This window comes from Vigna unguiculata, chromosome 9 (genome assembly GCF_037176805.1).
Source record: "Vigna unguiculata cultivar grain cowpea cultivar isolate G323 ecotype 2 chromosome 9, ASM3717680v1, whole genome shotgun sequence".
Taxonomy (NCBI): domain Eukaryota; kingdom Viridiplantae; phylum Streptophyta; class Magnoliopsida; order Fabales; family Fabaceae; genus Vigna; species Vigna unguiculata.
This window is the reverse complement of record NC_140800.1, coordinates 5,370,557-5,480,094: the sequence shown is the minus strand read 5'-3', so window position 1 is coordinate 5,480,094 and position 109,538 is coordinate 5,370,557. Positions and strand designations below refer to the sequence as shown.

At 31.2% G+C, this 109,538-nt stretch overlaps 9 protein-coding genes and 1 long non-coding RNA gene across 25 annotated transcripts; 4 read left to right on the top strand and 6 right to left on the bottom strand.

Annotated features, from left to right (window-relative positions):
* Positions 1 to 3,889: 3,889 nt before the first annotated feature.
* Positions 3,890 to 15,793, bottom strand: LOC114163940 (adenylate kinase family protein). The gene is made up of 19 exons (XM_028048335.2): positions 15,521 to 15,793; positions 15,331 to 15,432; positions 14,851 to 14,979; positions 14,646 to 14,780; positions 13,985 to 14,131; positions 13,141 to 13,215; positions 12,944 to 13,040; positions 12,069 to 12,115; positions 11,822 to 11,950; positions 9,713 to 9,748; positions 9,566 to 9,646; positions 9,299 to 9,437; positions 8,437 to 8,516; positions 8,214 to 8,279; positions 6,911 to 6,940; positions 6,720 to 6,829; positions 4,453 to 4,590; positions 4,320 to 4,349; positions 3,890 to 4,215 (listed from the first exon to the last, which is right to left on the bottom strand). Exons 1-19 carry the CDS (start codon positions 15,698 to 15,700, stop codon positions 4,191 to 4,193), a joined length of 1,776 nt encoding a protein of 591 aa, XP_027904136.1. The 5' UTR covers positions 15,701 to 15,793; the 3' UTR covers positions 3,890 to 4,190.
* A 596-nt stretch (positions 15,794 to 16,389) lies between these two features.
* Positions 16,390 to 19,214, bottom strand: LOC114163093 (Endomembrane protein 70 protein family). The gene is made up of 2 exons (XM_028047170.2): positions 18,952 to 19,214; positions 16,390 to 18,748 (listed from the first exon to the last, which is right to left on the bottom strand). The coding sequence occupies exon 2, from the start codon at positions 18,713 to 18,715 to the stop codon at positions 16,733 to 16,735; it is 1,983 nt and encodes a 660-aa protein (XP_027902971.2). The 5' UTR covers positions 18,716 to 18,748; positions 18,952 to 19,214; the 3' UTR covers positions 16,390 to 16,732.
* Positions 19,215 to 41,404: 22,190 nt separating this feature from the next.
* Positions 41,405 to 46,891, bottom strand: LOC114162632 (uncharacterized). Its single transcript, XR_003599264.2, has 3 exons — positions 46,751 to 46,891; positions 44,840 to 45,099; positions 41,405 to 41,852 (listed from the first exon to the last, which is right to left on the bottom strand). It is a non-coding gene; the product is annotated as an uncharacterized LOC114162632 (long non-coding RNA).
* On the top strand, positions 43,369 to 47,006 carry LOC114162631 (LRR receptor-like serine/threonine-protein kinase EFR). Its single transcript, XM_028046587.2, has 3 exons — positions 43,369 to 46,063; positions 46,174 to 46,534; positions 46,650 to 47,006. The coding sequence occupies exons 1-3, from the start codon at positions 43,369 to 43,371 to the stop codon at positions 46,699 to 46,701; spliced, it is 3,108 nt and encodes a 1,035-aa protein (XP_027902388.2). The 3' UTR covers positions 46,702 to 47,006.
* An 8,284-nt stretch (positions 47,007 to 55,290) lies between these two features.
* LOC114162771 (uncharacterized) lies at positions 55,291 to 55,987 on the top strand. The gene has a single exon (XM_028046746.2). It carries the CDS (start codon positions 55,392 to 55,394, stop codon positions 55,719 to 55,721), a length of 330 nt encoding a protein of 109 aa, XP_027902547.2. The 5' UTR covers positions 55,291 to 55,391; the 3' UTR covers positions 55,722 to 55,987.
* Positions 55,988 to 61,861: 5,874 nt separating this feature from the next.
* On the top strand, positions 61,862 to 68,699 carry LOC114162913 (PPR superfamily protein). 14 transcript variants are annotated; one of them, XM_028046919.2, is made up of 5 exons: positions 61,862 to 62,010; positions 62,104 to 65,481; positions 65,880 to 65,984; positions 66,146 to 66,327; positions 68,167 to 68,699. In XM_028046919.2, exon 2 carries the CDS (start codon positions 62,133 to 62,135, stop codon positions 65,391 to 65,393), a length of 3,261 nt encoding a protein of 1,086 aa, XP_027902720.1. In that variant the 5' UTR covers positions 61,862 to 62,010; positions 62,104 to 62,132; the 3' UTR covers positions 65,394 to 65,481; positions 65,880 to 65,984; positions 66,146 to 66,327; positions 68,167 to 68,699. The 14 variants fall into 14 exon arrangements, with proteins under 14 accessions (XP_027902720.1, XP_027902717.1, XP_027902718.1 ...); XM_028046916.2 differs by having other exon boundaries at positions 66,108 to 66,327; XM_028046917.2 differs by having other exon boundaries at positions 66,105 to 66,327.
* A 252-nt stretch (positions 68,700 to 68,951) lies between these two features.
* LOC114162915 (Cyclophilin-like peptidyl-prolyl cis-trans isomerase family protein) lies at positions 68,952 to 71,049 on the bottom strand. The gene is made up of 2 exons (XM_028046921.2): positions 70,321 to 71,049; positions 68,952 to 69,412 (listed from the first exon to the last, which is right to left on the bottom strand). The coding sequence occupies exons 1-2, from the start codon at positions 70,979 to 70,981 to the stop codon at positions 69,204 to 69,206; spliced, it is 870 nt and encodes a 289-aa protein (XP_027902722.1). The 5' UTR covers positions 70,982 to 71,049; the 3' UTR covers positions 68,952 to 69,203.
* Positions 71,050 to 82,393: 11,344 nt separating this feature from the next.
* On the top strand, positions 82,394 to 87,387 carry LOC114163775 (homeobox protein knotted-1-like 13). 2 transcript variants are annotated; one of them, XM_028048087.2, is made up of 6 exons: positions 82,394 to 83,055; positions 84,471 to 84,591; positions 85,954 to 86,147; positions 86,229 to 86,360; positions 86,601 to 86,737; positions 87,094 to 87,387. In XM_028048087.2, the coding sequence occupies exons 1-6, from the start codon at positions 82,585 to 82,587 to the stop codon at positions 87,128 to 87,130; spliced, it is 1,092 nt and encodes a 363-aa protein (XP_027903888.2). In that variant the 5' UTR covers positions 82,394 to 82,584; the 3' UTR covers positions 87,131 to 87,387. The 2 variants fall into 2 exon arrangements, with proteins under 2 accessions (XP_027903888.2, XP_027903887.2); XM_028048086.2 differs by having other exon boundaries at positions 87,091 to 87,387.
* An 8,378-nt stretch (positions 87,388 to 95,765) lies between these two features.
* LOC114195916 (uncharacterized) lies at positions 95,766 to 96,342 on the bottom strand. The gene has a single exon (XM_028086362.2). It carries the CDS (start codon positions 96,340 to 96,342, stop codon positions 95,860 to 95,862), a length of 483 nt encoding a protein of 160 aa, XP_027942163.1. The 3' UTR covers positions 95,766 to 95,859.
* Positions 95,766 to 104,349, bottom strand: LOC114195914 (RAF-like serine/threonine-protein kinase 20). 2 transcript variants are annotated; one of them, XM_028086361.2, is made up of 11 exons: positions 104,168 to 104,349; positions 103,923 to 104,075; positions 100,563 to 103,833; positions 100,285 to 100,463; positions 99,658 to 99,726; positions 99,413 to 99,565; positions 99,159 to 99,322; positions 98,420 to 98,567; positions 97,721 to 97,843; positions 97,528 to 97,615; positions 95,766 to 97,436 (listed from the first exon to the last, which is right to left on the bottom strand). In XM_028086361.2, exons 3-11 carry the CDS (start codon positions 103,705 to 103,707, stop codon positions 97,219 to 97,221), a joined length of 4,287 nt encoding a protein of 1,428 aa, XP_027942162.1. In that variant the 5' UTR covers positions 103,708 to 103,833; positions 103,923 to 104,075; positions 104,168 to 104,349; the 3' UTR covers positions 95,766 to 97,218. The 2 variants fall into 2 exon arrangements, with proteins under 2 accessions (XP_027942162.1, XP_027942161.1); XM_028086360.2 differs by having other exon boundaries at positions 103,923 to 104,349.
* Between the last annotated feature and the right edge of the window lie 5,189 nt (positions 104,350 to 109,538).

Sequence of the window (109,538 nt, the reverse complement as noted above, 5' to 3'; positions counted from 1 at the left end):
TTATGGAGTTACAATTATATCTAATAACACTTAAGTTTCAACATATATTCTAAACTAATATACACAATTCCCATGAATCTTCTTGCTTGTTACACTAAACATTACAAATAAAATAAACACATATCAAAGTCATAAGTTGACATACAGAAATTAATAACTTTAAACTAAATGAGTTCTAAGCTTTGGATATAATACTTTAAGTTGCTGGCCTCTAGGCTTACCCACAATTCTAATGAAATTTTGGAAACATAAAACATATGGTAGTTTTTATAACTAAGTAGATACATAGGTTAGGATTGAAAAAAAGCACTACTTACTCTTGTAACATGTTTTTCGAAGCAGGTGGAATCTTCCTATGGCATAAATAAAACCATACAACTGTGCATTGTCTTGGAATGATGACACATAGTTGCCAATAATACCTACCATCAATCACAAGTACTTAGCATAAATAATTAATAATACTTCATAAAATATTACTAGCAAAAATACCTACGCATCAATGTATGGCACAAAGTAGATCTCTCTATTTGACTCAACCATCCATGTTTGCAAATAAAGTTTGATGTGGTCATGTGAGTTTTTCGAAGGTTGAATGGTTTGAGGTTCAATGAATCCATAGACGGAAGATCACCCTTGGTCCACAATGAATCCATAATAAATCTACATACATAAAATAAAAATTAATGCAACAATAATATTAAAAAATCAAATACAATTAGTCCAATTTTACAAATAACAATAAATATAATTTTATTTCGTAATTTTATAAATATTATTATAAAAATTTGATTAAAAAAAAATAGGCCAAAAAAAAATAGTCTAAGATAAAAATTATAATTGCAAATAAAAAAATACAATCAATTATATACATACAATGAAAACGAGATAACAAGCAAAATAATCTCAAAACGATGCAAATGGGGATGAAAACACATAATATTCAGTTGAAAACGCCTAAAATCAATCCACAATCAAATCCCAACCAGTTTGGTGGTGAAAAATGTTCGAAACTCACCTAGAGGAGGTCGGAATAATGGTCACCATCGGGAAGGATTGCGAAACACTGCAGGATGAAAACAAAAAATATTTTGTTCAAAACGCCTAAAATCAATCCATAATCAAATCCCAACAACTTTGGTGGTGAAAAACATTCGAAAATTACCTGGAGGAGCTCGGAATGGTGGCTGTTGGTGGAGAAGCCTCGCAAAAAATTGGTGGCACGATGAAACAGTTAGGGTTTCTACGTTTCACGCGAGAAAACCCAAAAATTGACGTCGAGACTGCATGGTCAGACGTTAATTAACGTTAGTGCAGAGGGGGTCAGACGTTAAATTAAGTTGGGGCAGAGTGGGTCAAACGTTAAATTAAGTCGGAGGCAGAGAGCTTAGACGTTAATTTTTACATAACACTGGGGTATTGTGGGCCAGACGTTAAATTATGTCTGTGTTGAAATGGGCAGACGTTAAAAAAGTCAAATAATTTACAAAAATATCACCGGCCATTTTTAATGTGAGACTTTTTCTGGACAGACGTTATAGGGCTTTTTTGTGTTAGTGTTCTATCATTCGAACAAAGTAGCAACATAACCCAAAAACTCGAAAAATAATTTACTAGTTGAAAAAGGATAAAATATGCTAAGACTAAATATTATAATGGGACATTCCTACCACAAGGTCGCACTACAATTTCATCTCTAAATAAATTGGAAAAATGTTGACTAATAGTCTCATTGAGAGAAAGAGAATAAATAATTTAACCTCTTACTTTAGGACTTATAATAGCTAAAAGTTTTGCCACTTTAATGAAGGAATAATTAATTTCTAATTTAGTTTAATTTACTTGATTGGCAAATTATTGATTTTGTATACTTCCATAGTTGAATATGTTTTCTGAATCCTACATGTGTTTTTAACCTACTTTTCCGACAAATTCATAAGTTAACCCTTCATTACTCGAAAACTAGTGGATGATCAATGATGCATCTTTATTTGGTGCAAGCAACAATTTCCAGCAGTGCAACTCTGTTATCGATGAATATGAGATTAAATTATTTATCCGATTTAGACTATCTATTTTACCTTTCAAATGAAGAAAAAAAGAAAAAAAGAAGTTGGTCATGCCAAGAGTTGAAAAAGGAGAACAAGAGAAAATGCTAAATCTTTTACCATTTTTTACCGGTAGAATTGAGCTTTAAGTCTAACTCAATCCCACAAAATCGGTTTGTAAGGTGAGGACTGCACTTCCAACACACTCCCTCTTCCAACACACTCTCACGTCGTGGTATATTCATCTTGTGCGTGAGACAAGAAATTAGTGTGTGATCCATTAGCGGCCCAATATCGGGTGGAACAGAATGTCCAAGAAAGTTCGTTAGGATAAACTCTATCTTGACTTTGATACTATGTTAGAAGTGAGCTTTAAGCCTAATTCAATCCCACAAAACCGACTTGTAAGGTGAGGACTGTACCCACTTATATAATGTGAATTGACCTTATATAATGTGAACAAACTTATATAAGATATCAAAAATACTATTTTTAATTTAAAATTTTTAAATAATAGATTTAGGAATCGTTTTATTTATATATTGTTTCTATTACTTTTTTTTTGTTGTTGTGAGATTTTTATAACTTACTTTGGATTCCTAACATAATGACTTGGTGTCATTGTTGATTTTTGTGTTATTTCATTGATAGCAAACTGATAATTTTTCCTTCCCTTTCTTTATTAAATCAGTGAGACTAAATAAAGGCTTGGATTTCGGACATGTTTTTGCACTATTTTGCCATACTATTTGTATTACAAATTAACCAATCAATTAATATATAATATTTTTTTTTCTTCTGTTGTTAATGTTGGATATTTCAAATTGATATGGTTCAAATTTTGAAACAATAATGTACTAAAATTATGCTATTAATGCCTTTTAAAATTCTTCTATTATTATTTATTAATATAAAAATATGTACTCATAATATTAATAGGGACAAATAAGAAAAATAAATGTATTATTTTTTACAAATTATAAACTATCTTATAAAAGGTTTATTAGTTTCTCTTATAATGTGTGTTGTATTGAAAACCAAAGTAAAAAAACTCAAAAATTTATATAATTAATGAATTCGAAATTATCAAAGGAAGATCCAAAACATAGGTCATGCATGGAACGTAGGTTTGAGGATGGAACAAACATGGGAAAAAAGAAGACAGAAGAAAAACTCTAATAATGATAATAATGATACTAGTATTTAAAGTATAATGATCAATGTATAATAATGATAATAGTATTTAAATATTTAAAACTATATAACAATAAAATATTTGCTGTGATTTCTGATTGAGGACTTAATGAAGTTTGGAAATGTGGCGTACTGGTAGGGCCCAATGACAATGGAGTATGATTTCTTCTAAAGCCACAAATAAAAACTTTAAGCCATGATTTGAAAGGATGATTAAAACACTGTCTTCACTTTAAATGAAAACTTTTCTTGCCAATGTGATAGAAACCAGAAACGACTCGGTAATATCCTCCTAGGCTGAGCAGAATATGTGGATTATCTTTACTTTCTTTCCCTTCAAATCGTTAGTAGTTGAAACACGTAAATAGCTGTCATTATTATAAAGAAAGAAAAAAAAAACATGAATTTTAAGAGAAGAACAACAGAAACTGGAAGAGGTTACATGTCTTCAAGAAACAAATCATTTATTTTTATAGGATATGCAATCTCTGCCATGGATTAACAATACTTGCCTAGTAGAGGGAATTCATTACCTAGAATATTCAGAATGCACAACCTAGCCACCCAGCTGAAAAACAACTTGTATTAAATGGTGTATTTGACAATTCAGAAATTAAAATATTCGTCCATATACCTCACCCTTCACGTAACCACAAGAATAATTATTGATTCATAGCAACAAAAAGTCAATACAATCGATATCCCTTGAACCCCATAATAATAATATTATATGTATATATGTATTTAGGTATGTATATATGTAGATTTTATAAACAAAAGGGTAAAATCCTAGATACTTTATAATTGCTGTATTTTCAATCTTCTCCATCCTCTCTTGCTTTTAATTTTTTATACAAACTGACTTTGATACATTCCTACAATCAAACATCTGTTGTTATCGTTCTCCAAATAAAAAACTTAGGCCTTTCCTGTTGCTTTCCAATCTGCTCAGAGTATGCCACTCAAGAAGCCCCTGTAAGAAATAGATGCACCAATAAACAAAAATTGGTTCATATAACTTACCATAAGAGGGGATAAGTACGAAATAATAGTGGACTGAGGATAAAAGTTCCTAACCATATCCCTGAGGTTTTCCTAGATTCATTACTGCAAAATTATCAGACAAAATGTTCAATTCAATTTTTGACAAGCATAAATGCTACATAATGCGTTTGTAGCTTTCAGCTAAAAAAAATTAGACAAGAATTACCTTGGTTTTCCTTGGAAAGCGTCGTTAATTTCATCTGTACTAGGCCTGTGTGTAAACGTAGACAAAATAACATACTTCTCCTTTCCAGGTGACTCGTCTACCCTCTTGTACAGCTCATATTGGTTTGGGTAAGTCATTCTACATCACACGAAGTTAATTTACAGTACCATATTGTGTACTTCCAGAAGATAGAAAATGTGTTTGTATTTCTAGCATATCAAAGAATTAAATATCAATTTTGGTTATAATTAGGGAAGGTGTTTCTTAACATTCAAATCATGGTAACGAAGCTTTACACTTTCAACATTGTTGTTGGATTGGAACTATGACAAAAATAATAAAAAAGGGAGGAAAGGTAAACAAAATACGTCTAAATATTGAGCTGCAAGCAAGGAATCAGTTATTCTATTGATAAAAAACGTTCAAATTCATAAATGTCAAAAATCATAGACTAATAAAGTAAGAGATATAACTATTGTTGGAAATCTCACATAAATGAGATGTAATCGTCACCTTACAAATTGATTTTCTGATGTTGAGTTAGATATAAACTCACTTATTAAGATAGTATTGAAGTCATCCAAAACCTGTCCAAAGTAATGTTTTCTAGGACTATTATGCCACTATAATCGAGATCCTATTAGACCACTAATCAATATCTAATCTCATACTTAATATGTTTATTCTATGGCATGAGCAAATGTGTTGGACATCCCGTGTCGATCATGAATAAGGCTAGATTATAACATATAAGTGGCCTCATACTATTAGTCTTCTTCCTTTTGGTTAAATAATCACTACAAAAAAATCTTTAAATAGAAATCAATTTTCTTCTAGTGAATCTAAGCTCCTTCACCATGGTGATTTTTGTTGAGGCAAATTACAACTTCATGTCCTATTTGGTTTCACTTGCTGCATTTTATTCCTAGTCTCCTCTAACATCTGAATGGTGGATGACCTTTTTTGCCACAATTTTTATAAGGAGGAAAGCCTATTTCGTTTTTTTTCCTTGCCTTAAATGTTGTTGTTTGTTCTGCTGCTTAATGCCTGATTTTGCTTGAAAAAATTCTTTTAATTCTTCTAAACAGCATGATCTTTGGCTTGCAGAGTACCTTCAACAACGTGATAATGTCTCATCAGCCTTCATTGTTGTTGGGCTTGTAGAGAATGTAGCACTTTTGCAGTAATCTTAGGCATATCATTTGTATTCTCCAATGAGAATATAGATGTTTCGTACCTCTTCAACATTGGTACCCAATAACTTTATCTAGTTAGCAATATCAAATAATTTGTTTGAATATTCCATTATTGTCTAAAACTTTTTCATTATTTGCAACTCAAATTCTCTCATTGAATTAAGCACCCATGTGGTTCCTACTCTTTCATCTCCGATATATTCCTTCTTCAAATAATCCCAAATTTCATTTGTTATTTTGAAAGCCGTAATTCTTGTGAATATAAAACTCTTTCATCCTTTTCAAACTCAAATTCTCTCATTGAATTAAGCACCCACGTGCTCCGTACTATTTCATCTCCGATATATTCCTCCTTCAAATAATCCCAAATTTCATTTGTTATTTTGAAAGCCATAATTCTTGTGAATATTCTTAAAAACACTAGCAAAAAGTCATGACTTTGTTTTTACCTTCATTTTTTTTTTCTATTCATGAAAATTTTGATTTGGGCCATGGCATGATTATTGACAGTAGGAGTATTTCATAATCCTCTTCCACAGTTTCCTAAAAATCAAATGCCTCCACATAAGAATCAATTTTCACTGCCCAAAGGTCATAGTTTTTCCCACTCTATTCTAGAGGTCCAGTAAGAAGAGGGCTCTATACTCGTTGGAATTATGGAAGAAAAAAATAAAATAAGAGGAAACATAATATGTCGGTATATATATATTGAGCTAAAAAACATATATATATTTAACAACATTGTCCATTCCATCATCAAGACACCCCATTTATAGAAGGAAGAAAATGTTTTCTAACAGCACCAGCCAGAATAAACATCAATCAATTCGATTGGCTTTTATGAACATATGAAAGCATGGTCTTTAACTTTCCTACAGTTCCTAAAACGCCTTTCTGCTGATCATACAATCTCATTGGATGTTTTGATAGGCTATTCAAGAAGCGCATGGTCGCTCAATTATTTTAATTATCTTTTTCTTAGTACACATTCCTTCTTTTCTTCTTTAAGTCAAAAAATGACACATTAGATTTATAGAAAAAATTAATGATGCAAATATGTTACTGTCTAACCTGATAGCTCCCATTATGGGATACTGCGTTCCTGCATAATACAGAAGTCGAAAGAAGTAGCAACTTTCAAAAGAAGCAGCATACTTGAGCCTCTGGTCCCTCCCCATCGTCTAGTGATTAAGAAGGCAAAGTTATAAACATACTTTTACAAGAATAATTTGTTATCTTCAACTAGGTGGTTTAGTACTCACTTGCATTATACCACTAGAACCAGGCAAATCCTGAATTCATAGAAATTTGTCAATTTAATAAATGAACAAAATAAAATGTAAAAATATCATTTAAAGCGGGGTCACAGTATAAACATAAAATTAACCGAGGACCATTCAACCAAAGATATTTTATGAAAAGTTGAAAACTATACAATCTGAATATATTATATACTTGTAATGTTAGTCTAATTGCTGGTTTCATCACCATAAAACGTTAATAGTGTAGAGAAGACTTGCAGAAAATTAGCAAGATGTAATTTACTCAAATTTGGTAAACTAGATGTTTTAATTTAAAACAAAGACCCAAATGTGCACCAAGTGATGCTACACATTGTTCTAAAAAAGAAGTCAGCTATTCAAACATGAATCTTAACATAGCAAATCCAAGATAGCCCACGAGCCTAACATAGCAACCATATTAACATAATATAATGGGTTACTAAAGCAGATGAAAGGAATTATAGATTAAAACTCAAGCTTCGACTTTGTCAGCTTGCTCTCTCCCACAACCAAATGTCACTTATCAAAAATAACTCCAACAACCGAACTTCCTCTGAATGTTTCTTCACTTTGGGTCCATTTTGATAGGAATTGACAGTTTTGGACAGTTATGGCAATTATTTGTAGAGAATAACTACTTCAGAAATTAGTTTGGACCAGAAACTCCAGCAGTGGTGGTAGGGAAAACTGCAGCAGTGGTGGTTGTTTACATGGAAACAAAAACAGAGCTCCCAAAATCGGAACCTCTGACACCAACTTGGAGTAAGTAGGAAAATAAAAAATTATTTTAATGATAATAATGACAGCATTACATTCTCAGTGCCTTTATTTATAATAATCCAGCTCTCTAAAATAAGGAAATGTACATATGTTGAAATGAATAGGAAGATTCTAAAAATATTTCCTGCTAATCAACATGGAAATAGTCAGGATATTTGTATCCTAATAATTTGCTATATACAACATTACACACACTTAATAGGAGGTCTAACAGCCTCTAATCAAGACATGCCAATTGTGCCTTTCAGTCGTTTACACATCTAATCAATAATGCAAAACGACGGAAATCATTCAAAATCATTTATCAGCATGCAATTGTACTAGACTAGACTAGTTGACAATAAGTTTTCTGTGCATAAACTGATTATATAAACACAGTACGGTGTCAGATTCTGGTTATCTTCATTTAGCTAAGTCAAGACTATCTGAAAAACAAGGTGTAAATCATTCAATTATTTCATTAAATAAATTTGAGCTATAATAAAGGAGCTAGGAACTTAACTTTAAGCCTAGCATTGACTAGAATAACTGGTCTGTGTTCAGCTGCATTGGTCATGGCTCTTAGATCCTGTATTCACAACCTCAAACATATTAAAGAGAAAAAAGAAAGAAAAGCAAGGAGAAGTTGAAGAAAGCGTGTATATCCATCAAGAAAAAAGGGAAAAAAGGCTCAACAAATAAAATTTCTAAAATATATCCATAAAACTCCCACTGTATTCACTTACATCAATAATACAATTCCCAACAGCATTTTGAGGAGCCACCAAGATATACAAGTCATCTTGCTCTTCAACCTCAGCAGCACCTGAGATTGGACTTTCATGCATTAATTAGATGCCAAATATATCAGAACAGGAAAGAAAAGAATTTTTTTTCAAAAAGGCAGAGTTAGATATTCTCAATATGAAGTTATGAAGAAAATATCACATTCCATCAGGATGGCGCATATGAATGTTTTACTTTTTTTCCATTTACAGGGCATACATATATGATGGCCTGCAGTTAATTCTGTGTGACGTAAGCATTTAATGTAGGAATTGCAAAAAGAAGCTGAACGCGACTTGAAATAGAATTAGAGAAATGGATGACAAATCAAATAAATACAGAGAAGAAAAGTTAGATATTAAGACTTAAGCTAGAATCTGGAATACGAAAATCTAAGGAGGCATTGGGTATACAGGGAATTTTCAGTGTCCTGTGAGTCAAATTCGGAAAGCTTGTTTCCATATTTAGATTAATTTTTTAATCTATAACATTCCTAGGAAACAATGTTTTGTTTTCATTTTTTTCTTGGTATCTTTTCTGCAAAATTGTTTCGATGTGATAAATAGTTAAAGTTTCTAGTAAAATATCAGGTTACTTTTTATACCAGAAAACTTAAATATTCTTCGGAATATTTATTACCAACCAAACATATTTTAGTTACTTCTAGAAGTCATAATTCTCAGGATTCAATGATTCCCAAACACGGAAAAAACTTCCCTATTACCAAATGCCTCCAAAGGTGTGCAATATGTAAATACATAAGGGGCATTGGATCAAAAGCTGCAACAGCTAAACTATAAATATTACATCTAATTGATGTACCTATAGAACCAATATTGATGAAGGTTCCCTTTGCTCCATAATCACCCCAGTCCATGAACTCTAAGATCTTACGACTTCCAGCAAGCTGCAACGGCATTCCAGCAAGAGCACCCTCTCCCATTGACCCTTGTACACAAACCTGCATGATGAAGAAGATAATTTAATTAAAAAGAATTACATCTAGCAATTATAGACAATAGCATCATTTTATTCTTCTCTAGATGATGAAAATATTCTATGTTGAAGAAAAAGGAGTATGAAAGATACCTTAACCCGTTTTCCATCATCTGCAAAAGAGAGGGCAAGAGCTCGAACAAGTTCCATCAAGGTACCTATTCGATAAACATCCTGTAAACCACAATATGTAGTCAAATGATACATTTAGAAAAAATAAAAGAATAAACATCTGCATACCATTTCTGGGTTCAGCTCAGGAATGTTGATGTCAACCTATTTGATTTGGAATCACAAACAAAAGCATATATTAGCCTGCAATGCAAGGGAATTAAAAGTAATGCCATTCAACATATAAGGTAAAAGCTTAATAATTTTACTTCCGATCTTCCCACTCTTCATTACTCTTTATCATTGAATATTATGCATGTAGTAAGAATGTCGATTTGTTTTATTAAAAGTAGGGAGTGCTATTGCATCGCTATGTTATAAGGCATCCTAACTAAGTTGTCACCCCAAATAACAACAATCATTTGCAGCACCACAAATATCATAAAAAACAAAAAACAAAAAATGAGGGGTTCTTTACTTGATTATCTTTGTATCCAGAAGTGGTAGTTAAAATCCGAGTGTGCTTACTCTCAACGAGAGATTAAGATAGGATAACCTGAACTGCTTGGTGTACTCATTATAGCAAGAAGTGACGTTCAGAATACTTATCTTTGTAATCTGATTGATTGTAGCAGATACCTTTAAGAGTGACTTAAAGAAAAACTGGGCGTAGCTCATGGTTGTGTTGAACCAGAATAATGACTTTGTTCTCCATTCAGTTATATTTGTATGTATAGATGATCAGTCATTAGACCTTCTAGTGATTTGTGAAAAAGTTTTAGGCTCTATTCAACCTCCCTTCTAGAGCTAGTGTGCTACTTTAGTTTTTTCTTCCTTTGAGCTTGAAAAAATAAAAAATATACAGCAGAAGCTGAAGTTATTGCTGCTACCACTGCTATCAAAAAAGTAGTGGTAGAGGAAGATTTTAATTGAGCTGAAACTAGAGCAAAAGGACAGCACAGAGAGTTTTGTTGACAACCAAACTGAAATAGCCATATACCATAATCCCGTCTTTCCTGGAAAAACTAACCATTTCAACACTAACTTTTTTTCTTAAGACACATAGTTGTCACTCTTATTAACTGTAAAATCAAGTTGCAAACATTTTCACCAAGCCACTAACTTCCAGCAAGTTCAAGTTCTTAAGACAGAATATTGGAGCATGAAATCACTAAAGCAAGGAGGAGTGTTAAATATTTGCTTTATGCATTGCATGTGACTTTATATTTCTTTTTCAATCTGATAAGCAAATAAATTCATAATGGGCTGACACTTTTATTTGAAGAGCGAGTCAATCAATTACTACTTTTATTTGAAGAGAAAATCTGTTAGTTATTGATAATTATATCTCTTGTCAGACTGTTTTTGCTCTTTCAATTATTATGGATATAAGCATTGTTGATAAATAAAATATCAAATTCCTTGCCTTCAACTCAGAGCATTCTAACGTTTTCCCTTCTTACCTTTTTCGTTTTTCCCACCATATTTCCAGCATTGTATAACAATGGCAATTAATATACGAGGCCTCCAACACTGAGGAGACAATCCTAGAATACACGAACCTGTACATGGGAATGGTGATTTTGTCCCAAAGGATTGAAATTAGATGACTAAAGAAACACTCTGAAGATCCCTCTATTCAATTACCAAGTACTTGCAGCCAGAATAGTTTTTAAATCTGCATCATTAGAGAAAGAGAATTGAAAATAGCCATGGCTAAGGGGAACAATGGACCAAGATCCATTAATTTTCCAAATTCCTTCTAACTTAGGCTGAAATCCATGAACCTCTTGGGTCTTTCTCCCTTTGATAGGATAATAAGCCATCAAGTTCTTTTGGCAACTAGCTAACCCATCCCAGTATTCTTCCTCTGGAACAGTAATAGAATTTTCATCACCCTTCATACACTGTTTAGGGAGTTGTGTGAGTTGTGAGACATCGAAATAGGATGCTTGTAAGGAATTTACATGTGAAGGTTTATCCTGCTTGCTTGAAGCTTGATTGTTAGTTGTTGTCACCAAAGGCGTATTATGGTCACACAGGAAATTCCCTGGCACCATCGGATCCATAGGATCCCAACATTAACTTTATTTTATTTTTTAAAATTTAAATATAGAACATTTTTCATAGGAAAAATATGTAAGAATAGCAATGCTTAAAGATATTGCACAAATATAGAATCACTCAAATATGTTAAAGCATTAACCAGTTTGCAGACTTGTGATAGTAGTCTCATACCTTCAATCTAGTTTTACCATCATTGATAGCCCTCTCAGTAGCTTGTAGCACATCATCATAGAAATATTTCCTGATTTCTCGAGAATGGGGAATATTGTTTAGTCTAGTAGGAATCCCTCTCCACTTATCCTGTAATAAGCTAAGGCAAAATATGAAACAATATACCGAGGAGATTTTATAGTGCATAAAGGAGGAAAGTATTCAAAAGGAAACAGGCAAATGCATATTACAAAGTACAACTGTCTACCTGGCTCAAAGATGTCCGTCCTTTCTTAGTATCAAGGATTGATTTTTCTGAGTTAAAATAAGTTAGTAAATAACGTTAAAAAATACGAATTGATCTTGCTTATTGCATGGGAAAAACCCCATGTCAAGATGTCCAAATATTATCAATATCTCTTCGGGAAAGTAATGTGTGATCCCACATATCTTAACAAAACTGAATAACAGAAAGGAAAACCCTCTTTTCCCTCAAAAACCACCACTCAAAGCATCATATTTCACTCAAAATAATCACAAAATTCCCCTTCTACAAACGTCTTATGTCATAAAATTCATTAAGAATTTCCCTCAAATTTATACGCAGTTTCCTGATTTTGAACCATTTGCATAATTTCGTATTTCAAGTTTCTCTTACACCCATAATTATTTACCAGAAAACAAAGGATGTGGATGGTTTCGGTAATGTAATCTTATAAGAGTTAGACTGAACAATTAAAAAATTTGCAAATTAAATTCGAACATTGAATTATCAGAGGACCAAAATCGTGCATTGACTATTGTTGGAAGGAACAAAAATGCAAGCCTAAAGTTTATAATATCATGCCAAGGTTCACAATCTGGAATACACTCCCATATAGGTTGATGAATTACATGACTTCAAAATATAAAGGCCCATTCTGTTTAGTAAAATAAAATAAAATATTTTTTTCTCATTTTTTATATTTACAGTTATACCACTCTGCTTTCACAGTTTTTAATCGAATTTTTTAAAACAAAAAAAAAATGGAAACAATATGGTTCTTTTCAAATTACTTGTTAAAAGCAAAAATATATATATATTTTTTTCTAAACTTACAATTCCCTTACAAATATATAATACGTGCTTTTGAAGCTTCGTACCTGCAGATTTCACTACTTTTACTTTATCATGTTGCAATTGAGATAGCAAAGATTCAATTTCTTTGAAAACCGCTTCTTTTGGATTGCTGCCATCAATCTGTGCATGAAAAATTAGTTAAATGTGAGCGATGTTCCACCCACTGGTTCACGTCAAGACAAAAGATAGACATACGAGAATGCTAATAGTGTCCTATGACCTTATGAATTATTTTTGAGTAAGAGGAAGATACGGCTTCTGCATTTTGCTTGTATATGTTTAGGCGAGATTTGACCTGAAAAGCAATAGGTAAGAGTATACACAAGGATGTTAGATCCACGTAATTTTTAACAGAGAAAATGCAATATTTTTTCTTTGTAATCTTAAATAACAATACAACAGAAGCTCACTAAATTATTTTTTTCCTATAACTGGATACATTTTCTGCTTCCAAACTAACACTGAAATAAATTAAAAATGCAATGTCACCCTGTTATAGAATTTAAGTATTTTAATAAATTACTTGCAGTGATCCTTTAGAACTCCTCCCTTTACTAACACATGATAATTCACCTGTTCATACTTTGGACTCTGAATACTGTTACTACTTCCTAGGAAAAAAAAATTAATGGCTATGGTTAACCCACACCTTGCTTTTGAACATATGGAGAGGAAGAAACAAAAATCTGAAAGAGTTATACTTAAATTTTGATAATGCAGCACGCATTGAGCAGTTTATGCACATGATTGACACCATTACAATGCAATTATGCTGACTGATAAACTTCTTTGTCGATTCAGTTGAAGATAGTCTTCAAAGTACACTATGATTATATGACAGCTAAGATCTTTAACTTCTCATAAATATTGTGATAAAACTTGCCATTTAACAAAATAAAAATCTCATCAGTAGCGTCAAGTATTTAGGAGATCATTTCATGCAGAGACCATCTTTTCCAGCTGCCAAGGAGTATAAATAACAACATTTTCAAATGATGCAGCTTATGTGTGAAGTACCCACAAAGAGAGCAAAAAAAAAACAAATAAAAGGAGTACTATCATACCTTCTCCTCGGTGTCATCAGGTCGAGTTACCAGCCTTGCTTTAATCTCTTCAGTCTCCGGTGGAAAAAAAGTTAAATGGTATATCTTCCCTGTCACTGGGTCAAGCCTTCTACCAACACATCTGTCGATCAGAGTTTCATCAGGAACCTGAGTATTAGAAATTTAATAACTTAGCGAGGAAGATGAATGTATAGATTTCTGATTCTGGGTAATTAAATAACATGTAACATGTCAATAACACCAAATGACCAAGTCCTATGCCTATTATAAACAAGATTATTCACATACTTATCACATTTTTCACTTTCCCTCTTATTTTTCTTCATTCATTCTAACTCCACCCTCAAGCACCAAAAGATGAGCTGTATGTCTCATTTTTCTTTACAAACAGATCACATTTGCACCAACAATGAAAAACTTAAAATAATAAATAAAATCCTATTAACCTTAAACAAGATTTTAAATTTTTATTGCAATCATATGAAATTTCTTTGCTACACTTTATGCTGTGGAAAATTGTGATCAATTGTGGTTTGCAAGACCCCAAAAACCTTGAAATTGGCAACCATTTTTTTTAAACTATCTTAAAAACAACTGGAAATTGTGCAGATAAAGTTTTTGGGAAGGGAGAAAAACAAAACAAAACAAAAATTTGACATACATCCAATACTATGTACACATCAGGTCGTATCTGCATTTTCTCCAGACTCTGGGCCTGACCCAAACTTCGAGGGTACCCATCAAGAAGCCACCCTTTTTGCTTAGCATCTTCGAGAGACAATCGTGTTGCCACCATCTATAAAAGAATATACATTAACCAAGCATTTTATTTTGATGGCAAAAGAGTAGGTCTGATAATATTATACTGCTGTCACAATTTCATCAGGAACCAGTTGACCCGCGTTCATGAACTCCTTTGCTTTATTTCCAATTTCAGTTCCAGCTGCCACTTCTGCTCTTAGCAAATCCCCTGTTGATATGTGCACCAATCCAAACTGCACAACACCAAACAAACAAACAAACAATTTATTCATTTATTTATTACAGCATCAATTACATAATTTATTTATTTACTAATTTCACTCATTTTTTAACTAATTTTCTACCAAATATTTCGAAAGAAAAACAAATTACAAGTTAAAATTAGTTTAAAAGTTATTTCTTATAAATTTTTTAATTATAAAAAAACATTATAAATTAATTTTAACAGTGAAAATCATTTTAATACTTTCTATAACAAACAAACCTTTGATCCTCTTGCTTTTCTTGGTTAAATTACTTCCAGAAAAATAAACAGGCCTTTATAATAGAAAGGGAATGGCACGTGACACGTGGTAGCAACGAACCTTTCGGACAATTAATTCACATTGCGTGCCTTTACCGGAAGCGGGTGCACCTGATATCATCACCTTCAGAGGCTCGCCGATGGAACAATTCACTTTGAGCGTCTTGTTAAAGATAATGACACATGTAAGGTACTTGCGTGGTGTAAGGAAGCGAAGAATAAATTAGTAAATGATGATAAATAAATGTAACCTTGGTGGTTAACCGCGATAGTGTGTGGCAGCGGAGGTTGCTTAATCGGAGAGGTTGTGTGCAGAAGGAGAAGTGGCAGTGGTGTAGACATGAATGGTGAAGGGAAGTGAATGGAAGAGAATGAGAGGTTGTGAGAGTGGTGGTGCGGTGGAAGGAGCAGCTGGGTGCGGTGTTTATCATCGTAGCTTTCGTTTTTCGTTTGGGATCGGTCGAATCAGTTGAGTGGTTCAGAACACTCACATGCACCCTCTAACAAATGCCACTACTCTTTGTGTGTGTGGTTGTGCTACTAATAAAAGTTTGTAAATTGAGTTGATTTGATGGAGTTTAATTTTCACTATTTAGAAAATAATGAAATTTAATTTTATAAAGTATATTGTGTTTTCCTTTTCATGTTATAATTTTTATCATTCTTCGTTTATTTAAATGTTAACTTCCCTAACATTTTTATTAAGTTTAATTATAATTTCATTTTTATTTATCATAAAAATGCAAAATTGATATTATTTTCAAATAAAAAATTAATATAAATTATTAATTTTATCAAAAATTTAACTTTTAAGTAAAATTTTAATATTACAATAATTAACATTCATTTAATCATATATCATAATCAAATTAAAGAATAATTTTTACCAATCCAATTTTTATTTACAGGATGAAAATGTCATTTTAATATTAAAAAACTTGTTATAGAAAAACCTTTAAAATTCATTGTTTCATTTATTAATCCAGTTTGCTTAAGTTACAGCTGTTTGTGTTGTTGTGCGTGGTACTGAGTGGGACAAAATGCAGCACGACTGAACCACGAAAAATAGCTATAAATTATGTCCAACACTGCATAGAGATCTTATTCTTACGAATCCTAGTTAGGTGTAAACGCAATTTGCTGCAATTTTATTGAAAGTGGAATTTGTTGCAGGCAACTTCCATAAAGATATGAATTACATTCCCAAACATCAACTACCAACAGTAAAATTACATGCTTCAGAACGCCAAGAAACTTATCAATTGCTAACTACATCATGCAATGAATATTTTTTTTATATCTGGCAAAGAGTAAAGCAAAACAGAATAAAATAGCTGCACTAAGTTTACTATCTTCCCTAACAAAATGAACTGAAATAAAGTAACATGACATTGAACAATTCAAAGGGTCCTCTTGATAAAAAACTGTTCTCTGTAGTGGTAATCTGTGAGCGAGTTAAGTCTTCAATCCAACTTGACTGAAGAGAACAAGTAATGCACGAACCAGAATGAAGAGAGGAACCCAATTGTACCTGTAGAGAGCATGATTGCTAGAACCATGAACAGTGAGTATCCCAAGTACAGAGTTGCAGACACAGGACCACTCAAACTCTTGAGATCAAACACAAGATAGTTAATGGAGTACAGAAAGATGTACAAGGCAACAGAACCGGATGCAAAGAAAGATTTCCACCACCATTTCCAGTCCTCCACACACAGGTGCATGTAAGTAAGAACTAAAGAGACCTCAGCACAAACCAGCACAAGAAGGATCAGAACAACGAAGAGGAAGCCGAAGACATAGTAAACTCGACCCATCCAAATGCTAGACATGATAAAAAAGAGCTCAATGAACAAGGTGCCAAATGGAAGGGTGCCAGCACCAAGAACTAACAGCCATGATGGGTACTTTTGCTGGGGAATTTCACGAGGAATTTGGTTGGTTCGGACTGGATACTCAATGTGGGGTGCCTTGGCTCCAAAGTACCCACCAACAAGGGTAAGGGGTACAGATATGCAGAACCAAAGCAAGATCAGTATCACAAAGAGTGAAAATGGAATGGCTCCAGTGCTGTGGCTTCCCCACAAAAGGAAGTTCAAGGTTGTGAGGATCAAGAAGGAAATTCCTGGGAAGAAACACGCGGCCTTCCATGCGATCGAAACCCAGCCCTTCTGATCTCCAAAGGCAATTGTCCTCCACAACCGAACTGAGACATAGCCAGCAGCAATACCAAGTATCATGTAGAAAAACAGCATACCTGTGATCAGTGTTCCGCGAGATGCTGGTGACATGAATCCTAGTGCAGCAAACAAAATTGTCACAACAGACATACCAAGAATCTGAACCCCATCCCCAACCATCACACACAACAAAGCAGGATTCGATGGAGCACGGAAAACATCTCCCACCACAAGCTTCCAACCAGACAACTCTTCATTCATCTGTGCTTGAGCCTCCTTGTCCAGCTCCTCATAACGGGTCAGATCTCTCCTAACAGTTCTCAGGAAGATCACAAGAACAATACCAGCAAGAAAAGTGATCACCATAAGCGAATTAAGGATAGAGAACCAATGCACTTTAGCTCCCTCCATCTTTAAGTAAGCATCCCATCTAGATGGCCACTTGATATCACTCTCCTCAAAGGTCACCTCGTAACTGAAAACAAGAGGCTGACCCTCTTTGATAGGCATTGCCACAGTGGCCGGATCGCATCGAATAGGCGAGGGATACTTGTCATACATCTTCAAGTTTTTAGCCATATCAGCATTATGCATGATACTGCAAGGAATTACCTCGAACCCCACAACCATGTATCCAGGCTTCTCAGAAGATTCCTCCTTGCCGACAGGGATCATTTCTGCGCCTTCGCCGGTCCCCATTACTCGAGCCACATTGGTCTCCTCATACTTGTGAATAAGAACATTGAACTTGAGATGGTTAAACACATAATAAGCATCCTCGATCTTAACACCAACAGGGTACCCCGTCCATCTCATAAAGTACCCTTCTTTCTGTGTGAACCTAATAGCAGGTAAATTATCAAGAATCAAGTTAACCTGATACATCTGGTCAATCCTCTCCTTCAAGATCTTGAACTGATCCCCGGACAATGATTCCACCCGGCACAAGAAAATCTCAGATTCATTTGTGTGCATCTTAAACCTGTAGGGAGAGTTCTCTATTCTGTCCCCCATGAGGAGTTCCCCAAGATTCTCAGCACTGTCCTTGATACCTCCCTCAGGCTTGCAAAAGGGCAAACTGTAATAACTAAAGGGCATCTCTGTGTCAATGGAAGTAAGCGAATTCACTTTCACCCACAACTCATCCGTGACACCATACTTGTGGGGATAACTACCAGGAAGGTAGAACCCATAATTGGGTTGAATTTGAAATGTCAAACACAAGATCAAGGTCATCCACAACCCAAATCGCGCAAAATATTCCATCTGAGCAAGATTCACAGCGGATTCGTGCCAGATCTGACAGACCCAGATACAGCAATGAGCGAAAAAAATGCAGATAATACAAACTGCAACAGAAAATATAATGGAATTGCAAGACTAAATACAAAAGTGCAATACAACTACACAACATAAAAGATCATGGGAATGTGGATTTGATAATCAAAGAAACAAACACAAACAAAAACAAATATCACAAATTAAAGTTTTATATCACTGACCTCATGCACAGAAAATGTGGCGTGTGTATTAAAAGTCTGAGCGCATGAAAGAAATGAAGATTTTCTTCACGCGCTGCAGAGGAAAGGCGAAGAATCGGAATGGATGAAATGCAAAACCAAGGAATGTATGCACGTTTAAATATCCATGGTTGGTTTTGTTTCACTTTCCTTAGAGAGCTGGTCACTGCGCTGATGAAGAATCAGTAAATGACACTAATACCCCTACCTTACTTATTAACAATGGACAAACTCCAAAATCCCGTTTGTCACCACTCACCACCGTTTCAGTAACCCAGTACCCACCGACACCGACACTTCTTATTTCGATTCATTTACTTTTTCAATATTTCCACTTCAGCAACTTTTTGTCTCGATCAAACTTAGTAATATTTAACGAAGAGGAGATAACATTTATGAAAAGGACAATTATACTTTAATCCACTTTTTTTAATCCACTTTTAATCCACTACTTCAATCACCATTAGATCATTACATCACATTATTAAAAAAAATAAAAAAAGTTGATCTAATGGTGATTAAAGCAATGGGTTAAAAGTGGGTCAAAAAAAGTGGGTTAAAATATCATTTTCTTTATGAAAATTGAAAAATCAAGAATATTTATTTAAATTTAATTTAACTAATATTCTAAGATGATTTGGATCTTCAGCTTAAAAATAAAGAATGTGTGTTCTTAATAAATTAATAGTCAACACTTTAAGCTTGTATGAGAAGTTTAATTTCATCACTTTAAAATAAAGAATGATGACTAAGTTATAGATTTCAACGAGTTGTATTTTTTAATTAAGTAGTTGATGTTGTGGTTATTTCTATCATTTTTTTAGTTTATTAAATATATACCAAAGTATTAGGCAATAAAATTTGTAAAACAGTAATAATTGAGTAATTAAATATATAATTAAATCTTATTAATACAACAATAATAACAAGTTATTAGACTATTATTATTATTATTATTATTATTATTATTATTATGATTTTTAGAATAGGTATAATGAAGTTAACAAATTTATTATTATTATTATATATATAATAATAATAATAAATAGTTTGTAACTAAATGCTGCTTTACACAGCATTGAACTTAATAAACAATGCTCGCGTGTCATTCCTTTAGCAGTATTACAAGTAGAGTTTTTTTGGTAATTTTATTTTCAGATAAAAAGGAATATTATTAAGTTTCGAATAGTAAGTAATTTTGTTAAGATAATTATAGGAATTAGAAATGTGAACTTTATTTTTTCCAACTAAATGTTAAAATTAGAATGTGAAGCTTTTTTTTTCTAGTGCAGCTAATTGTACTTTTTGATGCCGTGATTGCTAATATAATTTCTATATAAATTTTTCATTATATATATATATAGAGAGAGAGAGGGTATTATTTTTTCTTTAGTTAAATCATTCAATTTTTTGTTTAAACTTTTGTTAACTTTTATATTTTAAAATTTTGAATTTTAATTTTCCTAATTCTTTTATTCAAGTTTTAGTTAATTTAAATAAAATAAAAAAGAATTTATTTTGTCAAAAAAAAAACATTACATGATTATTTTGTTTTTACACAAACTATTGAAAAAACCACCCAAAAACACCCTCACCGAAAGAATATATGCTAAAAAAAATCATAAAATCCTAAAAAAAATAATTTGTCGTTTATAAATATAAAAAGAGATATCATTTATTGAATATGTAGAAAAGATAATTTATCTAAAACTTAAAAAAATTACGAATTTGGATTTTTTAATATAAAGAAAAATGTATTTATTTTAATGTAAGTGCAATTTTACGTTTTGCACTTTGAATTGACGTAAGGAGTTGGTAATAGAGCTGTAACTTGAGCATGCAGGCACAATAGCACTAACTATGGGTGGGAGAAGACCAGAACATGGAAACAATATTTGAGTCTGCTTCGTACTTAAGTTTTTTTAGAGAAACGTGACTTGTGGTTATATAAGGTATACGTAAATAATAATATTATATTATGGTACATTGCTCCTGCACCTGTAAAGGCAAATCATTCCCTTAGATCTAACTCCTCTGTTTGACCAAGTCATTTTATATATAGTACTATATTTTAAAATAAAAATAATTGTATTTTTCTAAAATTAATAGGACATCATAATCTTAAGAAAATTATGACATGTTATATACGCATTAGTAATTAACCTCTTGCATGATGACACATATATTTTGATTTATAAAACCAATATTAAATTTTAAATTAACATTAGTGATTTGGGGCTTTTTAAATAGTCTTATATAACTCAGATCTTATGCAAAATGAGATATATAAAAATACGGTAACATTTTTCTAATTTAAGTGAATTTTTATGTCTCGATTAATAATACAACCGAGATAGAATAGCTTTTATGTCTCAATTACAATCACAACCGAGGCAAATATTTTTCAAAATTATTACACTCCCCACTGATTTGAAATTTTGAAATTGACCACATATTTTTATGTCTCAAGTTCAATTTAACGATGCATAAAAAGCTTTTTGGCATTTTGTTTTTGTTGCCTTTCACCCAAAACTGTTAAGTTGCAATATTTTTCCAAAATGACATTATTTTTTTATTATTTCATGAGGGAATATGCGTGTGTCCTATAATAACCGAGGTAGAATATCTTTTTATGTATCGGGCTTCCTAACAACCAAGGTAATATTGTTCCTAGGGTTAAAAAATCATAATTTTACAAGCAAATATGTCTCGGTTCAACTTTTAACTGAGGCAGACAATGTTTAATGTCTCAGTTTTGAATTAACCAAGGCAATAAAGTTTCTTAGGATTAAAAAAGTCAAATCAGATCACTATTGAGCGTCTTCTTTAGCCCGTTCGTTTTGAAGAACCGGCGTATGGTTCTTTGTTATAGCCCGCTAGCCACTTGTTTCAGCCCTCCACCACCTATGCTCCATCGAACACGCTGTTTGCTGTGTCGTCGTTCAATCACGCCCCTTTCTGTACGGTTCATTTTTATGTTTTGGTTTGTTTTTGTTTCGCCTCCCTTTTTTTGTGTTTTTTTTTTGTATGTTCTTGAGTTTTCAATCTTGAATTTGAGATTATGATGATTTATGATAGAAATTTTTGTATTTTTATAGAAATTGACTTTGTAAATTTGTTATACCTTGTAAAAATGTAATTGTTGATGATGGAAAATTTTCTTTTAAAGATGGATTGATGATGATGAACTATGCAATATACTTTGCTTGCTTTTTGAAATTATGCAAAATTATGGTATATGCAAAATTATCAATTTTGCTTGCTTTTACAAATTTCATAAGTTAGTTTGGACCCTAGGATAGAGTACACATCGATTTTGTCAAAGTTTACTTTAAACTTTTTGTTTAGATGATTACATTCCTTATACCTCTGTGTTTAGGTATTGTTGCCTCTGGTTGTGGGATTGTGGGTACACTTGTATTCTCCTCCATCACTGCTCATGTTTCAAGCTTCCAGGTTCTTAATTTTACTTTGAGTTTATAATATTTTAGTATAATCTTTATTTTTTGTATGTTAGATAAATTGATTTAATATATGTAAAAATAAATGTATGTTGTTGTATGTTTATTTAAGTATATACGCTATAAATTGATTTATTTTGTTCGATTTAAGATTGTTGTTGCATGGAGTTAGTCTTAGGTTCCCATTTGAGATTGAATATGAACATTATTTACTGTCTCCAAGTTTTTTTTTTTTTGAAAGAAGATGTATTTTTTTTAAAAAAAAGAAAACAATACTGATAATTTAAATATATTCAATCTTGAATTGTTCGGTTGGACAATTTAAGAAGATTAATCACTTTTTAATAGTTTATTAGTGTATATCTATTTTAATATACATATCTCAATATTCATGAATATTTGTCAACTGCGTTTTGTGTTGATCTTTGGGTGTATATTTGATTGTAGTTGATAATCACTCTCATTTTGTGTAACCTGAAGAATAATGCGAAATGCTAACAAAATTTCCTGAAATATTAGATATGTGTTTTAAAATTAATATGTTCCAATAAACTAAAAGAAATGAATCTTATTTAATGGGATAAGGTCACACCTTAAATACAAAACTAAGGTAATCATTCATTTAAAGATTACTGAAATTGTTCGCAGAACTTCAGTATATGTCATATGGATTGAGACTAGATTAATTCACCACGCATCAGTGTTGAGTATGAGAAAGGAGTACAAAAATTTATACAATTTACTCAATGTAATGAGGGTAGAAGAGATAACGAAGTGAAATTTATATGTCCTTATGTCAATTGCTAGAATGCGAGAAAGTTAAACGTAACTGAAATTAGGGAACACCTTATCTAAGATGGTTTCCTCCGAAATTATACAATATGAACATGGCACAACAAATGAATACACTTTCCAACTGCTGAAGATCGACTTGAAGAAGATAAATTAGAGGACATGATCCGTGATTTTGGCATTGAAGCTTTTGTCCAAACTCGTGTGTATGAGACAATGTCTACTTATGCAGAGATTTCGTTGTACGTCAGTTCAACTAAGTTCACGAGATTATCAATGGTGTTAAGACTCGTGAATTTGAAGACGACTAATGGATAGAGCGACACGAGTTTCACATAATTGCTTGCTAATGTTATTGAATGGACTGCTTCTTTGAAACTAAAAGGATATCATGATTTTAAAAGATTTGGACTAATAAATAAATTAATATTATAAAATTTAAATACCATAATATATATATATATATAATATAGATTTTTTTATAAAGTTTCATCTCTTTTCTATATTTTCTTGTTTATCTTTCTATAATTTTCTTTTATAAAATCAGTTTAAGTTATTCCTTTCATACATTATATTTTTAAGGGTTAAATATGTTTTTGGTCCCTCAAGTTTCAGTGAATTTTGAAATTAGTCCATCTTTGAAACTTTATACCAATTTAGTCATTTATCTTTAGAAATGCGTGGATTTAGTCCTTCTTACTAAATTTTGTTAAGTTTATTTTGCATTTTAAACGTATTTTATGATAATATTTTAGTTAACATTGAAGCGAAAATGTGTTAAACGATGTAAATAATTCAAATACTATCATAAAAAACGCTTGAAACATCAGATAAACTTAACAAAATTTGGTTAAAAGAACTAAATTCATGCATTTTTAAAGATAAATGACTAAATTGGTCAAAAGTTTTGAAGATGAACTAATTTCAAATTTCACTGAAACTTGAGGGACCAAAAACATATTTAACCCTAATTTTAAAATATGATCGTACCTTGCAATAATGAAATAACCATAAATCATTTCTATCTGATGAATATATTTAAATAGAAGATTTAATTAGTAATTTATTTCTTTAATTTATTGGTTTGATTGTCCTTTTATTATCTTTGGTTTAATTTAATTCTTCAAAATTTTTAAAATTAGTTTGATCTTTAAATTATTTAAAAATGTTTAATTTTTAAAAAAATTTCATTTTAGTTTTTTTATTTAAAATTTTGATCCAATTTAATCTTCCTAATTTTTAAGAATGATCCAATTTGTGCTCAATTTGAATACTTAGGTGAAGTGATTTAATGTATAAATTATAAAAAAAAATATTTTAACATGTGTATATAAATTGTAATTAAGCTTAATTATTAATTTGGTCTCAAATTGAAGAAGACATAATTAGATCGTTTTAAAAGATAGGAAAACTAAATTGAATCAAAAATTTAAATAGAAGGATTAAGTTGAAAACTTTTAAAAAATTTAAAATTTTTAAATCGTTGTAGGACCAAATTAAACATTTTTAAAAAAGACTAAATTGAATCAAAAAATAAATAATAAAAGAATTAAAATGAATCAAACCAATAGAATAAGTTATTGTCCACTTCAAAGATTCTTTATTCTCCTATTTTTCATATGAATTTGTCACAATCTTAGTAGAGTTAGTTAAGAAAAGACATCTTCTCAATTTGTTAAGTTCATGTTAAAATTTTGTTATATTTGAATATTTTTCTCTAATTAAATTCCTAGTTTTTGATTAGTGGTATTGCTTGAATTTGAATCTTTTATAGAATAAGGAAATGTAAGGAAAACTATTTTATTTTCTATAAAATTATTTAGAGAACTAAATCACAAATTAAATATATTTTGATTTTTTTAAGACTAAAAGTAACTAATAGTTTAGGTGTGATGAGAAAAAAACATCAGGAAGAATATTAACACCTTTAGAATTACCTTACTAATATATAATAAGATAAAAGATAATAAATACAAAAATATAACATAAAAATTTCAAGATCAAAGAAAAAATCATATTGTCTCATGACAATAAAATATTAATACTATATGAAAAATTTTACAATACATAAACTATTATTTCATTCCTTCTGACTCCAAACAATTACTTAAATGAATTGACTTGATTGAAACTTTTGTTAAGTAGTAAGGGTGTGAAGACCCCTCTAAATTGAACCATTCTAAATTAAAAAAAGAAAAAAAAAACTTTTGCATGTTATTAAACATGCTTCTTGTGACATACTAATCATATTTTTTTCTTGTATTACTATCGAAAGTTTGTGCAAGAACTTTTTTAAGTTAATGTAGGAAAAGTTTGATATGAACATCATCGGGAACTCAGAGTTTAATCAAACAATTAAAAACAAACAAAATATAGTTATCCACCAGAAATACATTCAAGAAAATTTCGAGGAGTTTAACATGTATGCAGGCTCATAAAATATATGTGTGCATTTTACTTTCTACCTTTAAAATATTTCATATAAAATTATTTTGTACATCTAACTATAAAGGTATTTTTTAGTAGTGGTTTTTCCCGATTAAGAAAATGGCTAAAAATATATTTATTTTATATTTGAATATATATATATATATATATATATATATATATATATATATATTAAAATTAAGTAATAAATTTCTTAAAGAAAATTTGGATAAATAAAAAAAATTATAATTTTAGTCTATAGAAAAAAAACTCCTTTTAGTTCTTCAAATTAAAAAAATCATTTCATAATCTTTATATTTAATAAAATGTGATTTTAATATTTAAATTTGACCGAGTTTATGGATTAATATAGTGTTTTTAATTTCGTGAAACTAAAATAATTTTTCTGAAATTTTAAAAACAAAAACCAGAATAGAATGATCATAAAATTAGAACGATCATAAGAATAATTACATTATTAAAAAAATTAATATATCCACATTTAGATTTCCAATATTACAGTTGGTTAATTGTCAAATATAGAAAATTACCTCTAGAAAACGGATTTATTCCAAAAATTAAGATTTGAAATTCACAATCATATATTTAGTTATATTTTCCAACCCACCTATAAATTTTGTTTCTATTTCTTTAGTTGTTGAAATATTACATTCACTTAACATGTATCAAAAGAAAGTTTAATTAATTTTTGAAAAACTTGAATATTTGTAATTGAGTTTTTTTATTATGTGAGGAAAGACCCACAGCAGCTTAAAGAAGAATGAAAATGCTTTTATAGGATTTTGAAAAAAAATAAAAAATCAAGGTTCTGAAAAATACATACAAATTATACTTACACATTGCATCCTCATGCTGCATATGTAAATTCTAATTTAGTTATGGATTTTGTACCTAGAGTAACTATCAAGTTTGGTGTAGTGTTATATTTACAAAATTATAATTTTGTACATATTCTGGACGTGTGAAGATTTCTTGCATTAACAATAGTTTGTTTCACAAAAAATGTCCCCATTTTAAGGTATATTCATAATTACATGTTTACACTTAATAATTATTGTCACTTAATAATTATTATCATGGTCAATATTCAATTTTGTCCAAATAATTATAATCTTTTTAAAATTTATTAAAAAAATATTTAAATAACAATAAATAATAATTACAATTATAATAATATAGAAAAACAAAAAAAAAATTATAAATCAAAAAATTTTAAATTAAAAAATTTAAAAAAATTTAAAAAAAATTTAAATAATAATAATAATAAGAATAAAATCAAATAAAAAATATAACAAATAAGAAAAAAAAGAAAAGATAAAATATATATATATATATATATATATATATATATAAGAAAATGTATTAAAATTGTCAAATAAAACAAAAACCCAAATTAAAAAATAATAAAATCATAAACCACCCTAAATTACATAAATTAATCAACTTGGAAGAGCGAAGAGATGGTAATATATAATATAACATAATTAATAAAAGTCTTTTTGTAGTGATCACCCATTTTAGTTGTTAAATGACCAAAAATCAGTCGTAGATCGTTAGCAACCGAAATAGAGAGTAAACAGAATTAGTGGCGAAAATCCTAGTCGCAAACCACAACGACCGAAATTATAGTTGCTAATTGTTCACTAAAAGGATAGGTCGCGTTTAACTTTTGGAGACCAATTTCGTCACAAAAAAATTTGTAACTAATTCGGTGGCTAGTATTAAAAATTTAGCGACCATTTTTTTTGTCGTTACTAACGATAAAAAAAGAATCTATGATTTTAAACTAGTTTGGTCGCTAATTAGGTCACAAATGTGATAAAATAACGATCTTTTTTTTCGATCACTAATAATGAATGTTGTTTTTCAATACTGATTTTGTTTTTCAAATTTAGAATTTTTTTAGTTAAAATTTTTATTATTATTATAACTTTATTTGTCATAAGATGGCAAATCTTTTCACTTCGATATGATCAATATGATTAATAGTCAACTTCATTAGAAACTGTTTCAGATTGCTTCATTACAAAAAATCACTTCCACGAACAACTATTTTTCCAGAAAAATAATACATACCACCTGCACAAACAATCAAAAAATGAAAAATAGAATCCACCACAATAATAACATCGCAAATCCAGAAAAATTAAAAAAAAATACAGACAAAAAATAGAATCATCCACAATAACATTCACCTACAAATCGCATATCCAGAAAAATACAAAAAAAATACAAAAAAAAAACCCTCGCTTAAAACCGAGAAGATGCCGTAGAAAACAAAAACAGAGCAGCGATGTGACGTGGTGGATGTTCACAAAGATGAAACTGATGAACAAACCCTCGCTCAAGGGTGAGGCGAAACGGCACCGGCATGACTAGTCGACAATGCTTCCGGTCACATCGAGAAGGTGTTAGTAACGAAGGCGTGAACATCATTGGAGAAGACAAGATCCATAAAGATGAAGAAACCCTCGTGTTGTGAAAGAAAAAAGGTATTTGCAATGGTGGCAACGTTGGAAAGAAGTAGCAAGGAAGAAAAAGGAAGAAGTGGCACCAGAAGATTAGGGTTGTTTTAAGAAGGTAAGAAGTGTCAAAGTAGAAGATGACACCTTTAGGAAGTGAAAGAGTGAACTAGGGTTTATGAGAAAGTAGAGACAATTAGGGTTGATTTAACATATTCATTAACATTGTAATGGCCCAGCCAAATTAGCCCAATATCACACCGTAAGACCCACTAAGTTTAAATAATTAAATATTAATTATTTAATAAATGCGGGTAGAGGAAGTCTTTATGGCATTAAATGCTAACCTTCATGACGTGAAAAAATATTAGCTCAAATGGTTGAGAGTACTTGATTGTGTGAGAGGACTTGAGTTTAAGTCTTATGCATGCCATTTGTGTGCTATTAAATTTAGTATTTTCTTTTGATACGTTTGAGAGGGTTCACCCACCCCGGTTACAACATTCCTTTCTATTGCACCTAAAATCTCTATTTTTGCTAATATTTCACGTGTTTCTATTTATGGTTCCTATGGAGTTACATTGCAACAAATCTTCTATTTCTGCAGCATTGCTTCTATGATTTTAGGAGCACTGGCCGCCATGGCACAAACGAAAGTCAAAAGACCTCTAGCTGCCAAGAGGCAGTCAAGAATGCTAAATTATCCTTTTAAATTAAAAAAATAAATTTAAATAATAATAATAAAATCAAACAAAAAATATAACAAATCAGAAAAAAAAAAGTTAAAAAATATATATAAAAATAAAATGTATTAAAATTGTCAAATAAAACAAAAACCCCAAATTAAAACAAATAATAAAATCATAAACAACCATAAAACCCTGAATTACATAAAAAATATATACTAACCACATAAATCACAATACAAGAATTACACCTTTAGTCAACTTGGAAGAGATTATCGAAGCAACCTAGTTTAAAAAAAAATGAGATTCAAATATTGGGGTAAGATACGATTGAGATTAGGTATGAGTGATGAAGGAATTTCCTAAAGTGAAACATGGTGTGGGGTAAGTATTATACTAAATGAGATGGTAATATATAGTATGACATAATTAATAAAAGTCTTTTTGAACACTACAAAAAATGTGTTTTAGTGACCACCCATTTTGGTCGCTAAATCACCAAAAATCGCTTGCAAATCGTTTAGCGACCGAAATAGAGAGTAAACAGAACTAGTAACGAAAATCCTAGTCGTAAACTACTTAATGACCGAATATATATTTGGTCGCTAAATAGCCACCGAAATTATAGTTGCTAATTGTTCGCTAAAATGATTGGTCGCGTTTAACTTTTGGAGACCAATTTAGTCACCAAAAATTTCGTAGCTAATTCGGTGGCTAGTATTAAAAATTTAGTCGTTACTAACGACAAAAAAAGAATCTATGATTTTAAACTAGTTTGGTCGCTAATTAGGTCACAAATGTGATAAAATAACGATCGTTTTTTTTCGATCACTAATAATGAATGTTGTTTTTTCAATACTGATTTTGTTTTTCAAATTTAGAATTTTTTTAGTTAAAATTTTTATTATTATTATAACTTTATTTGTCATAAGATGGCAAATCTTTTCAATTATATATGATCCATATGATTAATAGTCAACTTCACCAGAAACAGTTTCATATTGCTTCACTACAAAAAAATCACTTCCACGAACAACTATTTTTCCAGAAAAATAATACATACCACCTGCACAAACAATCACAAAATGAAAAATAGAATCCACCACAATAACAACATCACATATCTAGAAAAATTAAAAAAAAATACAGACAAAAAATAGAATCATCCACAATAACATTCACCTACAAATCGCATATCCAGAAAAATAAAAGAAATACAAAACAAGCCTTCGCTCAAAACTAAGAAGAAGTCACAAAAAACAAAAACAGAGCAGCGATGTGACGTGGTGGATGTTCACAAAGATGAAACTGATGAACAAACCCTCACTTAAGGGTGAGGCGAAACGGCACCGGCGTGACTAGTCGACAATGCTTCCGGTCACATCGAGAAGGTGTTAGTAACGAAGGCGTGAACATCATTGGAGAAGACAAGATCCATAAAGATGAAGAAACCCTCGTGTTGTGAAAGAAAAAAGGTATTTGCAATGGTGGCAACGTTGGAAAGAAGTAGCAAGGAAGAAAAAGGAAGAAGTGGCACCAAAAGATTAGGGTTGTTTTAAGAAGGTAAGAAGTGTCAAAGTAGAAGATGACACCTTTAGGAAGTGAAAGAGTGAACTAGGGTTTATGAGAAAGTAGAGACAATTAGGGTTGATTTAACATATTCATTAACATTGTAATGGCCCAGCCAAATTAGCCCAATATCACACCGTAAGACCCACTAAGTTTAAATAATTAAATATTAATTATTTAATAAACGCGGGAGAGGAAGTCTTTATGGCATTAAATGCTAACCTTCATGACGTGAAAAAATATTAGCTCAAATGGTTGAGAGTACTTGATTGTGTGAGAGGACTTGAGTTTAAGTCTTATGCATGCCATTTGTGTGCTATTAAATTTAGTATTTTCTTTTGATACGTTTGAGAGGGTTCACCCACCCCGGTTACAACATTCCTTTCTATTGCACCTAAAATCTCTATTTTTGCTAATATTTCACGTGTTTCTATTTATGGTTCCTATGGAGCTACATTGCAACAAATCTTCTGTTTCTGCAGCATTGCTTCTATGATTTTAGGAGCACTGGCTGCCATGGCCCAAACGAAAGTCAAAAGACCTCTAGCTGCCAAGAGGCAGCCAAGAATGCTAAATGAGCCTTTTAAATTAAAAAAATTAAAATTAAATAATAATAATAAAATCAAACAAAAAATATAACAAATAAGAAAAAAAAAAGAAAAGTTAAAAAAAATATATAAAAATAAAATGTATTAAAATTGTCAAATAAAACAAAAACCCCAAATTAAAACAAATAATAAAATCATAAACAACCATAAAACATTGAATTACATAAAAAATATATACTAACCACATAAATCACAATACAAGAATTACACCTTTAGTCAACTTGGAAGAGATTATCGAAGCAACCTAGTTTTAAAAAAAAATGAGATTCAAATATTGGGGTAAGATACGATTGAGATTAGGTACGAGTGATGAAGGAATTTCCTAAAGTGAAACATGGTGTGGGGTAAGTATTATAGTAAATGAGATGGTAATATATAGTATGACATAATTAATAAAAGTCTTTTTGAACACTACAAAAAAATGTGTTTTAGTGACCACCCATTTTGGTCGCTAAATCACCAAAAATCGCTTGCAAATCGTTTAGCGACCGAAATAGAGAGTAAACAGAACTAGTAACGAAAATCCTAGTCGCAAACTACTTAATGACCGAATATATATTTGGTCGCTAAATAGCCACCGAAATTATAGTTGCTAATTGTTCGCTAAAATGATTGGTCGTTTTAACTTTTGGAGACCAATTTAGTCACCAAAAATTTCGTAACTAATTCGGTGGCTAGTATTAAAAATTTAGTCGTTACTAACGATAAAAAAAGAATCTATGATTTTAAACTAGTTTGGTCGCTAATTCAGTTACAAATATAATAAAATAACGATCATTTTTTTCGATCACTAATAATGAACTGTGTTTTTTCATTACTGATTTTGCTTCTCAAATTTAGAATTTTTTTAGTTAAAATTTTTATTATTATTAGAACTTTATTTTTCATAAGATGGCAAATCTTTTCAATTATATATGATCCATATGATTAATAGTCAACTTCACCAGAAACAGTTTCAGATTGCTTCATTACAAAAAAATCACTTCCACGAACAACTATTCTTCCAGAAAAATAATACATACCACCTGCACAAACAATCACAAAATGAAAAATAGAATCCACCACAATAACAACATCACAGATCAAGAAAAATTTAAAAAAATACAGACAAAAAATAGAATCATCCACAATAACATTCACCTACAAATCGCATATCCAGAAAAATACAAAAAAAATACAAAATAAGCCTTCGCTCAAAACTGAGAAGAAGCCGCAAAAAACAAAAACAGAGCAGCGATGTGACGTGGTGGATGTTCATAAAGACGAAACTGATGAAAAAACCCTCGCTCAAGGGTGAGGCGAAACGGCGCTGGCGTGACTAGTCGACAATGCTTCCGGTCACATCGAGAAGGTGTTAGTAACGAAGGCGTGAACATCATTGGAGAAGACAAGATCCATAAAGATGAAGAAACCCTCGTGTTGTGAAAGAAAAAAGGTATTTGCAGTGGTGGCAACGTTGGAGGGCTTCTCGTAGTGATGGCGAGGACTAGGTTGGAGGGCTTCCCATGGTGGCGAGACTGCGTATGAGAAGGAAAGAGGTAGCAAGGAAGAAGTGGCACCAAAATATTAGGGTTTTTTTAAGAAGGTAAGAAGTGGGAGAGTAAAAGACGACACCTTTAGGAAGTGAAACAGTGAACTAGGGTTTATGAGAAAGGAGAGACAATTAGGGTTGATTTAACATGTTCACTAACATTGTAATGGGCCAGCCAAATTAGCCCAATATGACACTACTCTGATTATTAAAATTTAATTATTATTAATATTAATATTTTAACTTTGTAAATATTAAATTTAGAATAATTTGCGACTAAATTATTTCAATGGCTAATATCGGTGGCTAAATCGCATTTTTCTAGTTGTGGAAAAACATCAATTCATATTTCATTTGTCAAAACTATCCTTTCAAGTTTAGATGCACGTATGATTCATATGACTTTTGTATGTTAGTGTTTGGTTGAAATTGGATTGCTTATAAAATTGTTAATAGATAGACAAACTGATAGTTTAAAGATGATAGGCTACTTCTATTTAAGTTTTGTTGGTTGCATTAATACCATAAAATCAACATCTGGTTATACTTTTATACTAACCAGTGGAGCTATATTTTTAAACAACAAAAAGTAGACATTGACTGCTACTTCCTGTATGGACGCTGATTTGTTTCTTATCTTGAGGCAACCTCACATGGTGTATAGTTGAAGAGTTTGAGTTTTATATTTTGGTGCAGAGTTATGGATTCAATTGTTAAGCCATTAAAGTTATAGTCTGATAACTCTTTTGTGTTATTTATAACTAAGAATAACAAAAGTGAAAGTCATATTAAGCACATTGACATTATACATCTAGCCATAAGAAAACGTGTTAAGTGATCATTGAGCACGTTAGCATTGAGTTGATGATTGTCGATTGTTTGACTAAAGGCATGTCATTAAAGAACTTTAAGGATTATTTAGTGCAAATGGGACTTTGTTCCATGTTGTGACAATCATTATTTTTACTTTGATAAAACTCTTATTCAGCTTTTCTCATTTTATTGTGTACATATTTATTTATTTTGAGAAATTTTGTTTGACCCAAAATAAACACGAGTTATTCATTATAGTTAAGAGTATTTGATGAGAGACTAGATATATTATGATACATGGGAGATAATACTTACTTTTGGAGGACATGTCACTATGATTGTATTTAGTTTCTTGTATTGATTAATAATGAGATAAATAGATCAAGTGAAAGAATGTTTTAAATCTCCTAAATATGTGATGTGTAGCATAATATGATATATTTACATGGTCAACTATTTTCATAGGTGTGATTCATTTGTCAATCAATATTATAATTGTTGCATAAATTTTGATACTGTAACTCATATTATTGACAACAATTTATTATGACAACTACTCTGTGATTAACACAAAACTCTATTCACATGTGCTTTATGCTTTGAGTCATCAAATATGCTCTTTACCATATACTATACTATCAAAATTTAATTTAAAAAGGAGGGTTTGAAACGAAAAAAAAAAAAAAAACACATTATATTTTCGTAACAGTGACAATGATCAAATGCCTTATTCTTTTCTTTATCCACATTAGTTTTATATTTAATCTGTCTACGTCCAATTTTAATATCTTATGGTTCTTAAGGAGGGATATTATTTTAATTGCTTTTAGACTTTTACTCTATTGTAAGAACTAAAATAATTTAAAAATAGTATTTTTTATATGAAGTAACATGTTTTGTAACATGAGTATTGACATCTCTTAGACATTCTGGTAAAGACAGTAAATACATATGAAGGAATGGATTGATTTAAAAAACAAAGGTTTTCACTTTAAGATTAAATTTTCTTATGTGTTAACATGGGCAAATTATATTGGTAACAAGGGAGAATTAAATTATTAAGTTAGGTAGATCTTTTTTATAAAGTACAATATTTAGTAACATTTAATTTGAAATAAATAATTAAATATAATAAAAAAAAATTCTTAAGATATTTTTTGTGTTTTTTTTTTCATCATGTTTTGAATTTTTCACTTATTGTACTTATTATTTATTCTCACATTTTTTTTTCTGAAGAAAAAAAAGAAAGGTAGACACTATTATTCATTCTCATTATCACATATTTTCTTCTATTCCTAAAAAAAACAATTATCTCTTATCTCACCTAATAGCAAAATATTAGTTTAATAATTAAATTTTTTTTATCTCATGATCTTTTTGTATATTCTTTTTTTTATGAATATAGCAGAAAAAATTATGTACCGTGTGTTTTTTTATAACCAATTTTTTAATTGTGTTTTGATTCATATATATTTTTATTTTAGTAATTATGTCTCAATTTTTTTATCAAATTTTGATAAATTACTTTTGAGTCTTAAACTTTGTTTTTCTAAAACAAAAAATCGGTATTTTAATAAATAATAAAAGAATATATTTATTTTTCAAAAGTGATAAAAAATAAGCTATTCATGGAGATGAAAACAACATTAGCATAGAAAAGACCTTTTACATATGACATTTTAGACTTTATGTATGATGTGAGTTCCTTTTCACCGAGTCAAACAAACACTTATTTTTCAATCTATCTAGGGTGTTTTCACATTTAAGTGTTGATGAAGAAGATTAATTTGACATAAATGTTACTAATTTCGTGAAACAATTTCACGCAAATACTTAATGAAATTGATATATTTCGTATTTAGACTTCAATGAGAATCACATGCATAACAAATTTGTATTTTTGTTTCTTTTGGTGTTTTGATACGGATGAGAATGGGAGCGTATTAATAAAAAGGAGAAGTGTAATATAAAAATGGTATGTGTAGTGAAAGGAGAAGTTGCAATAAAATAAAAAGAACACTAAAGTAGATTGTAAAATGTAAATTATCAAGAAGTAAAGGAACTTGTAACATAAATTAATAAAAGCAGTGACCTAAATTGCAACAATCAATATTAGATTAGCCGTTTGTTCTGTTCACGACATTTCTTATAATGTATGTATTATTCCACATTTTATCACCCTTGTAAAATGTAAAATAAATCTATTTATATTTCCTAACTCTCATTGGACAGTTACAAGATTTGAATTCAAAAATTGAACTTTACATATTAAATCTATAATTGCACTAAAACTACCCTTAGCAGTTTTGGTATCCACATGGCTTGAATAGTTTATATCCACCAAGTTCCCGAAGCGATTGTTGTTTTGTCCTTCTCCTCCATTTGTTTCTTTGTTTCGATCCATAACTACTCTACTATTTTCTTTCTCTCTCGATCGACATTCGAACAAGGTAAATAACATGCTCTGATTGCCTAATCGGGGGTAAATAATCATCTTCTAATGAGTTAATGGCCTTCAAAGTAATTATAGGTCAGCCTAATAAGTTACTTGTTTGTCTTATGATGTTTTTCACTTACACCATCCCTATAAAAAATCATGTACTATGACCATTTGTTTCTCATAAGGCTTTAGTTTCGATCAATCGAGCGACATAAGTTTTGCTCTTTCAATCAATTGTATGAAACCTACTCCACTAGTCTTTTGCTCATAGTACCTCTCAAATATTTTGAATAATTTATTTCTACTTTTTGATGCCTCAACAATATTATACTAGAGAAAACACATGTCCTATGCATATGTGTATTCACTTTTTATTGATAATAAAAAACAATGAAATTATTGTTATTGTTATTATTATTATAATTATAAAATTAAATATAAATAATTTTGATAACTTTAATGTAAATTGTTTTTATTTACTTTATATATAATTTTATAATTAAAAAATAGTTAAACTTAAAAGAATGGTAAACTTGAAATAAAAAGGTTAGATTCAAAGAAATGATAAAATTGATAAAATAATTATTTTAATCAAAAAAACTTTTATTTAAAGGATAGATTTGAAAAATAAATGTGAATAAAAAAAAGGATCTCAGCACTATAATATTTTTTCATGTATCTATTTTCTATATTATTTTTTAAATGTTATTAGAATATAAAAACAATATTGTATAATTTATTTTCTAAATGACAATTAATGTGCGGCAAGAAATTCCGAACAACTCAGAAGTAATTGCGAAAGAGAAATATTGTTGACCAGCATTGCCAACTTTTCTATGATGGATTGCAGTCAAGTTTTCCTATGTGATAATTTTATTAAGATGTAATTTATAAATATTGTAACTATTTTATATCACCGATTTTAATTAGTTATATTCTTTAAAAATAAGCTACTAGAAATATTTGATAATTAACGCAAAGATTAGAATATAAAAAGTTACTTATTTATTATCTGCTATAAAATTGAGGAAAAAAAGATGTTAGAAAATTTCAATATTATTTATATTTATTTTGTTATGGATATTCTAAATATTTATTTTTTGTTGTCCTTTGGTATTGTCCATTTTGTCCTGTGTATCTAAATACATTTTGTTGGCACAGTGACAAACAATCTTGGTTATATTGTTATTTGCATTTTTGTCTTTCGGTTTATTTTGTTTTCGGTCTGATCTATTAAGCAAACAATCTCCTGCAAGAATGGACCAATTTTGAAAATTATAGATTTGATTTTAAAGATGGATTTGAGGAGTCTGGTAGATTGATTTGAGTATACTTGTAAGAAAAGTTTGTGTTGTTTTTTTTTTTTTAAGAATTTAGAAATGAAAGTTTATAGATTTGAAAGTAAAGTGTGTGAATGATTTGATATATGTATTAATAAAAAAATGTTTTATTAGATTAAAATGTAATATTATTAATAAGGATCACAATGTGAGACTGTTCAAACGGGGTTGATCGTAGATCTATAATAAAAAGTGCAGAGCTAGTAGAGACATTTAAGTCCCATTTTCTCTGTTCTAGAGATGGCAAATAAATCCGTGCCCGTGGGTATCACCTGAACCCGTCCCCGTTTTAACGGGGAATTCCCGCTTTGACTGGGTATGGGTATGGGTATGGGTAATACCCGAAATTTTCAACTGGGGATGGGGATGGGGATATATATATACCCGCCCAAATACCCGTCCCCGCTTAAATTACTAAACTATTTATAATTTATTAAATAATCTAAAAAATATATATAAATAAATAATATATTTACACATAAAATATAATATAATATAATATAGTATATATACATATAAATAAAATATACTTATATATATATATATATATATATATATATATATATATTTACACATATACATGTAATATAATATAATATAATATAATATAATATACATATAATATATATACATAATAATATAATATAATATATATAATATATACGTATAAAACAAATTAATCATTTAACTAGTGAGATCTTTTATAAACAAATTTATAAAAATTTAAAAGAAATATATATATATATATATATATATATATATATATATATAAATAAGCATAAAATATCTACGCATATACATATAATATATATACATAATAATATAATATATATTATTATATTTATATTATTATATAATATAATATAATATATACTTAAAATATATATATATATATATATATATATATATATATATATATATATATATATATATATATATATATATATATATATATATATATATATCCACACATATAATATATATACATAGTAATAATAATATAATATATAATATAATATAATATATATAAATAATTATATATATATATAAACATAAGATATCCACACATATAATATATATATATACATAGTAATATAATATATAATATAATATAATATAATATAATATATATATATATATATATATATATATATATATATATATAACATATTTCTCATTCTCTTTGTTTTTTGTTATACACTTTGTTTACTCTCTCAATTTGATATCCTATCATGGTGGAAAACAAATGGGTTAAAGTTTCCAACCCTTCAAGCAATTGCAAGGGATGTTTTAGCTATTCCAATAACAACTGTAGCTTTTGAATCTGCTTTTAGTACTGGTGGTCAGATATTAACTTCTCACCGTAGTCGACTTCATCATATTACTATAGAGGCTTTGATGTGTACAAGAAGTTGATATGGAACTCAAACCATCTAGGTAAGTTACTCAAATTTATTAATATTTTTTGTTAGTATTTTTTGTGAATTCTACATTTGGTGTTTGTAGGTGTTAAAAAATTAAAAGGAAAAGATGTTCTCATGAGTGAAAATGAATCTGATGAAGAAGGTACATTATATTCTAGTAATTAAAATTTTCAATTTCAATTATTATATCATATCTAATTTTTCATTTTTTTTCTATGTGTAGGTGGATCGAATGCAAATGAAACCACTGATCATTTGTAAAATTAATAAATATTTTGGTTATTATAAAATTTTAGTAATGTGTAATTTTTTAGCTTTTATATAATTATTTGAATTTTATTTAGTTGTTATTTGATACTTTAATTTGAGATTTATACTATTATAATATTTTTCTTAATATTTGACATCATGAAAATCAAAAAGAGTATGTTATTTTAATATTGAATATTTTGATAGTATCATGATTCCGTTGGTGTGATTTTTAAATTTTTTTTATAAAAAATATTTAATTGATATATGGAACAATAAAAAAATAGGTATGGGTATGGATATAAGAAAATACCCGTTACCCGGTGGGAATGGGGATGGGTCAAAAGTTGTATACCCGTTGGGTTTGGGGATGGAGATGGGAATGAATTTTTATTATGGGGATGAGGATGGGATCATGATACCGTACCCGCCCCGGCCCGCCCCGTTGCCATCCCTACTCTGTTCTTCTCGCAACTTAAGTCCCATTTTCTTTGTTCTCCTCGCATCTTCGGTGTATTGCAGAAACATTTAAGGATTTTCCTCCATCATGCCTACCACTTACTGACACTCTTCTCTCAATTGATCCAAATTAACGTTTGACTGCCACTCCTGCGTTGGATAGTGAAGTAAGATAATAATTTAATTTAGTAAATGTTGTAAAATGTCCTAATTTCTAATGCTTTTATTCTTTTTATTAATTTGGTGGAATTAAATATATTTTTGGTATTTTAACTTTTAGTAAAAATTGGAATTAGTTTTTCTTGAAAATTTTGATCTAATTTAATTTTTCATATTTAGAAATGTGTGAATTTAGTCCTTTAAATCAAATTTTTTAAGTTTATTTTACGAATCAAACGTGTTTCTCAACTGAGATCGAAACTGTACCAAATGAGATAAACAAACAAAAATACTAGAATGCGTTTTAAATTAACATCTGAATAATGGCTTAGCAGTGTAAGATACTGTGAATTATTGAATTCACAATTTCCTATCAATATGAATTTGCTTCCTTATTAATAAGCTTTGACTTCTGTCTTATCCTGGTTAATGTGTTGCTTTGAACCATTCAACCGCCTGGTTGGCTCTAGTTTCTTGTGTCCATCTGAAGTGCCTGTGTATTGATTTACCAAACCAGGGGTATAAAATCCTTATCTAACTCAAACTTACTTTAGTAGCATGGATCCCTTTTGCTTTGATTATACCATAAAACTAGCAACTTAAAAGTTTTATTTCTATAACATACTTTTATGCTTTTCGAAACAGTCACCCCACAAACCAAAACCAACGTGAGATGGACCAACATTTTTAGCCTACATTTTAATACGAAACATTTTGTAGGCCACGTGTTGGACAGGTTCAAACTAGTCGAATCGACTTACATTGTCACCTTTATTAAATGCACAAACACATATTAAAGTTGTGAAAAACAATTTTATACATCATTTGGAACCTACTCCTCCAATCCTTAGGAACCAATTCCAAACCACCGTTGGAATCGATTCCCAAAGTCATGGAATCGGTTCCAACACATCCCAAAACTAGTCATGGACTCCTCCTCTCACAGAAAAACCCTTCCCATTTCCCTCTCGCACGAACGAAAACCCTTCCCATTCCCCTCTCTGGCAAACCCATGAACTTGTAGAGAACAAAACCCGTAGTAGACCACAAACAACACATGAGTAGGGTAATTTCATAGAAGCACCCACCATCTACAATAATCACCCCCAAATCCCTTCCCCTCAACGAAGATAACATCTTATCCCAATCCTGCAAATCGTTGCTCATAGTCATGCTCAAAACATGCAAATTACTTGCATTTCATCTCATGTAACAATAAATTTGCACATGTGAACACAACACAAATTTTCATTGTGGAAGGTAAAAAGGAGAGAACGATTTTTTTTTTCATATTATTAACATTTTTGTTGTTCGAAAAGGCTTGATCTTTGTGCTTAATTTTCTTACTTCTTAAATCTTCACAAAGTGTTTTTTTTTTTGGTAAAATATTGATTTTGTTTATTTCAACATTAGAAGTAAGTGTTTTGTTATTTGATTGATAGAATAATTTCACATTCATTGATGGTAGTTTTTTTTTACAAATTATTAACTTTTTTATATAGATACTCATACTATGTTTGAGTTTGAGATTAACCTAACTTGAGTAAATTTACATACGAAATAAGATTTGTAAGTAATATTACATACAAAATTATCCGCAGATGATGAAATTCATACAAAATTATATACGGATTATCTCATATGTAACGCGGGATAAATTACATAGAAAATAGAAAATAATCAATATGTAAGTTACGTAATCGTAAGTAATGTTACATTAATACATACATGTAAATTACATACAAAATAATCCTAGGTAAGTTAAATGCAAAAAAAAAAATTATAGGTGATGTTGTGTGAGTTACATGCATAATAATATGTAAATAATACTGGGAGAATTAGTTACGGATTATTTCGTATGTAAATATGTGAGTAATGTATTTTCCAAATTAAAAAGAATTATTTTATTTTATTTCCATTTTTCTTTTGTTCTTTATCATTTACAATGAAATTTAAATTGAATAACATAAAATTTTACCAACACAAATTGATACTAAAATTTGATATCAATACTTCACTTAATCCAAATTCAAGTTATAAACAATACAAAATCCATATCAAAAGTAACAACATTTAATCTAGAAAAAAAAAAAATACAAGTGTTGACAACTCATAATCTAAAATGAAGCTTTAAGCTTTAAGAACATGTTGACCTTCCTCAAGTTGGTGTTGTTGCTCTTGCTATTGTTGGTGTTGAAATGTAGTTTGTGCATGAGGTGGAAGAAAATGGAGGACAAAATTATTGTAATTGCCGTTGTTGTTGTTGTAATTTTTGACTTAACCATTCATTATCCTCTCTATAATTCAAAACTTGTTGTTTTAATTGCACAATCTCTTATGAATCATGAGAGTGAATTGAAGTTCCATGATATGTGAGCTTCTCCCTATGTTTAGTACGAATGACCTCTCCAATTTCATAGATCCGACCATTTTTCTTTCCACCTACAACAAGAAGCCAACTTAAAGTCCTTATTCTCTCTTCCTTTGTAGGGTCTATGAGAGATGATTCATATTGACAAGATACAAACCTCCAATCTAGCTTTACAATATCTACTTTCAAATCTCTCCTATTATTCAAAAATATAAATTATATCATATATATATATATATATATATATATATATATATAACACAACATAATAAAAGAAATAACATAAAAAAATTTATAAAATTAAGTGTGAAAACTAAACAAAGAAGTAAGACCAGATAAAATTATCTATGGAAACTAAACAATATAGTAAGACAAGATAATAGCAACATCATGTACTTAACGATCACGTCACATTTAAAAAATATATCTAAAAGCAAGTATTTAATTAAAAAGTTTTAATTTTGTGAAAACTCAATAAACTACAAAAATTAAATAAAAACTCAAAGATTCTCAATCTTATCATAACCTTAAAATTTAATTAAATAAAAATAATATTGTATAATTTATTATTCAAATGACAATTAATGTGCGGCAAGAAATTCCTAATACTACTGAGAAATAATTGCGAAAGAGAATATCGAAAGAGAAATATTGTTGACCAGCATTGCCAACTTTTCTCGGAAGAACTTGTAATCTAAGTCTTCCTACGTGATAATTTTATTAAGATGTAATAATATTTTATGATGATAATAATTTATAATTTTTTATATTAATAATTTTAATATATATAATTTTAATAAAATTCATATATTTAATTTATTTTTAAGAATTATTGTACATATTTAAATATACTTACATATATCACATTTTAATATTTTAAAAATAAATGTATCAATATATGGATATATGTCATATTCGATACATTTATTGTATTTATACATAATAGATAGTAACGAAAACTTATAATTTTTAAATATAATAACTAAAAAAATATATACCTAAATATATAAAAGTATTTAACATCTCTTACTACTACTAATAATATATATATATATATATATATATATATATATAAACTTTTTTTGAATTTTTTTAAAATAAAACCTTTTTCTTCGTAGGTAATCATACTACACATAGATATAATTTATTTATTTTATTCTCAGCTCATCATCGTGGAAATTGTCCTAATACAATACCATATAATTTGTTTTCCTATAACACATAAATATCATAAAATACAATAACATAATATAACATAAGTTAAAATATTAAAAATTTCCATACATTTATATTTTAAATCATAGATATATTTCAATCTCATATAATGTAATCCATATACTATAATCGATAGATTTTTCATTTCATTCATTCATTAAACATATGATCAAGTCCATATACCATAATAAACTAGGTCCCATGTTGAAGACTAACTGCGTTCTTTTTGATAGTTTTGCCAATTGGTTATTGACATGATCAAACAACTTGCGCTTCTTCATTGATCACATTCAATCATAAACTCTATTAAGCTATCAATGAAATGAGTAGATTCACACACAACCATCTAGCAACCTCTGATTCCTGACCAAAATGAAGCATTTTTCTCTCATCATTCATGCATTCTGTTATATATTTGTCCACTTGATTTCTCTCTTTGCATTGAAGCTATTGCTTAGCACAAACATGTTTGTCTCTGCATCAGGCAACCATACTGATCATTTGGCACTACTCAAATTCAAAGAATCCATATCAAGTGATCCTTATGAAGTTCTGCTATCATGGAATAGTTCTACTCACTTCTGTAATTGGCATGGAATCACATGCAATTCCATGCACAAAAGAGTTACAAAGTTAGACTTGGCAGGGTACAAGTTGAAGGGATCCATATCTCCTCACCTAGGAAATCTCTCTTACATGACAATCTTCTACCTTGACAACAACAATCTGTACGGAGACATCCCACAAGAACTGGGAAAATTGTCACAAATGGAGGAACTCTCTGTGGGAAACAACTCATTGGTAGGAGAAATTCCTACAAACTTGACATATTGCACTAATCTCAAAGTCCTATACTTATTTGGGAACAATCTGATTGGAAGAATACCAACAGAAATTAGCTACCTTCACAGGCTTCAAAATTTGAATGTTGGGAGCAATAAGTTAACAGGACGAATCCCATCGTTTCTTGGGAATCTTTCTGCTCTACATCGTCTCTCAGTGGGTATTAACAACTTAGAGGGAGAAGTTCCACATGAATTGTGTCACCTAAAAGACCTGGTACAGATATTTGAACCAGTCAACAATTTGATTGGTACATTTCCTTCTTGCTTATACAACATCTCATCTCTGACTGTGATCTCAGCTACAGCAAATCAGTTTACTGGATCTCTTCCATCCAACATGTTCCACACTCTCCCCAATCTCCAACAATTTTACATCGCTCTAAATCAAGTCTCAGGTACAATCCCACCTTCCATTTCAAATGCATCTACCCTTTCACTACTTGAGATAGCTGCAAATCAATTCACAGGACAAGTTCCAGATTTGGAAAAACTACAAGATCTTTTTTATCTAGGTTTGTCTCAAAACAATCTAGGTGACAATTCAACTAATGATTTGAAGTTTCTTAAATCATTGACAAATTGTAGTAGTTTGCAAATGTTGGATATATCTTACAATAATTTTGGAGGTCAATTGCCAAATTCTTTAGCCAATTTCTCCACCCAACTCAATCAGCTGTATCTTACAAGTAATAAGATATCAGGAGATATTCCTACAACAATGGGAAATCTGATTGGCTTGACTCAATTGATGATGGGATATAATCGCTTCAGTGGGAGTATTCCATCAACTTTTGGAAAGTTTCAAAACATGCAAAAGTTAGTGTTAAGAGCAAACCAGTTGTCAGGACATATAGGAGACTTTGTTGGCAACCTTAGTCAATTGTATTTTTTGGATATGACAAGAAATATGTTGGAAGGAAATATACCTTCGAGTATACGAAATTGTCAAAAGTTACAATATCTGTGTCTTTCACAAAACAATTTGACAGGAAGCATACCTTTAGAGATCTTTAATCTCTCCTCTTTGTCAATCTTGTTGAAATTGTCACAAAACTCATTGAGTGGCAATATACCAAAAGAAGTGGGAAAGCTGAAAAATGTTAATCATCTAGATGTGTCTGAGAATCTTTTGTCTGGTCACATTCCTGAAACTATTGGAGAATGCATAACATTAGAGTACCTCTATTTGCAAGGAAATTCTTTACAGGGAAGCATACCATCTTCTTTAGCATCACTCAAAGGCCTTCAACGTTTAGATCTGTCACGAAACAATTTATCAGGATCAATCCCTACTGGTTTGCAGAACATTTCTTTCTTAGAATATTTCAATGTATCCTTCAACATGTTGGATGGTGAAGTTCCAACTGAAGGTGTGTTTCAGAATGCAAGCGGCTTTGTCGTGAATGGAAATAATAACCTCTGTGGAGGTATTTCCAAACTGCATCTACCACCATGCCCTTTCAAAGGTAAGAAACTTCAAAAACACCACAAGTCTAGGTTGATAACAGTGACAGTTAGTGTGGTTGTTTTTCTTCTCATATTGTCAATTATTCTAACTATCTACTGGATGAGAAAAAACAAAAACAAACCATCTCTGGAATCAACAACGATTGACCAACTAGCTAAAGTTTCATACCAAAGCCTACACAACGGAACTGATGGGTTCTCAGCAACAAATTTGATTGGCTCTGGAAATTTTAGCTCTGTCTATAAAGGAACTCTTGAGTTCGAAGACAAAGTTGTTGCTATAAAGGTCCTAAATCTTCAAAAAAAAGGATCCCACAAGACTTTCATAGCTGAATGCAACGCACTCAAAAGTATTAAACATCGAAATCTGGCTAAGATTTTAACATGTTGTTCAAGTACAGATTACAAAGGTCAAGAGTTTAAAGCTTTAATTTTTGAGTACATGAAAAATGGAAGCTTAGAACAATGGCTACATCCGAGGACACAAGGTCTGGAACAACATCAAAGATTATTAAACCTCGGTCAAAGATTAAATATCATCACTGATGTTGCTTCTGCAATACATTATCTTCATCATGAATGTGAGCAATCGATTATTCATTGTGATTTAAAGCCAAGCAATGTTCTTCTGGATGATGACATGGTTGCTCATGTGTCTGATTTTGGCATAGCAAGAATTCTCACAACTATTAATGGTACTGATAAGCAAACGAGTACAATTGAGTTCAAAGGGACAATTGGTTATGCTCCCCCTGGTATGTTCTAAACTCTTGGATCAGTGTTTTGTTAAATCTCTCTATTTTCTTATGAAAACTTGTTTCAGTTCCTAGTTATGAAGTATTGACATTTTTTCTGTATATTCTAGAGTATGGAATGGGTTCTGAGGTGTCTATGAATGGTGACATGTACAGTTTTGGGATCCTTTTATTGGAAATGTTTACTGGAAGAAGACCCACGGAAGAAATGTTTACAAATGGTCAAAATTTGCATAAATTTGTGGAAAATTCATTGTTTGAAAATCTCTTACAAATTTTGGACCCATCACTTATACCGAAGCATGAAGGAGAAACAACAGAAGAAGAGAACAGTCAAAATCTTAGTGCAGATGATGAAAACTACTTAGTTTCAGTCTTTAAGATTGGACTTGCTTGCTCAATGGAATCACCTAAAGAAAGAATGGATATTATGGATGTCACAAAAGAACTAAGCAAAATCAGAAAAGCATGGTATGATTCTCTTTGTATTAATAGGGAAAATGTCATTGTGTCTTATTCTTCCAAAAATTAATAGTAGTTCCATTTATAACAATATTGTTGTTTCCCTCTTTAATGGTGGTGGCAGGAGCAAAGGCATGGAGTATGAGAGCAGAATCCATGATCAGCGACAACAATAAGAAGACAGAGTGGTTCAAAAAAGAAAATGAAGAAGAAACAAGCATCTACCTTCTGGTGCCCGTCCTCATCAAATTCTTTTTGATAGAAGAAACAAAAACACTACAATGGCCATAATATTGCATTTCTACTCCAGCGGAAAGAGAAACAAACTTAGTACCTGTGACGGTAGGGTTTCAAATGATTTATTTTTGCTGGTAGTGTTACATGAATTATTTGAAAGATGGTTAATCGGTGTTTCATTGGTTAAGAATAATCGAGATTTCTGATATTAATAATTATTAGTGTAATGTTATTTTATGGAAAATGCCGGTCTTCTTAAAGTATAACGAATGATATTTGATTTTATCATTTTTATATTAAAAATTAAAATAATTAATTTTATGAATTAAAATGGGATCTTGTCAATCAATGTTCTAATAAAGATACCAATATTAAATCTTACAAAAATATAATATATAATTTAATAAAATATTAAATAAATCTGACTTAATAATTATTAATGGAATTTTATTTTATTTAAAGGACAAAAATGTTCATAAATATTCTACAAATGTGTTTAGTATTTTATTTAATGATCATCAATAAAATTTAAAAAATAATTAAATAATAAAATAACAATATTTTAATATTATTAAAAAATAAATATAAGAAAATTTTTATTATCAGAAAAAAATAGTGTCTAAAAATTTTAAAATTTTTGTTTTGTATCATATACTTATTGTCTAAGAAGAATTTAAAGGGTATTTTTATCTTTATCAAATTTATTATATGCATTTATATTATTTTAATTAATGTACTTAATAATTTCAACTTTTAATTTTAAAATATGGAACCAATGCTCAATAACAATTCTCAGTGCCTCCGCGATCCAACACCCTGGTATTGGTTAACATCCTCCATTAAAACAATATAAAACATAACATATTTTATAAAGACAAAAGTGTTATTTAGAATTTCTAAACAATATCTCTAACTAGGGATGTCAAACAAATATGTATCTGTGGGTATTCGCAGATAAAACTTGCAACGGATAGAAAATGAATATTGTAAATGGATATCTGTGGGTAACGGGTACGAGTATTTTTTTGTATCCACATGTTAACGGGGCAGATACGGGTATCATAGTATCCGTACTCGTGGATACTCGTACCTGCTATACTCTAATTTAAATTTTAAAAAAAGCATGATTAAAATATTAAGACATTGATTTTGAATGGGTTATTTTTTATCAATTGGTTTTAAAAAAAATTCATTTCTTTGTAAACTGTCATTGAACACCATATAAATAGGTTACTTGTGTTATGAAATAAAGCGAATAATAAAGAGAATAATAGGTAATAGAAAAGAGAAGAAACAATAGAAAATGAGAGAATTGAGAGCAACTTTGTGTATTATTATTATTATTATTATTATTATTATTATTATTATTGATACGAATAGTTCTATTTATAGATACAACATGTACTCCATAAAGGAAACAAATCAACTTAGTTAATACAAATAATATCAAAATCATATGAGTAAATGTATTAAATCAATGGACAATCATTAATTCATAACACTCTCCCTTGAGTGTCCATTGATAAAAGAATTGTGTCTCGTTAAAACCTTACTAGAAAAACCCTTTGGGATACAAAAAAAACCTAGTGAAGAAAAAAGAGTACAACATTTTGTATTCTTTAATACAATATTGTTCATCACATATTATATTTATCACCCTCATGTAAACTTACATCATTAAGGTCACAAAGTCCGAACTTATGAATCATTTGCTCAAAAGTTCTTTTTGGCAAAAACTTCATAAATAGACCTGCCATATTTTCACATTAATGAATTTTTGGATATTTATATCATCCTTTCAATTGAACAATACACTATTCTATTCATATATGGTTGTTGATTCCATCTTTGTCAGGGATAGTCACAAGTTTCTTGCACATGTTGAATTATAGACCTTAACCAAACATATTCACAACTTTCCTCGTAATTTTGTATGATTAGACGATTTTGCTACTATGGTTTGTTTCATATACATTCATGAAATCATTGTGGTACCACATGTGAACAAACATCTTGTTTGTGATCAACCATTGTGACATTGTGAGAATATGTAAAATAACATGCATATACATAACCCATTGGTCTGAATCTTAATCATTTGGATGGAATAAGCTCATATTCGTAATACCCTTAAAGTAACGAAGTATATGTTTTACTCCAAACCATTTTCTTCTTGTAGTTGAATAACTATATCATGCTTAACAAATTTACAGCAAATGCAATATAAGATTAAGTATAATTAGCAAGATACATTAGTGTTTCTATGACACTAAGATATGGTGCTTCTGGACCAAGAAGATCTTTATCATTTTCTTGAGGTCTAAGAAGAGTCTTTATCAACATCTAACGACCTCACAACTATTGGAGTACATAATGGACATGACTTGTCCATTTAGATCATTTTAAGCACCTTAATTATATAAGTCTCTTGACGTATAAAAACACATTTATTTAAATACTCAATTTCCAATTTTAAATAAGATTTTGCCCTTCAAAGATCATTCATCTCAAATTATTTCTTTGAGTAATCAATTGCCTTTGTGAGCTCATTAGGAGTTTCAACGATGTTTATGTCATCTACATAAACAATAATTATGGCAAATTCATTTTTGGATCTTTTCATATAAATACAAGATAAATAAGATCATTTCTATATCCCTCTTTTAATAAGTACTCAATAAGACGGTTATGCCACACATGTCCTGATTGCTTTAATCAATAAAAGAGCATGTTCAATTTTATTGAATAACCCTTTTTAAAATTTGTCTTGTTAGGCAAATAAAATCCTTAAGAATTTTCATATAAATATGATTCTCAAAAGAACCATACGAATAGGTTGTAACATCATCCATTAGATGTAAATGCAAATCTTGTCGTACAACTAGGATAATCGAATATTGCAATGTTATTGCATCCAATACTAGTGAATATGTTTTTTTCACAAATCAATACAAGGTTTTGTGAACAACCTTGAGTAACCAATTGCTTTGTATCTAACAATTTCATCATTCTTAATTTTATTTTTGCGCAAAAATCCATATGTACCCAACGGGTTTCACAACTTTAGGTGTGCGAACTATACGTCCAAAAACCTTTTGTTTAGCAAACAAATATAATTATGCTTCTTTGCATATTTTCATTTTGTCAATCTTTTCTTTGCCGATAATCTTCAATGATTATTGCTTATTGATCTTCATTGTCATTCATAGCATTCATCGTTATGTTATAAGTAAAAGTTTCGTCAATGTTAATTTCATTTCGGTTCCATATTATATGATTCATGACATAATTTATTGAGATCTCATCATTTTCAACAATTTTAGGTACCTGAGGTTCTTCTGAAACTGAACCATTAATTATGTCAAATGAATCTTTTGGGATTTCAACCTTTTCGATTAAGTCATTTTGCATTTTAGCTCCCTTTCTCATTCAAGATTTTTTATCTTTGGAACCAATAGGCCTACCACGCTTCAAACGTGTCTTTGGAACTAATATATGTGAAGTATAAACCATAAGGAAATGCTGATAATTTCTCGAATATACATTTTTTTTCAACTCAATCGTAGAGATATAAAGATATTTCATATCTTTTTCATTGTTTGTCTCAATATAATATCCATTTAGACAAATATCCTTGAAACTTTTTATTCAACTTCTTGGTAGAAGTATAATAGCTCTTCTAGAGTCTTCAAATATATTTGTAGTACTATAAATAATACTAACATTGATGTCTCGTATTATCAAACAAGAGAAAAATTTATTACTCTTGAGAATTGTATAAGTTGTTGCACTATCAATAAGACACATATCCTTTGGTACTAGTGCAAACATTCGTTTTTCATATAAACGTAAATATCAATATGAGAGGTTTTTTTTAACACTCTCATGATCAATGAGGTGATCAATGCTTCCATTTGCTTTAGCAAAGAAAATAATAATATCAAGATGAGTAGCATCCATATGGCCATAATCAGAATCACCATCTTCATAAGCAAATTGTGTTTCTATGTTCTTCTCGTTATTTGTAAGATGCTCCGGTGTACAATAAGTACAACTCAAATGGCCTTTACCACCATAATGATAATATATACTTTCATCTTTTTGTCAATATTTTCACATTTTCCTTTTTTCACCTTATTGTGCCACTTCTGGTGACAAAACGTGTCTTTGAAATTTTCTTTATAACCATGTTCATAATCAATATCACGATCACGATCATGAAAATATAAATCAAATATTGTTGCATTCACTCCTGGGAATGGAGCATAACCAATTTGGACAGGTTTCATGATTTTCTATCAAAAGTTCATTGTTTTGTTCAACCATACAAAGGCATGAAATAAATTCATAATATTTATTGCTGCATTCACTTCTGGGAATGGAGTAGATTAGGCGGATCTCACGATTTTTCATCAAAAGCTTTATTGCTTTGTCCATTCAGCCATACATAGGCATGAAATAAATTCATAATATTTGTAAAATCTTTTTTCACAATATTTTTGTTGCATGAGCAAATTAGTTGCTTAGATGCTTCATTTCTTTATTTAATGGTATCCCAATATCCATTGCATCTAAATGTGTTTCAACATTTAAAAACCAATATAAGGAATTCTACCTTGTAATATCAAGGGTCACAAATCCAAATTTTGCAACGTTTCACGTGTTTAGAACTAACACATAAAATAATAATATTAATAATAATAATAATCATCAAAATAATAATAATAATCACCATCATAATAAAAATAATAAGACGAAGATGAAATTTGATAAAGTCAAACAATTGTTATCACAAGAGGAAAAATATAAGGTAAAGTTATAAATTAAGAAAGGATTAGAAAAAGTCTGGATTGAGACACGTATAGCACTATCGTTAGAGGGAAAAAGCTTCTATTAATCCTTAATTGGTTGGAGCATCGTGCTGATAACGTGTTATGAAATAAAGCGAATAACAGAGAGAATAATAGATAATAGAGAAGAGAAGAAACAATAGAGAATGAGAGAATTGGGAGCAATTCATTTGTGTATTATTATTGATAGGAAGAGTCCTATTTATAGATACAACATGTACTCCATAAAGGAAACAAATCAACTTAGTTAATACAAATATTTACATAAAGAGTAATGAATCATGAGTATCAAAATCATATGGGTAAATGTATTAATCAATGGACAATCATTAATTCATAACAACTTAGACTTTGTTTGAAATTTATGAATGTTATATATTGTATTTTATTTGAACTTAAGATTAAAATATGTTGTTAAATATTTATTTATTTTTTCGTAAATGTTCGTAGGTACCCATGGATATTAAAAAAATATGCGGGTATCCGCATAACAGATACCTACACGAATATGAGGATGGATACGAAGTAGATATTTATCTAACGGGTAGGGTACGAGGGAGCTACTACCCGTACCCTATCCGCTTCGTTGACATCCCTATCTCTAACACAAAATAAACCATTTGGAATATCTAAGGCATCTACGAAAATGCAATAAAAAAATATCTCTCTAACACTTAAAGAGTCTCTTAGTGAAAGCTTGAAACGTTTGAAATGTACAATCTTTGATTTTTGCAAAAGAGAAAATCTCTTGTGAAATTTATAGTCATTTTCAAATTCTTCTATGATAAAAATATTACACTTTCATGTGAAATTTTTTTCCCTTTTTTCATAATATTTTTTGCCACTCTTTCAAATTAATTTCCTTTTTTTACGTTTAGTTATATTTTAGTTTTTAGCAATATTAAAATATAGTTATTTTATTATTTAATTATTTTTTAAGTTTTTATAGATGTTTATCAAATAAATTATTAATTAGAGTTGTATATTACTTATGGGCATTTTTGTCCTTTAAATAAAGTAAAATTACATCTATGATGATTAGCTCAAAATTCATCTAATATTCCAGTTAACTATGCAATTTTATAAAATTCAAGACATATTAATTATTCTTAACTATTACTTCATTTATTTGATACAAAAATGCTCATAAAAAAGTACAATATTTCCATCATATAAGAATTTAGAAAAGACTAGAAATTTCAAAGAGATTTTCTTTTTTCTTTTTCAAAAATTAAAGATTGTACCTTTCAAACGTTTCGGGCTTTCATTTTTTCAAGCCTTCACATTTCAAGCTTTCATTGAGATCCAGCCTTAAAAAACTAGAGAATATTGGTGCTTGCTTCTTGGTAGAAGCAATTAGAAATTCTAAAGTGTTTGTTTGTGTTTTGAAAATGATTGTAGAAATAAAAGACAGAAATGGGTTTTTTCTCTCTTTAGAGGATCTATTATATGAATTTATATTATTTTAATAAGTGGAATTAATTATTCCATATTTCAACATAAATACGATAAAATCAAATATCATTAATTATGCCTAAAGAGTACCTAAATGCACTACTTGACACTCCTTTATTTTAATTGTTTTTACTTTTAAGTCTCTATTGTAAGAATTAAAATAATTTAAAAAATATTTTTTTAAGTAACATGCTTTGTAATGGTGAGTATTGACTTTCCTAAAAAATTATGAATGTGGTAGAAATGTTAAGTTCATACAAAGGAATCTTAGGATAGATGAGAAAAAACAAATGTTTTTACTTCAAATATACATTATGTGCTTTGAGTCTAGAGTACTTCAAATATACATTCCTTCAAAGGTAATAAGGAAATGTTTTTACACCAAAGCTTTTCCATTGTGTCATTATACACTCACCCATTATGAAACATTTTCTATAACTTCCATTTGCATCACTCCTCTACTACAAGAGCCTCATTCCTCCATTCCTCTCCCTTCTTCCTCGCCAAACGTGAACCAAGTCGTTGCTCCCTTCCCTTCCTAGTCGCCAATTCGAATTGTGTCGTTGCATTGCAACTACAAGCCTCCCTTTCCTTCTCATTTCGAAAGCGGTGAGAGGTTCACTCTCTTGTTTTACAGTTTTTTTTTTGTTTCCTAATCCTTTCTTCCTAATGCAATTATTTTTTGTTCAGGTTCTTCACATTAGACGTATTTTCTCACATGGTGCTTTGAGCATTTGTAAGGCTTGTAATTAGCTTAAATATTGTTATTGAGTTAGTTATAGTGAATTTGTATAACAATTTGATAAAGTAGTTTCTTTGATAGAGTTTTATTTTAATTTATATATGTACATGGCAAAATTTTAATAAAAAGTAAATTGATAGAGAATCATATTCTATTTGTGTTCTGTATCTAGTATTGCCTATGATTCTTTCTGAGTTGGTTAAATTATGGGAAGAAATTGAAACAATAATTAAAAAAAAAGAATAGGCTTCGGCTCAAGAAATAACAAACACATAAAGTAAAGAATAGGCTTTAGTTATGAATCGAAACATAAAACTCTACCTTTTTTTACTTCGTTTGAATATGCTTTGGTTAAAGAATCAAAATAAAATTTCCAAAATAATTGGTGTTAAAGTCCTTTTGTGCACTAATGTGTGATATTTGCTTGATCTCTATGGTGTGGGTGGAATTTTTTTTGCATCATTTGATGTATGCTTAAACTAGAAGTTTATTATAGAATTTCTTTTTGATCTTGTATATGTGTTATGGTTTTATCTCCATGCATTTATTTATATATATTTTTTATAATGTATACAATTTGTCTATATTTATTGAAGTATAATTTTTATCATAGATTTGGTATGTCCTCTATGCTTTGTACTTTTTATTTTCTTTTTTCTTTTTTAATAAATTTGCATGTGATGTCAAATGATCAATGGATTTTGGACATGAGCATAATCAAAATCTCAAAGTTCATAATGATATCTAAGATGACCTTATTTAGAAAATTAATTTATCTTTATATTTAATTTTTTTAATCCATTTCTTTTTACATTTTTTCTTCTATTTTTAAATTAAATTTAGTAATTTAAAAAATTAAAATAATTTTATATAATTGAAAACTCATATAATCCGCACCTACATATTTTACATTAAAATAATACCATCTCGTAAAAATAAATAATTTTGTAAGAATCTTAAAATATATAATTGTGACTATATTTAAATGTAAAAGTTACTGATTTTTATTAATAAGAGTGAGATTTTTAAATTATGTACTTTACTAAAAATGATTTTAATATATTAAAAAGTAGAATCGTCTAAAAGATGCTAGTAAATATTAAAAACTATCCCTTGTATAAAAATACTGTTCCTTTAAAATATATTTTATATTACTATAAACATTTATACATTATAAACATAAATATTACATAATTTTTGTATATTTCAAAAGTTATACTTAAAAGAAAATCCAATTAGTTTAAGGGACATAATCAATCAAGATCTTAAAAAGCTGAAGTGGCTAACTACTTTTAGGTTTTGAAAACCCCGTTCAACCCAAAACAGTTACAAAAACTAACGAGCCACGTCAAAACCAGTTGCGCGTACAACACACGCCTTTTACAGCGCTTGGAACTCCGCACGTGGCGTTTGTCGACAACGAACAAACACCCCCTCCCTTCTCTCTCTCCATTACTACTATTTAACGCTCTCACCCCTCTTTATATAAACACCCACCACTGTTCTTCAAAGCCTCACAAACTGAGGGCTGGTGGGTGCCACGTGTTTGAGCCACCGAAGTCATTCTCGGCATTCCCGCACAATGGCCTCAAGCGCCGCCGCAGACGGGCTCTTTCGGCCGATCTACGAGGGTTGCATCTCCGCCTACGACAACGACATAGAGCGGCGCCCCTATCACCGCAACTGCAGCTGCGCGCTCCACAGCAAGTCGCGCCGCCGCAAACCCTGCTCGAACAAGTCGCCGCGCTGCAACAGCGTTTCGTATCCCATACGGCGGGCCTGGAGCGAAGGGAGCTTGGTCTTGTCCACCTCCGCGCATTCCTCTCCGTCTTCCTCCCCCGCCGCGCCCAGGCCTCAACACGAAGAAGAGAGACATAGTCACAACAAATTAGAGGTTTTATTTGAGATGTAATGTAACCATTAACCACCCTCTTTTTGATAAAAAATAACTCTTCTTTTCTTTTCTTTTCTTTTCCCTCTTTAGTTTTGAATAATTTGGGTCCTTTTCTGTTGAGGTCTTGGTAATACTTTTAAGTAAAGTGGCTTTGATTTGTTCAAGGTTGTTGTTGGTGGTTTGTATTGATTTATTTGCCATTTTGGTATGGAATCCCACGATCATGTTCTTGTAAGGAAGCTAATTATTTTTTATCAATATATTAATCTTTTAGTGTATATAAATTGGGTTGTTTGTTCCTCTTTTTTATTACATTTGAGCGATCTGAATCTGGGAACAATGCGTTAATGCTAATGGTGATTGAAGAAGGGATGTTTAAAAAATAAAAAAGTTTAGATATTTAAGGGATAAACAGTGGTGAGATGAAGATGTGGTGTGATGAGGGAAGTGGGTTGTTAATGAGGAAGAACAGGTGAGAAGGTGGGAGCTGGAAAGACACGGAGTCACAGCTAATGAATTTGTCTTTCCAGAAATTAAGGATGTGTAGTTAAAGAATCTCCACCTGTTAAGGGACCTGACCCACATGGGACGGTCGGGAAATATTAATGACTATGATGTACCCAACCAGATTACTCCATTTGTAGTTAGATATTATTTGGTGGTCAAATATTCACAAAATCTTCGTTAGATTCAATGAATTTTCAATATTTATTATTAGATGAATAAGTTTTTAATAATTATCTATTGGACCTCGTATTCTTCAGCCTCTTTTAAACTGACTTTTTATTTACGACCGAACTAAACGTGATTCAATTTAAAATTAATATTTTTATACAAGTTGAGTGGTGTATTTAGTATGAGTGATTTCAAACTCAAATTGAAACTTATTTTTATACTTGTCTCGTACGCACTCATAATTAATATAATTTTGGGCAAACTTCACTTGCAACTAGCATAATTCTAGGTAAACATTACCCACAAGTAGCATAATTTTAGGCATACGTCTCCCACAACTAGCATAATTCTAGACAAATCTAAAACTCTCAAAGTTATAATGGTTTCCTTCGTTTCATCTCTATCATTCGCCTATGATATTCACTTTCGTTGCATCTTATCACTAATGTAATATAAAAAAAAGTTTAATTACTTAGATAATATCAAGTAGATGTGTATTAATATGGTATCCGTCTTTAAAAAAAGAAAAAAGTGTTAATTGTATTTTAACTTTTGAATAAAAAAATGTCAATTGTATCGGCGTGCTACGTGTCAGTATGTGGTTTTTTTTTATTTTCTTTAAAATCTTTTAGATTTTTTTTTTGCAAAAAAAAATAAAAATGCCATGTATCATGTCTGGTGTGACACATGACATTGTCAATGCCACGTGGCAATGCATGTCAATGTCACTATCAAATGTTGATTTCAATTTAATCCTCATATATGTCTTTTTGATTCAATTTAGTCTCTATTTATATGTATCTGATTTAATTTTGTCCCAATTTTTGTAATCCATTTTTTACAAGATTAAAATTAATTAAGTATAAACAATTTTACAAAATTAAGTACTGATAATTATATTGTTTCTTCCAATTTCAGACCAAATTTATTATTTATATAAATGTTATACTAATATTTTTTATTAAAAATATTTTTTTAACATATTACTTTATTAATTACTTTTTATTAAGTACTCATGTTTTGTTAATTATTTTTTTTTCAAAATAGAAAAATATTGTCTCTCACAAATTTTTTTTATTTGTATGAATGTTATAATAATATTTTTTTATTAAAAATAAATGACTTTTACCACTAAATTTTAATATAAATATCAATACTTAATTTTTTAAAAAATATTTATACTTAATTAGTTTTAATTTTATAAAAAATGGATTTTAATTATTAAAAACAAATCGGCTCAAGATTAAATCAAAGATACATAAGTAGGGACTAAATTGAATTCAAGACAATCATATTTGATGGTGACCCTGACACGTGGAATTGCATTGTCACTTGGCATTGACAATGCCACGTGTCACACCAGGGATCTGACACGTGACATTTTTTTTGTTTTACAAAAAAAAAATTAACCACAAACTGACATGTGACACGCCGTTAATCATCTTCATATGAAATGAACCTAATTGAAGCACTTTTTCAAAAGGGATGCAATTGACACCTCTACCAAAATGGGTACCATATGAATAATTAAACCTAAAAAAAATTTGAACAATTTTAGTGTTACATCCTTTTCTTCATATCAACCCTAGCTCAAGACTTGTATCTATTAGAAACGAAGTATATATATAATTAAAAAAAAAACATATATGATGAAGAACAAATATAAGCCACTTGCCTCTATTCAGTTACATTACTTGTGGCTATTGTTAGATCCAAGTTCAATTGACCATATATTTAGTTTTGATTATGTGCTTAAATAATTGAATATAACATAATTTAAAAGTGTAAAATCATATTACTGAAAGGATCTAAACTAGTTCATCATATGCAAGTTAGGAGTGTCAAAGTGAGCCAACTCAGCTCACACCGGGTTGAGCTAAAAAAGGGTTAGCTCAACCCAACTCACTTTTTGGTGAGGTAGAAATTTTGTAACCCAGTCCGACCCACCACAAGTTGATGAGTTAGTGAGTTGACTACCTTACGAATTTTTTTTTTTTGCAATTTATTTTATATATTTATTGCATTACAATGAGAGATAATTGACTTAATTTATTTTTATAATAGTGGTATCAAAGTATTCACCTAATTCTCGAAATATTATTATAAAGATAATTTGACAACATATATAATTTGACAAACAAATTAATTAAACATTCACACTATTCAAATATTATTGAATAACATTCTAGCATTTAAAAATATGAAATTTTTAACCTATATAATTAGAATAAGTAAATAACTATAACAGAAAAATAAAAAAAAATAAAAAAAAATGTTGGTGAGTTAAATGAGTCAACTCACTTTTAACTCGACTTGAACTCGTTTAACCAATGGATTAAATGAGTCGGGTTCAGTTCCACCCACTTTTGGAAAAATTGATTTTTTCTCAACCCAGTCCGACTCAAACTTGTGGTGACACTACAAGAAAACTTCTAAATAGTAACCACTTTTTAGTGACTAATAATGATTAGTAACTATAGTATCTAATTTAGATACTAATTTACAAAACTAAAAATAATTGATTACTAAAATAGTCACTATTATGAATAAAAAAAATATAATTAGTCACTAAATTGGTCTTTAAAATTAGTTATCATAGATTTAGCTACAAAAAGAAATTGGTCACTAAAAATTTGCTACCTAGGTTTTGGTTACTAAAATAACTTAGTTTCTAAATTGGTCTCTAATTAATTAGTGACCAACCTAGTGACCAATTATAATTTTTTTATTTATAATAGTGACTATTTTAGTAACCAATAATTTCTAATTTTGTAAATTGGTATCTATATTGGTCACTATAATGACTAACTATTTTTAGTTTCTAAAATTAGTTTCTAATTGAATATTTTCATGTAGTGTCACACAACCCGACTCACCAACCTCTAAATAAAGGGTCACATAAGTGTTTTTTATTATGTTGGGTTTTGCATTTGGGTCGGGTTGTGTTGTTTTCTTTTAGCCAACACATTGGTAATTTATATTTTTATGATTTTTGTTTGTATTTAGAGTTTAACATCATTTTGGATTGTATTAAAGTTTATTTGGATCTTAATCATAATTATAATTTATTTTTTTTGTGACTGAAGAAAAAAACTTCTATTTTTTCTAATTAAGTGAGTTAGTGAGTCAACCCGTGGTGGGCTGGGTCGGGTTCAAATTTTTTTAGCTTACTAATAAGTGAGTCAAGTTAGGTTAACTTACTAAGTGGTCAACCTGTGATAGGCCAGGCCGGTGGTCCGTTTTGACAACTATATACATAAGATATCATTGAAGAAGAAAAAGTTAAAAACGTTGATGCTAACACTAATACAAAAATGCGGCCCAATACCTTAATGTTAGAACCATGTAGTTGTAAACATAGTAAGACGCAACCACTCTCTAGTGAGCGAGATTTATGACCTTTTGATCACATCTTAGACAATCATTTGTCTTAAGGGGCTATTTGTTAACGAATACTCTTACAAGTTAGGCAAGAGTGTCTACGTTCCGAAATAATACTCAGATTATTAGACAAGAGTAGTTAAAAGTTAAAAGAATATTTTGCGGGTTAGCCAAAAGTGACTATGTTCCAAAAGAATACTCAACAGATTAGTCAAGAGTAACTATGTTATGAAATAATACTCGTACGAGTTAGCAAAAGGTATTTACAAGCTGAAATAATACTTTCTTATATCTTATAGTAGTAGTGTGTATAATGGACTAAATATGTCGATTTCAAAAGTTTTGAAACATAATTCAACCATCCTTTATTGTGTTTCTCTCGTTTTTCACACTGTCGACATCCGATTCCGTTTGGATAGATAAATTGTATTTTAAAAAATTCAAAAATAAATAAATAAATAAATAAAAATGATTGAAATAAAGTTTGTAAAAAAGATTTTAAAAAATGGTTAAGTTAATTAAAAATTAAAAATAATAGAAACCCAATTTTCTATTATCATTCTCTATTCTTCTATTCTTACCACCCACTTTCATTTTTTTTTAAAAGCCCAATACTCACTTTACTACTTACACCCTTATCTTCATTTTCTTCACCCTCAAAAACCATCTTTGTATGTCACGTGGCATTCTCTTTCTCTTTCTCCCAAAAGAACTATTCACTCAGACACGCGAGACTCACACTCGTCTGATTTACCTCTCACAATACACGCCTCCAAGAGGCTCATTTTTCATCAACACACCACTCACTATGAAGAAAAAAACCATATTTGGACTCACTTTTAATCCATCACATCATCAAAAAAAGTCAGAATATATATATATATATATATATATATATATATATATATATATATATACCTCACTCACGAATTCTCCTTCTTTCGATACTTTTCCGAATTTCATATACAAAACAAAAACGCATTATCACTCACATCCCGGCGAGCTTCCGACGAAACCTGCAACGGCGACGATAGCACCGACTTTGGTCCTTCACCATTACCGTGCGCCACTGTGACCACTGTGCAATTTTGCGCCGCCAAACTCTCTCTGCACCAAGCTCAAAGACGAGAGTCTCTGCACGTTTCGCATCCTTTCTCTCGTTCACGGCTTACCAAAGAGGGTTGACTGCACCTGAGCCCTAAACAGCCATTGGCCGCTGGTGCCTTCAAGGTTCAACCCCGTTTCTCCTCTCTCTGTTTTATCCATTCTTGGACCCATTGCTTGAATGTTGTTTGGGTTTTAATTAATATTATCATGGGCTGTTGACGTGATTACAGTTTAGGTGTTCAAATTTAATTTTTATTTTTTGGGTTTAATTACTCATAAAATATTGTAATTAATTTCATGTGATGGCTTCTGTTTGGTGCTGGATTAATTAATTTCATCACAAGTGGTAACTTCGTAAAATGAAGAATTCGAAGGGTTAACACTCTCTCATTAAAGAAAATATTACAAGGAAAACTTAGAGCAAGAACACTAGAAAAATATATTATAGTATCATGTATTAATTTTCTAGCTTTTTGGAATTTGTAATAGGTCATCATCGAGAGACAAAATCTCCATGTACTTGATAACGTTTTCATAAGGTTGCACTTCCTTATAAAGCTTTGAGTTGTAAATATAGAAAAATTCAAGAACATTTGTCATAGTATTTTCATTTTTTTATTAATGTATTCTTTGCTTCACATTTCAAAATTTATTTTAGTATTAATTGGTGTACCTTAAAAGGTTTTCCAAACATTTTTTTTGATCAAATGTTTTCTATACAGAAAGCTTGGTGCATTAAATGTTGTAGCTTACTGTATGAACCATTATAAGATTGTGATGCATGTATTGTAGGCTCAAAATCATTTGGGTGATGAAAGAAAAAAAAAAGAAATTTATAATATAATATAAGTAAATAATGGTTCAGAAGTAAATAAAAAAAATGTTTATAAATAATTAAAAGAAAAGGTTAGTAAAACTCTCACCACTGTGACTGGTCCAGTTATGGCAGATTTTTCGTACAAATCTTATTTGGTCGCAGAGGGTCCATTTATATGAACCTAGATAAAAATTTCATTTATTTCGCGTACCAACGTGTGAAAACTTGATTCGGGTCGGGTCTTAAACGGGTCATCAGCGCACCATTTCTAGTCCTTGAATATGGAAGATAGTCATCCTTCAATCTTTCGTTTTCGTGTCACTCAAGGTAAACCCCTTCCTTTTACCTTCTTGCTTTTACTCGTTACTCTCGCCCTCTCTAAACCCACGTTTTCTTTCCCTCTTTGTTTCTGATTTTCAGTATAAAGTTTGTACCTTTCGAATCATTGGATGGTTCTGGATATGGAGAAGAGTATATACACTTTTCTCACTGTGCACCGTTGGGAGTCACTGAACTGTATGAAATATAGATTGGCTTCCCTGAGGCCTGTTCATGGAAGGTTGGCTCTGAAATTTCTCAATTGGGTCATAAAGCAACCCAATTTAGAGCTCAAACATGTTACTCATATCATCTGCACTACTACCCACATACTTGTTAGAGCTAGAATGTACAACTTTGCCAAAACAACCTTAAGGCAGATGTTACAACTGCCAATTGGTTTGAACTCTGTCTTTTATGCTTTGATGGAGACGTACCCCATTTGCAACTCAAACCCAGCTGTTTTTGACCTCCTGATTAGGGTTTGTTTGAGGGACAAGATGGTTGGAGAGGCTGTGCAGACTTTCTACTTAATGGGGTTTCGGGGACTGAAGCCTTCTGTATATACTTGTAACATGGTGTTAGGTTCCCTTGTGAAGGAGGAGAAGGTTGATATGTTTTGGTCCTTTTTCAAAGAGATGCTTACCAAAGGGATTTGTCCTAATGTTGCTACATTCAACATATTGTTGAATGCGTTGTGCGAACGGGGGAAGTTTAAAAGTGCTGGCGTTCTCTTGAGGAAAATGGAAGAAAGTGGTGTTTATCCGACTGCCGTCACTTACAATACCTTGCTTAATTGGTATTGCAAGAAAGGAAGGTACAAAGCAGCATCTGAGTTGATTGACTCCATGGCATCTAAGGGTATTGGGGCAGATGTTTGTACATATAATGTTTTGGTAGGGAATTTGTGCAAGGAAGGCAGGAGTGCAAAAGGTTATTTATTGTTAAAAAGGATGAGAAGGAAAATGGTGTATCCAAATGAGATAACTTATAATACTCTTATTAATGGATTTGTGAAGGAGGGGAAAATTGAAGTTGCTGCAAAAGTTTTTGATGAAATGTCATCATTTAATTTATTACCTAACATTGTCACTTACAATACTTTGATAGCTGGGCACTGTAGGATGGGCAACAATAGGGAGGCATTAAGATTGATGGATGTTATGGTATCATGTGGTTTAAGACCTAATGAAGTTACATATGGGGCTCTTTTGAATGGGCTATCCAAGCATGCTGAATTTGGAGTGGTTTCTAGTATTCTTGAGAGAATGAGGATGGATGGGGTGGGAGTTGGTCACATTAGTTACTCAGCAATGATGGATGGGTTGTGTAAGCATGGCAGGTTTGAAGAAGCTGTGCAGTTGTTGGATGATATGTTAAAAATTTCTGTTAGTCCTGATGTTGTTACATTTACGGTGCTCATAAATGGATTTTTCAGGGTGGGGAAGATAAATGATGCAAAGGAGATTATGTGTAAGATGTATAGGACTGGACTTGTGCCAAATAGCATTTTGTGTTCAACATTAATCTACAATTATTGTAAAATGGGATATTTAAAAGAGGCATTAAACGCTTATGCAATTATGAATCGCAGTGGTTATGCTGCTGATCACTTTACATGTAATGTGTTGGTTGCCGCTTTCTGTAGATGCGGAAGACTTGAAGAGGCTGAGTATTTTATGGAACATATGAACAGAACTGGTCTTGATCCTAATTCAATTACTTTTGATTGTGTTATAAATAGTTACGGAAATTCTGGGGATGCATTAAAAGCTTTTTCTATGTTTGATAAAATGAATTGGTTAGGCCATTTGCCAAGTCAATTCACGTATGGGGGTCTATTGAAAGCACTTTGCAGAAGTGGACATATTAATGAAGCATGGAAGCTTTTCCATAGACTTTGTTCTGTTCCTAATGCCGTTGATAATGTTATCTTCAACACAATGCTTACTTCTATATGTAGATCAGGAAATTTATCTGATGCAGTTGCCCTTATTAATGAGATGGTTACAAATGATTTTCTGCCTGACAATTTTACATACACTAATATTATTACGGGGCTGTGCAAGAAGGGTAAAATAGTTGCCGCACTCCTTTTTTCAGGAAAGGCAATTGAAAAACGATTATTATCTCCAAATCCTGCTGTGTACACCAGCTTAGTCTATGGACTTCTTAAGCATGGACATTCAAGAGCAGCTTTCTATATTTTTGAAGAAATGCTAAGCAATTGTGTGGAGCCTGATACTATAGCATTCAATGTGATTATAGATCAATACTTAAGGAAAGGGAAAATGTCGGAGGTCAATGATATTCTATCAACAATGAAGAGTAAAAATGTATGCTTCAATTTGGCTACTTACAACATCCTACTACATGGATATGCAAAGAGGAATGCAATGGCAAGATGTTTTATGTTATACAAAGACATGATCAGAAACGGTTTTCTACCAGATAAGTATTCATGGAACTCTCTTATTCTTGGGTATTGTAAGTCGAAATCATTTGATGTTGCTATTAAAATTTTAAGATGGATAACACTGAAAGGTTTCATAACGGACTGCTCTACGTTTAACATGCTTATTTCCAAGTTCTGTGAAAGGAATGAGATGAAAATGGTCTATGATCTGTTATATCAAATGAATCAGTTTACAATAATTCCCAACGTAGATACATACAATGCTCTTTTTAATGGACTCATTAGAACTAGCGAATTTGATAAAGCCCATCATATTTTGCAAGCCTTGTTGGAAAGTGGTTCTGTTCCTACAATTAAACAATATATTACTTTAATCAATGGTATGTGTAGAGTTGGGAACATAAAAGGAGCATTGAAACTTCAAGATGAAATGAAAACATATGGTGTCAGCTCCCACAATGTTGCAATGAGTGCTACTGTTAGAGGGCTTGCACATTCAAAGAAGATGGAAAATGCTATTTGGGTTCTTGATTTGATGCTTGAGAGGCAAATTATTCCAACTGTTGCTACTTTCACTACATTAATGCACGTCTATTGCAGAGAAGCTAATGTTGCAAAAGCTTTGGAATTGAGGAGCACAATGGAACATTGTCATTTGAAGCTTGATGTTGTTGCGTATAATGTTCTTATATCTGGCCTTTGTGCTAGTGGAGATATTGAAGCAGCTTTTAAGCTTTATGAAGAGATGAAACATAGAAATCTTTGGCCTAATACGTCTATATACATTGTTCTTATTGATTCTCTCTGTGCTGGAAATTATCATACTGAAAGTGAAAAACTTTTGAGGGACATACAAGCTAGGGAACTGGTTTCTTTTAATTCATGTGGAGGAACCAAAAGATTGAATGAATTATTGATTATTGCTAGGAAAAAGTTAATTCATTTGAGAAACAAAATGAGAAGAAAGTTTGGTTGATCGCATTATACTTTTTCTTTTCCAGAATATATGTTGACTGATGAGGCTGAACCAACAGTTGTGTTACTCATTCAGACGCGATATTCCTGTATGGTTTGTATTACATTCCTCCAGTATCATTCTTTTGGTTTCTCGAAAAGTTGATTCTTATCTTTTAGTATACTTCATCCCTTCTGAACTCTTTTTTTGGTTACTCTGCTTCAGTTTGTACTTTATATGAACAAAATTCCTCTTCTCGGTATAAGGTTGTTGGCAGTGTTAAGAGAATATACATTCACAAGGCTTTTAGTTTTGATCAGCTTCTTTAGTTTCCTTCTTAACTAAATAATGTGGCAGAATTAGTATGATATATGATCGTGAAAATTGCATTTTTTACTCAACAAAGAAGCTTTTTGCAGTAAAATAATTAGCAATGTTAACTATGAGCAGAGTCTGTCAATTATCACGGAAGTTATAATGGCTGATATTCAAATCTGAATTTTGCAGGTCTGTTCTTTCACTGGGTCAGTTCAATTTTCCAAAATATGTTCCCTCAGTCAAACTGTGCTCTCAGTTAGAATCCTGAGAGGGACACCTGCACCCGAAATCCTTGTATGCCCCGGGCTTTTGTTTAGAGTTTCTGGTAACACTGAATGATACTTTACATTTTGGGTCTCTTGCATTTATCATATCTTCTATACAAATTTTTCAGTGTCTGTTGGTGACTTTTAGCAGTGTTATCGAAAAATGATCACGGAGGATTTTGGTGTCAGACTTTTTGATGGCCACCACAACAAGACAGTAGCAAATCGGGTTTTGAATGGCGGTTCATAACAGCCACATTGGGTTTCAGAGTCATAGTTCGGCGTGGCCATGACAGAAATTGTGAACCGGATGACACTGCTCTGCGTAAGGATGAAGAAGCCCATGTCAGTGCAACCCAACCCCATTCGAGGTACTGAAAACCTTAGTTTTTTTTTTCTCTTTTGTTTCTTTTTTGGGATAATGCATATTGGGTCAGCCCAATAGTGTTTCTCTTTAAAACAAAGGGTTGGGCCATACAACCCTAACAACCACATCGAAAAATTTAGGAAATTTACCATATATTTTGTTATTTTAAGTCTCGAACTGGAATTTGGTGATGATTTTATTGTTCTTTGAGTTTGTAGACATGATATTTGATTTTGAATGTTGTTTTGAAACCAAATATTTTAAGTTTTCTCTAAACTTTGCAATACAGAACATAACCTATGTCAATTCTCAAAGGACATTGATTGTATTCAATCTGTAATATTCTTTTCTTACAAATTGAATTAGGGGGTTTAGGGGTTGAAAATGTAAAACAGAACTTGAAAACCGCAACAAATTTGAAAAGTGTGTAATTTGAGGTTTTTTTTTCACTTGTAGGCAAATTTGTCTCCGTTATTACGAAAATGGGCAAATTTTTAAAAAATTACGAAAATAGATATATCGTACAGTCCTACACGTTTTCTAAAAGAGAAATCGTGCACCCGTCTCACGTTAATTGAGAAATCGTGTAGATGCCACACATTTTTAAATCAAAGTCTTGTTGGGATTAGATGATTTCAAGCTGAAATCGTGCAAGGGTTAATGATTTCTATTGTAATCGATTACAAAATTTCGTAATCGATTACGAAATTGATTAAGGGAGTACACAAATTCATAAGAAAAAAAGTGTGGGGGCAACATTTTCTTTATTAGAAAACACGTGGGGTGACATTTTCTATTATTTCTAGTTGCGCCCCATTTTCCCTTCCAAAAGCCATCCAACAACTTCATTTTGTGGTACGTGAATAACATATATGCACTATTGGTCAAGCTATATAGGTCCTACTCTTATATCAGACCTTCAAACCAGGCGTAAGGTTTTCGAACAATCATCCACTACAAGGATCCATAACGAAATGGATCAACCAAGGATAAACCAAAAAAATGTTTTTACTTTCGTATTGAAGGTCATCATAGGAGTCCTAATCATTGCTGATATAGACATTGGCCCCTATGATGACTTTCAGTACGATAGTAAGAATACTTTTTGTGTTTATCCGGATTTGGTCGATCCATTTTGTTATGTGTCCTTGTAGTTGATGGTTGTCCGGAAGTCTTACACTTGGTTTAAAGGTCTGGTATAAAGTTAAGACATGTATAGCTTGATCAATAGTGCAGATGTGCCATTCACGTACCACAAATGAAATTGCTAGATGGTGGCTTTTGGAAGGGAAAATGGGGTGCAACTAGAAAATGTCACACGTCCACACGTTTTCTAATAAAGAAAACGTTTCCCCCCACACTTTTTTTCTTTTGAATTTGTGCACTCCCTTAATCAATTCCGTAATCGATTACAAACGCTTTGTAATTGATTACAATAGAAATAGTTAACCCCTTGCACAATTTGAACTTGAAATTGCCAACTTTGATTTAAGGTGTAGCACCTACACGATTTCTTAATTTGATCACCGGATTCAAAGGAAAACGTGAGAGGGGTCCACGATTTCTCTTTTGGAAAACGTGAGAGGGTGCACGATTTGTCTATTTTCGTGATTTTTAAAAAAATTGTCCATTTTCATAATAACGGAGATAAATTTGCCTACAAGTGAAAAAAATCGTAATTTGAAGATGGAAAGTCAATTTGTATATTTAAGAATCAAACAGTTCCTTTCATATATCCAAGTTTTAACAATTGATTTAATCAACTAAACCAATAACACGAATCCAATTAAAATATCATTAAATCTAAATATCGCTAAACCAAATTTCCTATCTATTTGGGCAGACAATTATATTTCAGGCCTTATCAATACAGCTGGTAATTACTGGGATGTACCATTTCCATTGGCAATTGATCAAGCTTCTGTGACTATCCGTGACTCTTCTAGTGCTTATCATTTGTCTCGGCAGTGTTCTTAACCCAAGCTGTTCAAAAGGATTCAAATTCAAAGAATGAAGCATCACCTTCTCTACTTCCTGGTTTTACCTTCTAAACCTTTTTCTTATACAGGAAGTACGTTGATATTTAGAGAACTGGGGATCCTGAGTTGAAATTGCTGCAACCTTACAAATGCTCGGTGTAAGTTAGAGCTGATTCAAGAATTACTGTTAATTAAGAATTTGAGACCGGCCTTGGCTAATAGGTACTGTGGAAATCTCTTGTTCCTTAAGTTACAAGTTGGTAAATTACCATTAATTTTCATCGTTCTTTACCTCCCTTCCCCAGGTATGTAAAAGCACTCAGAAGTTGTAGTACAAAATTATAGGAGATTATATTGTGGGAGAACCATCTTCAAAATTCTATAATCTTTGAAATCATTTGAAGCATACATAAAAATACTTAGAATGTCGTTTTACTAACTTAAAGCGACTCTGCCATACCATACCAGTGTGTAACTTCACTGTGTAAATGTATATCCCAATAACTCAAGGACAGCGAAATTGAACTCATTAAAAAATGAGTTGGAAATAAATTGAACTCAAGAACTCAGTAAAAAACCCTATAATCTTTGAAATTCTTGGAGCAGATTGAAGCCGAAATTTGGACAGTAAGAATGATGAATTACTAACTTAAAAAACAAGAGACGACGGTATCTGCGTTTAACTTCATTGCCTGTATGTATCAAGTTCACCGAAGCTTTGAAATGAATGAACTCAACTAAAACCTTTCAAGTTTCAACTTTGAAGACATTCATGTTGTTCACTTGAGGTTTTCTTCATCATCATTTATTTCAAAGAATGTGAGTACGATTTTACATACACCAGTTACATGAAATCCGCTGGAATAAACATTAAACAATAAATATACATTCATGGAATAAATTATGGCAAAGAAGGCGTGAGGGAAGGCTTTGTCACTTTCAGTTCTCCACAGTCACTGATATAAACAGTCGTAAGAGGCCTGTTCCATATGTTACGTGCATTCTGAGCCCTTCCATCTCCAAAAAATTCAGCCAAGTCATTAAACTGGCGAATTCTCTCAGATGGTTGGTAGGTAGGAATAGAAGCTATGGCTGTGATGACATCTAATCCTGCAATAGATTCATTTAAGTGCTAAGCACTTCGTTGGTGATAAAGATAAATCAAAATTCATATAATTTAGCACCCAAACAGGTAAAATATTTCAACATTCTCCCAACTGATTTCTGTCATCAGACAAATAGTTTAAAACACAATATGGTTAAGTGTAAGTCAAAATTAGATATTGGAACCTGGGAGGTACAAGACATATTCATCTTTTTTATTTTTGCTAAGCACATACTCTACACAATCAAACGCTTTGTGTAGAAGAATATATATGTTACCCTCCTCAGGAAAACCTCCTAATATATAGGAACAAGTTGAGTAGATATGACTCATAAATCTTCGGTTTAGTCCTGAACAATAACTCTCTGAACAGGCCTTTACTAACAGTCCCAACATACCATTAGTGTGCTGCCATGGTCGTGGAGTTTCTGTGTTCTTCATACTACCACCACTTTTCACTCAACCATAAGGAATTGCAAATATAACAGGCTTTGTCATAATAGATTCTTCCAATGATATTTCAAACAAGTATTTACATACACAAATTCTCAGAAATGATATAAATTACTCAAAATAAATAACATTCATAATTAAGAATAAAATGTGATAGGTGTTTTCAACAAAACAAGTAAAACACCAACAAAAGTCGTATACAAGTTTCCTAGACTGGAATTATCAGTCATCATTTTCTAAATTCAAGTTCTCTCTGTAATTTTCCCCATTATTACATCTATAGATTTTAGTTTTGGCATTGAGCTCGAATTGTACTAATTGTTATAAATTTTTAAAGTCAAGCACTTTAGCGAATTAAATTGAAGGTCCTCTCCAAAGCAGATACAAAGCTTCAAGAAATTATCATATTGACAAACTTCAGTATCTTGATTAAACAAACTAACATTATCATTAGCATTACCTTCGAGAACTGTTCCGAAGACAATGTTCTTGTTATCGAGCTGGGGGCAAGGTCCGGGTCCAGTGGTGATCAAGAACTCAACATTCCGGTACTCAGGGTCGAGCTTAATATCATCGTCGTCGTCGTTTTCGGAGAGCGATAGCGAAACGACGCCGGGTCTTGAATGGGTGAGCGCGAAGGCCTTGGCGTCGACGGTCTCGGTGTTGCGCGGCAGGTCGCGCGGCGGGCGGACTTCGCCCTTGTCGGGACGGCCCTGGCGGCCGGCGAGGAGGTACTGGCCGGGAAAAACCTTGTGCACGAGCGTGTTCTTGTAAGAAGATGACGTGGCGTTTGAGCCGAGACACACTGACTTAAAGTTTGAGACGGTTAGGGGAACGAGATTACCGAAGAGGCCCAAGACAACGCGGCCCAATAGCGTGGAATCGGAGCAGATGGGGGAGAGGGAGTCAGGGCGGTCGGGGAGGAAGTTGTTGGGGCAGAGGCTGAAATCCATGAAGACGCGATCGGTGACGGTCGGGGTGGGAGGAGGCGTAGAGGGGAGGGAGAGGGTGGTGGTGGTGGTGGTTGTGGTGGAGAGGAGGAGGAGGGAGCGCCGTGTGAAGTGGTTGTGGAGAGGGAGAGAGGGCGGTGGTGGCGGTGGTGGTGGGAGAGAGTAGGCCATCGAGCTTCATTGTTGGGTTTGGGCGTGGGATGGAGAACTTGCAGGGCTCTCTGTGGGGTCCACCTTGGATTGGATAAAAGATAATGCAAACAATAACAACGTAAGAAATTGCCAACTAATATATACCCTTCAAATTTTAAATAATTTTAATATTTGAATTCACACATTTAACGTTAAAGTTGTACAACATGAATGCATTTTCCTTTTTAATTTTAGTATTTTATCTCTCCTTGATAAACTCTATGAACATGTTGCTCTACTTATTACTTCTTCTTTTTTTATGAATATTTGTTAAGTAAAAGGAGTATATTGTTCTTCATTTTGGAGTAATCTAATCGATCATTTCTCTTGAAAAAAAGAATGTTACTTCTTACAACTTGATTTGTTTTACTAAAGTAAACACAATGTTTCAGTTATGAACATATTGTTAGGGAACTCTAGTAACTATTTTTCATATTGAGAGTGTGATTTAACAAATTTTTTCAATTGTAATGTCAAATATAAGAATTTTTTTTTTGCAAAGTTAGTTTGAAAACAAATAGGTAAATTGTCTACCCACTAACGTGTACTAGTTCAAAAGGTTTTCTAAAACATTTTGGTAAAACTTATGCAAGAATAGATTGAAAAAATAATGTATGCATGCAATAGAAAGTATAACCAATATAGGTTTTATAGTGGTTCATTCCATTTACAATGAGGTGATACAAGTGTAGGTTTGAGTATATTCATCTTTGTTTTTAAAGTAAGAATTTTTTTCTTATCCTCATTCCCTTAGAATATGAAACTTGTGTCTCCTTTCTTCATATCTTTGTTTATATTCTCTCTCTATCTCAAATAAAATTTATTGACAACTACACATTTATTATTTTTATGCATGTTAATAAAGAAAGGACTTTAAGAATTTGAGGGAATTTGGAGGATATTAAATGGATTAATCTATAAACATGTAAAATGAAAAAAATATTTCTTTAATGAAATAAAACTTGGAACTAGAGGCAAAAGAGGAGATAAGTTTTTAGCTTAATGAGGTAAGGGCTTACACGATTGAAAACTCAAAATTAATAATCATACATTTTCACGTGACAAAAAAAAAATAAAAAAAAATATTAAAAGATTATAAATTATCAAGTGTATGTCCTGTAAGCAATTTAACTCAATAAGTTTGATTTTTATGTCTCTTAAAATGTAATACATCGTTTTAATAAATTGGCACAAAAAAAAGTATAATTGAAATTACAATGAGAATAAAAATATATCGGAGATCTTTGTCAAAAGAGTGATTATTAAACGAGTCGAACATTTGAGAGATATAATTAAAATTGTGTATTGAAAGAAGGATTATTTAAATGAAATGAAACAAATGACCAAAGAAAATAATGAAAATATGTTAGTTAGGTATTTTATAAACTAAGGGTGTTATAATAATTTAAGATTGAGATGGGTATTAGGATAAGGACATGTTAGACATGTACATTTTCATTCTCGTACTATATTTGAAAATATGGATATAACCCACGCATAAACTCACACACAATCATTGGAGTAATTTTTCATGAAAATCAGAGTTAATACCTATATGTATGTTTATTTTTCATCCCTAATTACATTTAATTCTCCTTCAAGAAAACTTTGAAGATTTTCACTATAATCAAAATATTACAACAAGTTTGTTGTCTCTTTTAGCTTACATGAATGCACAAAGTCACTCATGTCTATTTCATTATCTCCCCTTGAGATAAGAGCACAAGTATTTTTTGACACTAAGTCAATTCTAGTTTTCAAGAGTATTTTATATTTGCTACTTATGGTTTACAAGCAAAGCTGGATGTTTGAAATACAAGGCTTTCAACATTCAAAAGGTTATATAAGATCTAAGTAGAAAGAAAGGTTAGCTTATATAAAGGACAAGCTTGAATTGAGCTTAAAATCCACTTTGAAACTTTTTTACAACTAGGCCTACCATATGCTCATAGGGGGTTGTTTGTTTGATGGTTCTTCAAGTAGGTTCACAAAGAATTTTGTAAACGTTCGAAAGTGTTTAACTTTGCACTAACAACTTTTACTGTTAAGCTCTTCTCATTTCGTGAATGACAAAGTTTTTCTTTGCAACTACTTCTTTTATTCTAACAACAACAAAGTGAACATGTAAATTCAGAAAAATGGGTGTGTGTCAAGATGTTATTAGATAAAAATGATAATTCATGCATGACATCATTAACTATAGTGTGTTACCCCATCCTTTCACCTTATCTTAAAGCCTTCTCTTTTTTCTTTTCTCATCCTATATGCTTTCCAATTTTCAACAAAAATTAGTATGTCCTTTTAGAGAGGTTGTGGTTTGCCCATAAGATACATTCATTTACACTTGTAACAAAGACTATTTCAACTCACTAGTAGAAAAAATTTAAAATGAGTGGAAAATAAAGCTCTTGTGGAAATAATTAGCAACAACATAAACACATTTTGCATGCAATTGGAATCCTTATTTTGCTTCAACTTTGCAAAGTGTCAAAGACTAATAAGACTGATTCTCCTTCCCTAGACTTTGCACCATAGATCAATTACTCTACGACATTTCCCCTCTAATTCATCCTCAATTAGAATGGTCACTGACTACCTCAAATGATTTCACATTAGAATGTCAAGAATAAGGGGGAGATTGAAAATCAAAGGATGACTCACATTGCAATTAAATGCAATTGAGAAGGAAATATGTGAAAGATACCATTATGCCCAAAGGGTTACGTTGAACACATAATTCATTTTATTATTATAAACTTCAAATTTCGCATAGATGAGTGAAAGGATGAAAAAGAGACACAAAGTGAAAAATTGCATATGATAGTAAGTTTAAGTTACTCTATGATAAGTGTTTGATTTACTTGATTTTATACGTGTTTTCTACACTTGAATTGCATATAATTGACTTAACTTGAAATGAATCAACCCTACAGTGTTGACCATCAAGAAAAGGGTATGGGATAGAAGAAAACCCTCCATGTAAGGAAACCCCAAGTGTTGATCATCATGACAGGAGCTAAAGCCATGCTTTAAAACTCAATAAAAACATAGTCATGCTTTGTTTCTTGTAACAAAAATTTAGCTTCTTTCTAGGATTTATTTAGACACTTTTCTCTGCACTTATTGTAATATCATTGTGAGAGACATGGGAAAGGGACAACAACTCCTAATTATTATAGATGGATTTATCATTATGAATGTTGGGATTGAATGTAACTCTTTTGATTTTCTATATTTGTATTGATTTCTATATATTCAAATGTTTTATTCATGTTATTGGTTTGGTTTGCATTACTTGTTTGGATGAACTAATCACTCATCTTATTTCACTAAGATAGATTGAGTTGGAAAACTAATCTAAGTTTAAGGTCCAATCAAATCATCTACTATTGTTAGATGTTACGAATAGATTTAACTATTTTAGCTTAGTATAAAGTCTTAATCTCAATACAATGATTAATTCGATCAAGTATTGAGGAATCACACTAAGTTTGAGCTCCTTATATTAGTCTGAGTTCCTTATATTATAAAGTCAAAGAATTGATTTAGAAGTAGTCAAGCACTTTCAAGAACATTGAATAATGGTTTAACATGTAGTAAATCACTAATAATGCACTAGGAGTAAATTCGTGAAATTCAATCTCAACTCGCTCATTCTCATTAGATTTAGTTAACTTTAATTAGCATATACATTTTATTTATCTCGAGCAACCAAAACACGATTTCATTACATATGTTGCAATTGAGTAATACACTTGCTGGAATTTGATAAAGAGATCAACACTCTACCACGTCATTAAGGTTTAAATGTCATTAACATAGGGAAATAAATGACTATTTTTAAAGTAAATTGGAACCAAATTAAATGCTTAAAATATTACAACTAAATTGAGAAAATATAATAAAGGATATTAATTTTATTCATTACAAAAAATATTACTATATTCTATTTTTAGTACAATAAAAAAAATTGTAATCTTTGTACAAAATTTTTAATTCTGCTAATTTTGATTGAACTCTGTTAATGTTTAAATAGTTAAACACATGATTGTCTTTTAGTAATTGTCACTTATGGTTATTAAAAGAAATAATATTAGAACATTTAACTCTTTATTTATTACTGTATAAATCTAAATTTGTTTATCGTTTTCTTTTAATAAACACACGTGACAATTATTAATTAAACTGTATTAATTGAATTCAAACAAAACTAATCGAATTCAAAACCAAAGGAACAAAATTAAAGTTATTATATTAAAACTATATATATCTTTTCTCTTTTATTGAACGAAAAACACACTAATATTAAACTTTTAGATTTTATTTTAGATGATAATAATTAAATAAAAAGTAACTATCACTAAAAAAACATAATTTTAGTTGGGGTTTTTTACTTGGGAGTATAATAACCTCCAGTAAAAGTGGTATACCTGAGGTTTTAAAAAACGTCGGTAATACTAGAGGTTTTTTAAAAAAACCCCATTAAGTACCTGGGGTTCTTCAAAAAATACTCGTAAAGTTTAAATCCTAATTTAATGTTTAATAGACAAACCTCTTTCTTTCTTTCTTTCGCGTGGCTACCATGTTAACCTAGAAGAAATCAAAACAGAATCGCGTGCCTCCACTGTTCTTCTCCACCGTTCTTCTCCACCATTATCTTCTCCACCGTTCTTTTTGTCTCGATGTTTAAAGTTTAAGGTAACGAAGATCGATCTCCCTCCTTCCAATATCGTCTCCCTATTTCGTCTCCCGACATTTTATCAATCTCCTTATTTCATTTTTGATTTCATCTCCATATTTCGTCAATTTTGATTTCGATTTCGTTTTCGTTTCGATTCTGTTTCCCTTCATTACTAATTGCGATCCTGTTTCCCTAACTCACTGCTTATTTTGCCATAGTGCCATAGCCACTACAGTGTGATGCAACATCCACGACAGCCACGAACATCATCGTAATTGTGATTACTACTTTTGTTCAGGTGTTTCATATCAAATTTTGCTCTTTATTTGGATACTTCCTGCTATATTTCTTCCCCTGTTTCTTCTTAATTGTCATTATTTGCACAACCAATTATATAGGATAATTATATTGAGGAAGAAATAAGCAAGATAAAAGTCACACGTAACATTCGAAAATTGAAAACTTGCGAGTGTGAGGAAAAAAAAGGTGGGAACCTTAAAATGTGAGGGATGTTTGTTTCAGTTTTGACATTCTTCAACTGTTTTGGGAACCTTAAAATGTGGCCTTACCATATGTGAATGAAGAAAAAAAATGTAAACATTTGTGGCAAGACACAAGATACGGGCACGGTGGGTTGTGAGATTTTGTTGTCGTTGCAAAAGAAAGGAGTAAGATTGAGAGGAATATGAGAGTGGTTGATGTTGCTGGGTTTGCGTGAGTGGAGGACATGTTTGGATAGAAAAAGAAAAGAAAAGAAAAAGAAAATGGGTTGACGAAGGAAGAAGAAAGAAGGAAGAAGGAACTGAGTGGGTGTGAGAGAGTGAGTGAACGAAGTTAAGGTTTCTACATTGACATCCCAACTCAATGAAATGAAGGCAATGGTTAATTTTTTGGTACAAAATTATCAAGGAGAGTTGCCTCATGATTTTACTATGCATCATGCACCAACGGTAATATTTAAATCTTGATTAAATTAATATATGTTTGATATTATTATTTGGAAAGTTATTAATTATCATTATTTTTTATATGTTAAGTATCTGATCAAGGAAGTGTTCCTAACGAAGAAACAAATGATCAACATCCAACACCGCATTAGATGATATTTTTCGTTTACTTTTGGAATTTGTCGACAAATATGCTTCTAGGAAACTTTTGGTTAATTTTGCTAATGGGGAACAACTCTAATTTCCTTTAATATTTGGTTTATTGTAGGTAGATACTTTCAAATGCTACCTCTCCAACACTTATTATATTAAGAGCATTATGACTACTAGTACCATTTGAATGAATATTTGCATTGGTATCATTTGAATGAATATTTGTATTGATTATTTTAAAGTGGCTTTGAAGTTTTTGCTTTTTAGTTAATGAGATGTGTTATGAAAATGAGTTCTTTTTGTTTTGGTTGTATTGTCAAATGTAATCATCCTCTAAAATAATAATGAAAACCAAAATGTTAAGCAATAAATAGAAAATTTCATAGAATAAAGCTCTTTTCGTACTCAAAAAATTAACTAAACAAATCAATTATCAGGAAAGTACAATTTTAGCATTATAGCAATGTTATAACAATATAAGCACTAACTTTTTCATATTAATGGGGTTTTCGAGGAATTAACGGGAGTTTTTGGAACCCCATACATTAGTGGGGGTTTTCAAAACCCCAGACAGTAACGGGGGTTTTTGGAACCCTGGCATTAACGGGAGTTTTCGAAACCCCAAGCATTAACGGAGTTTTTCGGAACCCCAACATTAACTAGGGTTTTCAGAATCCCATGCATTAACGGGGTTTTCAGAACCCCGACATTAACGAGGGTTTTCGAAACCTCAGGCATTAATGGGGGTTTTTCGGAAACCCTTGCATTAACGGGGTTTTCAGAATCCCATGCATTAACGGGATTTTCATAACTCCCGTTAATACCCAGAGTTTTCGAAACCCCGGTAAGTTGCGCTACTTCCAAGGGTTGCTAAAATCCTCCGGTAATCCGTTAGCCACGCTTGCTTTTCTAGGAAAATTTCAAACCCCTGATAAAATTATTAGTGGGGGTTAAAATTCCAGAAACGCCAAATATAATTTCGCTAAAAACAATTATTTTTGTAGTGTATTAATTATTTTGACTCATTAAAAATTCAATTAAGTGCATTCTATTCAATAATAATTTGTTAATAACTTTTAGGATAAAAATTGAATTTATTCGGAATAAATATTAAATTCATTCCTCAAAGTTAATATTAAAATATATTTTGAAGGAAATTTAAAGCTATAAATTTTGAAAACAAAAACAAATTTGTTAAGAAAAAATAATTTGAATACAACGGTGAATAATGAAGAGATATTGTAGGATGTGTTTGAAAACATTTGAAAAAAATAAAATTGATTCTATTTAACGTAAAAAAATTAATTTTAGTTGATGAAGAAATTAAACAAAGTTATTTTTTTATGTGAATTTTTCATCTACAATTAATTTTAAAAATTGATTTTGAATATTTTAAAACAATTTATCCACCATAATGATTTTAAAAATTAATTTTGAGCCGTTACAAAATGAAACGAAAGATGCGTAATCTCGTAATTGCGTTGGTTGGTACTACTCATGTTTTGGATTACTTGTGTATAAACAGGGAAATCTCACTTTATCAGGCGATGTCAATGGTTAAAGCTGACATTGCACTGTCTCGATCCATTTCTAAAGCATCCATGCACAATTCTATTTCTCACTTTCATTACTTTCCATCTTTTTTCTTCACATTCCATCACATCCTTCAAATGGACAATCTGGGTATGCTTGCTGTGTTAATACATGGCTCATTACAGAGGGGTTCAAAATAGTTTAACTTGTGAAGAAGAAGAATAGGAGAGAAGACGCTGAATGATTATTTCAACGAGTGGTAATTGTGGTAAAACTATTAAAATGGTGTAATTTTTATTTTCTCAAAATTATTGAAATCGATACATTTAAAAAATTATGAAAATAAATATTTCATGTGAACTTGATATGATTTTGTCCTGAGAAGATTACGTCAGATTTACATAGTATTTTTAAGTTAAAGTGGTTTTTAAATTTAATTTTTAGTTCAATATTTTTGAAACTGAAACCATATTAAAATATTATAAAATTTTAATTTTAAAAATATTTTAAACTAAAATTATATTTTTTTATCACAATTCTAATACGATTTACCGTCTGTCAATTACTAAAAATTTCAAAAAGAAAATAACCGGTAATTGCAGAAAGAGAGTGGTAGTGAGGTGAAAGTGGAGTGGACCACTCTCATCAATCTCACCATTTTTCCTTCTTTTATGTTTTTGTCTTAACCTAGAATCATGAGTGGGGACCACCAAACAGTTCCGCGTGACCTCTGTCTCATTTTCTCTCTCATCTAACAAATTGGTCGAGAGCCGCCGGCACCTCTTCTCTTCCTTCCTTCTCTGTTGACAACTATTCATCTTCAATCACTGTGCTCTGTTCTGTGTTCTGTTCTGTTGGGTTCAGTTGCAGGCCCACCACCCTCTACCTCGCAACCTGATTCATTCACCTTAGGCCCGCACTTCTAAATCTTGTGCAGTACTATGTTGTGGTCCATGAAACCTCGTTAGGACACGTGTTGTTCATGGGTGCTCACGTCGTTTTCGGGTTGGGTAGTGCCCAGCCCACACTACTGCTACTCCTCTCACACGTCCTTTTGGGGTTTGGGTCCGCCCAGAATAATGCTCTTTCTTTTAGCTTAAGAAAAAAAAATTATTAACATATAAAATGGAATCATTTGTTCTTAAGTAAAGTAGAAAAGTAGAAGTAAAAATATATATATATATATATATATATATATATATATATATATATATATATATATATATATAAAAGTTGTACAGTTTTATATATTATATACACATATACAGAAATACATCACAAAATAAAAGTCCCACAAATTAGTTTTCAATTTTCTCATTAAAGAATTAATGATAGTTGCATCTCTTAGAACTATTTTATGAAGAAAACGTTGATTGAGAGACTAAATACATTTAAAAAAAAAAACTATTGGAGTGAAAAATAAAATCTTTTCCTACTTCATTTTTATTGTTGTAATTGGGAGGATGATAAATCAATATGTGATAAACTAATTGAATTTTAGATTGATATATATTTATTTGTGTGTATTTACGTGCGTGGACGACGTGGTCTATATATATTTTTGGAATATTTTTCTCATATATTTTTGGGAATTTTAAAATATGAAACAAAACACTTTTGATGAAGTAAATTTCCAAGTCTTATTGTTTCAAAATTCTATTATTTTCATATATATCTAAAAATAAAAAAAATAAAAAAAAACTTGATATTATATTTTATTTATTTCAACAATCCACTGTTTTAGTTATCTTCATTCAAAAAATGAATATGATTTTCCAAATAATATAGAATTTGGATCTTTCCACCATGTTTGAATGATTTGAATATGTGTAATAAAATATAAAAAAGTTGTATATAATTTGATAGACACTGTTTCCATATAATAAATAGTCTCATAGTTAAATAAATTTAAAATTATATATTAATTATTGAAATACTCTTTAAATGTAACTTTGTACTCGTAGTCACAGCAAAGATGAATAATACTTAAGGATGAAAGAAATTCAAAATCAAAACATTAACATCCATCGGTGGAAAATAATTATAATGACACTTAAAACTCCTTTTCACCTATTGTTTTGAAATTACTTTGTTAATTTATAAGAAATATGAGGTTTTCAACAACAATTTAAATAGGACTTACATAAATAAAATATGATAAAAATTGTAAAGAGAACTATAATTATACATACTTTACCGTATGTTCACATTCTATTTAAATTTATATGTTATTACATAAACATGTATTGACGTAAATACAAATCTTATATTCGATATTAACGCATTCAACAAATAATCAATACGATGAAAATATATTTGAAAACTATACAAAATACAATATCTTCTCATAATGTAAAATAAGTTTAAAAAATGTTCAAAACAAAAGTAGTAGAGAAACTAGAAGTACGAGAAGGGAATTAGTGTAACAACACAGTCAATGACACTTTTGAAGGATGATAACACAACTAATAATAAAGACAATGAACGGTGACACGCAATTTTACTCTAACTACCTGTGATAAGATAATGAGATCATGTGAATTATGGTGATAAAAGTGAAAGATAACCAACAAGAAAGAAGGAAGAAAAATAGAAATAAAAGAAATAAAAGAAATGTAAGTATAAATTATTTAATGTAATTATATTTTAAATAATATAAAATTCATATAATGATAGTTCTTTACTGAATATGTACAATAATGAACTAATAATAACCATTATAAGAGAGTATACATAGTTAAAAAAAAAAATCGGCATATATCATATATACAACTTCTATTAAAAAGTAATCACTATTACATATTTATATTAATTAAAAAAATACTATTTATCAGTTTTTCTATAACAATCCCTTTATAGTTGTTGTTGTCTGATATTACCAAATAATATTTGTGTATTAGTGATTAAATGTTAACAAATACTTTCTTCATAATATTTAATTAGGAGGCTATTATTAATGTATTACTGTATTTAGAGACTATTGTTATTGAAAACAATTAAAATTCATACTGCTCATTTTAGAGTTTAACTATATCTTATTCTTAAAAAAAAAATCATGATGTTCAAGCTACCATAAAATATTAGATTTCAAGCGTTGTTATATTGAAGTTTTATCTTAATAACATCTTATAAAATGTTATAATATACGAAACGAAACATAATTCTAGTTTTACAACAACACTAAAATATCTATGCCATGATATCTAAATTTTGTCTGTTTATGAAGAAAAGAGAGAATACTCAAATGAATATGGTAAAAAGAGATATTTTCCTTTGAAGAAAGAAAAAGAAAAAAGAAAAAGATGGTTATACAATACAGAAATATAAAAAGGCACCTCCTACATAGACATTATAATTATTGGATTTTTCACTTGCTAAATTATTTGAAAGTATCTTTATATTTAATTTTTGATTTTATCTTATATTTTGTTTCTCTGTAATCCAGTTGTTGTAACACAGTGCATAGGACAATCTAGATGAAGAAGGTGCGTGAAAAAGTAAATTGTGAGTTCCCAATAATCTGTCGTATAAAGGGTCCTCTGCGCTGTTTCCTGTACCTATAATTCTTAGATTGCTTACTATTTTCCAATCTCGCGCCAATCCCTACGATGCACCTACCCTCACCTATTTCCCACTCTATTCTCTGCCTAAACACAACCTTTTTTTTTATTTATTATTATTATTTATCACTGTGTTGTGCAGTTAGGACTTTGCACTGCTTCATCTCTTCTCAAAAGTCCGCATCTTTGGATTATAATAATTTCCCATCAAACAGTAAAACCGATATTTTGTCCCTATTTTTAAACATATCTTTGCCTATCACAAACACTAAGAACACGTCGGCACACAACTGTGTCCTCTCTCCCAACCATTTCCTAACACCAAACATTACTTAAAACTGCAAATAGGATTATTCTATTATCATAATCAAACAAAATTAATATAATTATTATAATTATTCTGGAGTTATTAGCTGCCTCCAACATCATTCATCAAACCTTGTCTTATTACACCAAAATCTCCAATAAGGTGACACCACAAATCCCTCCACGTTATCACCAATCCCACCCTCCATCCCCTCCCTCTTCCTCGGTCTTTGTGTTAAAGCTTCCAAAAGTCTTCCCCTTCACCAAATCCCTTCTTCTGACTACTCCCTCCGATGCTCCAAGCTCCGGTTTTTTTCAGTATCATGAAATCCAATTAAATGTGCTCCCGGAGGGAGATACAGTGAAAGAGAACACAAGATTAATCAATTGGGTATCAAAATAATGGCTTTTCACGACCATATGGCGCATGAAATCACTTTTCAGCCCTTCACGGAGGACCACCAGCAGATGGGCCAGGGCAGAGACATGCAGCGGCTGCTCCCGCTCTCCGCCGGAGCACCCACGTGGCTGAACGGCAGCAACGCGGCTACGCTTCGGCAGCAGAATTTCCTCCACCTGCAGCCGGAGTCTGCGACGGCGCATCCTAACGATGACGTTCGGGGGAGCATAGATCGGAACCGGACGGAGAGCAACTCGGAACCGGACGATTTGGCGGAATACAAAGCGGACATTCTGGGACACCCGCTTTACGACCAACTCCTGTCGGCTCACGTCTCGTGTCTGAGGATCGCCACGCCTGTTGACCAGCTTCCACGGATCGACGCACAGCTTCAGCAGTCGCAGCGCGTAGTTGACAAGTACTCTGGCCTTGGAAACGGCGTCGTCGATGACAAAGAGCTTGATCAATTCATGGTTATTTTGCTTTCTCTCTCTAAACCTATCATTATTTGCTTGGTTACTATAGCTTCATCAACCCTACTCTATGATTAAGGTTGTTGTTTTCTGTTCCGGTACGCTAATCTAATCCACTTCCCAATGAGTTTAATGATTTGATACAAGACTTTGCTTGTTTTCTTTCGGTTGTTGTTTCTTTCTTTTCCAAACTGAGCTGCTTTTTGGTTGTGTGAATTTGTGATGCTTTGACTAATGTCATTCGGCAAGCATTCTATACCACTTGGTGTGTGTTGGATTAATAATTATATTATTAATTAATGGTTTGATGTAATAAATTTAGTATTATCTTCCATGACGGTACTATTTTAGTCTTCAACTTGAGTGCATTAATCATCTTGTGCTTGTTTTAGTTCTTTTTTCTCTCTTTATTTATTGTATAGCCTTTTTTTTTTTTGTTGATGAAGTTTATGTATGACTATAAATGCCCCTTCTCATAAGTCAAATCCTTTGTGTTTTAATTGTACTGTTTATTCGGCTAAGCTTAGAGGACCTTCCTGTCCCTGATTTTCCGGAATTTGTTGTCTGCAGTTTGAAAAAAAATAAAATAAAAGAAAACAGTGACCTATTGTAGGTGCAGAATTCACGAAATGGACAAAAAGAAAACAAGAGAGAGGGATAGAAAAAGTAACATCTCTTCTACACATTGGTCGGTTGTGCTAGTAGCGAGAGTAAATGAATCTGATTTGTTTTGGTGTAATGTAATAAAGAGATTAAAGGGTGCATGATGGTCGTGTTCCCTCGAATTCAAGGAGTGGTTTCTATCTTCTAGAATCTTAATCTTCCCTCTTCTCTTTGTTCATTCTGGCTGAATACTTAATGTGGTAGTTAAGAATTCTTAAATTCTAGTATCTTATGTTCTCACATAACAACTGAAAGAAGCTCTCTCACCAAGTCTTGTCAACCCTTTCCCCCTCCCATACGTTACTTGTTTCTCAACGGCAAAATAATGAAGTCATGGGACCTGTTATTATAGTTGTCTTCCAGTGAATAGCTCTTGGTCTATCTATTTATTGTTCACGCACTACTTCATTCATTTTCAGCCTTTCAATATTCAAACTTTTCATAACACAAGAGAAGAAGCAAAGATGATGAACAATTTCAGTATTAAAATGTCTTCAATATTTAATTAATGCCTATGCTATACCTTGCATTGACCCAGACATATTTATTACGTACCTTATTAGTACTATAACTATAGTTCTTTAGTAAGTCACACCAAAATAAAAACAAACAGAAAAAAAAAATAGAATTTTTGAATTATGACATATTCCATTTCCCTTCTCCTAAATGTTTTTAGTTAGTTCAGTTTTCACGTTGTGCGTGTTTCACATATGAAGCTTCTTTACAAGTTTTGGTCTTTGTTTTTGATGTAGACGCATTATGTTATACTGCTCTGTGCTTTCAAAGAACAACTGCAACAACATGTTCGTGTTCATGCCATGGAAGCTGTTATGGCTTGTTGGGAGCTGGAACAATCTCTTCAAACCTTGACTGGTACGATTCAACTATTATAGAAATCTTTGTTTGAATCCTCCATGTTAGTTATTGCACTTTCTAAATTGTTACTCTCTTTGTTTGCAAGAGGGTATATAGGAAAGAGGAACAATAAATATAGTTAGAGGCTTATTTTTAGCAATTCTCTCAGGAGGTAAGGTAGATGGGTCTATTTCACTGAGACAAAAACATGATGTCATACCATGTATAAAACTTGAGTGAATAAATTAAATCCAAAAGAGAAAGAAGTTCAGTGAACAAATTTCTATAAATAAAAGTCTGTCATCATATTTAGTAAAGTATAAATGTTGAAATAATAAATTAAACGTTTCTTAAGCTTTTAAGAGTGTTTTTAAACTGGATGAATCATTGAAAACTAATTAAAATAATGGTTCAAGATCTAATAATTTAGTAATATTTTTTAATTTTACAATGATGTAATGGGCATAACAAGTAAAAACATATTTGTTTGAATATATTTCCAGTTCCAACTTGTAATTTTACAATATTTTTAAGGTAATAAATATTAAACAAAGTTATTAAATAAACAACATGCCATTGTGGGAAATGAGATGTCAACCTAAAACATAAACAATATTCATCTGAATATCTCATCCTTAACAATCTGTAACGTATCTTTCGCCATACTGAGGTTGTTGATTCCTTTTTAGGAAATGAATGTGAAGTGCTTCAAAAGGAATCAAATTGCGAGTCCAGAACAACATTGGCTTTGGATTTTTAGATAAAAAAGAAAACTTTTCGAACTTTCCATTTTGAACCACTTTCCTCCATTTTTTATACCAGTTTTTTGGGCTCGGTTTTCTACACTATACATACCACTCTCGTGTCTGATTCCCTGTTGAACTGCTCTGACCAGTTACTCCAGTCCCATCTTAAAAACCAGGTTTTTAGAGTATCAACAATGCTGCATGCCAAAAATATTACATTATTTCTACGTTTTATTTGCTTCATTAGAAAAAAATGTTAAAATGTTAAATTATGTGATGCATTAAAAAAAATAATAAATTTTTCTCTAATGTATTATTTCTTATCCTTTTATGGTTTTAAATTTCTAAACACATTAAGACTTAAAAGTCTAATTAATTAGAAGGGTTTCCTGCATGTTGATGGAGAGGACCAAGCATGCATGCAGGAAAAATAAAGTTATAAGGGAACGTAAATTTTATCTTATAAACTGGTTTTGTGTTTTGTGTTGAATTAGGTTTAAAATCCAATTATTAACATTTTTTACAAACTTAGAGAAAGAAAACTAGGGAAACCATGTGTGAACATTTCCATTATTATTATTTGGTGCATGAATAGAAAATAGGTGGAAGATTTAAAATGAAGGTGCATGAACAGGTGTATCTCCCGGAGAAGGAACGGGTGCAACAATGTCAGACGATGAAGAAGACCAGGCTGAGAGTAATGCAAACTTATACGAAGGAAGCATGGATGGTGCTGACAGTCTCAGCTTTGGACCTCTTGTTCCCACCGAAACTGAAAGATCTTTGATGGAACGTGTTAGGCAGGAGTTGAAGCATGAGCTAAAACAGGTACTATGATTAATTCATGATTATATCATTGTTTTTCATAAACTCAAAAATATGGTTACATAACTGGTTGGTCTGGACCAGGGTTACAAGGAGAAGATTGTGGACATAAGAGAAGAAATTCTACGAAAGAGAAGAGCGGGAAAGCTCCCAGGTGACACCACTTCCCTTTTAAAAGCTTGGTGGCAGTCACATTCCAAATGGCCATATCCAACAGTAAGTTTACACATTACCACCAATAATCATTGTTTCAACTTAACAATAACGTGTTTAAAATTTAAAAATATGTGTGGACCATCTTCGTTTTCAACTTTGTTGTTTATAGTTTTTTGTGCCAATCACGATGAGGAGATAAGATAAGGTTATTATCCTTATGTAATTAAGTATAAGGATTAATGTTTGTTGATATTGTTGGGGTTTTTTGTCTCATCGATGATTGGTGATTTTTTGTTTCAGGAAGAAGACAAGGCAAGGTTGGTGCAGGAAACAGGTTTGCAACTAAAGCAGATAAACAACTGGTTCATAAATCAAAGGAAAAGGAATTGGCATACTAATCCTTCGTCTTCTAGTGGCTCCAAAAGCAAACGCAAGAGGTGAGTTTCTAGTTTATTGTATTCACCACCACATCATGCACATTATAATTGGAATTATATTAACACACAAAAATAAACTCTACCCCACAAATTTGTGGTGATACTACGAGGAAAGTAAAAGCCAGCTTTATCTTCATTAAAAATTCAGATGATTATTTCTAATACTGAAACCTTTTGACCCAGTGGTTGTAAGACCTATCATGGAACACACCAGTTTATTTATAATCTGATGGTTTTAGGATTGTTTCTTCATTTTACTTTTTCATTGACAGTTTCATTAGAAAAAAAAAAAAAAAAAAAGAGTAATCTAAACATAGATTTAGAAGCTGAATATGTTATTTTTGTTTGGGCAGTAGTGGTGCAGGTGAAACAAGTAACCAGAGCTTCATGTGAATGGACACCGAAAACAACAGATGGGAGCTTACAGGGAAAAACATGAAACTGAAATGTTTGGTTCAATTACAGAAAAACCTAGTACTGTTGTATATGAGGCTGCTGAGTTGATACCTGATATTGTTGCTGGCATCATCTATTGGGTTCAATGGGTATCTTTGAATGCATGCTGATACGTATTTGTAATGGATTTACCTAACTTCAGAGTTCTTTTCTTTTTTTTTTTACTTTTTAATAAAAAGCTAAAAATTCTTGAATATCCTGTTAATCACTTTGATTTTGTTTTATACCAATCTCGTGCGATGTATCCACTATTGATAATTTAATCAGTTTTAATTGTTATATACAATGTGTCTTTTATATATATATATATATATATATATATATATATATATATATATATATATATATATATATATATATATATATATATATATTCAAAGATGATTGTTTTTGAAAAATTAAATTTTTTATTTGAACAACAAAGCAACTTGCAAGTAATTGTCCCGATCAAGCGGTGGAGGAAAATATTATCTTCCAGCGACGCAAATATGGAAAATACAAATAAGTTTAATTTAAAAAAAATGTAATAAAATTAATCAACACTTAAAACATTTATATTGTTTTGTTTAAAATCATATGTATATTTTTCTGTGAAAATATAAATCAAAATATCTTAACTGAATGCGAATTCTTGTGAGTTATTTTTATTTAGGCTGCAAATATCTGCCACTTTTAAATTAAATAAATACTTTTTTCAAATATTTTATAAGTTTGGAAAATAATCAGTTTCCGTATTTAATTGGTCATTATTATAAGGATTAAATAGTATTCGTAATTATCAAAATATGAGTAAGTTTGAACCATTTTTTTTGTTAGAGTAAAATAAAAACCAATTACTTAATTGTTTTTAGTATTTGATTTCTTTTAAATTTTCCTTCTCTTGTCATTCCTAATATTAAGTGTTTATCCGCATAATCCTTCTAAGAATAGTTTTTATTTTAGCATAATCCTTCTAAGAATAGATCACACTAAAAATACTATTGTATTTATTGATTCATAATGAATATACCAACTTGTCTTTTTATCTAGATCGTAAAGAATATGATTATTGTTATGCAATTTTTAGACTTAAAATCTTATGTGCTTGATAATGTGGTCATGAGAAACTTCACATGGATATATACTTAATTATGTTGCTCATTTATACAAGTTCAAGTATGGAAGGTTGTATTTCCTTCCTCAACATTTGAGCGGTAAAATTAAAAACAATTCAAATATATTTGACAGACAAAGTATTTCTTATCACACTCTTAATTGATTTTATGATCAATTGATGCACATGTTCCCTTATCTATAAAGCTATATGTTGAATGTTATTTCCAATATTTAATATTAATTTAAGGAAATTGTTTCTTATTAAATAAATGTTGCTTTCAAACATAGAACACACATCCTGTGGTGATAAGTCTGTTTTCGATAAATATAATTTATTATAGTTCATATAACATGGAATATTGTCAATTTTTCTTTTATTAAAGTTGATTATAATTTTTTTTATTCATATTGTATTATTTTATTTACAAAATTTTTGTAAAAGAATTTCAACGAGACATGTATATATGACGCTATTACAATATCAACTTATAAGCTAAAGATGATCAAGTATCATCCAATCAAGCTAAAAATGATATAGTATCAGTCGATCAACCTAAAGATGATCAAGTATCATCTGATCAACTTAAAAGTTATCAAGTATGATCCGATCAAGATAAAAAATTATCAAGTATCATCCAATCAAGATAAAGATGATCATGTATCAACCTAAAGGTGATCAAGTATCATTTGATCAAGATAAAGATGATAAAGTTTCAGTTGATCAATATAAAGATGATCAAGTATCATCCGATTAAGATAAAGATTATCATGTATCATCCGATCAAACTACAATTAAAATGATCATGTATAATTCGATCAATCTATAATTAAGAAGATCATGCATCATTTGATCAAGCTACAATATTGATCATGTATCATCCGATCAAGCTACAATATTGATCATGTATCATCTGATCAAGCTACAATTAAGAGGATTACATATCATTTGGTCAAGCGACATTAGTGTGATTGTGAAACATTTTGAAAAATATGCGATTAAGAGACATTAAGGTAAATATTCAATATCTGATTATAATGTTACATGGATCGCCAATCAGTTGATGTGTATACTCAAAAATGACAATTGTCAAAATTTATGTGAAGTAGATATTGGGTCATAAAAGTAAGTGCTAGGAAATAAAATAGAATATAACATAATCGTATGATAAAAGGGATCAAGTCTATATACCATAGTGAATTCAAAAAAAGAAGATAAACGTATCTTAAAGGTTCAAAAAGCATTAAGATATTGAATATCTTAATATTCCTCTTTTTTTACTATTTTTCCATCCACTACAATTTTGAAGAGGCTATGTGGTCATTGGTTTTTTTTCAATCATACTCATAGGCCAAACTCAAAAAATGAAAAGTTCAACTTGTAGATAGGATAAGTAAAAAGGGGGAGATACCTTGAATTCTTTGACTAGGAATCTTGGTAGTTTTTTATTAGAATATATGACTTCAAATTTACGTAGTTAATCATTAAGTAATTAAAAGTGTCGATGAATTATCTAACACTTGATGTGAAAATTTAGAAGATCCACTATCAATTGAAATTTTGCCACACAAAATATATGTTAGAAGGTTAGTCAATTGAAATACTTATTCATGTTTGTTTACATTAAAACTTTCCACTAAGAGACTATATAGAATACCTAGACATATATTAAACCATTTGGATCTTAACATCTCCTTTTCTTTTTCCTTTTTTTTTGTGGTGAAAAATATTATAGGTTTTAAATTAGTCTAGCAACCATGTAGACATAAAAGCTATTATAACAAGTTATATCAAGATATAGAAAACATTATAAAATATAACAAAGATCATATTATTAGGGTAGATCTCAAACTATTTGCATGCACAATTCTTATTTACAGGTATAATAACACGACAAACTATCAAGTTCTTTACTCTATTTTGAAGTACCATAAATGTGTTTAAACTATATGAAAACCCAAAAATAAATTGCCCACATAAATTTTTATCTATAAATACAATTTTCATACACATGCATTTTCAGTAATAACACCCACAAAATTAATTTATATAAAATTTATTATTCATAAATTTATTTATCTTAATTTCATATTTGATCAATATAATTAAATTCTAAAAAATTAAGGGTACACATTGGTAATCTTTTTAAGAATCAAATAAAAAAAATAAAAGCATCAATGTATTTTAAAATTAAATTCATATTTTTATTAAAAAATTATAAAACGTAAACCATTTTAATTAACTTCAACTCAATAAAATTATAAAGTCAAATTAAGAAATCATACTTATTCGTATTTATATATTATTCCATATATGTGTAAATGATTTGATAATTTTTTAATTTCAGTTTATTGATTTTTAAATTAATTTCTTAATTTATTTAATTATTTAAATTGTAATCTTTTTGTTTTATTTAATTTTTATATAAAATTAATAAATAATCGATAACCATTATGAATTTTGTAATTCTTTTTTTATTTTTTTATATTGTTTTGTTTAAAATCATATGTATATTTTTCTGTGAAAATATAAATCAAAATATCTTAACTGAATGCGAATTCTTGTGAGTTGTTTTTATTTAGGCTGCAAATATCTGCCATTTTTAAATTAAATAAATACTTTTTTCAAATATTTTATAAGTTTGATGGAAAATAATCAATTTCCGTATTTAATTGGTCATTATTATAAGGATTAAATAGTATTCGTAATTATCAAAATATGAGTAAGTTTGAACCATTTTTCTGTCTAGTGTAAAATAAAAACTAATTACTTAATTACTTAATTGTTTTTAGTATTTGATTTATTTTAAATTTTCTTTCCCTTTGTCATTCCTAATGTTAAGTGTTTACTGGCATATGGATAACTTTGGAAAGTGAATAACACAAAATTTTAGCATAATAAGAATAGATCACACTAAAAATACTCTTGTATTTATTGATTCATAATGAATATACCAACTTGTCTTTTATCTAGATCGTCAAGAATATGATTATTGTTATGCAATTTTTCGACTTAAAATCTTATGTACTTGATAATGTGATCATGAGAAACTTCGCATGAATATTGATGGGTTATATTTTTTTATATATGATTACTTAATTATGTTACTCATTTATAAAAGTTCAAGAATAGAAGGTTGCATTTCCTTCTTCAACATTTGAGCGGTAAAACTAAAAATAATTCAAATATATTTGATAGACAAAGTATTTCTTATCACACTCTTAATTGATTTTATGATCAATTGATGCACATGTTCTCTTATCTATAAAGTTATATCTTGAATGTTATTTCTAATATTTAAGATTAATTTAAGGAAAATGTTTCTTATTAAATAAATGTTGCTTTCAAACATAGAACACACATCCTGTGATGATAAGTCTGTTTTCGATGAATATAATTTATTATAGTTCATATAACATGGACTATTGTCAATTTTTCTTTTATTATAGTTGATTATAAATTTTTTTATTCATGTGTGTATTATTTTACTTACAAAGTTTTTATTCAATAAAACATGTATAAATGAGATTATTAAAGTATCAACTTATAAGTTAAAGATGATCAAGTATCATCTGATTAAACTAAAGATGATCAAGTATCAGCCAATCAACCTAAAGATGATCAAGTATCATCTGATCAACCTAAAGATTATCAAGTATGATCTGATCAAGATAAAAAATGATAAAAGTATCATCCAGATAAAGATGATCATGTATCAATCTAAAGGTGATCAAGTATCATTTGATCAAGATAAAGATGATAAAGTTTCAACTGGTCAATATAAAGATGATCAAGTATCATCCAATCAAGATAAAGGTTATCATGTATCATCCAATCAAGCTACAATTAAGATGATCATGTATAATCCGGTCAATCTATAATTAAGAACATCATGTATCATTCTCCTTTTCTTTTTCCTTTTTTTTTTGAAAAATATTATAGGTTTTAAATTAATCTAGCAACTATGTAGACATCAACATGTATAGCTATTATAACAAGTTATATCAAGATATAGAAAACATTATAAAATATAACAAAGATCATATCATTAGGGTAGACCTCAAACTATTTGCTTGCACAATTCTTATTTACAGGTAAGATATAGAAAACATTATAAAATATAACAAAGATCATATCATTAGGGTAGACCTCAAACTATTTGCTTGCACAATTCTTATTTACAGGTATAATAACACGACAAACTATCAAGTTTGGCTCTTTACTCTATTTTAAAGTACCATAAGTATGTTTAAACTATATGGAAACCCAAAAATAAATTTGTATTGCCCACATAAATTTTTATCTATAAATACAATTTTCATACACATGCATTTTCAGTCATAACATCCATAAAATTAATTTATATAAAATTTATTATTCATAAATTTATTTATCTTAATTTCATATTTGATCAATATATTTAAATTCTACAAAAATTAAGGGTACACTATGTGGGAGCTCAAGGGAAAAGCTATCAGTCGGGTCAAGGTCATCTAGGACCGAATGACAGGTGACTCTACGTGGGAGCTAGAGGAGTATATGAGGAAGTCATATCCGCATCTTTTCTGGTAAGTCTTAATTTTTTAGGTCGAAAATTTTTGTTATTAGGGAGATTGTAAGCCCCATTTTTCTGGTCTAAAGTGGTTTGGGCCTGGCCTTTTCGTGGGCCCAAGGTCAGCCCATTAGGGGACCTCCAGAAACCCCTCACTCAGCCCCACTCATTCTCATTCTGCCCTTTTTTCCAGAAAATTGTTCTCCTCCCTCTCACTGCAGAAACTAGAGAGCTCTGCTAGGACACAATATCTTTCTGTCTCCAAGCTAGCTAAGCCCATTCTACCTCCAAGTAAGTTGAGCTTCAACTTTATTCTTTCTCTTTTCTGGTTCAGATGCTCTAGTTCTGTCTTGGGTCCTCCCTAGAACCTCATTCTCGACTCTGTGTGTGTTTGCTTTCAGCTCCTTAAATTGCTCCAGGCCCTATTGCTCTTCCCATGGGTTACTGTTCTATTTGTTAGCATTTTCCAGGTAAGGGAAGCTAGGTCTCTTCTTCGGGTTTGTGAAGTATGTTGCTTGTTTCCGCTTCTGTTTTATGCATAAAACGATTGGAAAATGCATGTGCTCGTTGAGACTGAACTGTATTGATTGTTGGACTATTTATGGTTTTGTATGTGTGGAATAGTGGGGGAGAACTGATATTTTTGCCCAAGCGAGCTCGTCTCGCTTAGGCGAGAATAGCAAAAACTCACCTAGGTTTCTACTCGAGTACTCTCTCAGGCGAAGGACTTCGTTTTGAGCGACGAACCATCTCGCTCAAGCGATAGGGCGTCGCCTAAGCGAGAACTCACGAAACCTTCCAGGACCCTCTGTTTGTAGTCTCGCCTAAGCGAGAGCCTGTAGCTTGAGCAAGGCAACTTCTCTCGCTTGAGCGAGGGCTCTTAGCTTGAGCAAGGCTAATGCAAGGACGTGCTCTAACGTTGTTCTCTTTTATGTTTGGGTTGTTGGTTGCATGATCGGTTGGATTACGCTTTTTAAAGCATGGAGTATGTGAATATGCATGTGTTATTTGATTTTATGAATTGAAATTGTTATGCTTGGTATGAAATAAGTCATGGATTGGTTGGTTGGTGGTGTTTTGGCATGAGATTTTGATGTTTGAGATAAAAGGTTGTGGTTATGGCATGAGGAACGTGTATCTAGTATGAGATAGACGTAATTCCATGAGTCTCGTGGGGAGATCTTATGGTGGTGTGTAGTGTATATAATTAAGATAAGGATTCAAGTAAGGATTGTATCCCGAAACTCTAAAGAATTAGTTAGTCTCATGTAGAGCAGACTGATTCAAGTGGTGAGAGTAGCGAAAGGCCCTAGTCTTTGGCAGGATAATGGCCTTAAATGTTTGAAGGCTAACCTTGTGTGTGGTAGGGTGAAACCCACTGGCAATAGCTCTGCAGAGCAATAGAGGCCACCACAAGTGCAAGCATCCAGTGAATCTGATCTTATTATATGTATCCGGATAATTGAGTCTTAGAGTCCTGCTTGTTTGTTATAACATGATTGTATGCCTACCTTGTTGCATGCTTGTGAATTGTTTCAAGTATTTGTTGCATGCTTGTGAATTGTTTCAAGTATTTGTTTGCTATAACTTGTTCAGATCATTTTCTTTATACTCTAGCTTACCCTTTCTGTTTGTTTGTGTGTTTTGTGTGTGGCTTTCTCCTTTTGCAATGATCATCAATTTATTGATGGGAGCATATGTGGAAGCCCTAGTAATCACCAGGGTGATGGAAATTCTACAATGTAGATAATCTTGGGTTGGATCTCTTTCCTCTGAGTACTCTTTTAAGGCATTGTTGCCTATGTATTATCTTACTCTTTGAGCGAACATTTTGGATAACTGTTAAACTTTTGTTTATGTTTTGTTCATGGCATTGTGGTGTGTCTTAGTTACCTTTCCTAAGTATACTTATGGATGACTGTAATGGTAAATTCTTATATATTGTTCATCTCGTATGCTCTTTTAATATTATAATTATACGATATTTTATTTAGTAGATTTATTCTATTTAAATGAAATATCACAATCGTATTTATATATTATTACATATATGTGTAAATGATTTCATAATTTTTTAATTTCAGTTTATTTATTTGAAAATTAATTTCTTAATTTATTTAATTCTTTAAATTGTAGTCTTTTTTGTTTTATTTAATTTTTATATAAAATTAATAATAATCGATAACCATTATGAATTTTGTATTTTTGTATTTTTTATTTATTTCTTTTACTTTCAGTATTGGCTAACCAATTCTTTAGTCTTTATTTCTAAATAAACTAATTTAATATATAGTTTATTTTTTTAATTTTAAAATATGATTAAAGATAAAATAAGAATATAAAATATATACGTTGAATAGAAAATTCTTTTATATATTTTAATAACTAATAATTAATAAAAAATTAAATGTTTTACTAACTGTTTTATATACTTATTTTATTATAATTTTTTCTTTTGATAAAATATTTCAAACACACCTGTTATATAATTTAAAATTATAAAAATTAATAACAAATAATTTTTATGATTATTTTATATACATAAATTATTATTTAAAAAAGTTTAAATAATGTTTCTCTCTATTCCGTATTTTTAAAAGACAAAATACATGCTAACTATTATGCTAATCTGTGTTATTCTTTTAAGCAGTGACATCTCGGATAAGATTTCATGAGGGGCATAGTTTCCATATGGCTTTCTACAACATAACAGAACCATACCTTAAGATTCGTTTGCGTTATTTGTTTGTTTTCAACGTCTTTGATTGGAACATGTTACCTCCTCAATAATAATACATCTCTTCACAACTTTATCTAATCATCTATCTTTACTGTCTCCATCCACATCTTTCCCTTTCATTGAATGGGAGAGTCATGTCCTATTTCTTGTGAAAACATTGTTCGGTTAAAAGGGAAAGGAAAAACAGTTTGAACAAAAAGAATGATCTTTACATAATGAATGATTGATTAAAAACACTAACAAGTTGAGCAATAGAATGTGGAGAAAGAAGCAGGAAGAAATCATTGTTGTTCAGTTTGGCGTCGAACAGAAGGAAAAGGAGCACTAAATCTAGCAGAGAAAGTGGGAGGCATATCATCATCTTCACTCTGAGCCCCACTATTGAAGTTGAGAGCATAGCTGTGTTCATCATACTGAAATCTGTTCTTCTGCTGCTTCCTCCCATACCCGCTTATCTTTCTAATGAATGTTTTCCACTTGGGACCTGCAATCACTTCTGTAAACTCCTTCATATTCCTCAATTTGCAACCCACCCACGAATCACCCCTTTGCTCTACTAAGCCCTTAACTTCTTCACGGCCTCCTCTACACCAACTCAAACCAAAACTCCCAAAGCATCCATACCCACATCCACTCGCCTCCTCTTGCTGCTCGTAAAAATCTTCCTTCTGTTCCACTGCCTCAACCAATGGCCTCCCCTCTGAACCACCCATATTTTCAGAGAATGAACAGTTTGCAAGGGTTGGAGCTTTAATTATGTACATAGCTTCAACACACAGGTCATGATTATAAAGATCGGAGGAGAGAGAAAGAGAGAGGTGCAAAGAAAAATGAAGCTACAGTACAGCTGTCTTTAACATCTCCAACTAAAAAATATTAATAAAAAAAGGAAACCATTGTGAAGTTTGGAATCGCCAGGGACGGTTTCACCCGATGATTGGCAATTGGCGTGTCCGTCACTCAAGACACAATAATATAATTAAATACTAGAAAAGGAAAAGTAAATGAAGAATGAAAATGGTAGTATAATATATGAATTCAATTTCATGTGCCCCACACCACACCTAACGGAAAGGATATAGCCGACCCAACGGTAAGCTGTGTCATGCCCAGCTGTTGGTGGCTCCCACGTCCATTCATAGAGTAGTGGTACCAAAGAAATTTAGTTGTCGAGGCATACACTTCACAAATAGTTCGAGAAAAGAAAAGGTACTAGGTCAACACATACAATAACACACCACTAGTAAGGATCATGTAATCACTTAAAATTCTTCCCTTTCTATCAAAATCAAAATAATCACTTCAAAACAGTAACCGTAACAACATTACTGTTAAGTGTTTTTTAACTCTTTACAATGTCCATCTTTACAACCTCTATAAAAAAATTAAAAAAAAAAAATCAATATCTTTCTTTTTCTGTTAACTAGTACGACCCATGATATTCACCGAGTTTTGGGTGTAATACAAGAATATGTAGCAGTGCTAAAAGGACCGACAACTATTAACCTTACCTTACCGTCTGTCTGAAAATTGCAAACGTTTTCTATTGTATATATTCAACAAAGGATTGATCCACAGAATCGACGAAAAACACAAATCAGATCCAAAACAGGAATTAAGCACACTGCAGTTGTTGGAAATTATTTCTGCGCTTGACTCAGCGATGAGGCAGGTTGCTGCTGTTGATTTTGTCCTTTAGGAGAAATCTTGGTTGCCATGGAACGTAATCCATTGGCAATCTCAGTGAAAGAAGGTCTTTCTGATGGTTCTGATGACCAGCACATCTCCATTAGCAGTCTCCATTCTGGATCGCAAGATTCTGGTACTGGAGGTCTTAAAGTGTTGTTTACTATACCACCTGAATTATGTTTGAAAAACCAAAATCTCAGTATAACAAAAATCTAGTGAATAAAAGGCTACGTATGGATTCAACATTTGGACTAAACTACCTATAATGGCCCCATAGTGCAAATCAGCATACGGCTCTTCTCCCGTGAGCAGTTCCCACATAACAATACCAAACGAAAACACATCAACCTATAACGATAAATATGAGAAGCGAAACTGTTTATAGCATGACAAAATACGAAGGAAGAATAAAAATAAATCAATGTTTCTAACAAGTTAAAGCACAAAATAAACCTTCTCTGATACAAGACTACTGCTCCCATTCAGTAGTTCTGGGGCCATCCAAGGTAGAGTTCCTCTAACTCCGCCGGATATTAAAGTCTGGCATTTTACTTTGGACAGACCCAAATCACCAACCTGAAATGAAAGTCAGAAGGGCCGATTACTGGGATACAAAAATGTATGAGCCCATTTGTATCGACATTTTTAAGAGGGAATCATCTTTACTTCTAAAATATCACTTCAATAATTTTATGGGTTTGTTTAAGCTTTCGAAGAAGAAAAAAATAATCTATAGGAAACCACTTTATGTTAATTTTGAGTAGTTATGTAAAATATATTTACACCGTCGTTGCATACCATTAAACTCCTCGTAAAAAAAAGCAAAAAACTACTTTTCCCTCACATAAAACTCTAAAAAATAAATCACTTTTTATGCAATCTTAACAAACAGGCCATGTATTCAAGTGCTCTATGCTATGCGTGGTGCCGTGTGGACCAAGAAAGCACGTAACATTACCTCGTTAAGAAAAATTTTGATAGAAAAAATGTTACAGTGGTGGAGGTAATTATAAATCATTAATAAACCTGGATCCAAGGAAATTGGTCCGCAAATCATTCATTTCCTTATTTACAACATAGTGTATGCATCTCTAGTTTGAATAAATACAGAACAAGATTTCAAATATGACCACAAGAATAAAATATTTCAACCTTGCATATTGGACGGTGTGGATCTCGGAGATTCACGAGCAAGTTGTCACTTTTCAAGTCAAAGTGTACTATATTTTTTCCATGCAAGTACTCCATGCCAAAGGCCACATCCATGGCAATCAACAGCCGCTTGCGTTTGTCAAGATTCCTGATATTATCACATAAATCAAACAATTATGATAGCAACCAGAGGAATAAAGTAGAAAAGAAACTGAACGTTGTTTTAAGATAGCTCACTACAACTTCACAGAACACCTATCACTAATGAAACAGTAGAAATACTGAAAAATAAAGATAAACATTGACACTCCAACTGAGAGAGTACGAACTCTGCTCAAACCCAAACCTCCCAATACCAAGACACAAACGCCCAAACAACGCCCTGCAACACTGCCCCCCGCCCCTCCCCACCCCCCCCCCCCCCCCCCCCCCTCATTTGGTTAACCTTCTCCTTCTCCATATACTCATGATTCCCAGATTTCAATCCATCACTCTCTCATTGTCACCAGCAAAACCTGGCGGCTCGTTACTAAACACCCTTAACCTGATTTGCTCCTGTCTCCAGGGCCCATTCCCCAGTCCATCTATTTACCTCTCCTTCAATAAACATTTACTATGGCCTATCAATTTACTGTTAAGAACACAATTATGCATTGAATCAGAGTAATGGAAATCAATCAACAGATGGTTGTGAGCATGCACCTTGGGACATGCACATATACAAATACATTACAAGTACCTCCCATTCTTCTGCAATGCATTTCTTAGAGAACCATTAACCATATACTCCGTCACTGTTGCCACGGAACCTCCGGGGCCATCAAGCACAACACCATAGAATGCTACCACATTTGGATGATGCAAGTCAGCAAGCTTGATTGCCTCATTCCAAAAGTCTGCTCTCTGGATGTATAAATCATGAACAACGTCAGTCAGTTCGTTGGATGGCAAAACCAAAGTGGGAAATAGAACAATTAATGATGAGAAACAGACCAGGCGCTCTTGCTCCGAATGTTTTCCTGCAAAACACCTATCATTAATCCGCTTTATTGCAACATCAGTGCCCCTCCATTTTCCATGATATACAGTCCCAAAGGTCCCAGAACCCAACTCTATCAGCTCTTCAAGGTCACAATTTTTTATAACCTAGTCAAATCGCAAGTTAAGGTTTTAGCTCAGCTTAGTTGGAAAAAATGAAACCATAGAAGAGACAACACATGCAAAAGAAAACATTCAACCTGCAAAGCTCCAACATCTGATACTGGAAAGCCAAAATTTAATTTCTCTGGGAGCTTGCTTTTGAGATCCTGAGAGGAAAATAAATATTTGCATTTATTATTATCATTGTCATTATTATAATGATGATGATAATGATAACAAAAACTATCAATACTACCAATAATAATGAAAGTGAGAAAAAGAACATCCAAATAAGGGCAGCAATGGGAATAGGGTGAGTTTTTCCCTCCTCACATACACCTCCAAAAACCACCCATGAATCCACATCCTTCCCTGACAGTCAGACATGAAAACATTGATACCCAATCTTGTCCCGTTTTGTGTCATCCCGATAAAACTAAAGTCGAAAACTAAACAAGAAAATAAGAAATTTAAGAACATATTGTTACTACAAAGAAATATGTAAGCTTGACTTTACAATTTAACAAATACTATTGTTTTATTATCAAAGTGGGATTGGGTCCATGGCAGGCACCCGATCACAATCAATATCATGATGGGACAAGTACAGGCAGGTACGCTTTTTTTGCCACACCGATTGGAAAGTAGGATGGAGGAGGTAGACAAATATATTATTATTATAAAAACTATTCCTACAATACCAAGGAGTGTGCGAGAAATGTCACCTGAATTTTATCTTTATGCTGTATATCTATTAGATTATTTTGAACATCTCCATCGCCAACGTCCTCATGATGGGACACATCTTTGGCATTCAAATCAAGATTTGAAGAAGTGCTCGAGTGCAGAACGGAAGCAGCTAAACCTTCAGCAACGGCTTGAAGTTGTCGGTCTTCTGATGAGACTTCAATGAAGAAACCAAAACACAATGACTATGTGTCAAAAGGTTAAAATTAGATATGATAAATATAAACTCATTTAAGGTGTGAACAAGTCTACATACTCTTGGCGGCAGGTCGAGCTTCTTCCAAAGTTAAATTCTGTTTGAGTGTCTGATAGAGGTCATTGTCTATTTGAGCTTCTAAATTTTGTTCCCCGTTGAAGCCAAGATTCTCACCAAGTTGATCCTTATTTGAATAGGTTTCTTTCTTCAATGCAACTTTGTTAGGTCTCGGAGGTGGAAAGTATGAACTGTGTATATTCCATAGATCCTGATTGCTAAAAAGTGAGTTTGAAGAATCCTTCACCTCTCCAAATCTAGCAGATGGAGGAACTGAAGATAAAACTGCATCCTCCCTGAGATGGTTTCCACTCTTTGGCTGAGGATTTGATCCAGGTATGCCCCAAACAGAGGGTTGTATAACCTCATTATATTCCACTGGCCTGGAATTATTCCCATATGAAATTTCCACTGTAGAACTAGGAAGCATATCCATCATATTAATTTGATCAGCATCAGTGATCAAATTTGACTTCCCAAGGTTGTTATCTAGAGGCACCCCTTTCTTCTCTGCAACATGTTGAGTGCCGTAATCAAATTTATCATTATTTAGAAAATTTTCAGGATTACCTATTTTCAGGTTGTCTATTCTTCCATCAATAGGTTTGAGAAGATCTTGTGCTATCCAATTCTCCATGGCATCTGCTTTTGAAGTAGTGCTAGGAAGTTCATTTGTATATTCTATTGGACATTCTTTAACCATACAATCAGAATTTTCAACAGATGTGCCAACAACTAAAGGTATATCATTACTAACAGGTTTATTCACAAGAGAATCCTCTTTAGACCTGCTTTCAAGTGGCACCATATGCTGGCGGGTGATATCATCTCGATAAGAATACGGTGCTGTTCCCATCAGCCCATCACTTGGCAACTGTCTTTCTCCTGTTCTTACAACTGTTTCCTGGTTAACTGCATTCCTGGAATGATCAGACCTGTCCAGCTTTTGTATAAAAGCTGTCTCACCTTCAAGCTCCAAAGAAAGACCAGTTGTGTCTGTACAAGCTGCTCCAGCAGGAGTATCTAATTTGCTAAGGACATTGGGTCTGGTCACAACTGCTTGTTCAACACTGTCTTCCTTCATTGGTGCAGACACCAAAACCATATTTGTTGCTTGAGCCCTAGAATTGTCCTCCGTAGGGAGACTATAGAAACTTGGGATTGAATCAGAAATTGGACCAGCACAGCTATTTCGCTGATCCTGAACCACAGGATCTGAATGTGCATGAGGCAGCTTTTTCTGACACATATAACAGTCCTCCACTCGTTGGAGTTTCTCAGGGATCATCATTGGTTGTTGAGGTACGAATGCATCAGAAAAGATCACATGCTCTGCTGAAGGAACCTGAACCCAACGATAATTACCACCAAAAGGGACTTGAACCTGAAATGTTTTGTAACTTTGTTCAGCAGGAACCTGGTGAATCCTTAGCCCTGAAGCATTTTCATCAATATAATGGTCCAAACGGTTTTGCTGAGGTTGCATGAATGGTTGTGGTTGAATAACACTAGGTCTTAAACCAGCATGAGAAAATGGCTGAGTCATGGTCATTTGCACTGCAGGGATTACCTGATGGGACCCAAAACGAGAAGTATTGTCATGAAATTGATGTTGGGAGTAGATGGAGCCAGGCTTACCCAGAAGTTGAGGATTCAGGAATCCCATATGGGGAGGCAGCTGGACATAATCTGCATGGTTCATAACCTCCTGGCGATGATCAACAGAAGTTTGCAAAGGTGCAGATGGTGGAATTTCCAAACCAGATTGTTGCAACCCAAATTGAGGCTGAGAAAAAGTAACAGGTACAGACTTTTCTAACTCAACCTCATTCTGGAGAGGTGGAATGTGAGTTGGACCAGAATTACTTACAGGAATGCCCATTGGAACCGCAGAGGCCTCTGTGTAAGATGTACCAGGCTCAGGAACCACAGAATTTGAAGTACCATCATGAGAAGCAACCACGATCCCCTCAGGTGATAAAGAACTGGGCATAGGTACAGGTACCCCACTGACATCCCCTTGAGCAGCATTCAAGCTATCAAGAGCATCTATCCCGCTAAAATCAGAATTCTGTGTAGATACTGCGCTTGTATAACTCGCTTTCCTGGTTAGTTTGCCACCAATCCCATCAGCAATTCCATTCACAGCTTCAACATATTTCAGTCCACCATCATGCAAATTTACAAACTGTGCTACACCAGAAGGATCAAGTTCTGAAGCAGAAAGAAGAAAGACCCTTAACTTGGGAGAACCGTCAGGAGACCTCTCAATCAACCTCTCATACTCCTCCATCATATTCTCCAGATCATCAGGGCAGGAAACCGAAACCAATGCATCCAGATCCTCGTCAGGGAGCTGATATTTGATAACCCCATTCTGCCCAAATGTACTAACCATCTTCTGCACCAAATCGTTAAAACTCACATCTCTCTTAACACTTATGATCCTTGTCTGCCCTCCGACATATCTCAACATCCCATCACTGGGCCTAGGCAAAATCTTCCCACCATAACTGCACATCAACTTCATTTTCCGCCCTGAAATCGAATCATCCCCACCCTCCTCATTCGTCTGATCTGTCCGCTGGCTTGAAGGTGTATTGGAAATGGAACCAACCCCAACACCACAAACATGATCACCAGAATTGCTAATGACTCTGTTGTTCCCCGGAACAGCATTATTATTGTTATTATTACTATTATTAACATCATTATTATTAATACTATCCAAGCCATTACCCGATGCAACCCAGTTACCCCCCAAATTCATAGGAAACCCATGGCTAGCAGCCACAAAACTACTCGAAACATCAACAGCATTGCCACCAACAGCACCAACCCTATTGGGAAAACTAGGAGCGTGAACAAACCCAACAGCAGGATTCACAGAGGGATTATGATTATGAATTGGCACAGCGGGACGCACACACCACGTGGCAGCACCACCGCCACCTCCCGAAGTCACATTCCCATACCCCATTCCAACCAAGCCAGCATCAGAGACAGACGCAGGATAGAAAATCGGCACCGCGCCAGGAACCGCCGTAGACACCGGCAAAACGAGAGACTCTTCCGCCACACTACGCGCTACTGAATTCAGTGGCCGCACAACATCGCCGCCAGGAACAGAGGTTTGCTCAAACGCCATAACTACTGAAAACTCAAAATCACAAAGAAAACCGCCGATCAATAAAAGAAGCACGCAAATCGAAGACAAAAACCTGAGAATTAGAGAGGCAATAATGGATTGGCGCTTAGAGCTCGATGTCAAATCCTGAAAACAAAAACACACGCAGTTTAAAACCCTAGTCAAATAGACACACAACAAAAAACACATTAAATTGAAAGAGAAAGAGAGAATACCAAATTTTAAGCGGTGCAGTGTGAGAGTGAGAAGAGAGAGAATAAAAGAGATAAACAAAAACACCGCGGGAGTCGGTGCAGTTTCGAATGCGCCAGAGGACAAAACAAATCGCGTCTTCCCGAAAAAATTGAGGGGTTTCGGAGGACTTTTCACTGTAATTGTAGTCTTCACTCAGTTACTCTCTGTGTTGCTTTTTTGTTATTATTTAAATGAGAAGACAAAAACCATTCGGTTAGAAACTAACAAGCACAGTGGCAGAGCGTGCGGTGGCATGCAAAACGCGTGCAGTTACATTTTTGCCGGGAAAGTGAGAAAGTGTGGGAAACGGCGGTGGAGAAGAGAAGCAAAGAAGGAAAGAAGAATGGAGAGAGAGAGAGGGAGAGAGAGAGAGGGAGAGAGAGTGGGGGCACGTGGAGTGGACCGCTTCATGCAGAGTCTAATGAATTTGGGGAGAAGAAAATGATTTATGGTGACATGTTTGCATCTACCCAAGAGAGTGTTGATGGGGCCTCGTGTCTCTCCCCCACCAAATCTCACACCACACCAACTATTCTCTCTCTTTATTTTATTCTTTTTTTCATTATCATTTCATTTCTATTTTTTAAATCATTTTTAGCCATGTTACAGTTTAGACAATTTTTAGTTCTCTATATATATTTATTTTTTATTTTGAGTATTCGATCATTACTTTTAAATTAAATATCTAATCAATTATAAAATATTAGTTTCAGTTTCAAAAAAAAGTTTTACTTACATTTTTTATTAATATTTTTTTGTTTTTCTTTATTATGTAATGACATGTATTATCATTGCATATATTATTTTTATTATTTTTTATTATTTTAAATTATATCAAGTACATTTTAATTTAATCAACATAAAAATATTTAATTTTATTAGATATTTAATTCTGAATAAGAAAACAGTTAGGTACTTAAGATAAAAATAAATATGTATTAAAACTGTAAACTATTTAAGCCAAATATTGATATATATTTATGACAATCATAAAGGTAAATTATTTCTATCTAATAAAATAAAATCTTCACAATTAAAAAATTATTAGTTTGGCAACCAACAATATTCACTATTTACTGAGCGCATTGGTCCCAATTATATATGGAAAATAATTTTTTAACAAATATTTGATTGACAAATTATCAAATAGAGTAACTTTTTTATTTTTTAATGGAAGTTAAGATAATAAAATAATAAAACTTTATAGTTTTTTATCAGTTATTTGTCAAAGTTTAGTTTGTAAGAAAACTTTATCAATGTATTATCTTCCTTTATATATATATATATATATATATATATATATATATATATATATATATATATATATATATATATATAATACATTAAAATAATATAATATAAAAATGTAATATTTAAAAAAAAATTATCTTAATTTTTAATTTAGAAAAAGTCGATTACTAAGTTAGCTCGTTGTTACCTATAGTTGGTTCCTTAGTTTGACGAATTAACTAAACCAGGTTCACGGTTTAAAATTTCAATCTAGTCCACTAAATTTGACATAGTAATCATGCAAACTATAATCTATTTTGCCACTTTTACATTAGAAATATTTATAAAAATTAATGCTATTTTAAAATTGAAATAAACATTAATAATTAACAATTAAAAAATTAAGAATCCATATTTAAAAAGATATTTTCATTAATTTGACCCACAAATCTAAAATACCAGATTGAATGTGCAAAAAACTTAATTAAAAGTAAATTTAAATTAAATCATATTAATATTAACTTAAATTTTTCTATATTGATTGAGAAAAATATTGTATTTTAAAATATTTTAGCATATGTTTGAAAAAATAATTTAGATAATTATTGTTTTCTAGTGTAACTGAAACATAGATGAGCTTTCGGATGTGATCATGTTAGAAAGCTGAAAAAGAAATACTCCATGAGACAATACATGTAACCTTTATTCTTATTCTTATAAATTAAGGTCTTAAATTATTTGTTCACAAATGAGAATTTAATTAAAATAATCAGTGAAATTTAAATTTCTAATTGATATTAAAGAACCAAATGTTCATATCATATAAAAATAAAGACTTATTCTATTATATAAAAAAATAACACGTGAATACATAATTATTTATTAATGTAAATGTGTATGTGTGGCCACTTCAATAAAAATTATTTAATATTATATTTATAAAACAAAAATAAATAATTTTTATAATTTTTATAAGTAGTTTTTATTTATTTATTTATTATAAATAATTATTTTAGTTTAGAAAAATTAGTTAAATGTAAAAAATAATTAAAATAAAAAATTAAAATAATTGAACTGTAAAACCTCTTTTATTTTTTTTTTCTTCTTTTAAAACTCAACTCAGGTTTTAGAGAAAACATAAACGTAAAATTCATTCTTCTCTCAAACAACTTCTCTTTGAAAAGAAATTTTTCATCTCCTTTCTTTATAAATTACCCAAAACTCATCATTTTCTTGATCAGAGTTTGGGGTTGCATTCATACGACAAACTCGTCAAGTCTAACCAAATAAATTCTCCATCTAGGTAAGTCAAGATGTTGGTCTCCTTTGATACCCAATTTGTTTTTGGGTTACATGTACTCTTAGAGCCTATGATTTCACTCTTTGCTAATCAATGACTCTTTTGGCTCGGTCTAAGTGTGTTTTTGATGTCTCTAGGTTAAGGTAGAGGGTTCGCGAGTTCGAAGGTAGTTTAGGATTTTAGTGCTCAAATCATCTTAGGGTTTTCTTCGTTTCAATCTTGGTCTACACTAAAGGTAAGGGAAGTTAGCTTAAATTTTGCGTTTTATGGGTGTTTGCGATATTTAGTACTTTGTCTGTATTGATGGATTTGGTGTGGGTATGACTAGATGTATTATGTTTGGTTAGATTGATAATTATTTGTAGAATGTGTATGTGACTCTGACTGAGCTAAATAAATTCTCTCTGTGAAGCTTCAATTTGAGCAATCTGACATTTGTTATGCCTAAAATCATGAAATCTATCATCATAAAGATGTTTTGAACTAAGGATTGGCTCGAGGAATGTTAGATTTCACAAATCAAGCTCACAAAGGAGTTTCTATGATCTGTCATGACGCTGGGTGCCAGTTTTGGAAACCCAAAACATAGGCCACTACACGTGTGGTGTCGGGTGCCACCCTCTCACCGCCAGGCGGCACTTTCTGGCATTGGACACTATCTAGTTTTTCAACATTATGTCATCTTCGTAAAATAAACATTTTCGTTTTGTTAATCGTCAGATAGAGCTGAAATTTTGACAGCTGATCTTATACACATGATTCTTCACCTTGACCCATGAGATCTTTGTTTTGAAGTATATGGTTAGAGAAATGATTTTCACTATTTTGATGTACTTTATATATCTATATGTTTAAGATTGTAATTGATTGAGATAAATCTGTTTATATGTGAATATGAAAATGTTATTAAGGATGTATATGATTGTGAAAGTATTGTTGTGAAACTATGATGATAATGGGTTTGTCAATATATATATATATATATATGGCCTAGTTTATGTGGTAAGAGTAGGAGGAGGTCCTAGTCTATGACAGAATAATGGCCTTAGATAACGATGGATTAACCTTGTGTGTGGTAGGGTAAAACTCATTGACAATGACTATGCAGAGTAGTAGAGGTTACCACAAGTGCAAGTCTTTAATGATTCTGATTCCAAATGTATGTATCTAGATAATTGAGTTTAGTGTTAAATGTTTGTGTGCAATTATGTGAATTGTTGTAGTTTTTTCATGTATGTCTTATAATTGATATGATTTAAATGGTCTTAGGATAACTCTTTTGTATACTAGCTTACTCTTGCATTTTGTGGTCTTATGTTATTTTCCTCCTTTACAGTGGTCACCATTATGGTGGGAGCAGATAAAAATGCAGTTTTAGAGACACCTCTAAAGGATGAGAATTTTGTTGTTAGAGTTATGAGATTGCAACAGATGTATGAATGGTTAGTATATTTGGTATAAGGATATTTTTGTAAGTTTAGTGTTGTTGTATAAATGGTATATTTTTATAGTTTGAACTCTTAAAGGACTACATTAATATATTTTTTATTACGTTAATTTGTCTTTGAATATTATTATGAAATCTTATTTTATTGGTTTTATACTACTAAAATGGATGTTACATGAAAAAAAAGAACAAAATTGATAATGTAATTATTTTAATTTAAAAAATTATTATTTAAAACTTAAAATAGAAAAGAAAATGTATATATAAAAAAGAAAAATCCTTTATACAATGGTGGTATAAATGTAAATATTTTATGTATTTCTATATTGATACTAATTAATATAAAATAAATTATCTAAAAATTTATATCCTTTTTATATTACATGTTATTTATGTGTATTTAATAGAAGAATGAGAATTTAGAAAAAACTTTTTTTAACACATTTTTTTATTGTTCATCTATCCTAGAAGTTGTGTTTGACAAGCTTTATAAAATACATCTCTATAAATAGTTTTAAACATTATCTATTTGTGTTTATCAAACAAAGCTTCTAGAAAAGATTTTGAAATTTTTTAATATACAATTAGACCCTCCCTTCTTAGGTATTTCATCTATTTTTCACATTTGCTACTAGAGTTTCACCTCTAAATTGTTGAGTGTCTTACTATGTCTAAAGGGGATATTCACATACCTGGCATAAAAGCACACTTGACCGCTAAGACAACATCCATCACAAGACAACAAACATTTATAGGGGGAAGACTACCACCATTGAAAAGATAAGATAAAGATGTACATCAAATCCTAGCACTATCAATTATTATTTATCAAAAACATAGGAGATATTGTATTCAAAAGTCCAAAAGAGGACTCAACACAAGACGAGTGATCAAATGCAACTTAACGTCAAATCAAGGTACACTTTAATTTGTGCTTTGTCAAAAAATAAGTATAAAAAACTTTGCTAGTTAAGAACTGCCAAGGAGATTTGAGAGTCCTTAAGGATCAAATACGAAGGGAATGAAGATGTTTAATTAAGGAAAGTTGTCACCCTCACATGCTAGTACAAGTCTTCCAACATGAAGGATGTGAGACCATAAACAAGATGCTTGGAAGAATGCATATTCTTCTCAACGAGTTGGAAGTTTTAGGGCAAATTTTATCAAAGATCATAGCACCTTAAAGTTGTTGGACAATGTGTATAAGGTTTGGGAGCCAAAGACCACCATTATCTAGGAAACACAGGATCTAAAAAAGCTTCATGTGAGATGAGTTTGCAGAGGCACACATTACATTAGTTTTGGCTATAATTTATCGATGTAAATGCGTCAATCACTAACACAAAAAAACCTTTATAATGTCACTCATTTGAGTTAGAATACAAAAAAAATAACGTAAAAAATTATCAGTGACATTTTTTTTAATTAACTCAAAAATGACGTCGACCTCCATTGCAACATACATCTAAATCAAATTTGACGTCGGTCTCCTCTATAACGGACATCAATTGACGTCAACTCCCTCTATAATAGAAGTTAATTGGCGTTGACCCTCTTTGTAACTGACGCCAAGGATTTATGATGTCGGTCACAACTTCATATGACGTTAAACTCGTTTTA

Excerpts from the sequence above, each read along its gene's own strand:
- LOC114162631 (XM_028046587.2), top strand. The coding sequence starts at position 43,369 with ATGAAGCATTTTTCTCTCATCATTCATGCATTCTGTTATATATTTGTC. Across the intron at positions 46,064-46,173 it reads AATTGGTTATGCTCCCCCTG|AGTATGGAATGGGTTCTGAG; the intron begins GTATGTTCTAAA and ends TGTATATTCTAG. Across the intron at positions 46,535-46,649 it reads AGCAAAATCAGAAAAGCATG|GAGCAAAGGCATGGAGTATG; the intron begins GTATGATTCTCT and ends TGGTGGTGGCAG.
- LOC114163093 (XM_028047170.2), bottom strand. The coding sequence starts at position 18,715 with ATGGAATATTTTGCGCGATTTGGGTTGTGGATGACCTTGATCTTGTGT.
- LOC114162915 (XM_028046921.2), bottom strand. The coding sequence starts at position 70,981 with ATGGCCTACTCTCTCCCACCACCACCGCCACCACCGCCCTCTCTCCCT. Across the intron at positions 69,413-70,320 it reads CTTCGGAACAGTTCTCGAAG|GATTAGATGTCATCACAGCC; the intron begins GTAATGCTAATG and ends AATCTATTGCAG.
- LOC114163940 (XM_028048335.2), bottom strand. The coding sequence starts at position 15,700 with ATGATAAACACCGCACCCAGCTGCTCCTTCCACCGCACCACCACTCTC. Across the intron at positions 9,749-11,821 it reads ATGGTAAAACTAGATTGAAG|GTTGACATCAACATTCCTGA; the intron begins GTATGAGACTAC and ends CAAATCAAATAG. Across the intron at positions 6,941-8,213 it reads TAGTCAATGCTAGGCTTAAA|GATTTGCCTGGTTCTAGTGG; the intron begins GTTAAGTTCCTA and ends CTATGAATTCAG.
- LOC114195914 (XM_028086360.2), bottom strand. The coding sequence starts at position 103,707 with ATGGCGTTTGAGCAAACCTCTGTTCCTGGCGGCGATGTTGTGCGGCCA. Across the intron at positions 99,323-99,412 it reads ATTCGGAGCAAGAGCGCCTG|AGAGCAGACTTTTGGAATGA; the intron begins GTCTGTTTCTCA and ends TTATACATCCAG. Across the intron at positions 97,844-98,419 it reads CACACCGTCCAATATGCAAG|GTTGGTGATTTGGGTCTGTC; the intron begins GTTGAAATATTT and ends CTTTCATTTCAG.
- LOC114195916 (XM_028086362.2), bottom strand. The coding sequence starts at position 96,342 with ATGTACATAATTAAAGCTCCAACCCTTGCAAACTGTTCATTCTCTGAA.
- LOC114162771 (XM_028046746.2), top strand. The coding sequence starts at position 55,392 with ATGGCCTCAAGCGCCGCCGCAGACGGGCTCTTTCGGCCGATCTACGAG.
- LOC114162913 (XM_028046919.2), top strand. The coding sequence starts at position 62,133 with ATGGTTCTGGATATGGAGAAGAGTATATACACTTTTCTCACTGTGCAC.
- LOC114163775 (XM_028048086.2), top strand. The coding sequence starts at position 82,585 with ATGGCTTTTCACGACCATATGGCGCATGAAATCACTTTTCAGCCCTTC. Across the intron at positions 84,592-85,953 it reads ATCTCTTCAAACCTTGACTG|GTGTATCTCCCGGAGAAGGA; the intron begins GTACGATTCAAC and ends GTGCATGAACAG. Across the intron at positions 86,361-86,600 it reads CCAAATGGCCATATCCAACA|GAAGAAGACAAGGCAAGGTT; the intron begins GTAAGTTTACAC and ends TTTTTGTTTCAG.